The sequence below is a fragment of the Bufo gargarizans genome, chromosome 4 (assembly GCF_014858855.1).
Source record: "Bufo gargarizans isolate SCDJY-AF-19 chromosome 4, ASM1485885v1, whole genome shotgun sequence".
Lineage (NCBI taxonomy): Eukaryota > Metazoa > Chordata > Amphibia > Anura > Bufonidae > Bufo > Bufo gargarizans.
In genome coordinates, this window is record NC_058083.1 from 420,934,514 (window position 1) to 421,078,692 (window position 144,179).

The window sequence follows — 144,179 nt, forward strand, 5'->3', positions numbered from 1 at the left end:
CATTGTAATCTATGATGCTGTGTGCTCCCGCGCGCACGATCAATGCAGCTCTGGGACATATGGCCCACTCACGGACATTATGTCTTGGAGGGCATACGGTCGCGTGCAAGGGCCCTAAGAATGCTAGAAAGCTGTCTTACATTTAGAAGCGGCGATGGATCCACCAAAGTTATGAAGAGGCCAGCGCCCCTATATTCCTATGGAGCCCTGTTATAGCCAGGGTCTTTATACCAAAATAGCTGCAGTATCCTCATATCATTCAGGAGGACCGAGGCTGCTGCATACAAAATCCGGCTACCCCAATCCTCACTGGGCGGAGGCGGTGTATGGCCAGGATCGCATTCTCCCGGTTTTTGAGTTCCCAATGCCGTGGTCACATTTTATCACAGCATCTGAGGGGTAAATGAATTTAATTTCATCAATATTATGGTCAATCTCATACATTAGCCCCGGCTTTCTGCTGTTTAAAACAGCAGGCAGCCGGCGGCAATGGTGCCCCCTGTGCTCGCGAGCTAGCGCCATCTTTAAATACCCGACTGCTGTTGTATATTTACAAAATTAAAGATCACTATGGAAGAGGGCTTAGCTTTGTGACAGCACTGTACATCTGTAGGGTTTTTAATCAATTCAGTTTTTATTCAAATAAACAGTGATGATACAATTACAATTCATATCACAATTGACATACAGTATAAGTTGAAGTATAACTTAACATATAGGTCAGTATCTATATAACACAGGTACAGTAGATTCATACCTAGATTGTTTGTTGATTGCTGTAGCTAAAGTAGTCCTATAAGATTAAAAAACAAGCAAGAAAACCGGGAGGCGGAGGAGGGGGGGGGGGGCACCTAGCAAAAAGTGCTTAGCATTACTCATATATTCGTATGGCAGTACACTGGGGTATAAACTAATGTATTATCCTCCAGAGGATAGATCATCAGTTAATTGAAAGTGCAGAACCCCTTTAATTGGACATTGACGGCATATCCCTGTATCAGAAGAACTTTGAGGGTCTCCTCTGATACATACTGAAAAGGGGTTTGCAAGGATTCAAAAAGGACATATGAACGACCATCTGAAACCCTCCAGAGAAACTAAGTATTCTTTCATCTTTTTCCCTTTCATTTGAACTGTCGTGATTATTTATATTGTTATTATTATTCTGTAGATTTATAGTCATTTTCATTAGACTTGTATGCACTGCTTTTACCTCTTATTAAAGATTATAAAATCTAAATGGCCAAGTCTTCCATATTCTAAGCTGCTGAACAACGTACCTTGCCTTTGAAGAGACGTTACCAGGTAGTTAGTTAAATTGCATTTAGGAATTGTAGCTGGGGGTGATTGACTGCGGTTGGTCAGTAAGTGATATCCGGTTCATCCACTGATCTGTGGTGGCAGTTACCGAAGTGTAGTGGGGGGTGTTAGCCGAATGGTAATACCCCGGTCACGTGAGGTCTCTGTGTGTGCGCAGACTCCGTCACAGACCACTACGTCACAGCTGTGGGATCCGGAGCGATCGGATCCATAGTTCGTGACAGTAGTGTCTGTTTCTGCTGAATGAAGGACCACGACAATATTTTCATGAATAAATACATCGTCTAGTCTCTAGTGTCTGAATAAAGGGAAGAGGGTATGTAAATGAGCTTTCAGCACGTTCTACCTCTAATGCTACCAGAAGTAAGGTAACTATCCAATGTTCGACCTTTTAAACAGGCCTTGAGACATGACTTGGATAATAATTAGTGTCTGAATAAATACATCATCTAGTTTGTGCTGTGATATATGAGGTATTGCATTGATGTATATGGTGTGCATTTAAACCTACACATGATATAGCCATATCTTTCACAAATTGATCTAACATAAGGTTTAAGATAACAATGAGGTCGCAACTTACAATTAAAGAACCCTCAGCAAAGGCTCAGAGTTCGTTATTTCTGAGGCGAAATAGCAACCACCCCTGGTAGTAGAGCTGGGACTGCAACTATGAAACCAAGACAATAGATAATGAGTGAGGACCTTAGAATATTTCCCTTTTTTTTTTTAAGTGTTTCATCTGCAGGGTTTAAAATTTTTTAATATTCAGGTTCTTTAGCCCTTTGAGACAGTAATTTTCTTCTTAACTGAGAAGAAAATGCGGCCACCTCCTCCTCATCTTTGCTGTAAATGGGATTCTCAGTGCTCTGTCAGGGATAATAAAATGGAGAAAGAATACATGAGTACTTTTATTTGAGCATAGTACATTGTAAGGTTAAAAAAGACACAACTCAAGCCCAACTTATAATCTTATACTGTATGGAGGTATACCATACCACTACTATGATCCTGTCCTGCTTCCCAACATAGTCAAGTGAATTTCCTGCAGTCACCACTAGAGGGAACTGACTTCACAGAGGCTCTTACAGCTCCTGTTAGATTCTCCACTAGATGCATTAAATCTTAGTGTTCACCCCCTAGTAGTGGCTGCAGGCAGCCAGAGATTTATCATTTTCAAAGGAATATGGAGCTCAATGGGGGAGAACCGATCATTGCATTTATGGCAATTTTATAGCATACATACTTTAAAAAAATATAATGTTTGGGATAAACACAATTCTTTTCCTGAGATATACAATGCATAGAGTGAAAGCATTTAAATCACTAAAACAGGAGGGTATCGAGGAAGCACTGAAAAACTATAAGGAATAAAACTGAATATGTAAAAGACAAATAAAAGCAGCCAAACTAGAGACCGAGAGATTAATTGCCAAAGAGAGTAAAACTAACCCTAAAATGTTCTTCAATTATATAAGAACAAAAAGTATAAATCTGAAGGTGTCAGCCCTTTACAGAGTAATGAGGGGGGAGTTGCAGAGAGCAATAAGGAGAAAGCAAAGCTATTAAATATTTTTTTCTTCATTGTATGCACTGAAAAAAATATATTGTTAGATGAAATTAAGAATGTAAAAGTAAATTCCCCATTAAAAGTGCCCTGTCTGACCAAGGAAGAAGTACAGTGGCGTCCTAAAAATATTAAAATAGACAAATTGCCGGAACCAGATGGGGCACACCCCCGTCTCCTAAGAGAAACAAGTAATGTCATAGCCAGACCCTTATTTCTGATATTTAAGGACTCTATACTGACAGGGAGTGTTCCACAGGATTGGTGCATAGAAAATGTGGTGCCAATATGGAAAAGGGGTCCAAAAACAGAGCCCGGAAACTATAGGCTGGTAAGTTTAATATCTGTAGTGGGTAAACTCTTTGAAGGTTTTCTAAGTGATGCTATCTTGGCTTACCTCAATGAAAATAAGCAAATAACGCCATATCAGCATGGCTTCATGAGGGATCGGTTATGTCAAACTAATTTAATCTGTTTCTATAAGGAGGTAAGTTCTAGACTTGACTGCGACGAATTAATGGATGTCGTATACCTGGACTTCTCCAAAACATTTGACACTGTACCACATAAAAGGTTAGTATATAAAATGAGAATGCTTGGACTGGGAGAAAATGTCTGTATGTGGGTAAGTAACTGGCTGAGGGATAGAAAACAGAGGGTGGTTATTAGTGGTACACACTCAGATTGGGTCACTGTCACTAGTGGGGTACCTCAAGGGTCAGTATTGGGCCCTATTCTCTTCGATATATACTCTTCAGTATACTGCTACAGATGGATCTGGGTAGACTGGAGGCTTGGGCAGAGAAGTGGCAGATAAAATGTAATACTGACAAATGTAAGGTTATGCACATGGGAAGGAATAATGCAAGTCAGCAGTACATACTAAATGGTAAAACAATGGGTAACACGGACATAGAAAAGGACCTAGGAATTTTAGTGAACAGCAAACTAAGCTGTAGAAACCAGTGTCAGGCAGCTGCTGCCAAGGCCAATAAGATAATACTGGAGTACTGTGTACAGTTCTGGACTTCTGTGAACCAGGCAGACATAGCAGAGCTGGAGAGGGTTTAGAGGAGGGCAACTAAAGTAATAACATGAATGGGTGAATTACAGTACCCTGAAAGATGATCAAAATTAGAGTTATTCACTTTAGAAAAAAGACGACTGAGGGGAGATCTAATTACTACGTATAAATATATCAGGGTCAGTACAGAGATCTCTCCCATCATCTATTTATCCCCGGGACTGTGACAAGGGAACATCCTCTACGTCTGGAGGAAAGAAGGTTTGTACACAAACATAGAAGAGGATTCTTTACGGTAAGAGCAGTGAGACTATGGAACTTTCTGCCTGAGGAGGTGGTGATGATGAGTTCACTAAAAGAGTTCAAGAGGGGCCTGAATGTATTTCTGGAGTGTAATAATATTATTGGTTATAGTTACTAGAGATGGGTGTTGATCCAGGGAGTTACTCTGATTACCTGATTGGAGTCGGGAAGGAATTTTTTTTCCCCTAAAGTGGGGAAAATTGGCTTCTACCTCACAGAGTTTTTTGCCTTCTTCTGAATAAACTTGCAGGATAACAGACTGAACTGGATGGACAGATGTCTTTTTACAGTCTTATAAACAGTGTTGCTATGTTACTAGAGTGTTAATATCTGACATCTAACATTTCAGGAAGAAAATAATAAATTTTTTGCAGCATTTTTGTTATTGCTGTAGGTGTGGACCAACTATGGCAAGCCACTAGTGCGGATGGCTGCTGACCCATGGGGATCAGAGACACCAGGAAGAAGCACCAAGGAGACAGTCAATACGCATAATCTGGAACCAGGCAGAGGTCAGATCAGGTAGAGTTCGTGCAAATCAATAAATCAATCCGGAGGTCAGGGCAGGCGGCACAGAGTCAGAACAGTAAACAGGCAAAAGTCAGTACACAGATAGACAAAAGGATTATAGCTCTTTTGGAAGGTCTGGCTAAAGCTAACAGAACCTGTTGATCTGGCAAGGAATCGACACACATCAGAGAATATATAGCAGAGCAAGCAGCACCACACAGGCAGCAGCTGCACACAGAGCAAAGGAGATTTAATCTGCAGTACTGCAACAACGAGGAGATTCCCACACAGACAACCAATGTCCATGTGCACGGGACAACAGCATGAACTGCCATTGTAACAGTTTTGTTCCAAGTGGTTTTTTTTTAAACGTCATTAGCCAGATATCAGCTTATGTAACTGTCTTTTTTTTTTATGTGTAGGAGAAGGGTGATTTATTTATTTTTTTAAACTGGCTCTCAAGTTATCCTTTAGCAATGAGTTGACACTCCAGGCTCACTGTTAGATGCAGAGCGACTCTGCTGCCACCCTCACTGCCATCCTAGACATGATATCTCTGAACTTTTCTCCTATATATATAAAAATGAGTTTCTGTCTGTCTGTCTGGACGTCTGTCTGTCTTTATGCGTGACCAAACGACTGAACCGATCTTCACCACAGGCACACAGGTACATCAGGTGTCCGGGAAGGTTTCAGACCGGGTCTCAGCTCTCTAGGATGTACCGTTCCTGAGATATTCCCAAATAATGACCTGCATTAGGCTACTTTCACACTAGCGTTCGTCGGTCCGCTCGTGAGCTCCGTTTGAAGGGACTCACGAGCGGACCCGAACGCAGCCGTCCAGCCCTGATGCAGTCTGAATGGAGCGGATCCGCTCAGACTGCATCAGTCTGGCGGCGTTCAGCCTCCGCTCCGCTCGCCTCCGCACGGACAGGCGGACAGCTGAACGCTGCTTGCAGCGTTCGGGTGTCCGCCTGGCCGTGCGGAGGCGTGCGGATCCGTGCGGATCCGTCCAGACTTACAATGTAAGTCAATGGGGACGGATCCGTTTGAAGATGCCACAATATGGCTCAATCTTCAGGCGGATCCGTCCCCCATTGACTTTACATTGAAAGTCTGGACGGATCCGTACGAGGCTATTTTCACACTTAGCTGTTATATGCTAAAAATAATGCAGACGGATCCGTTCTGAACGGAGCCTCCGTCTGCATTATTATGATCGGATCCGTTCAGAACGGATCCGATCGAACGCTAGTGTGAAAGTAGCCTTAGCCAGTACAAACCTGCAAGTCTTTCTATTCAAATCTTAACTGCCATACACACAGTTTTACTCCAGGTTTTCATAACAACCCAGCCATTTTTCTTCACTGCTGTTGATCAGCTTTAGGCTAGGGCTACAGGACGACAATAAGTCGCATGACACATAGGGCACAACTACGCTGGTACATGTATCGCAGTCACAACATGTCGCATTGTGACACCAGAGACTATCATTATAAAAATTGTTCAGACAAAATTTAGCACGACAGCATTAAAGGGGCAGGGCACTCTGGAGGTCACTGTTATATAGGTGGGCACTGTGGAGGTCACTGTTAGACGGGCGTTGTGGAGGTTACTGTTAAAGGGGCAGGATGCTGTGGAGGTCACTGCTAAAGAAGTGGGAGCTGTGGAGGTCACTGCTAAAGAAGCGGGAGCTGTGGAGGTCACTGCTCAAGGGACGGGAGCTGTGGAGGTCATTGTTAAAGGGGCGGGCTCTGTGAAAGTTACTGTTAAAGGGACGGGCGCTGTGGAGGTCACTGTTAAAGGGGTGGGGGCTGTGGAGGTCACTGTTAAAGAGGTGGGCACTGTGGAGGTCACTGCTAAAGGGGCTGGCACTGCGGAGGTCACTGTTAAAGGGGCAGGCACTGTTGAGGTCACTGTTAAAGGGGCAGGCACTTTGAAGGTCACTGTTAAAGTGGCAGGCACTGTGGAGGTCACTGTTAAAGGGGCGGGCACTGTAGAGGTCACTGCTAAAGGGGCAGGCATTGTGGAGGTCACTGTTAAAGGGGTGGGCACTGTGGAGGTCACTGTTAAAGGCGTGGGCACTGTGGAGGTCACTGTTAAAGGGGCGGGCACTGTGCATGTTACTATTAAAGGGGCAACTGCTGTGGAGGTCACTCTTAAGGCAGCAGGGTACTGTGAGGTAACTGTTAAGGCAGCGGGGTACTGTGGAGGTCTTTGTTAAGGGAGAGGGCCCCTGAGGACGTCACTGTCAAGGGAGTAGAGTGCTGTGAAACTCATTGTTAAAGGGACGGGCTGCTGTGAAGGTCAAAGTTAAGGGGATGGGCTGCTGTGGAGGTACCATTTTAAAGTGGCGGGGCACTGTGGGGGGTGGGGGTGGGGGACTGTGGAGTTCACTGTTAAAGGGGCGGGTGGTGTAGATGTCACCGTTATGGGGGATACTGTCGATATCTTTTAACGACACACAGAAACATTAAATGAAATAGATGAAATATACCCGTGCGATGCCGGGTACTTCTACTAGTATACTATAAAACTACTTCTCTCCGTTCTCCCTGACATCTACACATCAGTGCATTCAGAAAGTCCCTTTAACTTTATTCACTTTTTGTTATATTGCGGCACTGTGTCAAAATAAAAAAAAGTTCTGATTTTTTTCCCCCATCATTCTGCCCACAATACTTCATGATGAGAAAGTGAAAACAGAATTTTAGAAATGTTTGCTAATTTATTGAAAATGAAAAATGAAAATCTTCCATTGACATAAGTAGTTATTAGCAAATTGGTTTGTCTCACTACGAACGAACCCAATTAATTCATCACATTATCTTTACCGTGGCTGAGGGACTTTATAGTGCTGTTAAAATGCATTGTTTCCGATGAGGCCAGATTAAGATGGCTGTCGGTCTTGCAAGGCCTTCTTAATCTCGAGCATGCGCTGTTACGGATCCAAAAGCACCACAATCCTGGGGTCAGGTATGTTATCGAGTATATTCGTACATGTGCTGCTACTCACAGTAATGGTGCAGCCACGAGATTAAGATGGTCTTGCAAAACTGGCGGCCATTGTATTCTGGACTCATTGGAAAAAAATCTATTTTAACAGCGCTGTAAAGACAGTCCCTCGGTCACAGGTAAAGATAATGTGATGAATAAACCCAGTTTGTCCCTAAAGGGAAGAGCCGATTCGCACATAACTAATTCATACCCTTTACTCAGGACTTACCGTATTTGCCGGCGTATAAGACGACTGGGCGTATAAGACGACCCCCAACTTTTACACTGAAAATATAAAGTTTGGGATATACTCGCCATATAAGACTACCCCTTTTTCAACACACAGCAGTACATTACTGCATCCCACCACCATCCCTGGGTACCTCTGCCATCCCTGAATCCCACCACCATCCCTGGGTACCACCGCCATCCCATGGTATCACCACCATCCCTTCATCCCACCACCTTCCTTGTCCTCCCTCCCTGCCTCCCAGACCCTAAACAAGTGCCACCTATACCCTGAACATGTTTTTGTTATGTTATTCTTCATATTCACATTCACATATGCACATCTGCGCCGCACTTAGATACGCCGCACGGAGATCTCGCACATGCGCAGGAGCGAGATGCGAGCGGCAGTGAGGATCCCGTGTATCCACGCTCGCCGCATGAAATCTCGCACATGCGTAGGAGCGAGATGCTAGCGGCCGGGAGGATGGCGGTACAAGGAGCATACAAGGTACAGAGCAGGGGGGAGGCATGCAAGGTACAGAGCAGGGGGCGGTATACAAGGTACAGCGCAGGGGGGGCATATGCCGTGGGTTACATCCGCAGATCTCAGCTGCTGGGGATACAAGGCAATAGCCCGGGCTCTCTCTGTTGATAATTTGGGCGTCCCGGCACTGCAGCGCACGCCATACCCGGCGTATAAGACGACCCCCACTCTAGAAAATATTTTCTAGGGCTCAAAAGTAGTCTTATACGCCAGTATATACAGTAGTTGAAGCACCTTTGGTAGTGATTACAGCCTCCAGTTTTCTTAGGTATGATGTCCCAAGGTTTGCACACCTGGATTTGGGGATTTTCTTCTCTGCAGATCCTCTCAAGCTCTGTCAGGTTGAATGGGGACCACTGGTGGACATTTTTAGGTCTCTCTAGAGATGTTCGATTGGGTTCAAGTCAGACCTCTGGTTGGGTCACTCAAGGACATTTACAGAATTGTCCCTAAGCCACTTCTGTGATCTCTGTCTGGCTGTCTGCTTAGGGTAATTTCCTGGTTGGATGGTAAACCTTCGGTCTAGTCTGAGGTATCGAGCACTCTGAATCAGGTTTTCATTAAGAATAACTCTGTACTTTGTTCCATTCCGCTTTCCCTCAATTCTGACCAGTCTCCCTGTTCCAGCCATTGGGAAAAAAACTCACAGCATGATGCTGCCACCACCATGCTTCACTATAGGTGTCACAACCAGACATCTGAGAAGCTCTGACAGATGCCTTTCAGAACCTCCTCCTTGAGCTTTTCTTTGTTTTGGATTTCAGTTCCTTATCTCGTTAGTCTCTCTCAGCTGTCTTGTAGTTGGACTGATTGCATCCCTTTAAATTCCTCCCCATAATGCATTAGTGTGCGGTTTATACAACTTCCTGGAGTGTGTGTGCATGCTGATCCTGTTTCCCAGTCTTCTACAAGATAAGTGTTGTACATTCATTTGTGATTTTATGTTTGCTGGATCCCAGGTGACCCTGACTCCCTCCGTGTCTAGTGTAGGGAGCCGGTGGTCGTGTCCCCTCACTATTGTAGGGGGTTCAGGTGTTATATAGTCGAGGTACGTGGATATGCGATCATCCACCATTGGGGTGTTCGCATAGGCTGAGCAGAGTCAGGAAGAGTGCCAGGTTTTATGCAGGGGTCTCCCTTTTGTTCCTTAGTTTTGGATCCAGTGAGTCATATATTCATTTTGCATTGTCTTGTTTCCTGTACACCTTCCATGACATTATAAACCGCCAAAACCGTCTCAAGCATGGATCCGGTTTCACTTTTGACTGAACGCTTTCAGGGTCTTTCATTGGAGGTAGCTGATCTCCGTAAGACTCTTTCTCAGCTTCTAGTGACCGGTTCAGCTTACGCTCACAGAGTTTGCTCTGAGCCTAAGATCTCGCTCCCGGATACGTTCTCCGGGGGTAGTGAGAATTTTGTGCGTTTCAGAGAGGCTTGCAAACTCCATTTTCACCTTCTTCCCCATTCCTATGGTGATGAGGAACGGAGGGTGGGGATCATTATATCGCTGCTCAGGGGTAACGCTCAGTCGTGGGCCTTTTCGCTGCCGGTGGGGGCACGGCCCCTCCGTTCAGTGGATGAATTCTTTTTAGCCCTGGGTCAGATATATGATGATCCGGATCGTGTTGCTTTGGCTGAGTCTAAACTACGTCTGTTATGCCAGGGTAAACAATCCGCAGAGATATACTGCTCAGAATTTCGGAGATGGGCAGCTGATACTGGTTGGAATGATGCTGCACTCCGAAGTCAATTTTGCCATGGTCTTTCAGAGGGATTGAAAGATGCATTTGCCTTTCATGAGAGGCCTATCTCCTTGGACGCTGCTATGTCTCAGGCCGTTCGTATTGACAGGCGTCTTAGAGAGAGAGGAGAGATCTCTCCTTCCTGTCATACTTAGTCCCAGGACAGTGCAGCGGTCTTATTCTGTGCGCAGGTGTCTCAGTCGCTGTCAGCCCCTTCTGAGCAGGAGCCCATGCAGCTGGGGTTGATTGCCTCTGACAATAGAAGATTCAGCCCGCATGGGAAGGTTTGTTTTTGTTGTGGAGGTATAAATCATTTGGCAAATGTTTGTCCCTCTAGGAGATTCAGGCAGTCTTCTGGGAGTAATAAAGAAACAAAAAGGAAAAAATCTTTTAAAAATGTTCCATCTGTTACTATTGGCAGGGTTGAGGCGGAAATTGAAGGTTTTCCGTTTGCTTGTAGTTTCCGTTTTGTCCTGCCTGCCAGGGTGGCGCTAGAGAGCAAGAACATTTTTTGTGAGATTTTTGTAGATAGTGGAGCAGCTGTCAATCTCATTGATAATCATTTTGCGATAACTCATAGTTTCCAGGTGTGCACTTTGGGAAAGGATATTCCTGTTTTTGCTATTGATTCCGCTCCACTTTCTCAGAAATCATTAAAGGGCATAGTTCACAATATTCGTTTAATTATGAGTGATGCTCATGTTGAGGATGTGTCATGTTTCGTGCTTAGCGGATTACCTACTCCTCTTGTGTTGGGGCTACCCTGGCTCACTAAACATAACCCCATCATTGATTGGCAAGCGAGGCAAATAAATGGTTGGAGTGACTTTTGCAGAGATAATTGCCTCACGACATCTGTTTCTGAGGTTTCTACTAAGACTATACCACCTTTTCTCTCTGAGTTTTCGGATGTCTTCTCTGAGAGTGGAGTTCAGGATTTGCCCCCGCACAGGGAGTACGATTGCCCTTTTAATCTCATCCCAGGCGCCAAGCTGCCTAAATCTCGTTTATACAATCTTTCCCAACCTGAGAGGGTCGCTATGCGTGCTTATATCTCTGAGAGTCTGAGAAAAGGACACATACGACCCTCGAAGTCACCTGTTGCCGCTGTTTTTTTCTTTGTTAAGAAAAAATATGGTTCTTTAAGACCTTGTCTGGATTTCAGGGAGCTGAACAGTATCACTATTCGTGACCCTTATCCGCTTCCTCTGATCCCGGACCTGTTTAACCAGATTGTTGGGGCTAAAGTCTTTTCCAAATTAGATCTAAGAGGGGCATACAACCTGGTCAGGGTCAGAGAAGGAGACGAATGGAAGACGGCCTTCAATACCCCTGAGGGCCATTTTGAGAATTTGGTTATGCCTTTTGGTTTGATGAATGCCCCAGCCGTTTTTCAGCATTTCGTGAACAGCATTTTTTATCATTTAATGGGAAAATTTGTATTAGTGTATTTGGATGACATTTTGATTTTTTTCTCCTGATTTCAAAACTCATAAGGAACACTTACGTCAGGTCTTGCTCATCCTGCGGGAGAATAAATTATACGCGAAACTGGAAAAATGTGTGTTTGCAGTTCCAGAAATTCAATTTCTGGTGTTTCTTCGCTCCGCTTCTGGTTTTCGCATGGACCCCGAGAAGGTCCGCGCTGTGCTTGAGTGGGAGCTTCCTGAGAATCAGAAGGCGCTGATGCGTTTTTGGGGCTTTGCCATTTATTACAGGAAGTTTATTTTGAACTATTCCTCTATTGTTAAACCACTCACTGATATGACCAGAAAGGGGGTAGATTTTTCTTCCTGGTCGGTAGAGGCGCGTAAGGCCTTTTCTAATATCAAGGAGAGTTTTGCTTCCGCTCCCATCTTGGTACAACCTGATATTTCTCTACCCTTCATAGTTGAGGTTGATGCTTCTGAGGTGGGTGTGGGTGCGGTCTTGTCTCAGGGTTCCTCTCCTGCCAAATGGCGACCGTGTGCCTTTTTCTCGAAGAAACTCTCCTCCGCAGAGAGAAATTACGATGTGGGAGATAGGGAATTGTTGGCCATCAAGTTGGCTTTTGAGGAATGGCGCCATTGGCTAGAGGGAGCCAGACACCCTATTACCGTGTTTACTGAAAATCTGGCCTACTTGGAGTCAGCCAAGCGTCTGAACCAGAGACAGGCCAGATGGTCTTTGTTCTTTTCAAGGTTTAATTTTGTTGTCACGTTCCGCCCTGGGGTTAAGAATGGGAAGGCAGATGCCCTGTCACGTTGTTTTCCTGGAGGTGGGAATTTTGAAGACCCGGGTCCCATTTTGGCTGAAGGTGTGGTAGTCTCTGCTCTTTTTCCTGAATTTGAGGCAGAGGTGCAGGCAGCCCAGTCAGAGGCTCCTGATCTTTGTCCTCCTGGGAGGTTGTTTGTGCCTCTCGCTTTAAGACACAAGATTTTTAAGGAACACCACGATACGGTCCTTGCTGGGCACCCGGGGCAAGAGCCACAGTGGATCTCATCGCTCGGAGATTCTGGTGGCCTGCGCTTCGTAAGTCGGTTGAGGGTTTTGTGGCAGCCTGCGAGACTTGCGCTCGTGCCAAAGTCCCTCATTCACGGCCATCAGGTCCTCTCCTCCCCTTACCCATTCCTTCCCGTCCTTGGACACATCTGTCCATGGACTTCATTACGGACCTGCCTCGTTCCTCGGGGAAGACTGTGATTCTGGTGGTGGTGGACCCTTTTAGCAAAATGGTGCATTTCATCCCTTTTCCTGGTTTGCCCAATGCTAAGACGCTGGTGCAGGCATTTATTGATCACATTGTCAAATTGCATGGTATTCCTTCAGACATAGTCTCTGATAGGGGCACGCAATTTGTTTCCAGATTCTGGAAGGCTTTCTGTTCTCGCTTGGGGGTTCGGTTGTCATTCTCTTCTGCTTTCCACCTGCAGTCGAATGGCCAGACAGAACGCGTCAATCAGAATCTGGAGACATATCTGTGCTGTTTTGTTGCGGAGAATCAGGAGGATGGGTGTTCTTTTTTGTCCCTTGCCGAGTTTGCTTTAAATAACCGTCGTCAGGAGTCCTCTGATAAGTCACCATTTTTTGGTGCATATGGGTTTCATCCGCAGTTTGGGACATTCTCGGGAGAGGGGCCTTCGGGTTTACCTGATGAGGACAGATTCTCCTCATCTTTGTCATCGATTTGGCAAAAGATTCAGGATAATCTAAAGAGCATGAGTGAGAGATATAAGCGTGTGGCAGATAAGAGACGTGTGCCTGGTCCGGACCTGAATGTTGGTGATCTGGTGTGGTTGTCTACCAAGAATATCAAATTGAAGGTTCCCTCCTGGAAGTTGGGTCCTAAGTTTATTGGGCCTTACAAAATCCTGTCTGTCATCAATCCTGTTGCCTACCGTCTTGATCTTCCTCAGACTTGGAAGATCCATAATGTTTTTCATAAGTCTTTATTAAAACCTTATGTTCAACCCATTGTACCCTCGCCTTTGCCTCCTCCTCCGATTATGGTTGATGGGAATCTTGAATTTCAGGTCTCTAGGATTGTGGATTCTCATGTTGTCCGCGGTTCTCTCCAGTACCTCGTTCATTGGGAGGGTTATGGTCCTGAGGAGAGGATGTGGGTCCCAGTGACGGACATTAAGGCCACTCATCTCATCAGGGCTTTCCATAGGTCCCATCCTGAGAAGGTGGGCTCTGAGTGTCCGGAGTCCACTCGTAGAGGGAGGGGTACTGTCACAACCAGACATCTGAGAAGCTCTGACAGATGCCTTTCAGAACCTCCTCCTTGAGCTTTTCTTTGTTTTGGTTTTCAGTTCCTTATCTCGTTAGTCTCTCTCAGCTGTCTTGTAGTTGGACTGATTGCATCCCTTTAAATTCCTCCCCATAATGCATTAGTGTGCGGTTTATACAACTTCCTGGAGTGTGCGTGCATGCTGATCCTATTTCCCAGTCTTCTACAAGATAAGTGTTGTACATTCATTTGTGATTTTATGTTTGCTGGATCCCAGGTGACCCTGACTCCCTCAGTGTCTAGTGTAGGGAGCCGGTGGTCGTGTCCCCTCACTATTGTAGGGGGTTCAGGTGTTATATAGTCGAGGTACGTGGATATGCCATCATCCACCATTGGGGTGTTCGCATAGGCTGAGCAGAGTCAGGGAGAGTGCCAGATTTTATGCAGGGGTCTCCCTTTTGTTCCTTAGTTTTGGATCCAGTGAGTCATATATTTATTTTGCATTGTCTTGTTTCCTGTACACCTTCCGTGACAGTAGGGATGGTATTGGACAGTGTCTGGTTTCCTCAGAAGTTTCTCCCATTTGCACATAGTTAGAGTAACCATTGGGTTCTTGATCACCTCTCCTAACAAGTTCCTTTTCTGTAGATTATTTATTTTGGTGGGGCGTCCAGCTCTAGGAAGAGTCCTGGTTGTTCCAAACGTCTTATATTTGAGAATTAAGGAGACCGCTTCACTGTTAGGAATTTGCAATGCAGCTGAATTTTTTTGTACCCTCTGCAGAGCTCTACAAGCAGTTCTTTCCTCTTCATGGCTTGATATTTGCTCTGATCTGCATTGTCAGATGTGAGACCTGATAAAGACAAAGGGTGCCGTTCCAAATCATGTCCAATCAACCGAATTTACCACAGGTGGATTTCAATCAAGAAACATCTCAAAAAGATGATCAAGAGAATCTCAAGGCCCCCATAGCTAAATTTCAAGTGTCGTAACAAAGGCTCTGAATACTTGTATCTGCAACATTTATTTTTTTATTTTTTATTAATTAAAAAAATATCTAAAATTATGTTTTCAATTTCTCATTATTGGCTAGTGAGTGGAGATTGATGGGGGGGAAAACCAGATTTTTTATTTTTTATTTTAGCACAACAGCACAACATAACAAAATGTGAAAAAAGTGAAAGGGTCTGAAGCTTTTCCGAATGCACTGTATATATTACATATACAGTTACATGTACTATTAGAACATCTGTCCCAATAGAATGTAGAACCACTTCTATTGTGTCTTTCTGCCTTCTATACTTACTGTCAATGGTGAGCGCTGACTGCCCATTCTCCTAAATCTCCCCGGCAGCTCATTAGTTTGTGAGCACAGTGGGGATATAGAGGACACATAAGCTGTCTGCACTCACCACTGAGAGGTAGACAAGGGACAAGTGGTTCTATAGTATATACGCTCAGTTATTTTGATGTATAGGAGTTAAGCAGTTAGTTTAGCAGCAGGCTAGCTCTGCATGTAATAGTGAGCCTGGAGCATCTTCAGTGTACAGTACTGCACTGAACACTGAAGACAAGTTAGGAACAACTTCAGAGCCAGTTTTTTTTTTATTAACTAGGCACTAGGCCTGCAGCCTATCAGAGGCCGATGCAGACGGCACGATGACGTCATCAAGCTGCCTGAGACATACAGAGTGGGACACAGGCCGGAAGAGGCCTGCATCGCATCGCAGTGTCATTGAGGTAAGTATAAGTGTTTATTGTTTTAATTATTTTTGAACAGTATGACAAGGGGGACGGGGCCCTATATACTGGCACATTATGGGAGAGCACTATGGAGAAGGGGGGAGCACTATGGGGGCATCTAAGGGGGCCCTATATACTGGCACATTATGGGGGGAGCACTATGGAGAAGGGGGAGCACTATGGGGGCATCTAATAGGGGCCCTATATACTGGCACAATATGGGGGCACTATGGAGAAGGGGGGAAAAGAGCACTATGTGGGCATTATATAGGGGCATTTAATACTGGCACTCATTTTTGTGCCACTATGGGGAAGGGGGAGAGAAGCATTATGGGGGCATCTATGTGGGGCAGTGTATAGGGGCATTTTATACTGCCACATTATGAAGGGCACTATGGGGACGAGGAGGAGCACTTTGGGGGCATATTCTGGGGGCACTATAAAGGACGGGGAGGAGCACTATGGGGGCATCTTCTGGGGGCACTATATAGGACGGGGAGGAGCACTATGGGGGCATCTTCTGGGGGCACTATATAGGAGTATTTTTATTTTATACTGGCACAAATTATAGGGGCACTATGGGCACCTTAACTCAACTGGGGACACTAAGGGTTTTTTGTAGTGGCACACAGTACAGGTCATTGGATCGCATGAGGGCACTCTGGGGACATTGACTCTACTGGGGACACTAAGAGGAGGTTTTTTACTGCCACACAACAGATAATTTTTTGTAATGGCACACATTATAAGGGGGCTTTATTACAACTGGGGGACTATGGGAGCATTATTACTTCTGGGACACAATTACTGTTGGGGGCACTGTAGGAGCACTATTACTACTAAGTGCACTCTGGCACAGAATTATTACTATTGTTGGAATTTTGGGGAGCACTATTACTGTGGGGGCACCCTGGCACAGTATCAGCTTAGCACAGTTATTTTTGGGGGACATTATGGTTACACTATTAGTGTCAGGGGCACTATTTGCTGGGTGCGGTTAGTTTTTTAGAGCATTGTGTTCCAATAATTATTAAAGGGGGCACTATCTGTGTGTAACTAGTATTTTCAGGGGGTTTATCTGTTTCTACAGTATAGTTTTTGGGGCACAGAGTCTCAGTATTGAGGGTGCATGATGGGATGTTAAGAAGGTGGGAGGAAAAGTAGCAAACTAAGATGTCTGTCAAACTCTGCAGAGATGGGGTATGGCTGAAAGAAATCATCATGGTGGTCTGGTCTGAATGGAGAAGATGAAGAAAGAGAACATCTACATCAAAGGAGACGTCACTGGATGTAAGAGGTATGGGAGCGATATATGTGTGGGGCTGTGTGTGGGTGTAGCTTGAGGGTGGCGAAGACACAGGGGCCCCATAATCTCCTATTGCCCGGGGAAGTGCCCCTCCCGAGACCAGGCTCTGGATCCGCCACTGAGTCTGTGTGCTGTGAACTGAGGGCTCTGCTAGGATTTGAGGTTTGAGCTGGGCTGGAGGACTCAGGTCCCTCTAAAGGCGATTTGATGAGGCTGAACTGCTAACAGAGTGTAAATTAACACCCAGGAGAAAAGGTGACTTTTATTATTTATGGACTTTCCTTGTGTGTGAACAAACACCAAGCCACCTGCGTTTTGTGATACACCATATCTGATTCACCAGTGTTTGATTCAAGAACTGTGTACTTTGCCTCTATACTGCATCCTTTAGTCCTAACTACCAGAGTGAATCCCTACGTTCTAAGAATGAATGCACCATGGATTTTCTTGAAATAAGGTATATGCAGTGGCGTACATTTAGAAGTAAGGGCCCCATAGTGCCATAGTGAGGATCAAAGCAGGCCCCCCACACAGGACAGAAGGTAGTCCTAACTACCAGAGCAAATCCCTACATTCTAAGAATGAATGCACCATGGATTTTCTTGAAATAAGGTATATGCAGTGGCGTACATTTAAAAGTAAGGGCCCCACAGTGCCATAGTGAGGATCAAACCAGGTCCCCCACACAGGAGAGAAGGGTTTCTGCCTAAACCTCTTTCAATGACCCTCGGGCCATTTTATCCACTGCCTCATTTGCTAAAAGTTGTTCCTTTAGGCCTCTTTCACACTGGCGTGTGCGGCCCGTGGTCATGCTGTGGCCCGCAAATTGCGGGCCGCAATGCACGAGCACAGTCCGTTGGGCAGCCGCAGTGGATCGCGGATCCATTCACTTGAATGGGTCCACGATCCAGCTGTTGCATAAAAAAATAGCACATGTTCTATCTTTTTGTGGAACGGAAGTACGGGACGAAACCCCACGGAAGCACTCCGTAGTGCTTCCGTAGGGTTCCGTTCCGTGGTTCCATTTCACACCATTCCGCATACCCGGATTTGCGGGTCCATTCAAGTGAATGGGTCTGCATCCGTGATGCGGAATGCCCACGGAACGGCGCCCGTGTATTGCAATACGGCAACGGGCCGCACACGCCAGTGTGAAAGAGGCCTTAGAGTGTAGAGTCCTGACCAAGTTTTCACTCCCAGTAGAAGAGGGGATGATCCCAACTCGGCCCTCTCTTGCCCTGGGCCCCGTAGCAGTCGCATGGTCTTCCACTATGGTAGTTACGCCCCTGGGTATATGGCAGTTTACCTTAATGCATGCCGCCTCTGCTGCTTTCCATGTCTGTAAAATACTATGAATTAAGTTCTGTGCATTTTTCAGCAGCACATCCTCTGCAGAGTAGTCATCAAATCCAGTGGCTGCTTTCACACTAAAATTACAAGAATGACAATTTATAGTATAAATCATTAAACAGTATAATTCTTTAACCACTTCCAGACCAGACTATGTATCCCCTTCCTGACCGGGGCTAATTTAGCAAATCTGACATGTGTCACTCTATGTGGTAATAGCTTTGAGATTGTTTTCTCGTGACACATTGTACTTCATGTTAATGGTGAATTTGAGTCAATATGTTTTACCTTTATATGTAAAAAAAAAATCCAAAAGTTAACTGTTTTCTAAAGACAGATAGCGATACCTCCCTAAGTGATCAAAAAAAAACTATAGCTCTCTGAACATGGACACATTAAAACATCATTTTTTTGTTTCAAAAATACTATTATTGTGTTAAAGTGAAATAAATAAAAAAAGTAAACATAATAGGTATTGCCGCGTCTGTAACAACAAACTCTATAAAAATATCACGTGACCTAACCCCTCGAGTGAACACCATAAAAAATGAACCAATAAAACCATCACCTCATCCCGCAAAAAATTAAAACACAATTTTTTTGTTTCAAAAATGCTATTATTGTGTAAAACTTAAATAAATAAGAAAAAGTATACATATTAGGTATCGCCACGTCCATTCACACACTTACGGATGTGTGAATGGACCCTCATAGTAACATTATTAAAGGTTACGTTTTATCTTTATGTATATTCTAATGGATTGCCTTCATTGTACAATGTCATAATATAGTTTCTAACATAGAAAGTATATTCTAGTGCATTTGTATTGCGCGGCAGTTGTGTGCGGTTCTGCTGCGATACTGCAGGTATATAGTAGGACAAGTGTTATTGGAACATATCAATTCTACTGGTGTGATATACCAGTCGTCGACCCCAAAAAAACTGATTGAAGCATGGGTGTTATATACCAATATACTTTCTTTATAGTGCATTTGGGTACTGTATAGTGCATTTGCGCGTACGCGAAAATTATATTGCCGATATTTCACATCGAAAAAAATTATGAATGGAGATCGCAAATTCCAATAATACATCTGGTATGTCACTGTCCATGTTGTGGGACTATTTGTGCACTTCTAGTAATTATTTCTTGGCTGCAAATATGAGCTGAAGGTTTTTCAGGTTCGCCTGCCATTAAAGTGATTAAAGTGAATAGGACTCGCCGAGAACTTGCGGTTCGTGAACATTTGATCGCGTTCGCGAACCGTCCCGGCAGATGTTCGTCCATCACTAATTAAGAGCACACATATGACACAAGTTTGCTTCTTTCAATTACTGATCCGAACTGCCGAGATAAAATAAAAATAAATTGTAAAATAATATACTGCAACAAACAAAATGTTACTAGAGCACTGTGGTGGCCCAATGAACAAAGTGACCCACACTTGTCCAAGTTATGCAAAAATTGTGCCATTTGTTTTAGGAATCATTCTTTAAAGCAGGCATGTCCAAACTGCGGCCCTCCAGCTGTTGCAAAACTACAACTCCCAGCATGCCATAATAGTTGTAAGCTATCCAGGCATGCTAGGAGTTGTAGTTTTGCAACAGCTGGAGGGCCGCAGTTTGGACATGCCTGCCTTAGAGGCTACAGATTAGCATGTTATATCTGGAAGTCCCATCTGCCACCACACAGCTTTAAAAAAAAGGGTTCATCAACGTAGTTCTTACTTGCCTTTTATTCTGCCCCAAATAAAACGCAGCATAAGAGGACCGGTCACCTCTTCTGACTTGTCTGTTTTAGTAACTACTTGCATTCCTCACGTAATAACAATTCTGGATCATCTACTCTATGTTGTGCTATTTCTTTATTATTCCTGCTAAAAATTATGAATAAATTGGCACCAGATTTCAATGAAAGTCCAAATGGTTGTACCAGTTGGGTGTGTTTCCTTGTACAGTGTGCCATGGGGACCACTGATAGGATAGTGCAAGACTGTGCAGGGACACGCACTGAACTGATAACACCCAGTTTCATTTCAAACTACTACTAATTAATTCATAACTTCTAGCAGGAATAATAAAGGAATGGCACAGCATAAAATGATAAAAATAGAGGCTCCAGAATTGTTATTGCATTGGGGAAGGAGGTACGGTAGGTACTAAAACAGACATGTCAGGAGAGGTTACACTTACAGGTCCTCTAATGATTGAATAAGACTACTGTATTTGCTTGAGAAGGGATAATATGACAAATGGATACAGTTTTTGTGAGACTACTAGAGATGAGCAAAGTTTCATAAAACTGAATCCGGCTGCTTGGCTGAATTTTACAAAAAGATTTGCTTCATGACGAGCTACTTCGTCACGAAGCAAATTTTTTTGTAAGTAGCAGGTGCAATGACAGGGAGCTGCGATAGTGCCGCTCCCCATCATTGTACCCCTCAGATGCCGCATTCATACATGATCGTGGCATCTGAGAGTAAAAACTGTGTCAAATTAAACCCCCAAATTTTTTAAATCATACTTACCACCTCCATTTACTTGCGACAGGCCGGCCGCCGCTATCTCGTTAGAAGATCTGGGCCAAAATCTTGCGCAGCCCGAGATGACATTGTTACACCAGCAAGGTATTTCGGCCGAGATCTTCAATTAAGATGGCAGCGGCCGGCCCGTCGCGAGCAAATGGAGGAGGTAAGTATGATTTTTTTTTTTTGTTTTTTACACTATTTCAGGTTAAATCGATTCACTACCATGAAGCACAAGGAAATCTGGCTTCACGGCGAATGGAATTTGTCCTGAAATTCCACTTTGTTGGATTCGATTTGCTCAACTTTTGAGACTACATTTTGATGGTATTCATTTTAGCAAATAATGATGTCATGGTAGAATTTTTGTATGACCAGTAAACAAAAGGAATGTTTTCTTTTAGTCTGTAATGCTGTAAATCTTAAAATTCCCTCTAAGGGTAAGGCGCTGGCCGGGTCTTTAAAGATGGTGCCTGCTCCTGAGCGGAGCGAACGCCATAGCCGCGGGTGGCCTGCTGTTTCTTATAGCCGATCGCGGACATTTAACCCCTCAGATGCCGTGGTCAATCCTAACCACAGCGCGCTTCCGGTGATGCTCGGGCTCCCCCTGTTCGGCGATCGGAGGATCCGGAGCATGTGTGCAGCAGCCCCTGTCTTTGTGACTGACAGGAGGTGGCTGCATAGTATTTCCTATGGAGCCCTTGCCTGCTAGTGCATTTGGGTCTATGAGAATAGCAATCTAATGATTGGTTGTTATAGTTCCCTATGGGAACTATAAAAAAAAGTGGAAAAATTTAAGTAAAACAAAAAAAATTCAAATCACACCCTTTCCCAAAATAAAAATAAAAGAACTAATAAAAAAATAAAAAATACACATCATGGGTGTTGCAATGTGCAAAAACGCCCATAGTATTAAAATATATTCCCCATACGGCAAACAGCAAAACGGAAAAAAGCGTCAAAATGGCCTATTCCGCTTCATTTTCGACAACAAAATTAAATAAAAAGTGATCAAAAAGTTATACACACCCCAGAATGAGTCAATGAAAAGTTCAGATCACCACGCAAACAATTAGCCCCCACACAGCTCCATTCACATAATTACAAAAAAGTTATAGGGGTCAAAATATGGCGATGAAAAAATAAAACTGATTTTATTCCCCACTTTTTTTATTATTTTATCACATTTATTATTTTATCAAAACGCAAGAAAAACTATACATATAAGGTATCGCTGGATTCGTACAGCCCAGTAGAATAAAAGTAACTGGTCAGTTTTATCACACATCGAACATCGTAAATAAAAAAAAAACATAAAACTGTGGTGGAATTGCTTTTATTTTTTTGCTTTTACAATTTCACCCCATTTGGAAAAAAAATTCCCGCTTCCCACTACATCATATGCAATATTAAAGGGTGGCGTTGGAAAGTACAACTTGTCCTGCAAAGAAACAAGCCCTCATATGGCTATGTGAACAGACAAATAAAAAAGGTATGCCTCTGGGAAGGCAGAGAGCGCAAAACAAAAGTGAAAAAACAAAAATACCTCTGGGTAGAAAGGGTTAAATAAGGACACATGACTCATGGAGGTATTTGAGTCTTCTTATGACCCACCGTCAGAAGGTTCTTTATTCTTATAGTAAAAACCCTAGGAGTTACGCTTCACACTCTATCAATCAAAGACTTAGGCCTCATGCACACAACCGTTGTGTGCATCCGTGTCCGTTGTTCCGTTTTCCGTGATTTTCAGTGGACCCATTGACTTTTAATGGGTCTGTTGAAAACTCGGGAAAATGCACCGTTGTTCATCCGCGTCCGTGATCCGTGTTTTCTGTCCGTCAAAAAAATAGGACCTGTCCTATTTTTTTGACGGACAACGGTTCACGGACCCATTCAAGTCAATGGATCCGTGAAAAACACGGATGCACACAAGATTGTCATCCGCGTCAGTGATCCGTGTCCGTAGGCTACTTTCATACAGACGGATCCGAAGATCCATCTGCATAAAAGATTTTTCAGAGCTTCGTGAAAACTCAGATCCGACAGTATATTCTAACATAGTGATGGGGACGCTTCAAGTTAGAATATACTACGAACTGTGTACATGACTGCCCCCTGCTGCCTGGCAGCACCCAATCTCTTACAGGGGGCTGTGATTCGCACAATTAACATCTCAGGTGCGGCACCTGAGGGGTTAATTGTGCATATCATAGCCCCCTGTAAGAGATCAGGGGCTGCCAGGCAGCAGGGGGCAGACCCCCCCTCCCTCCCCAGTTTTAAATTCATTGGTGGCCAGTGTGGCCCCCCTCCCTCTGTCTACTGTATTAATTTCATTGGTGGCCAATGCGGGCCCCCCCCCCTCCCTCCCTCTACTGTATTAATTTCATTGGTGGCCAGTGCGGCCCCCCCTTCCTCCCTCTACTGTATTAATTTTATTGGTGGCCAGTGCGGCCCCCCCCCGGCCCCCTCTCCCTCCATCTACTGTATTAATTTCATTGGTGGCCAGTGCGGCCCCCCCCCCCCCCATCATTGGTGGCAGCGGAGAGTTCCGATCGGAGTCCCAGTTTAATCGCTGGGGCTCCCATCGGTAACCATGGCAACGGGGACGCTACTGCAGTCCTGGCTGCCAAGGTTACTTAGCAATATTAGAAGCATTATACTTACCTGCTGCGCTGTCTGTGACCGGCTGGGCGCTCCTCCTACTGGTAAGTGACAGATCTGTGCTTTAAGCAATGTGCCGCACAGACCTGTCCCTTACCAGTAGGAGGAGCGCCCGGCCACCAATGATGGGGGGGGGAGAGGGGAGGCCGCACTGGCCACCAATGAAATTAATACAGCAGAGGGAGGGAGCTGGGGCTGCACTGGCCACCAATTAATTTGGGGTTAATTGTGCGGATCACAGCCCCCTGTAAGAGATCGGATGCTGCCAGGCAGCAGGGGGCAGTCATGTACACAGTTCTTAGTATATTCTAACTTGAAGCGTCCCCATCACCATGGGAATGCCTCTGTGTTAGAATATACTGTCGGATCTGAGTTTTTTTAACGATGTGACTCAAATCCGATAGTATATTCTAACATAGAGGCATTCCTATGGTGATGGGGATGCTTCAAGTTAAAATATACCATCGGATTGGAGAAAACTCTGATAGGGACTCCTGACTTTACATTGAAAGTCAATGGGGACGGATCCGTTTGCAATGCACCATATTGTGTCAACGTCAAACGGATCTGTCTCCATTGACTTGCATTGTAAGTCAGGATGGATCCGTTTGACTCCGCATGGCCAGGCGGACACCAAAACGACTTTTTTTTTTACTTTCCTTCATGTCTGGTGATCCTCCAAAAATCACTGGACACACGGAAGAAAAAACGGACACGGATTACGGAACAACGGAACCCCATTTTGAGGACCGTGAAAAAATACTGTCGTGTGCATGAGGCCTTACATTATGAATTCTTACAGTATAACAACTGGAAGGAATAAGTGATGCTTTTGGGCAGAAAAGATAAGTATTCCTTTGTCTGAATACATGAGGGCCCCTGTCCGTCTTGTACATATATTTGAGATGCATACAGACTAGGAATATTTTAACATAATATATAATTACAATATATTAAATAGCAATGCCTAAGGAATATAGAAAAGTATTCAAATTATATTTAAAGGGGTTTTATACTGATGACCTATCCTCTGGATCAGCTGTTTGAGAAGTCACTGGCCCACGCAGGAGTGCCGCAGTGTTCTCACAGCTTAGCCTAGACCATGTGATGTCACGTTCATCGGTCAAATGGCCTAGGCGCAGCTCAACCCTATTAAAGTGAATGGGGCTGAGCTGCAATACCAAGCACAGCCACTGTAGAATGTATGGCGCTGTGGTTGGTGAACTGAGGGATGCCTTCTCAAACAGCTGATCAGCGGGGGTTTCAGGTGTCAGACCCTCACCTATCAGATACTCATGACCTATAAAAACTATTATTACTATATCAGTGAAAAACTTAATACAGAAAATCTATTAAGCTTTCCAGCTCTTTAAAAACTCATCACATTCTGAAAAATTCTAAAATAACTTGAAAATAAAATGAACATTATTATACCTTGAAATGATGCTGAGTTGATTGCTAAGAGTTTGTACCTGTTCCATACCACATAGCAGCCCACGTGTATTTCTCTCGTCTGCGCAGTTTTTAGCCATTATTCCAATAAACTTGACAAAGGTCTGCCCAAGTGTAGCTATATATTTAGCAGAAGCAATGAACTGTTCTGAACTCTATGTTAAAAAATTGACACCATTTTTTTAAGTTTTGCACATTATAATTAGACATGCATAAGTGAGAGTCACGGCAAGCCATTCACAGCACATTGCTGCATGCAAGAAAGTTGGAAGGTCTTCTAAGCATAAGTAAGATGCTTGTAAGGGCTTATTTACACAACCATTTTTCTCTTCCATAAAAATGGATTGCACAAGTCAATGGGGCTATTCACATCCATGCCTGATCCAAGAAACTCAATGGCGGAGATTTATCAAAATTAGCGCAATCAGGTGGCATCTTTCAGTTTTCCAAAGGAGCTCTTAAAAATGAAATGGGCAACTAAACCAGTTTTACACCCGTTTTGATAAATCTCCCCCAATGAATGTCTCATTTTGGTTCCGATTTTGTGGATCAGACTCACCATTCAAGTCTACGGGAGTGAGGGGAAATAAAGAGATTGCGATCTGTTTTTCACAGATCCTTTACTAAGCAAAAAAAAAGAGAGAGAGAAACTAGAAAACCATTGTTTTTACCAGACAAGAAAAATGGTTGTCAAACATGTAACAAAAGGACACATGTAGCTCCTTTGGAAGCAATATGGACATAATGGTCTATTGTGCCCATTCTTTGCGGGCACAGATGTGCGAATACTGTAAGGCCTTAAATGTAGTTTAAAATACTAAAGTCGGTGACCTATTGAGTGTCTGTGCCTTGTGTCTATGCTTGCAATGAAGCCTAAAGCTAGCTATAGACCTTAATTTGCTCAATAATTGTACGATCGTCCAGCAATCTTAATTCTGTAAGGGTACGGCCACACGGTCAGGCTTCCTGATGCAGTTTTGGAAGCCAAAATTAGGAGTGGAGCATAGAAAGAGATAATGTATAAAGGACAGATATGACTTCTCCTCTCTTTTTGAATTCACTCCTGGTTTTAGCGTCTATAACTGCATCAGGAAACCTATGGGGCCGTACCAGGCTCACATGTCTGTTCTTGCAGATAAGAACGATCTGACTTTTTTCTGTGAATGAGAAAATAATGTTTTACACTACTTAGGGGGAGATTTATCAAACTGGTGTAAAGTAGAACTGGCTTAGTTGCCCATAGCAACCAATCAGATTCCACCTTTCATTTCCCAAAGGAGCCGTGAAAAATGAAAGGTGGAATCTGATTGGTTGCTATGGGCAACTAAGCCAGTTCTACTGGTGCCAGTTTATATATATTTTTGGTTTCACATGAATATATTTCCTATCCTTTTCTATGTTGTGCCATCATATATTTTTTTCTGATCAGCCTCAATACTAATAACTCAAAGCATGGAATGAGTCCATATGTATTTACAAGTGTGATTTCTATTTAGGCCATATGGACTCATCTAGCCTTTACATGCAATACATACAGGGAGTGCAGAATTATTAGGCAAGTTGTATTTTTGAGGATTAATTTTATTATTGAACAACAACCATGTTCTCAATGAACCCAAAAAACTCATTAATATCAAAGCTGAATATTTTTGGAAGTAGTTTTTAGTTTGTTTTTAGTTTTAGCTATTTTAGGGGGATATCTGTGTGTGCAGGTGACTATTACTGTGCATAATTATTAGGCAACTTAACAAAAAACAAATATATACCCATTTCAATTATTTATTTTTACCAGTGAAACCAATATAACATCTCAACATTCACAAATATACATTTCTGACATTCAAAAACAAAACAAAAACAAATCAGTGACCAATATAGCCACCTTTCTTTGCAAGGACACTCAAAAGCCTGCCATCCATGGATTCTGTCAGTGTTTTGATCTGTTCACCATCAACATTGCGTGCAGCAGCAACCACAGCCTCCCAGACACTGTTCAGAGAGGTGTACTGTTTTCCCTCCTTGTAAATCTCACATTTGATGATGGACCACAGGTTCTCAATGGGGTTCAGATCAGGTGAACAAGGAGGCCATGTCATTAGATTTTCTTCTTTTATACCCCTTCTTGCCAGCCACGCTGTGGAGTACTTGGACGCGTGTGATGGAGCATTGTCCTGCATGAAAATCATCTTTTTCTTGAAGGATGCAGACTTCTTCCTGTACCACTGCTTGAAGAAGGTGTCTTCCAGAAACTGGCAGTAGGACTGGGAGTTGAGCTTGACTCCATCCTCAACGCGAAAAGGCCCCACAAGCTCATCTTTGATGATACCAGCCCAAACCAGTACTCCACCTCCACCTTGCTGGCGACTGAGTCGGACTGGAGCTCTCTGCCCTTTACCAATCCAGCCACGGGCCCATCCATCTGGCCCATCAAGACTCACTCTCATTTCATCAGTCCATAAAACCTTAGAAAAATCAGTCTTGAGATATTTCTTGGCCCAGTCTTGACGTTTCAGCTTGTGTGTCGTCTTTCAGCCTTTTTTACCTTGGCCATGTCTCTGAGTATTGCACACCTTGTGCTTTTGGGCACTCCAGTGATGTTGCAGCTCTGAAATATGGCCAAACTGGTGACAAGTGGCATCTTGGCAGCTGCACGCTTGACTTTTCTCAGTTCATGGGCAGTTATTTTGCGCCTTGGTTTTTCCACACTCTTCTTGCGACCCTGTTGACTATTTTGAATGAAACGCTTGATTGTTCGATGATCACGCTTTAGAAGCTTAGCAATTTTAAGAGTGCTGCATCCCTCTGCAAGATATCTCACTATTTTTGACTTTTCTGAGCCTGTCAAGTCCTTCTTTTGACCCATTTTGCCAAAGGAAAGGAAGTTGCCTAATAATTATGCACACCTGATATAGGGTGTTGATGTCATTAGACCACACCCCTTCTCTTTACAGAGATGCACATCACCTAATATGCTTAATTGGTAGTAGGCTTTCGAGCCTATACAGCTTGGAGTAAGACAACATGCATAAAGAGGATGATGTGGTCAAAATACTCATTTGCCTAATAATTCTGCACTCCCTGTAGTCAGGAATTCAATTGAATGAATGGAATGGAATGCTACATCTCCACTGCTGCAGGTAGGGGCATTGCAGGGCTCAAAAGATCCAGGGCCCAAGTCCCAATGGTTGTGTACCAAATTCTCATTCTAACCCTCCTCTCCAGCCCTAGTGCTATAGGTATATTTGGATGGACATTACATTTAATGCTCTCAGGCAGGAGTATACAGCACTACATACGTCTTATATCCAGTGACGTCTCCTCTGATTATACATGTTCTCTTTCCTCATGTTCTCCATTCAGCCTACCATGACAACTTCTTTCAGCCATGTTTTGTCTTTGTAGGGTTTGCCTTTGGTTACGCAATTTTCCATAATACTCCCCATTCCGGTGCTCGTACAGTATTTTCCTGCTCCTACACTAATTCTGTGCCTGCTATGCTCCCAAATGCCCCACAAATACTATACTGCAGAAATAATAGAGTAATACAGAAAGTCCCCCTATAGTAATAGTTTTTTGCAAAAGTCAGTTTTTGCAAGTCTTGAGCACTAAGTCACTAGAATTGAAAATATCACAACTAACAGAACGTGAGGTGCATCTTTTCTGGACAATCAATTCTCTGAAATCTTATGTGGAATGTAATTGCGTTCCAAGAGGATTACACGTATATAAGGACACCGCCCAGTATGAGGACAACATATAATTCGTGGAAGAATGTAACAAATTTGATTTGGAACACTCACTTATTTTACACACCTTCTATTAGAAAATAACAAGACAGAGTATGGCTGCTTTCACACGAGCGAGTTTTACACTCCGGACTCAGTGAGTATAACACAGCTCCTGTCCTGAACTTCCAGCACTGCCGGGGTCGCATAACATCATATTGATTTATGATGCTATGTAACACTTACAGTTCTGGAATGTATTGGATAACAGTGACAGCATTATTTCAGTGTTATCCAATACATTCCAGACCTCTAAGGCCCCTTTCACACGGGCGAGATTTCCACGCGTGTGCGATGAGTGAGGTGAACGCATTGCACCCGCACTGAATCCGGACATATTAATTTCTATGGGGCTGTGCACATGAGTGGTGATTTTCACGCATCACTTGTGCGTTGCGTGAAAATCTCAGCATGCTCTATATTGTGCGTTTTTCACGCAACGCAGGCCCCTTAGAAGTGAATGGGGCTGCGTGAAAATCAAAGCAAGTGCGGATGCGGTGCGATTTTCACGCACGGTTGCTAGCAGACGATCGGGATGGGGACCCGATCATTATTATTTTCCCTTATAACATGATTATAAGGGGAAAATAATAGCATTCCTAATACAGAATGCATAGTACAATAGGGCTGGAGAGGTTAAAAAAATATAAAAAATAATTTAACTCACCCTAATCCACATTTTCGAGCAGCCCGGCTTCTCTTCTGTCTTCATCTTTGCTGTGCACAGGAAAAGGACCTGTGGTGACGTCATTATGCTCATCACATGGTCCATCACATGACCCATCACCCTGGTAAAGGATCGTGTGATGGACCATGTGATGAGCGCAGTGATATCATCAAAGGTCCTATTCCTCAAAGAAGAAGACAGAAGAGTGCGCGAACAAGTGGATTAAGGTGAGTTAAATTTTTTTACATTTTTTTTTAACCCCTCCAGCCCTATTGTACTATGCATTCTGTATTCAAAATGCTATTATTTTCCCTTATAACCATGTTATAAAGGGAAATAATACAATCTACACAATCTTGAACCCAAACCTGAACTTCTGTGAAGAAATTCGGGTCTGGGTACCACAGTCAGTTTTTTATCACGACCGTACAAAACACATTGCATCCGCGCGATAAAAACTGAACAACAGAACGCAATCGCAGTCAAAACTGACTGCAATTGGGTACCTACTCGTGCGGGTTATCTGGACACGCTCGTCTGCAAGGGGCCTAAGGGTTACATAGCATCATTAATCAATATAATGCTATGCGACCCTGGCAGTTCTTGGAGTTCAGGACGGGAGCTTTCTTATACAACTCGCTCGTGTGAAAGTGGCCTATGAGCAAGTAACAAAGGAGCTGAATAAAGTGAAAACTCTGTAAAAGAGAGTGACAGAAAACAAAATGCAAGATTTTTTTAAAAAAAATAATAAAAAATTGATTCTGATCCAAGCAGAAATATAAGAACGAAAAATGGATACATTTCTGCATGATAAACAGGACTTTGATACTAATAGTGTTTTTGATTAGAATAAAAAACAATGCAAAACCCAGAGAAGGAGACAAGCATATGATTACTGGACATCTGAATCTGACTCCAGTGCTTCAGAAGATTTAAATGGACAAACAAATAGATACAATAATAATGAAGATGAAAACCCAATGCCTTTAGGAAACGTATCAGTTGGGGCGTGGGCAGCATGCAGCCCAGAAGATCCAACAGAAAAAGGAAACAAGTATCTGGAGATGATAGTCTCTCAGGATTCAGTATCAGGTCCATATATGGTAAAACTAACAGAATTTTGGATGAGGACTCTGTAACAGCACTGTTTAAAGGTTTGAACCTTGCACTGGCAGAACAATCTGACCCTGTTTTGTGCTGGGCCTAAACTTATGAAAATTGACTCTTACAGTGGTGGGTGACGTGAAGCCTGATTCTCTGCTATGACATGAAGACTGATTCTCTGCTGACATGAAGCCAGATTGTCTGTTACGGGACCTCTCTCCTCTGCCTGGGTGCTGGGCCTAAATATATGCCAATGGACTGTTGCAGTGGTGGCTGACGTGAAGCCTCATTCTCTGCTATGACATGCAGACTGATTCTCTGCTGACATGAAGCCAGATTGTCTGTTACGGGACCTCTCTCCTCTGCCTGGGTGCTGGGCCTAAATATATGCCAATGGACTGTTGCAGTGGTGGCTGACGTGAAGCCTCATTCTCTGCTATGACATGCAGACTAATTCTCTGCTGACATGAAGCCAGATCCTCTGTTACGGGACCTCTCTCCTCTGCCTGGGTGCTGGGCCTAAATTTATGAAAATGGACTCTTACAGTGGTGGGTGACGTGAAGCCTCATTCTCTGCTATGACATGCAGACTAATTCTCTGCTGACATGACGCCAGATTGTCTGTTACGGGACCTCTCTCCTCTGCCTGGGTGCTGGGCCTAAATATATGCCAATGGACTGTTGCAGTGGTGGCTGACGTGAAGCCTCATTCTCTGCTATGACATGCAGACTAATTCTCTGCTGACATGAAGCCAGATTCTCTGTTACGGGACCTCTCTCCTCTGCCTGGGTGCTGGGCCTAAACTTATGAGAATGGACTCTTACAGTGGTGGGTGACGTGAAGCCTGATTCTCTGCTATGACATGAAGACTGATTCTCTGCTGACATGAAGCCAGATTGTCTGTTACGGGACCTCTCTCCTCTGCCTGGGTGCTGGGCCTAAATATATGCCAATGGACTGTTGCAGTGGTGGCTGACGTGAAGCCTCATTCTCTGCTATGACATGCAGACTAATTCTCTGCTGACATGAAGCCAGATTGTCTGTTACGGGACCTCTCTCCTCTGCCTGGGTGCTGGGCCTAAACTTATGAAAATGGACTCTTACAGTGGTGGGTGACGTGAAGCCTGATTCTCTGCTATGACATGAAGACTGATTCTCTGCTGACATGAAGCCAGATTGTCTGTTACGGGACCTCTCTCCTCTGCCTGGGTGCTGGGCCTAAATATATGCCAATGGACTGTTGCAGTGGTGGCTGACGTGAAGCCTCATTCTCTGCTATGACATGCAGACTGATTCTCTGCTGACATGAAGCCAGATTGTCTGTTACGGGACCTCTCTCCTCTGCCTGGGTGCTGGGCCTAAATATATGCCAATGGACTGTTGCAGTGGTGGCTGAGGTGAAGCCTCATTCTCTGCTATGACATGCAGACTAATTCTCTGCTGACATGAAGCCAGATCCTCTGTTACTGGACCTCTCTCCTCTGCCTGGGTGCTGGGCCTAAATTTATGAAAATGGACTCTTACAGTGGTGGGTGACGTGAAGCCTCATTCTCTGCTATGACATGCAGACTAATTCTCTGCTGACATGAAGCCAGATTGTCTGTTACGGGACCTCTCTCCTCTGCCTAGGTGCTGGGCCTAAATATATGCCAATGGACTGTTGCAGTGGTGGCTGACGTGAAGCCTCATTCTCTGCTATGACATGCAGACTAATTCTCTGCTGACATGAAGCCAGATTCTCTGTTACGGGACCTCTCTCCTCTGCCTGGGTTCCGGGGCCTAAATATCTGAGAATGGACTGTTCCAGTGGTGGGTGACGGGAAGCCAGATTCTCTGCTATGGGACCTCTCTCCAATTGATTTTGGTTAATTTTTATTTGTTTAATTTTTATTTTAATTCATTTCCCTATCGACATTTGTTTGCAGGGGATTTACCTACATGTTGCTGCCTTTTGCAGCCCTCTAGCCCTTTCCTGGGCTGTTTTACAGCCTTTTTAGTGCCGAAAAGTTCGGGTCCCCATTGACTTCAATGGGGTTCGGGTTCGGGACGAAGTTCGGATCGGGTTCGGATCCCGAACCCGAACATTTTCGGGAAGTTCGGCCGAACTTCTCGAACCCGAACATCCAGGTGTTCGCTCAACTCTACCCCTGAGCATAGGGTACCTCAAAATTGTGTCTTTGGGGTTTCATAAGCTGTAAGCCATAATCATCCAGATTATAACAAATAATTTTTCGGGTTTCACCTGTATGTTCACTTTTTAAGGACATGAAGTGATGTCAGAGTAAGGTGTGTATAATTAAGACAAACCCAGCTTCATGTGTGGAGGCCTGTGAAGGCACAGTCAGTGCGAAACGGCTGTTGCCTCTGTTTGGCATCATGCACTTTCAAGCCTATGTATTTTATGAATTTATGAATAAAGAAAGGTTTTTATGGTGAGTGCCACATTGTTTCATTCTTTTGAAGATTAGAATGTGAAGTATTTGATGCAGAGCACCACTTATCCATTGCTTGCCGTCCCTGGACAAGTTTCAGAGAGTTTGATGGTATTGCAGTGATTGGAGCAGAAGAAGGTAGTGCCGACTTGTTTATTGAAGTTTCCAAATGTCTCACCAATAGTAATAATTCTATCCCCTAGTGCCTTCATTTGTAATAGTGCCCCCTGCAGTGGCCCCAATTATAATGCTCTCTGAGAGTGCCTCTGTTAGCAGTAGCGCTCTCAATATTATGTTCAATAGTAATAATGTCATCCACAGTATGCTCAGTATTAATAATGCCCTCATAGTGATCCCAGAAGTAATAAAGCCCCCCTATATGGCCTCCTATAGAGCCCCCAGTAGTAATAAATCCCCCTATAAAACACCATAGTAGTAATAAAGACCCTGTATAGTGCCCCATGTAGAAAAAAGATCCCTCTATAATGACCACACTAGTAATAAGGCCCCTTATAGTGCCCCCAGTAGTTGTAAAGCCCCTATAGTACCTCTAGAAAGTATAATGCCCCTCGTAGTCCCTCCAGTAGTTATAATGCCCCCTAGTGTCCCCAATAGTTATAATACCTCCTTTAGTGGCCCTAGTAATTATGACAATGCCCTATAGGGCCCCATTAGTATGTTCCCCCATACTGGCAAAGTAGAAAAAACTCGAAATACTCCCCTGATTCCTGCTCCATGCTGATGCCTGCAATGCAGGCCACAAGCCTATTCCAGCCTATAGGTCTGAGTTGGCTGCACCCCAGCACAGGCAATCGTGATGACGTTATCACTTTGTGATTGCCTGTGCCATTCTACTGCTAATAGGTGTTGGCCCTGGTGGCATACGAGTGAATGGTCTGGACAGGACCCATTGGCTCTCGTGCCCTGTTGGCTTATTCACTATTCTGAGATGACAACACAGTTGTGATTGCTTTGGCCACTATATTCAGGGCCCTGGGCAAAACATCCTGGAGCCAAGCCCTGGATGTTTTGGCACAGCAATTCCCCTGGCAGCAGGAAATATGTATAGCCACACATCCTTGCCCCTGGCAATAATAGCTGTTCACTGGTCAGTTGGACCATCATAGTAACTAGTGTTGAGCGAATGGAAGCATCCGAAGTGGAATTCAATCCAAAGTTTAGGAAAAATTTGTTTCGCAACGAATACAAGTTTCCTCATGCTTCATAGTAACAAATAGTTTTTTTCCCTAAAATGGTCGCTACACATGTTACAAAGTTAGAAGCCCGGGAATGCGAAATCACCCATAATGCAGTGCAGACAGCAAATCATCAGCTAGCCAGACCCTATGATGTTACAGCCCTTTAAAAGCCTCATTCCGCACAGTCTAAGCCATTTCACTGTGAGCTGAGCATAGGGAGAGATGTTACAAGCACTAGGGACAGCTTTTAATTGTGGAATATTGGATAGGGAGTGTGTAGGGACAGTGTAGGGAGATTGTAAGGAGTGTTTTTACACACTGTAGGGAGAGCATAGGGTGAGTATAGGGAGACTGCAGGGACAGTGCAAGGACTGTAATCTGAAACTGAAGGGATCTATAGGAGACAGTGCAGTTTGAATCAATCGCTGTATAGGGCACAGAGCTATCAAATTAAACTCTACTGTCCACTTTGTTTAATACATAAGGTATTCTATTAGGCCTTGATTTTCAAACTGAGCTGAATAGGCTGTCTAGTTGTATTTTAACAGTATTTTTAGGGACTGTTTGGTTCTGTCCCTTTAATTCAGTTCCCTTTCATTATTACCATTCTGTGTAATGATGTGTCTTCTAATGTAGTACCCATCCCCCATTGTGCTGATAAGACCACATTCCTGAGTGATCTCAGAGACATGCGTGCTGCTCACTGGAGGAGGGGCTAAAAGGTTAAAGGTTTAGACTCTGACACACATACATTCAGGGGACTCCACCTAGAACTTCATCCTGGATAAAATGTAAGTATCGATTGCCCTATATTTTGTATACCCTGGGGTGTGAGTTATGTGTTATAGCGTGGTAGACAGCCATGTGTTAGAGCATGAACAACAGAGTCTCAACTCATATTTAAGCTAGTGATGTATTTACTTTTTATTATTGAGTATGTGATTTGTCTGTGTTCGCTTATATTTAATCACACTCAGTAAATATATTTATTCACTTAGCTTATTCATTCTCAAATCTTTTAAATTCACATTTTAAAACACTAGGTCTACTACTATTGAGGTGTCCACCTGGTTTAATACATAAGCAAATCTATTAGGCCTTGATTCTCAAATTGGGGTGAATAAGCTGTCTTCTAATGCTAGTGGGGTGTCCACATTGACATTGAATAACATATTTTACATATACAGTTAGTGTAACAGTATGTCCAACAGTTGCCAGGGCCCTCCAAAGGAAAAGTCAGTTGCTGCAGCCAGCAGAAGTAGCAGCAGAAGAAGGGGGGTAGTGGTAGCAGCAGCCGCAACAGACCGGAACTGCCAGCCATCCAGCGGTCGTATTTTGACAACCAATCTTGCTATCCTGGAATGGTTGACTTGGTCTTCAACATCATCTTAACTGACTTCAGACACCCACAGCCAGGTTGGTATAGCCCAGGAACAAGGTCTGTGCACTCACCTGTTCTGAACCTGCCTCTTTCCTTTGCTGCTCTTTCTGCTAGGCAAGTAATGTATGCTGCCGGCTCTGCTCCGCTTTTCAGTTAGGAAGATATTATTGAAGACAGTCAGCAGCAAGTAATGGATGATGATGTAGCCGATCACACGTGGGAGCCAGATGAAGAGGGGGCTTTATCATCATCTTCATCAGGGGTGAGGGTGGCAGCTTGCCCATGAGACAGAGGCAGGATGGCTGCGTGCGGCTGAGCGAGACAAGCGAGGCCATAATCAGCAGGGTGGCAGCAGTGTGTCTGGGGCAGACCGTCTGCTACTCATGAGCCTACCTGTCCGGAAACAACTACCAGTGCACAGTTTCATAGAGGCAGTGGCACTCGTCACAGGGGTAAAATGCCATACTCGCCAGTGTGGGAATTTTTGAGTCGCTTGAGGCTGCCACTGTGGTCGTATGTAGGATGTGTGGGCAGAAGATGAAGCGCGGCCAGGGTGCCAATGTTCGCACAGTGGTCCTGCATCTACACATGAAGCATCACCATAAAGTGGCCTGGGAAAACCATGGAGCTAATGTAGTGGTATAGCCTGACACATCTCCCAGCACCCCTTCTACAGCAGTCAATGCTCCCCCACCTCACTCATCTAACGACGCAGAAGCTGAATGTGTTCCTGGCCAAACTGCTGGTACTACAGCATGTGGTGGACACTGCACATTTCAGAAAACTGATGGCTTGTGCCAAGCCACGGTGGAGAGTCCCAAGCCATCACTACTCCTCTAAAAAAGCTGTACCAGCCCTGAATACGTACGTACAGCAGAAGGTGGGCCAGTCCTTGAGCCTGTCGGTGTCTAGTACAGATCATGGCAGTGCCGACGTGTGAAGCTGTAACTATGGTCAAGGACGCTATATGTCCTTTACAGCCCACTGGGTAAATGTGGTTCCTGCCCAGACACACCTGCAACTTGCCAGGTGATGGTAATGCTGCCTCTGCGTTATCATACTATGATTCTGGCGCCAATGTCCTCCTCATCCTCCATCTTGTCCTCAGCCTCCACTGTAGACACAGTTCTGAGTGGTGCTTCAGCATACCACCTATGCAGAGCACATTGTCACGCTGTTCTGCACCTGGCCAGCCTGGGCAAACGGAGTCACACCAGGGAGGAACCGCCCTTCATCAATAAATCAAATCCTGGTCAACTGAAGATCAGAACCATGGTACCTGCTTCCTGAAGTCTTCCACCCAACTGCAAGACGTCTTGAAAATAGCCAGGAAACTGTGCATGCACTTCAGCCACTCTTACTGTGCAAAACATGCCATCCTTGAGCTTCAAAGGCAGGATGGTTGTCCTCAACATCTCCTCATATGTGATGTTTCCACATGTTGGAACACCACCCTCCACATGTTGGACCATATATATGAGCAGAGGCAGGCCATGAGTGATTTCTTGATGATGCAGGTGTAACTTCGACGTTAGCCAGTGGCAGCTCATGCGTGACACCTGCCGTTTGCTCAGGCCCTTTGAGGAGACCACTTTATTTGTCAGTCACAAGGACTACGTGATGAATATTGTCATTCCACTCCTTCATGTCCTGGGGCAGATGCTGATAAATCTGGCTTGCCAGGGGACAGGTGACGTGGTGTCTACATATTACGGCCACCTGAGCCTTGTGGTGGATGAACTGGAGGACGAGGAGGATGAGGTGCTGAGTTTCTTGTGTAGTGACAGTTGCATTATCACTATTCAGCAGAGGGATAACTTCTGGCTCTCCTCGATGTTAGACCCTCGCTACCGGGCCAAAATGGGGGCCTTTGCTAAACGACTATCGAGACATCTTATGTAGTAAGTTGGTTGCTGCCTATGTGCACCAGCGCTCGTCCTCAAGAAGGTCTTACTGGGGGGACCATCTGAGCTCACGCTCCGCTGCCATGACTGCTGGAGGAGGGGTAAGAGTGGGGTGCAGGAGCAGCACCAGCTCCATCAGCAGCAACTTTAGTCTCGAGTCTCTGATGAGCAAGTTTCTTCACCCACCTCCTGAAGAAACCAGCCAGCAGCAGGACATGGAGCAGAACCTAAACCAGAAGGTGGTAGCATACTTGGAGTGAACCCTGTCACCCCAGATCCGAAATGCCCTGGAGTACTACCTGCAGCCAAACTTGAATTGTGTCCACGGCCAAGTTTGCTATGGACAAGCTTTCCTGCCCGGCCAATAGTGTGGCATTAGAGTGGGTGTTTAGTGCGACGGGGGCATAGTTACCCCTTTCCAAAGATGAATCAGCTGTGTATTAGCCAGGATTTCCACACACTGGTGCCTGATGCATCATAAAAAATCATTCAAATTACAATTTTTGAAAACTTCACTCATCTCTAATAGTAACCTGTTTTAATAATTTGCTATTATTAGTATTATAGTGTCTAAATATATCAAACATCTTTCGCTCATGCCACCTTCCAGTCAATCCACAAATAGTGACTTGGTGATCTTGGTTATCTTCCTTTCTTTATCTATTTAACATGAGCAAGACAGAATTTGTCATTTTTATTCTATCACAATCAGTCTTTCCACCTAAAATGCAACCCTCTTAAAGGGGTTGTCCAGGTTCAGAGCTGAACCTGGACATCCCTCCATTTTCACCCCGGCAGCCCCCCTGACATGAGCATCGGAGCAGTTCATGCTCCGATGCTCTCCTTTGCCCTGCGCTAAATCGCGCAGGGCAAAGGCATTTTTCAGAGTTCCGGTGACATACCGGGCTCTCTATGGGGCTGACAGGCAGCCCGGTGACGTCACCGGCACTGATGGGCGGGATTTGGCTCTGCCCTAGCCAGTAAAACGGCTAGGGCAGAGCTAAAGCCCGCCCCTCAGAGCCGGTGACGTCACCGAACACACTGCTGGGCGGAAGTTACCGCCCGGCAGTGTGTTATTGTAAACACAAGAGCCTGTGCCCTGCGCGATCTAGCACAGGGCACGGGAGCGCATCGGAGCATGAGATGCTCCGATGCCAGGCTCAGGAGGGCTGCCGGGGTGAAAATAAGGGTATGTCCGGGTTCAGCTCTGAACCCGGACAACCCCTTTAAATGTTATCTTCAAGTTGGCTGATTAGGGGGCAACAATTGACTCAGCCATGTCATACATAAATCTTGGACCTTGGGCAGCATGGGGTTCTAGGTTCAAGTCTGACCAAGGATAACATCTGCATGGAGTTTGTATGTTCTCCCTGTGTTTGTGTGGGTTTCCTCTGAGCACTTTGATTTCCTCCCACTCTCCAAAGACTGATAGGGAACTTAGATTATGGGGACAGTGAGTGATTATAATGTCTATAAAGTTCTGTGGAATATGGTGGTGCTGTGTAAGGGTACTTTCACACTAGCGGCAGGGCGGATAAGACAGGTTCACCCTGTCGGATCCGTCCTGCCACTATTTCGCCGTGCCGCCGGACCGCCGCTCTGTCCCCATTGACTATAGTGAGGACGGGGCGGAGCTCCGGTGTGTCATGGCAGTTCGCGGTGAGAGGCCGCCGGACTAAAAAGTCAGACATGCAGTACTTTTAGTCCGGCGGCCTTTTGCCATGCATTGACGTAGCTCCACTCCTGTCCCCATTATAGTCAATGAGGGCAGAGCGGCGGTCCGGCGGCACACGAAATAGCGGCAGGACGGATCCAACAGGGTGAACAGCCTGTCAGATCCGTTCTGCCGCTAGTGTGAAAATATCCTAAGTAAATAATAGCAAAAAATAAAAATCTTCTTAAATATTCCAAACAAAACTGTATAATACCTTACATTTTATCACTTTCTTCTCTGTTCACATTAGCATTACTGACCCATAACAGATTTGATGGCCTCATTTTCAGATCCCAACAAATCCTTGTGGTTCCTGTTGACTTAAACTGCATCTTGTGGGCTTTTGTTGGGTTTCCCTCTTTTTACACAGCAAAACTGAGGTATTTCAGAAAGTAATGGAAAAGCATAGGAACTCTGTTGCGAACAAAGCCTTTGACTGCACACTAAAGTTGAGGCGGCTGCATGTAACACAACTCTGCCCACCCAAGCTGGCCAATGGCCATATGATTTTGAAGGTAAGTTTGGTCTATTAACTTTAAAATTGACTGCAATGGGTGGGCAGGTTTTCAGCCACTGCTATATTTGAACATACTCTCACTCTTGCTTTGTCTGATAATTAAATAATAGGGCAGATTTACTAATCCTTTCTGAAATGTAGATTGCTTTTCCTATACACTAATTGAATACATTAGTGGATAGGAAATTCAGTATATTCCAATACAGTGCTGCCACCTGAAGGCCAACATTGGAATATACCTATGATAGGCCTGGTAGCCTCATACAGGCAATGGCCTATCACTACGGTTCAGTGAAGCACGCTTCAGATCATAGATCTGAAGTTGCTTTGGTCAAAACTTAATTTAAATCCTATAAGGAGACCCGTTTCTGTACAGCATTCAAATGTATAGGCTGCGCGGAGGTGAAATTCATTAAGAACTTCGGCATTTGATTGTACAACTTGAAAACCATTTTAAAACTGCAATCCGAAGTCAGCTTTGGTACCAAGGTACCAGTCGGTATCAAAGCCAACTTCAGATTGCTTTTTTTTAATGGTTTTCAAGTTGTACAATCAAAGTCCGAAGTTCTTCACCGAAACTTGCTTCGCTCAACCCTACCTATCACCACCAAGGAACAGCTTCCCCGATCTCTATCCAAAGACGTGCCTAAATTTATTATAGTGACTCAGGTTGGTTGATGCTTTTTGTCCAACTTTTAACCACTTATTGGTTGGCTTCGTTTGCAAAAAAAATTAAATTCTGGTGCAAAAGGGTGCATCGTAAGCCTTGCATGGCCTTGCATAATATGCCACACCCCTTTCTCACTAAGAAATAACCCGAGAGGGCCCTACATAATGGATTATTCTTATTATGCTTGCTTTTTTTATGAACATGTCTAAAATGAGATGCCCTGAATTTTGGTGCAAATTACATCAGAATTCAAGTGCAGCAAGATAAGTAAATGTGGGCCAATAAGTTAAATGACACTCATCACAATTGAGCTGAAAGCGACATATTAAAAATGATCGTGTCTGCTTTAATGGGTAATGTACTTTTTATATTACTGAATTAACACTTCAATACTGGAAACATACAAGAAACATAATTCTCACCGCAAAACAGTCATCATCAAACTCCACTCTTAACAGTATTGTACCTTTATGGGTCCTTTTCTTTCTAAATATTGTATCATGTAAGACATTTGGGCTGCCATTTCTCTTGTGATTTTTACAACTGTATTTGTCTCACCCTCCCATGTCTCCACTTCTTCAGCCAGAAGACATTTAGCAAATCTATGAGAATGTCTGCATACATTTCGTACATCTTCATGTGATGTGCATTTTGCCTGGAAGTATGCAAAAATAACTTGTTAAAATATAGCATTTTTTTAATGAAAATGATTATACACTAATATGATGATTACGTCAAATTGAAAATACAGAGAATCTGTCACCATGATAATGCAGTGCAATCTGTAATAGAGCAGGAGGAGCTGAGCAGCTTAATATATAGTTTTGTGGGAGAATATTCACTATAACATGTCATTTATTAATTTATGTTAATCACTAGGAGCCCGGTAAGTGGTCCTACACAATGACTGACACCTGTCTCTGTATGAACACTCATACTAAGTAAGGCTGTCACTGAGCAGGACCACCTACATGCTCCTGAATCCAGAACAAGTAGGGATTTAAATGAATAAATTGCATTTTATATTAAATATTCTCCCACCAAACTATATATCAATCTGCTCAGCTCCATCTGCTCTAGTACATGCCTTCTGCAGATTTCATGGTGACAGGTTCCCTTTAAAAATACATAATGGCTTTTGGCATAAGATGCTTAACAGACTAATCTATCGGGTTACCAATGGTTTTATGTTCTTATTCTATGATAAAAAAAAGGACCGAAAGGCTTCTAAGCATCAAAAAATCTAACACATTGTTACTAACTACAAATATAGCAGTACTGAATTTGTAATTGAACTTACTGAATTATGCTCTGTTAAAATGTATGGATTTATAGAGCCAAGCCATTGATGTATTACAGCACATTAAGCACAATATATTATCATCAGCTCTACTACTCTACCATCTCTATATAATAGAATACAGGTGACTTAAAAGAATAAGCGTCTGTAAGTATTTGAATAAAGAGGTCTGCGTGTAATTCCCAAATACAGTATTTTACAAGCAGAAGTCTATATCATATAGTACCGTAAGAGCTTATGTAAAAATAGACATCATGAAAAAAAAACTTTGGTTGGACAGATGCCCAGTTGTGCAGCTCCCACTGATCTTCTCCACCTACCATAAAGTGAGAGATATCAAACTTTTAATAGCAAGGTTAAAAGCCCACCTACCTTTGCATGTTCTACAACAACTGTGGTACTGTGGGGGATGTCCCTGGATGCAGCTGCTGGCTTTTTGTAGTCCATCTTTAATATATTCATACCTTGCTGTGATATCAGAGTATTATGTTCCTTTCTCGGTCTAATTTGCTCTTGTGTTTCACTATGTCTACTCTCCTCTAATCTATTGGATGAAATTGGATGAAATTGCTTATTCTGAGTTTCGGGTTTGGGATTCTCTTTGTCCATTGTCTTCTGCATTCTTTTATTCAGGGTAACCTTCTGTTTGCTAAAAGTGTCTTTCTGTGGGCTAGTGGGTGTCATATATGCTTTGGCAGTAGTAGATCCTTGTTTTGTTATTTCTGTCTGTCCTTCTTTGTGATCAATTTGTATTTTAACATTTGCTGATTCTCGTGGATAATTTATTTGAGGCTCACATATAGAAATGTTTGGTTCTTTTTTGGGACTTTGTACGAGATTTTGTATATCTATCTGATCTTCAGGACTTGGTCCAGTTGCTGTAAACTGATCTCTAGATTTGTGATTGCTAATTTTCTTCTGTACTTGACTGTATAATGTGTTTATTTTCTTTGTCTTTTGGTTTGTTCCTTCATTCTGTACCATTCTACTATCTCTGTTTATTTGCTGCTCCTTTATGTCTTCACTGGATATTCCTTGTATATTTTCTGTAATTTTGTCCTCAATCATAAATTCTTGTGTTGCTTTCTGAATTGCTGTAAGTACTTTATGTGTGTTATGTAGCATTGTTTCCTGACGACTGACTCTCTTCTTCACAACTGTAATTAGTTCATGAGTTTCCTGATTGGTTGCTTCCTTTCCAGCTCTGATCATGATTGCATCTAATGTTGGTGATTCCTGATTGGCCAAACATTTTTGTACTTCACTGTCAACATGAAGATTTTGATTGGTTAAATCTTCTCCAATTTTCTTTTTTATACTAACCTCAAGAGGAGAGTCATCTGATTCTGTACTCATTGTCTTCTCCAATGTCACACCAAGAGTCTTAACATTTTTTTCAGTAAAGTTTTTATGTTTATCATAAGTTGCTTTTCCTCGCTTTGAACGGATCATCTTTATTGATCTTCTCACAGTGGACTTTTGTCTATTACTTAATTTCTTCTGTTGTGTTCTATTGACTGCACTTTGTTCATTGCTGATTATACCACTTTCTGAGCTAAATTTGTCACCAACATTGATTTCACTTTGTTCATCACCGCAAGCTGAAATTTCTTTGTTAACAACCACACTGCTATCTCCATTATTTGTATCTTGATCTCTGGCGGTGGTCTCTTGCTCATACTCTGTGGCTTCACTTAGTCCTATCACATTAATATTCATTGATTGGATTGACTCACTTGAAATGTCACACTCAAGGAGAGAGGGATCTGTCATGGTGGTCTCTGTTCTTTCCTTAGATCTTAGGCACTGTGTGATAAACTCTATGTCAGACACATCTAACTCTGTATCAGAGCATATATGTGAAATGAATTTGTCAGCTTCAGCTGACCATTTGAATAACATGGCTTCAAGCAATAAAAGGTCCCACTCATGTTGAGTGTCCATAAGTGGTCTTGCTGCAATATCATTAGTAACAGAATATAGATGATCTACTAAAAGTAGTAATTCTTCTTTGTTTTTGACACAAGGGGAGCTTTTAAGCGTCTCTTTCACCAAAGTGACTTTGTCAACCAACAATTTAGCATTGGTTTCAAACGTTCTCATGGCAAGAAATCTGTCACTAGAGCTACATGAGAAAAGGTCAAAATCTATGCTCTGTATCAAAGTCGGATTTCTCCTATACCGCTTCTTTATGTGGTCCATAAGTAGCATTGTCTTTAACGTAAGTTCCATTTGCAACAGCATATAGTCTACATTATAGGACAGGTCAGGAGGAGAAGTTGTGTTGAGGCCTTCTTTTAACTTTAGCACTGCCTCAGTCAGAGAGCCCATATCTTCTTTGAGTAACAAAACTTTTTTCTGCTCTTTTTCCTTGCTAAAATAATGAATCAAGAGAATTGCAGCTTCTTGTAGCCACAATGAGGCTTCACAGAGAGCAACTAGACTTTTACTATCAGAAATATTACATTGTGTCCAATCAGTTAGCCCGGTGAATGAATTTGGAATGCCTATGAACTCATCTACTGTTCTAGATAATTGTTGTAAAGATACTGCCCAAAGAATGCAAACATACTCTAGTTTATGATTCTCAGGCTGCACTCCACAACAAAAAACTTCTGTAAGTAACCGATTAGCAGTGGCCTGGCACTTGGAGAATTGCACATGAAGTTTTACCACATATTCTTGCTTTCCAGACATATCTGTAAATTTCAGGTTGTCATCATAGTTGTCAAGTAAATGTTCCCTTATTGAGTGTACATTCCTTGCGAAACACTGCATTAATCTGTTAAACAGCTCAACATTAATGGTGGCACATTCATAATTTTTTGAAGTGCAAAACAAATGGTGAGAAAATTTATACCAACAATTTACTGAGGATACAAGGTAGCTTTTCATCTCTTCAATGTGGTGTGAGATTATAGTGGCAGTTTTTATAAGACTACCCATTTTTAAGACTGGTTCTATATTATCTTTCTTACTAGATTGGACAAGACTAACTATTAGGTCCTCGGTGTCTTTATATTTAAGTGTATTTATTTTATCAATATTTCCATGGAATGACATATCATTTGTCACTTCCAAATAAATGCTGCAAATTTCATGTAGAAGAGAACTGCAGGCATGGATCTCTTTGCTATCCCGCTTCCTTATTGCACTTAAAAGATCACCTACTAGTGGTTGAAAATCTGTTACTTGTATTGTGTTTTCAACATTTGCATTGTCTCTTATCGTTTTCACAGTGTTGGCTAAAGGAACAGGTTTGCTCAGGTATTCTTCATAGGATAAATATGTTATATGCTGCCCCCTATGCTTTTTCTCATTATCCTCTTTTGACTCCTCAGATTCATTTAAATCAATGGGCATAAGTTTATGACTGACTGGACCACCCTCATTTCTTAAAGGACTAAGTAGATCTGGATGTTTGCTTCCAGTAACCCCCTCTTGGACAATATGTATAGACTCTAACAAATTATTCACTTTTTCCAAGAAATGATTTTGAGCTTTAAAACATGATATCTTCTCAACACATTTAATCATAGCTGTCCTGGTTTCAAGCACATATGTTTCCAACTGCCTTACTAAAACTCTCAAACCATTCCTGAATATGGGATTCTTGCTCTGGTCAACATGTCTAGTAACAACCTGAGCTACACGTTCTGCTAGATCACATAAGTCTGAAGCATGATGCTGAAATATTTTTGCTTCTTGACTTCTCAGGAGTTTATCACAGTGGTACTTGTTCCCTTCTATCTCTCTAATAGAAAGTTCCAAGAACTGGTGTATAGTTAAAATACCATCAAGACTCATTATTAAGCTTTCTGTAGCTTGAATCCATTTGTGATAAATGGACTGTGCCTTCTCAAACATTTTGCTTTCAAAATATGCCTTATTGGTATCTAGAACAAGCGCAACCACGTCATCTCTCACTCTACATAAGCAATCAACAGAACTCTGTATCTCACTAATGAGACGTTCTTGAGAACACTGTGCTAGCACAAGGCTAGATATTTTCAACAACTGATCTGTATGATTTTGAAAGGCTTGGAGAAGTGGTTGGAAAGCCTTTGAAGCAAAAAGATGTTCTGAGTGCCAACTTGCTTTCTTATTAATTTTAAGAGCTGCTTTTAACAATCTTTTTAGTGGATCTTTAACAGAGAAAGCATCTAGAATCTGGTAAAATATAGAAGAAATCAAGTTTGTATTGATATGATTAAGCTGGATTCTCATTGATGCACATTGTTCTTCTATGTCAAAATGATTTCCACCTGGGCTTTGCTGTAACTCTTTCAAGTGGTCACAAAGTTGTTTCCTTTGCTCCAGAAGAGTTTGGCAGTGTTTTACCAGTTGTAGTTTTATATTTGGCCTTGAACAACCAGCTACATACATGCAGTAGAAAATGATTGCTCCTACAAGAAAGTCAAGGTCACTGTTGTAAAGATTAGTTGGTTTGGGATCAGTTAATATGTCACATAAATTATATAACTCTTGTGCAAATGAGCCTTGCTTCTTTATTTCGTGCATGCTTGGGTCTGTTATAAGTAAGTGTTTGAGATCTTGTACAGTTTTTGAAGTTTGATCAAATATATACAACTTAGACTCAATAATTTGTTCATTATATGGATGATTGATACTGCTCTGTGTAGCTGTATATAACATTGGAACACATTTACGTAGAATTTGCAGTTTTTGTGCTAAATGTTTCTGATGCAGAGAATCCTTTAGATCAAGAATTCTATTCTCAGTTAGGCTGTTCAACAAGAGTAAAGCTTCAGAAAATTCCCAGAAATGAGACCAAAGGTGTGAGATGCTTTCTGCCTTTTGCAAATATGTCAAACACTCAAGAAGCCAATCTGCAGCTTGATGAATTTTTCTTACTCCTGCATCATCTTCAAGCTGAAGTATCTGTTATAAGAACACAGAATTAGGAATATTTGATAAACACGTTGATTCCTAGGATAAACGTAAGGAAAGTAGCCAACAATGTTCCATGTTATGTTCATTTCACAGAGAAAAATACAATGTCACCCATTTTCCTTAGACTTTGAATTTCATATCCATTTTAATTGATATTCAGTTGAATGGGACAACAAAACACAGGTCTACTAGTCACGGTCTGGTAATAACTGGAATTAGATGTTGCCATCTTTGATGATAATCTCAATGCCCTCTTTAAATGCAAAAATCAGACAATAGATGGTCAGCTTTATTTGTAATGCATAAGGCTAATACTTATTAAAAAATGGCCATATTTATCTGCAGTCTATGTACTATATATCTTTGCAACCATTTTTTTTGTTGACCCAATAAATCTGCAATGAAAATGAGGCCAATTATACATTTGATGAATACAGGTTACAAACAAACTGTGTAGTCTGATTCTACATCATACATTATATGATTCTACATCATATTCCCTACTTTTTGCAAACATACATTCGGTAGACCTGAAAGAAACACAAATATGGTATTTGCACAGTTGTTTAATTTAATTTTTTTTACTTGCGCTGATAAAAAAAACTAAAAAATAATAATCACTAAGTTCACTTAAAGGGAACTTGTCACCATTAAATGCACTGTAATCTGACGGCAGCATGTAATAGAACAGGAGGAGATGAGCAGAGTGATATACAATTTGGTGTGAAAAGATTCAGCAAAATCTGTTATTTATACAGTGAGGAACAGGAAGCATTTGAACACCCTGCGATTTTGCAAGTTCTCCCACTTAGAAATCATGGAGGGGTCTGAAATTTACATTGTAGGTGCATTCCCACTTTGAGAGACAGAATAAAAAAATAATAATCAGGAAAATCACATTGTATGATTTTTAAAGAATGAATTTGTCTTGCACTGCTAAACATAAGTATTTGAACACCTGAGAAAATTAGTGTTAATATTTGGTACAGAAGCCTTTGTTTGCAATTACAGAGGTCAAACGTTTCCTGTAGCTCTTGACCAGGTTTGCACACACTGCAACAGGGATTTTGGCTCACTCCTCCACACAGAGCTTCTCTGGATCTGTCAGGTTTCGGGGCTGTTGCTGAGCAACACGAAGTTTCAGCTCCCTCCAAAGATGTTCTATTGGATTTAGGTCTAGAGACTGGCTAGGCCACTCCAGAACCTTGATATGCTTCTTACGGAGCCACTGCTTGGTTATCCTGGCTGTGTGCTTCGGGTCGTTGTCATGTTGGAAGACCCAGCCACGACCCATCTTCAATGCTCTGACTGAGGGAAGGAGGTTGTTGCTCAAAATCTCACAATAAATGGCCCTATTCATCCTCTCCTTAATACAGTGCAGTTGTCCTGTCCCCTGCGCAGAAAAGTACACCCAAAGCATGAAGTTACCACCCCCATGCTTCACAGTAGGTATGGTGTTCTTGGGATGCAACTCATTCTTATTTTTCCTCCAAACACGACGGGTGAAGTTAAGACCAAAAAGTTCTACTTTTGGTCTCATTTGACCACATGACTTTCTCCGGTGCCTCCTCTGGATCATCCAGATGGTCATTGCTAAACTTCAGACGGGCCTGGACATGTGATGACTTAAGCAGGGGAACCTTCTGTGCAATGCATGATTTGAAACCATGACAGTGTAGTGTTCTACCGACAATGACCTTTGAAACTGTGGTCCCAACTCTCTTTATGTCATTGACCAGCTCCTCCCTTGTAGTTCTGGGCTGATTCCTCACTTTTCTTATCATCAGTGATACCCCACGAGGTGAGATCTTGCATGGAGCCCCAGTCTGAGGGAGACTGACAGTCGTCTTTAGACTCATCGATTTTCTAACAATTGCTCCAACAGTTGATCTATTTTCACCAAGCTGCTTGCCAATTGCCCTGTTGCCCTTTCCAGCCTTGTGGAGGTCCACAATTTTGTCTCTGGTGTCTTTTGACAGCTCTTTTGTCTTGCCCATGGTAATAGTTGGCGTCTGACTGACTGTGGGGTGGACAGGGGTCTTTAAAGAGATCAGACAGGTGCTACTAAGTTAGATTAAAGAGTGGAGTAGAGGTGGACTATTTAAAGGCACAGTAACAGGTCTTTGAGAGCCAGAATTCTTGCTGTTTCTCAGGTGTTCAAATACTTATGTTCTGCAGTGCAAAACAAATACATTCTTTAAAAATCATACAATGTGATTTCCTGATTTTTTTTATTTATTCTGTCTATCAGCGCAGTGGGAATGCACCTACAATGTGAATTTCAGACCCCTCCATGATTTCTAAGTGGGAGAACTTGCAAAATCGCAGGGTGTTCAAATACTATTGTTCCTCACTGTATATTTATAACTCTGCTCTTTCCGATCTTAAGACTGTCCATGTGCATTACTATTAGGGTCCATTCACACATCCGCAAAATGGGTCCGCATCCATTCCGCAATTTTGCGGAACAGGTGCGGACCCATTCATTTTCAATGGGGCCGGAATGTGCTGTCCGCATCCACATTTGCGGATACACACTTCCGGATCCGTACTTCCGTTCCACAAAAAAATAGAACATGTCCTATTCTTGTTCGTAATTGCGTACAAGAAAAGGCATTTTCTATGAGAGTGCCGGCGATATGCGGTCCGCAAAATGCGGAACACACATTGCAGGTGTCCGTGTTTTGCAGATCCACAAAACACATACGGACGTGTGAATGGACCCTTAGCATTGAGCAAAGCATTCAAAGCAAAATTTGGTCCAAAGTTTGATAAAACTTCAATTCGCAACGAATCTGAATTTCCTTGCACTTCGTGGTAATGAATCAGTTTTTCCTAAAATGGCGCCTGCACATGTTACAAAGTGAAAGTAAAAATCCTGGAACTGCATGATCACGAATAATTCTGTGCAGCCAGCCAATCTGCAGATAGCCATCCCCTGTGATGTCACAGCCCTATAAAACCCTCATCCCGCATGGTCTCCACTATTGTCCTGTGATCTGACCATAGGGAGAGACATAGCAAGCGCTCATACACTAAGGACAGTGTTGCTGAAAATTATTGATAGAAGAATATTGGAGACTTATTCTATTTCTACATCAGCCACAATCTAAGGGCTCTTTCACACCTGCGTTATTGTCTTCCGGCATAGAGTTCCGTCGTCGGGGCTCTATGCCGGAAGAATCCTGATCAGGATGCATCAGGATGTCTTCAGTTCCGCATGCTGCGCTATTTGCTCCGGCCAAAAAAACTGAAGACTTGCCGCAAGGCCGGATCCAGAATGAATGCCCATTGAAAGGCATTGATCCGGATCCGGCCTTAAGCTAAACGTCGTTTCGGCGCATTGCCGGATACAACGTTTAGCTTTTTTAGAGTGGTTACCATGGCTGCCAGGACGCTACAGTCCTGGCAGCCATGGTAAAGTGTAGTGGGGAGCGGGGGAGCAGCATACTTACCGTCCGTGCGACTCCCGGGGCGCTCCAGAGTGACATCATCCATGCGCATGGGGTGCTCTGACGTCACTCTGGAGAGCCCCGGGAGCCGCACGGATGGTAAGTATGCCGCTCCCCCGCTCCCCGCTCCCCGTGCCATAGTAACACTGAAAGCATTTTGAAGACGGATCCGTCTTCAAATGCTTTCAGTACACTTGCGTTTTTCCGGATCCGGCGTGTAATTCCGGCAAGTGGAGTACACGCCGGATCCGGACAACGCAAGTGTGAAAGAGGCCTAAGAAATGTAATTCAATACCAATAAGATGGACACTTATTAATCCGGTGCCAGCGTGCCAATTAATATCATCCAGTCTGCACCCCTTAGGGGGGCCAGGTCTTAATGATGACTATCCTCATCGTTACTGGCTTTATTTCTTCCAAATCATCCTGCAAAGTCTCCATGTCCTAGAAAAGTCAGCAAGATGCAGAGGGACGAGGAGCTGGGTGTTCCTGATGATATATTCTCATCGCTATTAGATGATGTGGAAAAGGAGGAAAAGCAAATGGAAGAAGAAGGGCTCCCACCTGTAGTACAGGAGAGTGCTGGGGTTGGAGAAGTGGGTATGGCAGAGCTGATTAATAATCTGTGTTTACTGTCAAATAACAGAACAGCGATAATATGCATATTGTGCCCCCACTTAAGCAGTCAAACCCCATACCAGCAACACTGTTTAAAGAGGTTAAAGAGGTTGTCCCATGAAAAATATTCTACAGTTTTAAAACCAGCACCAGGATCTGAATAATTTTGGGATTACATGCAATTCAATTTTTGGCACAGCCACCGAGTTATTCAATAAAATTTATCTGTATAGCGCCAACTGCTTTGTTTTTTTTCTTGAGAGCATGGACACACCCTCTTGGCTGAAACAGAAAAGGCACACCCCTTGAGCTACCAGCTTGATATAAATCTAACAGAGCAATTAATAGGGAGCTCTCTGGAACCATGTGAGGTTTAGGGCTGGTTCTAGCTTTGTTAGAAAGAGATTGGCATGTAATATATGATGTCTGATTTTCATTTTTCACATAATTTATGAGCTAACCCCTTTAACAATGAAGATGGACTATACAGTGTGGTCTTCATCGATTTATAGCGATTTGTGACAAATTAATTTGTAATGAATCTAATTTCTTGGCTAACTTTGGCAAAGTTGCTGAATCTAATATTTCAAAATTTCACTAATCTCTAATTACTATCATTGACTGACAGCTATCTCTGTACACACACTTACACAGAGAATGCTATCAATCACTAATAAGACAGCCCCATATACAAGTGAAGTCAAAAAGAGGAGAGATTTAAATGTATACATTTCAAATTGCGCCAAATCTTTTCCCACAAAACTATATATAAACCTGCAGATTGCACTGCATTTTGTGGTGATGGGTTCTCTTTAAATGTTCCCCTCCTGTGCCTTAAAGGGGTTTTTCTACAAGTGACACCTGTCATCTATCCACAAATAAATATTAGTCGTGAGAAAGCCTCTTTAGGGCTCATGCTCAAGAACATATTTTTCTTTAGTGTGCCATCCGTATTGTTTGCGGATAGCACCCTGACCCGTTCTTTTCTATTCTTTTGCGGACAAGAATAGGCAGTTTCCATTGATGGGAGTGATAAAAATACAGGATGCACACAGAAGGTATCTATTTTGTGGATCCGTGGTTTGCAGACCAGAATACGTATATGGTTGTGTACAGGAAGCCTTAAAGAGCTTGTCCAGGATTGTGATTTAGGGTGAAGTGAATGGGAGCAGTGCTGTTGTTACCAGCTCCATCCACTACACAATGGATGACTTCTGGCTCCACAGCTAAAACTAAACAGCTGATCAATGGAGGTCCAAGCTGTGGGACCCCTGCCAACCTGGTATTAATAGCCTATCCTAAGGATAAGCCATCAGGATCAAAATCCTGGATAACCTTTAAGCATGTGGAAGTGAACTGCAAGAATACGCTCTAATTGTAATAATCATATGGTCAACAGATTGAGCAACACTCAACATCTTTTCCCCAAAAATATTTTACATGATCTTCGGTTAATCAGCAGAATTGACACTAGATAAAACATTTTATCTGGTAGGAATTTAAATATTATACCTTAAGAGTTCCCATCAATATGTTTTGTGCTGCAATAACCAATTCATCTTGATGCTTTCGAATCGCAGGTTGAATGCTTAGTTTCTGTACTGACAAAAGGATGCTTTTCCCAATTATTAGAAGAGACTTTGCTGCTTTTTCCATTTCCTGTCCCAAAATTCCATCATCACATTCGACTCCTAGCCTAAGCAGACAAACATCTAGCGTTTATGGCCTATTTACTTAAAACATGCAGCCACTTATTTGTGAAATAACTGAAACATAAAACTGCAGTATTTATAAAACACTACGAGGGGACTGTGAGGGTACATTCATGTTTTGCATCCGTTTTTAAGGGCCGTTAAAAACAGATACATTTCTTTGGGGGGTTTTTAACATCCAAACCCCTACAATGCCCTCACAGTATACATAACATCCCCTGGACATGAAATCCCTATAGTTACCCCTAGTTTGATTAATGGCCACCATAGTTACTTACAGTATGATTAATAGCCACCATAGTGCCCCTAGTATGATTAATGGCCCTCATTAGTGCACCTAGTATGATTATTGGCCCCCTTCATGCTTTCCAGAATAGGACATGCTCTATCTTTTTTGCAGGGCTACGGAACAGTGTGCTGTCGGCATCTTTTGCAGCCCCATTGAAATGAATGGGTCCACGCCAGTTCCGCAAAATTGTGTAACGGATGCGGACTCATTCATACGGTCATGTGAATGAGCCCTAAAGGTGTATTCACATGACAGTGTCTGTTTTGCGAAATGCAAACTGCAGCTCCACAATACAAGGACACAAGCCGTGTGCACCCCGCATCGCAGTGCAGACCCATTGACTTCAATGGATTGCGGCTAAAAACAGGACATGTCTAATCTTTTGCAGCATGGCCGCACGGGCCCGGAAGCATTCAGAAGCCCTTCAATTACTTCAATGGGTCTGCACCGCAATGTGTAATGTATATTACAGACCATTACAGTAACTTAGGCTGAGTTCACACTTCAGTTATTTGGTCAGATATTTAGATCAGTTAATTGAGAGCCAAAACCAAATCTTCACATTACATTTGATCTCGGAGTAGGCTTCTATCATATAGTAATGGATAAAATTCCATTACTTTATACAAATTGCAGTCTAATGAGTGTATAACTGGGGTCCACTTGGGTGCCCAAAAAAAAGTAAAAAAAAAAAAAAGTGTATAAAAATTCAAATAAAGAGAAAAATAAACACCATAGCCATTGCCGGGTCCGAAAAAAAACACCTGTACAATTAAAATTAAAAATATATATCCCATACGGTGTACGTTGTAACAAAAAAAATTAATATGACCGATTCCACTTTTTTTTAATTGCCTTTTCTCCCTCCAAAAATGTAGTAAAATGTGATAAAAGTCATAAATACCCCCAAAATGCTATCAATAAAAACTACAGATCGGCCCACAAAAAAATAGCCCTTACACAGCTCCATAGACATAACATTTAAAAAGTTATGGGTGTCAGAATATAACGATGAAAAGCAAAAATGAATCTTTTAAAACTTTTTTTCAGTACACATTTTTTTATAATTCCACCAAATTTGGATTTTTTTACAGCTTCCCACTACATTGTATGCAATATTAAATGGTGCCATAAGAAAGTACAACCTGTCCTGCAAAAAATGAGCCCTCATATGGCTATGTGGACAGAAAAATAAAAGAGTTATGGCTCTGGGAAGGCAGGGAGTAGAAAAAAAAAAACGCAAAAATGGAAAATCGCCATGTCAGGAAGGAGTTAAATTATATTTGTGAAACATTACCTTTTAGACCTGTTTCAAGTCAATGAAATCTAGCTGCAAATCATAATTTTCTTCACAGCAACCATAACATTTAGTAATTTTCAGTTGAAAAATTACAGCTGAAGTCAGATTTCTTATCAGAATTTCTAGATCTTTCCCCACTCCTCTGTTTTTTGCATTATCGTAAATCATCATACCTAAGAGAAGTGTTGGCGAAATGCTCTGTAAATCTGGATAACTCCTGTGCCATCTGTTCCAAGTCACCGCTTATCACAGTATACTTGCTGCCATCACATTCCAGGGAGATGATCAAATGACAGAGCTGTACCGCCATTGGGGATATAATCCTGTCGATTGTCTTGGTGATAAACACTGAGCTGATATCACAGTAAGAAAACGAATCCATCATCTATTCAAAATATCAATATCATCGCCATTAAAGGAACACTAATACACTTTTCACAAGAATTATATTTGTTGAACATTGTCAGAAATATGAATAATACATGAATAATTTTTCTTTATTGGGCCCAGGAGATTAGTAGTTCCCCCTTCTCACTTTTTTGTTTCAGGCTATAATACATCTGGTTGCAGAAGAAACCTTCCCCTACTGCTTTGTCTGCAACAGTAGATCATGAACACTAGAGAGAGATTTATCAAAACTGGTGAAAGGAAAACTGGCTTAGTTGCCCAAACGGCTCCCCTGCGCCTGCCACAGCTATTGAATCTCCCATAGGCTAAGTCAGAGATCCTATGTTGAAGTTCCCTAGGGAAACTTAAAATATGTGTAAACATTTTTTTTCAAATATGTATATTGAAATCACCCCTCTTTCGCCATATTAAAAATAAATATAAGCAAAAAAAAAAAGATTATTAGCATCGCCACTGCCCAAAATATTTATACCATACTGTGAATGATGTAACTGAAAAAGAATCAAAATGGCATTTTTTTTGCATCACCCATGATGCTAAGGAGGTTTGTCCGCGTCGCGGCCTGCTATTGGCTCCTACCCTAGTTTTGACCCGCACAACGGGGAGATACAGCGGCGCTGTGCGGGGAGCAAGAGAGTCACAGGTGACGGGGAGTGAGATAAGTATAATCTACTGTATATGCGGGGCCCGTGCATTGGGGGACATGTTTTAGACTTATGATAACCCCTTTAAGTGCAAAAACTGTACTGAAACTGCTCCACCCCGCCGTTCATGTGGCTGCGCTTTCTACATCACAGGAAACTGTGGAGGGAGTCTGCGTGTGGTTTAGTCCCATTGAATGGGGCTAAACCATGACTCGGTCTGCAGCATTGAAATTGACAAAACCACAGAAGAAACCGCTAAGGTTCCTGCCATGGAATACTGTATGTGGTGGATGGGGTGTTCAGGAGGTGGGAGGACGAAGAAAAAAGTAGAGAACTAAGATGTCTGTTTGTCAAGCTCCGCAGAGACAAGACGCGGCTGAAAGAAATCATCATGGTGGTCTGGTCTGAAAGGAGAAGATGAGGAAAATCTACATTAGAGAGGAGATGTAACTGGATGTAAGAGGTATGGGGACAGAGAAATAAGTCACTGTGGTTTATTCTAAGGGAACTGGACATGTTTTATATCCAACACGCCAAACCTTCTTTTCATTTCTGGCATTGCAGGAGAGTCAGCACATTAAATAGCTGGCTGATCCCATCAAAATCATTGTCCTCAACTGACATTCCTCTTAAGAGCATGGCCACCATAAACCCTTCCTTGACATTTTCCTATTTTTTTTTATTCAGCTCCTGCAAGAAAATAAGGGCTTGTTCACATCAGCGAGTTGTTTTCTACACTTACGTTCCATTAGAGTAACAGAAAAATGGAAAAAGCAGATTAATTTTAATCCCCATTTGTTTGAATGTGTTTTTTTGAGCATTATTTGCGCTTCATTTGTGTCCATTCCATCAGTTATTTTTATCAGGATAAAGTAACAGGAACATGATGGAAAGAAGCGCTTTTTTTCTTTGACGTGAATGATGGACAGAATGGCATCTGGCCCCTGATTTATGAAGACTGGCATGTGCTACGCCGGTATTTATAGGGCCTGCACTGATTGAGGAGACATTAAACTTATGACAGACCTTGTCGTAAATGAAATGGCTCCTAGGGCAGTCAGTGCGCCAGACTGACATCTACTCTAGCTCGTAGCAGTTTCTGGCTTAAATGATGATGAATGTGCCAGGGCCTATAGCTCCGCCCACAAATTGCAGATCCGCAAAACATTGATACAAGCCGTGTGCATTCCGCATTTTGCGAAACGGAACAACCTTCCCCTAATAGAACAGTCCCATCCTTGTCAGTAACGCAGACAATAATAGAACATGCTCTATTTTTTTGTGGAACGGTGATACAGGCATACAGACACGGAGTCATTTCCATTTTTTGCGGTCCCATTGTAGTGAATGGTTCTGCATACATGCTGCTAAAAAAATGGAACGGACATGGAAATAAAATGTAGGCATGAACCAATCTGCAAAAAAAGTGGATCGGATGGGGAACCATTCATTTCAATGGGTCTGCAAAAAATGCAGACAGCACTCTGTGTGATGTCTGCATCCGTATGTACCGTATTTTTTGCCCTTTAAAGGGAATCTGTCACTAGCAATTTACCTTTTTTTTCTTCTCATGAATCCATGTTTAACAGAGTACCTTTTTTCCACCTGTCTTGTTCTTTTGATTGTGAGTCTTGTCATTTCTTAAAAAAATCGATTCTTATGATATGTAAATGACGCTGTAAGGAGCCCAGATGGGAGTTATTCTTTCCCCACGGTGCCCAGGAACGCAGTGCCGTCAGTCATCTTATCATAGCGCAGGCAATCGCCGGCACTGCGCATGCGCGGAATTTGGGATGCCGGCGAGAGGAGGATCGGGGTGTTTGCCGCAGAGCGCGGCGCGGGGTTTGTGTTGAGCACTTAGCCGTGCCTCTGGGAGGCGATTTAGATGAACTTGGAGGCGTTATTACTTTTCAACACGGCACTTCAGAGGGGCGTTCCTGGGCACCGTGGAATAAAAATAAGGCCCCTCTGGGCTCCTTACAGCTTCATTTACATATCATAAGAATCGATTTTTTGAAGAAACTACAAGACTCACAATCAAAAGAACAAGACAGGTGGAAAAAAGGTACTCTGTTAAACATGGATTCATGAAAAAAAAAATTGGTAAATTGCTAGTGACAGATTCCCTTTAAGACGCACCGGCCCATAACACGCTCCTAGGTTTGAGAGGGGGGACAATAAGAAAAAAATATTTTTCATTAGAACTCAGGTCAGACCACTAATCAGACCTCCAATGTTAATCAGACCCCAACAAGACCTCAGATAAGAGCCTCATGCCTCTCATCAGTCCCCAGCAGTCTCATATGAGCCCCCGGCAGTCCCCATTGCCTCATATCAAATAAAATAAAACACTTACCTGCTCCGGACGCCGCCGCTCCTCACCGACCGTGCTCGGTCTTCCTCCTCCTTAGTCTGCTGTGCTGTGAACTAGGTCACAGCACGCCCTCACACTGTGCGCAGCCTACACAGCCGGAAGCGGTGAGTACAGAGCCTTCATCGCTTCCCGGTCCTCCGGTACTAATAAAGCGCTTCCATAATTAAGGCGCTTCATTAGTATTCACCCCATAAGACGCAGGGGCATTTCCCCCCCACTTTTTTTGGGGGAAAATGCGTCTTATGGGGCGAAATATACGGTATGTTCTGCAGTCCCTCAAAAAAGATAGAATGTGTCCTATTCTTGTCCGTTTAGCGGACATTAAACGGACAAGAATAGGTATTGTTACAATGGATATGCAAAAAAATGCATGCAACACAGAAGTCATCCGTATTTTTGCAGAACCACATTTTGCGGACTGCAAAATACAAGCGGTGGTGTGAATGCACCCTAAAACATCAGTTTTTCACTGATAGAACAGAAAAGCAGAAAACACAATGCTGATATGAACAAGCCATCTCGTTATAGTTATTAATTGTCTCATCTGAGACATTGGTGTAATATCGTTAAAAGGTGGTACCTGCACCTATCTCCAGAACATGGCCCCGAAAGTGAAAATGTGAAAGACACTGCACCATATATGCATGGCATGTTCTATATTTATTTCTTGCGTGCCCTGCTATTTTTAGAACTGTGACCGCGAAAAAGCAGCCACCGCTCCATTCACTTCTAAGGGACTGTTGGGGATTTGGGGCTATTTTTAGCAGTCCCATAGAAATGAATGGAGGCTGGTTGCACATTTGTGGCTACTCTACACACAGTTCAGGGGACCCATTCTGGACCTGCACCTAATGCAAAGTTGTATATTCATATGTACATTTCTTTCACACATCATTATATAATATAGATTATTATTACATTATAAGGCTACATGCACACGACCGTATGTATTTTGCGGTCCACCAAAAAATACGAATGATGTCTTTGTGAAATCCATGTTGCATCCTTTTTTTTTTGTGGATTCATTGTAACAATGCCTAGCCTTGTCCACAAAACGGATAATAATAGGACATGCTCTATATTTTTTGCAGGGCTATGGAACGGACATATGGATGCAGACAGCACACAGATTTTTTGCAGACCCTTTGAAATGAATAGATCCACATTGTATCCACAAAAAAAATGTAGAACAGACACGGAAATAAAATACGTTCGTGTACATGAGGCCTAATTCTAAACTTTGGAAATACTGTAAATCTTCAGGCAGTTACTGTGTGAATACAGCTTAGGCTACCTTCACATCAGTCAGGGGCTCCGTATGACACCTCCGTCACAGAGTTAGGGCTCTTTCACAAGAGCGGATGCCGTGCGGGTAATCCGCTGCGTGAAAGTCAGCCAAGCCCCGTTCTGGACAGCAGATACACGCAGCAGTAACATGATTGATAATGCTCCATGCTTCTCTGTGATCTTTTTACTACAAAATGACAGTGAGATAAAGTTGTCACCTTCATTTTGTAGTAAAAATGTCACAGAGAGGCACGGAGCTTTATCAATCATGTTAGTGCTGCGTGTCTCTGCTGTCCGGAATGGGGCTTGGCTGACTTTCACGCAGCGGATTACTCGCACGGGATCCGCTCATGTGAAAGAGCCCTTAATCAAAAATAGCAGAGAGAAAAATCTTGCATGCAGGACTTCGCTAAAAAATGATAACCAATGGGATCTGTTAGGAACCGTTCCTGGCACCGTTCCTGTCAGTTATTTTATCCGGCACTTCCGTTATTTTCGTTCTTCTGCTCCTATAATAGAGCAGAAGGATGGAAATAAATACCACTGATGTGAAAGCGCCCTTATACAACTGAATATCTGGGCTGCAGACTCTAGAACATCATAGAAGCATTCTCTAGAAAAACATAGGGAGAAAGTATAGAATAAGTTATAAAATAGGAGGCCTTCTTACCATACCCTTTCCTTGTGACGCTCTTCTCTCAGTTTACGTCTATGCAGTGTATAAATAAATGATAGCAGTACGTCACTCATCTCGACTGCAGGAAGCAAGTGTTCTCATAGCAACTGTCTAATGACCTGAAAGCTCACTGGTTTATTCATTAACAAGCTGAGCCCGGTACACGTGCTGGCGTTTCACGCTTTCTGAACACTTCAGCCTTAAATAAGTAATATTACTCATATACTCATTAATACAGCCACACAATGATCATTCTATTAAGATCAGTATTAGACCGCGGTTACGGAAAATGAATATGGTAGGATAGCATTGTGGGAAGAGTTCCCTATTAACAGTATTGTGATTCATATGTATTGTAAAAAGTTAGTTAATGCATGGTTAATGGAATTATGAAACCCTAGGCACAATCGCAATATTCAGTTTTAACATTGTGCTCAAAGTCTCCAAAATATGTATGGTAGGGAGAAACCAGAGACCATCGGGTGGTAGGAAGTCAGTAAAGAAAGATTTTATCATGTATTGTAGGTCATTATAATGAGATTACAGGCAACATGGTGGCCAGTGGCGTACCTTCAAGGGAAGCAGACCACGCAACTGTTACGAGGCCCGAGGGAGGGGGGACAGTGCTGAACAACTCCTCTCCTTGATGTGAAAACACAATCAGGAAGGATGTTATAGACATATGTCATAGGCAGGGCTGTGCAGTTGGTAAGCCAAAGTTCTGACTCTGATTCCTACATTTTATCACTCTCCGACTCTGACTTTATATTGTAATACAATTTCTGAAAAAATAACTTTTATAAATTCCTGGAAGTAAATATGCTATTTTGACTGGAAAACACTGTTATACACGTAATAATTAAGAAATCTAGGAATTTGTCCTCACAAAAAGTTATAAAAAGCTATATATGTCTAAATGGGAATAAAAAAACATGTAAAAAGTGTAGTTGCTATATTCAGTGCTTGACATAAAAGGGTTGTTTGGGAATAAATAACTTTTCACAGGTGCCCGCAACCTGCCTCCAGTATAGGAAGATTCATATTTACCTGCTATCTGCAGCTCTAATCCGGCACACTGGCTCATGTGTGTCTATCTTCTGGTTTGAGGCTTGTTTACTTCATCTCTGGCATGGTCATGATCTGCTGCAGCCAATGACTGGATTCAGGGTTGACCTGTCCACAAGAGACAAATCACTGCTGAAGCCAGTCATTGGCTTCAGAGGAACAGGTGACTGTACCCATGCTGACTAGGAAGTAAACAAGCCACCGACCGGATAATAGACACGCGGGAGTCAGTGCACAGGAGATGAGTTGCGAGTAGCAGGTAAATATGAATCTTTGCATAGTGAAGGCAGGCTGCAAGCAGTTGCAATCACTGTTTATAGTATAAGGACTGATTCTACATCACCACTAGAACACCCTGATGAAACTTACTACTGAGCATGTCTAGCACATTTTCATGCATTGTAACTAAGACTCTTAGAACAGCATAAAGAGATACCTAGAATAAGGACAATACAGGTGGAGAACACAAGAGAGGTGGGAACTGATTATCTATCACCACTAGAACACCCTGCTTATCACTGTTTATAGTATAAGGACAGTAGAGAACACAGGAGAGATGAGAACTGATTATCTCTCACCACTAGAACACCCTGCTTATCACTGTTTATAGTATAAGGACAGGAGAGAACACAGGAAAGGTGAGAACTGATTTTCTATCACCACTAAAACACCCTGATTATCACTGTTTATAGTCTAAGGACAGGAAAGCACACAGGGGAAGTGAGAACGGATTATCTATCACTACTGTGTTTTACTATTTATAGTATAAGGGGCAGGAGAGACTGATTTATAACCACTAGAGCACTCTGCTTATCACTGTTTATAGTATAAGAGCAAGAGAGAACACAGGTGTCACAGGGAGCCGGCAGCGCGCTCTTCATTCTCAGCGCTGCTGACATCCCGCGCATACAGCGAAGCGAGGATGCGGTCGGCGTCCTCGTCTCCATGGGGACCAGGGGGCAGGGAGGACCCAGCCGCGCACGCCTCCTCAGCGTGGCCGGAGTCCTCCATCCCCTAGACAACAAGCAGCAGGGGATTTGAGCACTGATGTTAATGAATCGGCGCTCAGCTGTGTTATAAGCAATCAGAGTCATGTTACGCTGGCCATGTCACATCACTCACCTGTAGGGGTTATCTAAACAGGCAGCCTGCTGGCCACAGCACCTTTCTGTCTGTGTTTGGACCTCGGCTCTATTTTTGATCTCGACCTTGTGACCTCCCTGGAATTGACATGATCTCTAGGCTTCTGACTCTGGATTGTGTTTTGACCTTGTTATTGTATGGCTCCCTGTGTACCTACGTAAAATCCTGGCTTTGACCTTGGCTTTCCTGACTCTGTTACGGTACTTCTTTAGCTTCTTAGGCCCCTGCACGTGTCTAAGCGAGGAACTGCCGCCAAGTTGTACCCGTCGGTTAGGACGGGCCATGCAAGTAGGCAGGGACAGAGGTGGAGTTTAGGGCTGCACTTATCCCTACCCTCTGTCGTGACAACTGATTTTCTATCACCACTCGAACACCCTGCGTATCACTGTTTATAGTATAAGAACAAGAAAGAACACAGGAGAGGTGAGAACAAATTTTTAATCACCACTAGAACACCCTTCCTATCACTGTTTATACAGGGTGGCCCATGAAAAAGTAACCTGCCTCCACTGATATTATGAGAAGATGAGTGAGCAGGGATTGTTGTTCACGTCTCCTTTCTATGCATCTTTGGGCATGTTGGATAATGTTGACTGATACTGCTTGCAGCTCTTCAACAGTGATGATGCGGATAGTGTTTATGATGTTTTCCTTGAGCTCATCCAGGGGATGTGGACTGTTAGCGGACACTTTCAGTTTTAAATGTCCCCACAGACAAAAATTATATGTGAAATAGTATGGGGAACATGGTGGCCATAACCCCTTTCTCACAGTTTGCTCCTTCGTAAACAGTTCATGAACCTGTTTCAGTGAGTTCTGTGAGGTGTGGCATATTGCCCCATCTTGTTGGAAAAAGTAGGACTTTTTTTTTCCTGCAGCATCACTGTTGAAGAGCTGAAAGCAGTAACAGCCAATATGATCCAACGTGCCCAAAGAGGCATAGACGTGAAAGGGGACTTCTTTCAGCAGCTTTTGAGACTTGTGGGTAATAAAAAAAAAAAAAAACATCCACTTGCTTGTTCATCTTGTCATAATATCGCTGGAGGCAATCTACTTTTCGTGGGCCACCCTGCAGTATCAGGACAGGTGAGAAAACAAGGGAGGTGAGAACTGAATATCTATCACCACTAGAACACCCTACTTTTCACTGTTTATAGTATGATAGGAGAGAACACAGGAGAGGTGAGACCTAATTATCTATCACCACGAGAACACCCTGCTTATCACTGTGATTTTCTACCACCACTAGAACACCCTGCTTATCCCTGTTCAAAGTATAATGACAGGAGAGACCACAGGAGAGGTGAAAACTGATTTTCTATCAATGGAACAATTTTTCAACTGCTGTGCAAACCTAACACACATCAGCAAATGGATACAAACTGCCTGAACAACTATATTCAGTCCTACCTGGACAGTGGCCTTTGTCTGGCACATACCCTTAGCCTTGACCCCATGGACCCCTGGGTCAGTAGATTGGACCAGTTGCAGGAACTGGCATAGTTTGCCATTGGTGTACTGTCAGATAGTGTATGCAGCATGGTAAGTGGCATTGTCACACCAAAGAGGTCAAAATTATCCTTCACTAGTGTGAAAAATATAACATACACTACTCACAAAAAGTAGCTGATATTTGGCTTGTGGTTGAAATTTTAGTGAATCTAAAATGCACTATAACCTTTACAGGTGAACCTAAAGTGACCTTCTCTAAAGTTTTGAATGCAGATGTCCACCTGTTCAATTTTTCCTACATTTTATCACTCTCCGACTCTGGCTTTATATTGTAATACAATTTCTGAAAAAATAACTTTTATAAATTCCTGGAAGTAAATATGCTATTGTGACTGGAAAACACTGTTATACGGGTTGTTTGGGAATAAATAACTTTTCACAGACGCCCGCAACCTGCCTCCAGTATAGGAAGATTCATATTTACCTGCTATCCGCAGCTCTGATCCAGCACACTGGCTCCTGTGTGTCTATCTTCTGGTTTGAGGCTTGTTTACTTCATCTCTGGCATGGGCATGATCTGCTGCAGCCAATGACTGGATTCAGGGTTGACGTGTCCACAAGAGACAAATCACTGCTGAAGCCAGTCATTGGCTTCAGAGGAACAGGTGACCGTACCCATGCTGACTAGGAAGTAAACAAGCCACCGACCGGATGATAGACACGCGGGAGTCAGTGCACAGGAGATGAGTTGCGAGTAGCAGGTAAATATGAATCTTTGCATAGTGAAGGCAGGCTGCAAGCACCGATGAAACGCTACTTATTCCCCTTTATTGCTGTCTTCCTGTTCTGCCTAGCAGTTCTGAGGTTGCTGCATGCATATCTATCCTATTTCGTTTGATATTGCATGCAGAAAGTGTACAGAACCCTGAACTCTTCACTTTTTCCACATTTCTTTATATTAACAGCCATATACTAAAATGGATAGTATTTTTTCTTCTCAGTTTTCACACAATACTGATGTCACTGCCTGCCCTGTGAGAGGTCTGAGAAGATCAGATAGACTTGCAGAACGTGAGTCTATCTGACAGGTCTTTCTGTTTTTCCTTGCTGTCTGTTGTTGTGGGCAGGATCTCACCTCTCCACAGGTTCTGCTCAATTGCTGTTTAGTGGCTCTATTTAATCCAGCCTCTCACTGCAAAACTTGCGGTTGTTAATTCCTTCTGGAGTTCTAAGCTGGTTGTTAGAGGTTCTCCTGCTTCTTACTCATCTTAAGCTAAGTCCTCCTGTTTCTACTTTTTGTGTGTGTTGTGTCTAGGTCTCAGGGAGACGCTGGTCCCTTCACGGTGGAAGGTCCCGGCAGTCTCATCCCCGCTCCCTAATTTAGGGTTTGTGACAGTTTCAGCAGGTCTTAGGTTCCGGTGTATGAGTTCTTCCACCATTAGGATTAGCTCATACTGTCAGCAGTTAGGGAGAGGCTCAGGTATAACTAGGTTACCATCCCCCTCCTCACTAGCTTTGGGTCCTAGTCTGTGTAACTGCTGTAGTTTGTTTATTTGGTGCTCTTCCTTTCCCCACTTACTGTGACAACTGACAAACCAAAATTGTGTTTGCAGAAATTTGTGCAACTGTATTAAAAATAAAACACAAAAATATCACATTAAGTCTTCATTGAGATGGCTGCAATGTGGCCATATTTTATGTTCTATATTACAGTGGCAACACATGCTTCTGGTTCAGTTGAGCCTAACTTAGAAAATTACTGTCAGAATGCACCCTACATAAGTATCATAATCAGACCCTGTGCTATGACGCTCAAAATTGAGTTCAGGTACAGCCTGACTCCATTGATCACGCTTAAAAGGGTTTTCTGAGAATTTTTTAACAGATGACCTATCCTCTGGAAATGTCATTAGTATCTGATCTGTGGGAATCCGACACCCGGGACCCCCACTGATTAGCTGTTTGAGAAGGCACTAGAGTTTCTGTAAGCACCACAGCCTTCTCTCTGCTCACCAAGCACAGCACCATACATTGTACAGCAGCTACCATTCGCTTCTATGAGTCTGAGCTACAGCTAGGCCATGCGACTGATCAAAGTGACATCACATGGCCTAGGCAAAACTGCAAGAAGGCTGCAGCGCTACTGCAAGCACCAGTGCCTTCTCAAACTGCTGATTGACAGGTGTTCGATCCCCATCCCACGGGGGACTGAGTGCTTCGACCCTAACTGATCACTAGGATGAGGAGAATCACTTGCTTTCTCTCATTGCTGCAGGAGATGGGCTTAATAGAAAGTCTATGGACCAGTCTTTATTCAGTCTCATCCAGCAAGGAGGGAGCACACTTCTCTCTACTCTTTCTAGTGATCCATGGGGGTCTCAGCACTCAGACCCCCATCGATCAAAACCTTTGATACAGTGGTGCTTGAATATTTCTGCACAAATTTGACCTAAAACTAAATCAGATTTTCACACAAAGGTCTAAAAGTAAAAAATAAAAAATAAAAAAGAATGAGTAAATTAGATGGTCATTTATTCATGAGGTAAATGATTCAACAAAACAGGCCCAAACCATGACACCATCACAACCTAGTTTTAAAGACTGGATGAGAATGCAGTTTTTTATTTCTGCAACAGGGCCGTCTTTACCAAGGGGCAAAAGGGGCAGCTGCCCTGGGCCCAGTTGCTCCTGGGGGGCCCAAGGCAGCTGCCTCTTGAGCCCTGCTAGCCACTGCCCCGGGTGTCAGACTGTCGGCTACACAGGCATCATGATCGTACTGTGTTAATGATCTTAATTCTAGGACCTTAATGAGTTTTGCTCTAGGACCTTAATGACATCATTACCATGTGACCAGTAACCTAGCAATTACTGGTCACATGGCTATGAGGTCATCATAGGTCCTACAGAAGTTAACTGTGGAGCTTTTTTGTGTAAAGATTACATCAGAAACAGGTGACACTCAGGGGCTGTTATGTTAATATACTGTAAACTACTGTATAGTGGGGTGCTGTATACTGTGTGGTGGGCTGTATACTGTGTGGTGGGCTGTATATTGTGTGGTGGGCTATATATTGTGTAATGGGCTGTATATTGTGTGGTGGGCTGTATACTGTGTGTGGGGGGGTGGCCTGTATACTGTGTGGTGGGCTGTATACTGTGTGGTGGGCTGTATACTGTGGGGGGCCTGTATAGTGTGGGGGGGCCTGTATAGTGGGGGGGGAGTGCTATACTGCTGTACTGTATAGTGTGGGGGGCTGTATCGTGTATAGTTTGGGGTGCTGTATACAGTGATGTATACCGTGAGGTGCTGTATACTGTGGGCTGCTATACTGATCTACTATATACTGTGGGGTACTGTATAGTGTGGGGTGCTAAACTGCAAACTGTGTAGTGCTGTATACTATAGGGTGCTATACTGCATACTGTGGGGTGCTGGGGTGCACTGTAACACTAGGGTGAGCCGAGCCCTGGTCTCCTTCCTGCAGAGCGGTGCCCACTTCCAGCCTGAGCCCAGCTGCCCAGAGCACTGATCCTGAGCCGGTGAAGTCTTCAGAACTGGAAGTATTTACAGTCATTCACTGGACTCTACCAGATATGTGGATTTTTTGTGTGTGTGTTGTGGTGGAGAGCGTGATTGCCTGCTAAGGTGTGGGAAGGCGGGATCCAGGGGGCCCAAGTAAATTTTTGCCCGGGGTCCAATCAATATTAAAGACGGCCCTGTTCTGCAAACATTATGAAATCATTACGAGCTCATCCATCCACACATTATGGGCTCCTCTGTCCACAAAACATTGCTCCAATAACCTTCTGGTTTGTCCAGGTGATCTTTTACCAAACTGCAGACAGGCAGCAATGTACTTTTTGGAGATCAATGGCTTTCTGCTTGCAATCCTCACATGCTAATGTGAGAAAGGCCTAAAATGGATTGTCTGCCTTTTTATATTGCTGACCTATCCTGAGGTTAGGTTATCAATATCAGATCAGTGCGGGGCCGTCTCCCGGCACCCCCGCTGATTAGTTGTTTGAAGAGAACACAGCACTTGTACGAATGCTGCCTTCTCTGCACCGTTTACAACATGCCCATTAACTTCAATGGGATGGCTTGCCCTAGTCACTTGATCAAAAAGGAGCTGTCCCATTAAAGTGAATTGGATGACGGAGTTATAATTACACTTGCTTGCCACTACAACTGTGACCACATGCAGGTAAACAGTGAAGAGCACTGCAGGAGTCGATTACCATTGATGACCTTAAAGATTAACTTGGATTCCATTGTGACCTTGCGGACTATTGCATGCCTTGCTCCTTAGGTGATCTTTGTTGGTAATGATGGTCTTGAATATCCTCTATTTGTACACAATTTATGACTGCGGATTGGTGGAGTCCAAACCCTTTAGAGATGGTTTTGTAACCTTTTCTGGCCTGATGAGCATCAACAACTCATCTTCTGAAATCTTCTTTCTTTGTAACATAGTACACTTCCACAAGCATGTGTTGTGAAGATCAGACTTTGATAGATATGTTTTCTTTAAATAAAAAAAGGTCGTTTACTCACACCTCATTGTCATCCCACTGATTGAAAACCACCTGACTCATTTCACCTCCAAACCATCTGCTACTCCTAAAGGTTCACATACTTTTGCCACTTACAGACATGTTATATTTGATCATTTTCCTCAAGTCTAATATTTTTCACCCATTTGGTTAATGTGTTTATCTTTATCTACTTTTAGGACTCAGAAAATCAGAAACAGAAATTAGTGATAGGTTCACAAACTTTCAAGTATCACTCAAGCATATGTTGCTATGACCTATCAAAAGTTTCCAGAAAGCTCAGTGATCCTTTAAAAAATACTTTTTTCGGCTTGCATTCATAAAGCCTTAGGCCTCCTTCACACGGGCGAGTTTTCCACGCGGGTGCAATGCGTGCATTGCACCTACACCGAGTCCATACCCATTCATTTCTATGGGGCTGTGCACATGAGCGGTGATTTTCACTCATCACTTGTGCATTGCGTGAAAATCGCAGCATGCTCTATATTGTGCGTTTTTCATGCAACGCAGGCCCCATAGAAGTGAATGGGGCTGCGTGAAAATCGCAAGCATCCGCAAGCAAGTGCAGATGTAGTGCGATTTTCACGCATAGTTGCTAAGGAGACGATCAGGATGGGGACCCGATCTTTATTATTTTCCCTTATGGCATGGTTATAAGGGAAAATAACAGCATTCTTAATACAGAATGCTAAGTAAATTAGGGAAAGAGGGGTTAAAAAATAAACAAACTTAACTCACCCCATCCACTTGGTCACGTAGCGAATCTCCTCTTCTTTCTTCAGGACCTGGGTAAAGGACCTTTGACGTCACTGCGCTCATCACAGGTCCTTTACCCAGGTCCTGAAGAAAGAAGAGGAGATTCACTACGTGACCAAGTGGATGGGGTGAGTTGAAATTTGTTTATTATTTTTAACCCCTCAATGGACATTTTACTAAGCATTCTGTATTACGAATGCTATTATTTTCCCTTATAATGAAATCTACAGAACACCGATCCCAAACCGGAACTTCTGTGAAGAAGTCCGGGTTCGGGTCTGGGTACCAAACATGCCGATTTTTCTCACGCGTGTGCAAAACGCATTAAAGCGATTTGCACTCGTGCGGAAAAATCATGCATTTTCCCGCAACGCACCGCATCCTATGTGGCCCTAACACACAACGCCTGTGTGAAAGAGGCTTTACTGTGTGTGTACCTAAGTCACCACAAAAAATAGAAGTCAGATACAAATTGCTTTAGTAAGGCTTTTACTTCATAGGTTTGTAAAAATGTATAGACATAAAAGCATTCAAGCGCTAAACATCCATAAAAAAGAAACAAAACTGAAGCCCTGACTAAAATGTGCATCCATCATTTACACTTAAATAAAAAATAAGTTATATATTTATATATAAAAAACAAAATGCTTGGCATGTAAAATCATAAAAGCAGAATCCAGTTCATTTCGCCTCATCGTCTGCTCTTTCAATAGTTTCACTCTATCTAGACATGTACAATCTCCAATCTATTGGCATGATCGTGGGCGAAATATATGAATTGGATATCAACCAGTAATATGTGGCAGCAGTGCTTGTAAGTATATAGGTAAGGCTTCAGAGTTTGATGAATGCATTGTCTTGGGTCTGCTTCTGCACAGTGTCGCTGAGAGAAAAGACAGTCGAGATGGCTAGATCTACAATGCCTTGACAAAGTTCTGCATACAGTTTCCTGGAAATAGAGAAAAGTGCAGGTATTAAACCATGTGCCCTCTAGTCTTAAGATTCTTACTGAAAATGGGAATATCACTATAACCGATACCAAGTAAACACAAACCTCCGTATAGAGATAATAAAATGTCTTTATTCAATATGACAAAAATGCATAGAACCATGGTCAGTAAAATTAGCAGCAAATAGAACCCCCCCAAAAGATAGGATAAAGAGGAAGCCACAGAGTCAGCGGGTCACACAGGCAGCAGCAAAAAATAGAATAAGGGAAATAACAGAGCATGCACCTGCCACTGCCAGCACAGTGAGCATATCCAGGTAAAAAAGACCTTTGAAAGTTAAGCGCTGGAAAGGCAGGAGCAAAAGATAAACAGAAAATTTGCTGTACTACCGTGTGTGGCACGTCAACCCTGCAGCCTCCTCCACCCAACGTCGTTTCGCCTAACAGGGAAGAAGGTCTTTTTTACCTGGATATGCTCACTGTGCTGGCAGTGGCAGGTGCATGCTCTGTTATTTCCCTTATTCATTTGGTGCTTTATGAAATGGGAATATGCCAGATGCTCATACTGCACATGATTACGGTATTTTTTGAACTATAGGACGCACTCCCCCTCCCACAAAAAAAAAAAATGTGGAAAATGGTAGTGTGTCTTATAGTCTGAATGTCAATGACTGCTTCCATTATGGAAGTGGTTATCAGCATGTGGGCAGACCCCGAAGAAGTGATAGAGTAATGAGTCCTGCATCTGCACCATCGTCTGGAGCAAGCAAGTTTATTATTATTTTTTTTTTACATGTCTGATCTGAGGTCTGATGGGGGCAGGGCGTGCGATCTGAGGCCAAGTGGTGCTGGGGGGGCCTGATCACAGACCGATATGGTCTGATCTGTGGCTGAAGGGGGTTCGATTTGAGGCTGAGTGGGGCTGGGGGGAGGATCTGATGTGAGACTGACAGGGTCTCATTGGGGGTCAGAGCCGAGTCTGTTGGGGGCTGGGGGCTGATCTGAAGCTGATGGAGCTTGGAGGTCTGATTAGGGAGGTCTGCTCTGAGCTCTGACGAAAATTTTTCTTCTTATTTTCCTCATCTAAATCCTAAGTGCGTCTTATCGTTTGAAAAATACAGTACTTTCATTGACCAGTTTACCATATTTTTAATAGAAATGCGAAGGAAAATGCCAAAGTTCCAGTTATTTTTCCTAGTTCTCCCATTCAAGGGCATTAACCCTTCACTGTTGTGTTTGGATAAAGAATGGCAAATTTATTTTGCCATTAAATGGCAGTATATATTCTGAAATCACAACAGCTGTTTAAAAATCATGGAGAAGGAACGGGGCAGTTTTCCCACTTTATCTGTTGCTTAAAGGGGGTATTCCTATCTCTGACATCTCATTCAATATGATAGACATTGTACTAGCACATGCTCAGTAGCATCTTAGCGTCCTGTTCTGCTCTAATGTATTAGCACAGGCATGCTCAACCTGTGGCCCTCCAGCTGTTGTAAAAGTACAGGTCCCACAATGCCCTGCTGTAGGCTGATAGCTGTAGGCTGTTCGGAGTTGTAGTTTTTCAACAGCTGGAGGGCAGCAGGTTGAGCATGCCTGATGCTAGCTACCAAAGCCCTTATCAGGGCTGTCAGGGAGTGCTTGCTCCAAGGCACACTGTTATCTCTGTGTTCTTTGGAGCATGGAAGTCCTGGAGTAAGGGAGACAGGAGCTTAACCCCTTAGTGACCAGCCTGTTTTTGGTCTTACTGACCAAGCGTTTTACTTCCTTTTTTCATCGTCGCGTTCCAAGAGCTATAAGGTTTTTATTTTTCTGTCTATATAGCTGTATGAGGGCTTGTTTTTTGCAGGAAAAGTTGAAGTTTTGAATGGGGTCATTTTGGTATACACATAACTTTTATTAACTCTTTCTGGGAGGGAGATGGGAAAAACAGCAATTCTGCCACTGCGTTTTTACGGCGTTAATTTTTCAGTATAAATAACATAATATCTTTATTCTCTGGGTCAGTACAATTACAGTGATACCAAATACATATAGTTTTTTTTTTTTTTTTGCGTTTTACTACTTTTTTGCAATAAAAGCCATTTTTTTTAAAGGAAAAAAAATGCTTTTGCATCGCCGCTTCCCAAGACCTATAACTTTTTTTATTTTTCTTTCTATGGAGTTGCGTGAGGGCTTGATTTTTGCGGGACGACTTGTACTTTTCATTGGTATCATTTTGGAGTAAATGACGCTGTTTGATCGCTTGTTATTAAGTTTTTTGGTGGCAACGAAGAATAAATAAATTTTTTTTTTTTTTTTAGGGAATAATTTACATGATATGTAGTCCGGGTCGTTACGGACACGGCAATACTAAACATATGGGGGAGATTCTTTTTTTTGCAATTTTTTTCATTGAAAAAACAGACAGTATTTTAATTGATCTTAAAATGCAATGCACTATCCTTATAGTGCATTGCATTTTAATGGCAATGCTATTCTGACGTTGACCAGCAGGCTGCGCCAGAGAGACACAGCCTGCTAGAAATTAATCAATGCCTACACGAGACCCCAGCCAGCCTTCACACAGTCCGCTCCCTCTGTCGGCACTTTACATGCGGCGGTCGCCATGTAAAATGCTAAACAGCTGGATCGGCACTCCTGCCGGTCCGGGCTGTTAGAGCAGGGCTGCAACTCTCATGTGAGAGCTGGGTCCCCGCACCCCGCTGCACGGGGGATCCGTGCAGTGCTTAGATTGGGCCACTGTAAAACAAAACGGCAGACCAGCCTAAGGCCCCTTAGTGATCGCTGTAAAAACACGTATGGGTGGTCACTAAGGGGTTAATACACAGAGCAGTGTTTCGATCCTCACAGAGCAGCTACAGCATGGAGGAGGAGAGAGTTACACAGACACACAGCCACAAGAGGTGTGCGAGGAGAGAATCGGAGCATGAAATGTCAGGGGGCCTGGAGGGGTGAAAATGGGGATATGTACAGGTTCAGCTCTGAACCCGGACAAACCCTTTAATGGGCATCTGGCCGCAGATTTGTACCTATGACACTGGCTGACCTGTTACATGTGCGCTTGGCAGCTGAGGGCATCTGTGTACTTCCCATGTTCACATGTGCCCGCATTGCTGAGAACAATGACGTTTTAATAAATGCAAATGAGCTTCTAGGAGCAATTACCATTACTCCTAAAGGCTCAGCTCTCTGCAACTGCATCACCCTCTCCACTTTCATTGACAGGGCCAGTCCGTGTAAACGTGATCACAACTGCCTGGCCCTGTCAAAGTGTACATGGCGTGGCATTTGCCTGGAGAGCCGAGCGTCTAAGAGTAACAGCAATGTCCCCGTTGCATATAGTAAAGCTTAATTTTCCTCAGCAATGTGAGCACATATGAACATGGGACCAACACAGATGCCTTCATCTGCCAAGAACACATGCAATAGGTCAACCAGTGTCATAGGTACAAACATGCTAACAGATGCCCTTTCACACAACCTACCATTGTTTGACACAAATTGCTGATTGCATCTATAGGCCCCTTTACATGGGCCAACGATAGGGGCTATTAACGGGAAGGGAGTTCCTAGGAATGCTTGTTCTTGATAACTGCCCTGTGTTCAGGTGCTGGAAATCATTTAATGGAGGAATGTAATACAAGACCAAAGAGGATCTCCACGGACAAAACCACTGTAACCGTAGATACATTTATTAACAATTATGAAACTTTTAGGATTGTTAACTTTATTTCCTCACGCTCACATAGCACAAACATATTCTGCAGAGCTGTACAACCGTCAATCACTCATATCAATACCCAAATAAGGTTTCACTAGATGGTTTCCTATGCACAGAACCACCGTAACAAACTTACTGTGCACAAGCAGGGGCACCATTGACTTCAAGCAACCAGACCTTCAAATCTTCATCCACCATGAAGTCAAAGCCAAAGAGTTGGAAACTCTGGTAGGGTAAATGCTTTGTGCTGATGGCAGGTTCTATACAAGTCAGACAGACCCTAAATGGAATAAAAAATTAGATGCGTTACACTGAAAACAATGCATTCAAACCAGGTTAATCAGCTCTTCAAAAGGACTGTAAAGTACAGTCAATATGGCCATCACAAGCGTTTTAAGTATAGTATTTTTTGGCATAGAAGTCTAGAATGTGGACCTTTACCAATGCCTTGTATGAAGAGGTCCTGAAATGCAGGTCCATGTACTAATCAGGTTACACAAGGTTTCAACCTTAGAGACCCACACACAATAAATTGCCCAAAGTCTCTGTTCTTAGCATGTGTCTAAGCATCTGTGTAAAAAAGTAGCACAGTTTTGGCGCAATTCGGCACAACCATGGTTTTCCCAACTAATTTAAAAGGGGGCATGTCCTACTTGCAAGGCGTTGATGTGACTGTTGTGCCAAAATTGCACCACAATTCTGGCATTAAAATCTGCCTCAAAGTAAGCTAACCCGTATTTGGTATAAAGGTGGTTAAAGTATGTAGGCCTGTGACTTATTTATTATACAGCCTAAGCCACTGTGATAAGTCTGGTGCAGGTCTCTACTGGTTGTCGAGGTCATCTATAGGATTAGTAAATCTGGGCCAATGTGTTTACATTCATACCAGAAAATGATTATTCAGAAAATGAGCTACAGTTATACAAAATAAATTTGGCAATATTGCTGAAGACTGTGCAACATACGTTTTACTATAAGAATGTGGCCATTTTAGATATAGGTGTTCGTCCAACAAAACTTCTCTAAAATGGGTGACTTAAGATAGTACCTTATTATTTGCTTTATCTGCCATAGGATGCTGTTTTCTAGATTGATATTTAAGGATGTCATAAGGTACTGATTAAATTCTTCAAAGAACATCTCATTCCCATCTTCATATCTGCCATAGTTTTTAGAATGCTCCTTCTGAATGCAGTGATTGGTTAAGTGGCTTGTCATGTCTTGAAAGTCAGCGTCATTGTATGGTTCAGAAGATGTTCTTAAGACTCCTTCACGATACAGGAAAATGTTATACTGATTGTCTACAAGGACCCAGCTCCTGCAAGACATCAATAATGAAACAATACTGTTACAAGTAAACATATTAGGGGGAATTTATTTATTGAAAAGTGGGTGTGGTTGCTGCAACGGTAATGAGTATCACGCCAGATTTATGCCTTTTTTATTGCAACTTTTTATTTATTTTTAAGTCCCAAAGCCAATCCATTAGGGTGGTGTAGAAAACTGGAGTTGCATTTATAGACATACAGTGGATATAAAAAGTCTACACACCCCTGTTAAAATGTCAGGTTTCTGTGATGTAAAAAAATGAGACAAAGATAACTCATTTCAGAACATTTACCACCTTTAATGTGACCTATAAACTGTACAACTTTAACAAACTGAAATCGTTTAGGTGGAGGGAAGAAAACAAAACAAAAACTAAAATAATGTGGTTGCATAAGTGTGTTATAGAGCTCTTCCGGGTGTAGGGCTGACATCATCAGCGCAGGCGCACTGAGGAAGGAGCGGTCGTCCTTCTCTCAGAGCGCCTGCGACGAATGACGACCGGTACGGCGCAGGCGCGGGATTTGAGGCTGCAGGCAGAGTCAGCGAGTAGGAGTAGAGCGCTCGCTGGCCCTGTCAATCAAGTGGAGGAGGGGGTGTTTTTTCAAACAGAGAATGCGGCGGCTACCAGCAAGTCCGCCCCAACTTGGTGGTAGTGAAGAAATTTACATATAATAAAAGTATGTTTTTTACTGTAGTTACTGCACAGCCCGAGGTAAGAGGGGCATATATGGAATCTGCTTACATTAACAAATAGAATTAGTCAAAAACTGGGGGTTGGGGGTGACAGAAGCCCTTTAAGCTAGAGGGAATTTGTATTTTTATTTTAAATTCTTTTTATTGAGCATAAAAATACACAAGTCATATAAAGTACACACAACGGTATGTACCATACAGAAATCTCAAACAAAGTCCGTACATATCAAGCTGGTCAAGCTAGAGGGAATTTTAAACAGTTCCAAATACCAGTCAATACTGGCACCAAACCTTCAGGTTTCTGCTAGAAAGCTGAACATGAAGAAGAACTTCATCTTTCAGCATGACAACAACTCAAAGCATTCATCCAAATCAAAGGAATGGCTTCACCAGAAGAAGATTCAAGTTTTGGAATCGCCCAGCCAGAGCCCAGACCTGAATCCGATTGAAAATCTGTGGGGTGATCTGAAGAGCGCTGTGCACAGGAGATGCCCTCGCAATCCAACAGATTTGGAGTGTTTTTGCAAAGAAGAGTGGGCAAATCTTGCTAAGTCAAAATGTGCCATGCTGATAGACTCATACCCAAAAAGACTGAGTGCTGTAATAAAATCAAAAGGTGCTTCAACAAAGTATTAGTTTAAGGGTGCTGCAACCATATTATTTTATTGTTCTACTTTTTTCTTCCCTCTACCTAAAAGATTGCAGTTTGTTTTTTAATTGAGATTTACAGTTGGTGGAAAAAGTTCTGAAATTATTTATCTTTGTCTCATTTTTTTACATCACAGAAACCTGTGTGTAGACTTTTTATATCCACTGTTTGGTGTATTGGTGCAAAGTATGCCAAAATAGAGTCAAGGAAAGCTGACTTCAAATGATAAATTCCTCCATTGTTCACACAATATTCTTTTTAGAAGAAAATGGCTTCATGTAGAGTCACTATTACATTACAGAAATCACCAGCACCCAGTATTGGGTCAAATAAAATTTTTGATTATTCAGAAAACTAACACTTAAAACTTTCTCCATAGAGTTCTGCTTACGCATCTCAATCTAAACGATGTTAAGATCCACACATGCATTAGATTATAGTCAATGGGCCAACAATCTGTGTATGGAATACTCCCAATTCTCCCGACAGATGATGTTGGGGCAAAAAGGATCGAGGGCATTGAAGTTCAAGGGCCGAATCCTTTTATTCTTCCAGTAGATAAGACTATGCGTTAAATGGCTGACAGTGGCTTCCTTCTCTCTGTATGGGCAAGTCTGGAAATATAGCTGTTAGATGACAGTAATTAAAATTAACCTATCACCAGGTTTATGGTGTTCTACCTAAGGGCAAAATAAACTAGTGACAAATCCCCTTAGCAAAATGCTAGGTCTCTATATTTAAAGAAGCACTCCCACAAAAAATGTTTATTCTCTGACCTGTTAGAAAGGTACATGATGTAAAAGGTAATCTTACCAGTGACTGTATTTGTGAGTTATAACCTCCCTTCTGATCCTCAGCTGAGTTATGTGACCAACACTCTGATCTCCAACACAGGACAGGAAGTCAGTTACTTCTCTATTCATTCCTATGAGACTGACATTGATGAGACTCCAATAGGAATTCATACGGCTTCCTGTTCACACATAGATGTGTGTTATTTGGAGTGTCAGCCACATGACACAGCTGAGCAGAATCAGGGAGGTTATAACTCACAAATAAAGTCACTGGTAAGAAAGTCACATTCACTACAGTTTATATCATGTACCTTTCTAACAAGTCAAAGAATACAACATTTTGTGGGAGTGCTTCTTTAATTGACCCATTTTGCTAAAATCTTGTATTGAACAGCTCCAGTGCATAATGACAAATCCTTAATATTCATGAGCTTTTGGCATTCTCCGCCCACCTATAGCTGAAGTATTCACCCCCTTGAATTTTTTCATGTTTTGTTAGATTACAGCCTTAAAGGGGTTCTGCACTTTGTTTAAACTGATGATCTCTCCTCTGGAAAGATCATCAGCATCTGATCGGCAGGGGTCTAACACCCGGGACCCCCGCCAATCAGCTGTTTGAGAAGGCAGCGGCGCTCCAGCAGTGCCATGACCTTCTCACTGTTTACCGCTGGCCCAGTGACATCACGACCAGTATCAACTGGCCTGGGCGAGGCTAAGCTCCGTTCACTTGAAAGGAGCTTAGCCGCGCCCAGGCCATTGATACTAGTCGTGACGTCACTGGGCCAGCAGTAAACAGTGAGAAGACCGTGGCGCTGCTGGAGCGCCGCTGCCTTCTCAAACAGCTGATCGGCGGGGGTTCTGTGTGTTGGACCCCCGCCGATCAGAAGCTGATGATCTATCCAGAGGAAAGATCATCAGTTTAAACAAAGTGCAGAACCCCTTTAAGTTCAATGTTTTGTTAATCTGAATATTATGTGATGATCAGAACACGATAGTCTAAGTTGATCAAGTGAAATGAGAAAAATATCTAAATAAAACTTGTTTAGAAATAGAAAACAGAAAATTGGCATGTGCGTATGTATTCACTCCCTTTGTTAGGAAGCTCATATAAAGCTCTGGTGCAACCAATTACTTTCAGAAGTCACATAATTAGTGAAATGATATCCACCTGTGTGCAATCTAATTGTCACCTGATCTGTCATTACATATACACACCTTTTTTTTCTTAAGGCCCCAGAGGCTGAAACACCTAAACAAGAGGCATAACTAACCAAACACTGCCATGAAGAGCAAGGAACTCTCCAAACAAGTAAGGGACAATGTTGTTAAGAAGTACAAATCAGGGTTAGGTTATAAAAAAAAAATCCAAATCTTTGATGATCCCCAGAAGCACCATGAAATCTATCATAATCAAATGGAAAGAACATGGCACAACAGAAAACCTGCCAAGAGACGGCCGCCCACCAAATGTCACGAACCGGGCAAGGAGGGCATTAATCAAAGAGGCAGCACAGAGACCTAAGGTAACCCTGGAGGAGCTGCAGAGTTCCACAGCAGAGACTGGAGTATCTGTACATAGGACGACAATAAGCCGTACGCTCCATAGAGTTGGGCTTTATGGCAGAGTGGCCAGAAGAAAGCCATTAATTTCAGCTAAAAATGAAAAGGCACATTGTGAGTTTGCGAAAAGGCATGTGGGAGACTCCTAAAATGTATGGAGGAAGGTTCTCTGGTCTGATGAGACTAAAATTAAACTTTTTGGCCATCAAAGAAAACGCTATGTCTGGCGCAAACCCAACACATCACATCTCCCAAAGAACACCATCTCCACAGTGAAACATGGTGGTGGCAGCATCATGCTTTGGGGGTGTTTTTCAGCAGCCGGGACTGGGAAACTGGTCGGAGATGAGGGAAAGATGGTGCTAAATACAGGGGTATTCTTGAGCAAAACCTCTACCACTCTGTGCGTGATTTGAGGCTAGGACGGAGGTTCACCTTCCTGCAGGACAATGCCCCCAAACACAATGCTAAAGCAACACTTGAGTGGTTTAAGGGGAAACATGTAAATGTGTTGGAATGGCCTGCCTAGGCAAAGCCCAGATCTTAATCAAATAGAAAATCTGTGGTCAGATTTAAAAGATTGCTGTTCACAAGCGCAAACCATCCAACTTCAAGGAGCTGGAGCAGTTTTGCAAGGAGGAATGGGAAAAAATCCCTGTGGTAAGTTGTGGCAAGTTCATAGAGACTTATCCAAAGTGACTTGGAGCTGTGATTGCCGCAAAAAGTGGCTCTACAATGTATTGACTTTAGGGGGGTGAATAGTTATGCACATTGACTTTTTCTGTTATTTTGTCCTATTTGTTGTTTGTTTTACAATAAAAAAAACAAAGAAAAAACACATCTTTAAAGTTGTGGGCATGTTCTGTAAATTAAATTATGCAAATCCTCAAACAATCTATGTTAATTCCAGGTTGTGAGGCACCAAAACTCTGGAAAAAAAAAGTCAAGGGGGGGTGAATACTTTTCAAAGGCACTGTACTTATAAAAGAAAAAAAACTTAAAGGGGTTATACAATCCATTAAATGCCCTCCCCCCATATGCCCAGGTCCCTTACACACATTGAATTAACCTGGCTCCAACGCTGCTCCTGTTCCCCGCATGCTTGCTGCCGCTTCTCCCCGTGCGCGGATGAAAACATCCGGTGTCGGGAGGCAGCCAATGATGGGGACGAGCCTCGTTAGCGTCACCTGTGATGCTAGGGAGGCTCGTCACCGTCTGCAATTGGCTGCACCAACCCCCCCCCCTTTCCCCCCCCTTTCCCCAAAACACCAGATGTTTCCATCCGTGCACAGGGAAAAGCAGCAGCAACCAGGAGCGATGCGGGTGCCAAGTAATTGTGTGTGAGGGGCCTGGGCATATAGAGGGGCATTTGATGGATCGAATAACCCCTTTAAAGGATATCGGTCATCTCTTTCAAGCATATCTAACACATCCCAATGCATGTTAGGTCAGTTCATTATCATCATAACTATTTATGGCTGTCACAGTCTCAAATCATCAGAAAAAGGAGTTTGTGTGATACACTAATTAGCCCTCCAAGTGCACAGTGGGCGTGATTAAAGGGGTTGTCCGAGTTATATTTATTGATGACCTATCCTCAGGATAGGTCATCAATATCAGATCGGCTAGGGTCCGACACCCGGCACCACCGCCGATCAGCTGTTTGAAGAGGAGGCGTGCCCCGTGCCAGTCCTGCCTCCTCTTCACTGTTTACCTTCTAGCTGTTGCATCTGCAGCGGTGAGCAGGTGTAATTACACCCAAGCCGTCCCATTCATTTCAATGGGACGGATCTCTCCTATACAAGTGTATAGGAGCGATCCGTCCCGTAGAAATGAATAGGACGGTTAGGTGCAGAGGCGACTGTGAGAAGGTAAACCGTGAAGGGGAGGCAGCACTGGCACGGCGCACGGCTCCTCTTCAAACAGCTGATCGGCGGGGGTGCCGGGTGTCAGACCCCAGCTGATCTGATAGTGATGACCTATCCCTCAGGGATAGGTCATCAATAAATATAACTCCTGAGGATAGGTCATCAATAAATATAACTCGGACAACCCCTATAAAGGCTGCTGGAACTTAAGCCCACCTCTTACAAGTGCCTTCATAAAGAGCCCAGGTCCATCTCTACACAAGCTCACAGTGCCGCCCCTTTCTTCTTTATAACCGCCCCATCCTCTGCGATGTCAGAAGCTAGCCAAAACTTTTCCGCCTGGTCATCCTGTCTCACGCTGAAATCTCACACATGTGCAGAGCAGTTGACTGGCAGATTTCGGCAAAACGAAGAATGAGCAGGTGGTCGGAGTCTTGGCTAGCTTCTGAAGTTACACTGGGAACTTGTGTAGAGGTGGACCTGGACTCTTCATGGAGGCGGGCTTGGGCACTCGCAAAAGGTGGGCTTAGGCTCCAGCAACCTGTAAATCACGCCCTACCAGGCACTTGGAAGGATAATTAGCATATCACACAACCTTCATTTTCTGACAGAAACTGTGAAAGCGATAACAAAGGTATAGGTATAATTGTGGTAAACTGACCTAACATGCATTGCCATTTCTTTAATAAGCTTGAAAGAGTTGATAGACCTAAGCAAAGCCCTACAGATAAGGTTTTAAGTGTTATTTGTCCTCAAAGCTGCAAGATTTTGTTTAACCCAATACAGATTGCTGGCAATTCCTCTACTGTGATTGTGAACTGGAACCTTCATCCTGCCATGCACCTGCAGAGTACTTTGTGAGATGACATGTTTTGGGCTGCAACCATAGAGAGAGAATTGGTAGGCCCCTTTAGGGTCCCTGAAGATGTGAAAATTACCTCGGCAAAGTATATAGTGTTTCTGACTAACCACTTTCCTCCATTGTACAAAAAGAAACATGCCTTCTGTAACACCCTCATGCATGACAATGCACTATCTCATGCAGAAAAGAAAACCTCTGAGTAATTGGCTGTTATGGGCATTAAAAAGGAGAGAAACCCATGCTGTAGCCACCATCCTCCCCTGACCTCAACCCTATTGAGAACATTTGGAGTAACCTCAAGCAAAAGATCTATGAGGGTGGGAGGCAGTAAACATCAAAACAGCAGCTATGGGAGGCTACTCTGAAATACAAGCAGAAACTCTGATTTGTAAAAACCATACTGTTATCATTGGGAGGTTTGTTCAATAAAATTTGATTTATACTCAAACAGTTGATGACTTGAAGATTATACTGACTTTCAGTTGCATCAACTATTTAGGAAAATAAGAGAAAAAATATAATTTGCATAATAATTTGGAACGCGTTGTATAGCTACTGTTAGGGTAGACTTCCATGAAAAAAATAAAAATAGCTATTAAAAACAGTTAAAAATAAGTTTTTTGTGGCCATTTTGAATTAGTGGCTGTCTGTTACACCTGTTTTTAATAGTCACTAAAAATTGATGACTTTTTAAACCCCAACCCCTGCAGTGCCCTCAGCATTTATAATGCTCCCCCTCCTCATAGTGCCCTCAGTATATATAATGGATCCCCTCAGTACATAATGCCGTTTTTGTCCATTATTTATTCATTGGCAGTTTTTTTTAAAAAGTGCTTTGTGAATAGCCCCATAGACCTTTGTGTGTATCCTTATATAGCAGTTCTGGCATTTAGGTGATTACTACTAGCGTTGCCATCACTATACCTAGGCTGGTGTCACATAGGGTTTTTAGCCATTTCCTAAGCTTTTTAGGTTGCATTTTTCTCAAATGTTACCTGGTGATCTATGGTAAATATTAAACACAGCAAACACACAAATGTTTACCTGTAGTAGTGTTTTTATGAACACTGAGGTATATTTTTTGGTGAATTGCTTTTTAAAAAAAATAAATAAATAAAAATTAATAAAAAAAATAAATAAAAATCGCAGCATGCTTTAGGCCTGGCATTTTAGTCCCATAGAAATCCATTATTTACTTTATATTGTTTGAGAACAGAAGTGCCAGTGTATAATGCATTTTTGTACCAATGTTTTCCCCATACTGCTCTACTGTGGAATTGACACTACAGGGGTACATATTTTCCTTTAAAAAGCGCTAGAAGATAAAACACTATATGGTCATAAAGCCTAAAAAACTCATAATGTTGACCAAATCATGTGTTTGAGGTTTTTTTTTGCAAAAAAAAAGCCCCCACAAAACGATGTGGACACCGGTGTTTGATACCCATGCACACTGGAAAATTAGGCGCAGCCTTCAGCAATCCGTGAGCCTGGCCGCTGTAGATTTTACTCTTCTACTTTGCCAGAAAACTGCTCCTGCTCCTCCCTGGCCATGCCCTTTTTGGGAAAGTGGTGAAGGCCGCAGAGAAACACCACTTGAACAAAAATGTATCCTCAGGAAAGGTCATCAAGATCAGATCAGCGGGGTCCGACACCCAGCACCCCCACCGATCAGCTGTATGAGGAGACGGTATTGCATCAATATTAAAAGCCCGGAGAACCTCTTTAATGATCAAATAGGCTCAATGATTATGCTTTTTACAGACATTTTTTGGGTTGAATTTTTAAAATTTGTACATTTGCCCATGTGTTTTTATTTTTTCATGCCTTTTCTGGTCTTATAGAGAAGATTATTGGAAAATGCATGAAAAAGAAATATAGCAGATCTACAGCATGCTGTGTTTTAAGGAAAAGTCACTAACCCAAAAAATGTGAAAACCACCTGATATCAAATTTGCGGTGTCCTGGTTCTAGAAGCAGTGGGGTTTCTAGGTATTTCTGTATCACATGAACTTGGCCTTGATTGTCAATGAAGTCTAGGAGTTGGGTTGCATCAGAGGATATAAGGATTCCTTCCCCTGAAAGAGAAGCAGGAAATCAAGGTCTGTAAGAACAAAATATCACAATCAGTTTCATCATTTTTAGCAACACGTAAAATCTGGGAATCAATTGTTTTTACTGATCACAACTTATTTTTTTTTCGTCTGGCAACTCCAAAAGCATTCTGCTTGCTATCAGCACAAAACTATCAGAAAATCTCCCAAGCTGAGACAGAGAGCAGAAAGTCGCAAAAAGAACACAAAGAAAAACTCCAGTCATACCGAAAGTTATGATGCAGCTTTAAAGCTTAGTACAGAAAAATAATGGTATATAGATTTTTTTTGTAACAGAAGATTAATCAAAACCTGTTATTTATTCATCTGTGTGCTGTTCGCATTTTTTGCAGCCCCATTGAAATTCATGTGTCTGCAATTTTTGCAGATCACACGCAAACCCAAAATAGTCATGTGTATTTAGTGCACGTGACATGCCACCTCTTAAAGTATATTTAAAACCCATTTCAAAGTTTTTGAAGAGTGGCACGAATGTTTTACTTGTCAAAATCGGCTGCGTATTTTGCCGTGTGAACATGGCCCGAGTCTGGGTCAACTGCTTTTTGTAGGCTGTTTTGTCTATTCCGTGTAATAGTAAGGCATGAAGTAGTTCTCCATCACCAGTGCCTGAAGGACCCCAATGACTTAACATGAGGTCTGCCAGGTTTCTATAAGGCCTCTTTCACACGAGCGTGATGGATTAGGTTTGAATGCATTCACGGAAACTCGCACCATTTTGCAAGCAAGTTCAGTCAGTTTTGTCTGAGACTGCGTTCAGTTTTTTCCACGAGGGTGCAATGCGGTTTGATGCCTTTTTCAGGCGCGTGATAAAAAACTGAAGGTTTACAAACAACATCTCCTAGCAACCATCAGTGAAAAATGCACTGCATTCGCGCTTGCTTCCGAATGCAATGCGTTTTTCACTGAAGCCCCATTCACTTCTATTGGGCCGTGAAAAAATGCAGAATATAAAACAGGATACATTTTTCACGCACCGCAGAAATGATGAATGAAAAAAAAGATACGCTCATTAACAGAGACCCATTGAAATGAATGGGTTAGGATTCAGTGCGGGTGCTATGCGTTCACATCACGCATTGTACCCACGCGAAAAATTGCTTGTGTGAAAGGGGCCTAAACCATGCATGCATTTTTTACTCTGGCTCTGAATCAAATGTGAACATAACCTTAGCAGAGAATGCCCTACAGATGGTATGTGTACTGTTCTCTTCTCAGCTTGTAGGATTTCTGCCCCTTCAATAGTGAAAAAGGATCAGAAGATCCATTATTAGTCCCAAAAATAAGATGATCTCTTTTAGGATTGTTATTATTTTTTTTTATATTAAAATTGATAAAATACCTACATAAATGGGATAAGTTCTGTACCCTGTTGCTCACACTTAGGCCTCTTTCACATGGGCGTCATGTTTTTGGCCTGGATAAGATGCTGGTGCCGCGCGGGAAAATGTGCGAAAATGTGTGATTTTCAATAAACCAGAGATCCTGTTATAACCCCCGGCTGTGTGTTGTCTCACTATTGATCTCTCAGTATACGTATACTTTAACATTAATTAATTTGGAGCAGTACATCAACCGAACTGGCAGCTTGACCAGAACACAAAGTTATTCAGAAAAAAAGAATACATACAGATCTGATGTCTCACGTTTCTTGACTTCTGAATTATTGTTAAGCTGTCTGACTAGTGTTATACAACAGTCAATAACGCGAAGCAGAACAGTAAAAAGACACCCACGTGGCGGCCTGGAATAAACAGACGCCATTACTGCAACATGAGTCTAAGATCAGGAACAAAGTACCAGGCTGATGACATGCTACCACCGACACAGCAAGGCAGGGAGAACATTCCCAGTGCCCAGCAAGATGATGCACAGTCGCATCTGTCCAGATCTTCACAGGCTAGCAAGATGTCCTCAGCAGTTAGAGCTCATGCCAAGGCAGATGCTGCCCGTGTACAGCTACAGTGCACAGAAAAAGAAGCCATGATGATGCAGGAGTTAGCAGCAAAGAAATCTGCCATAGCACAAGAGAGAGCAGCTAGGGAAGCTGCCATAGCACAAGAGAGAGCAGCTAGGGAAGCTGCCATAGCACAAGAGAGAGCAGCTAGGGAAGCTGCCATAGCACAAGAGAGAGCAGCTAGGGAAGCTGCCATAGCACAAGAGAGAGCAGCTAGGGAAGCTGCCACAGCACAAGAGAGAGCAGCTAGGGAAGCTGCCATAGCACAAGAGAGAGCAGCTAGGAAAGCTGCCATAGCACAAGAGAGAGCAGCTAGGGAAGCTGCCATAGCACAAGAGAGAGCAGCTAGGGAAGCTGCCATAGCACAAGAGAGAGCAGCTAGGGAAGCTGCCATAGCACGAGAGAGAGAGCAGCTAGGGAAGCTGCCATAGCACAAGAGAGAGCAGCTAGGGAAGCTTCCCTAGCACAAGAGGAAGCAGCTAGGGAAGCTGCCATAGCACAAGAGAGAGCAGCTAGGGAAGCTGCCATAGCACAAGAGAGAGCAGCTAGGGAAGCTGCCATAGCACAAGAGAGAGCAGCTAGGGAAGCTGCCATAGCACAAGAAGAAGGATAGCACAAAATTGCTCATCCTGCAGCGACAGACTGCAGCTGCAGTTGCTGAAGCAGAGGCCGCTGCCTACATGGGAACAAGTCGGTCAGGAAGTGAAAAATCATATAAAGACTCAGAGGTTCCTTACTGATGCGCATACAAACGAACAGTCTCTTAAACCTGAAGCAAAGGAATTCAGGCCGAGATCAACATACCCCCTGAGCAGCCCCAATCAACCACATGAGGTCAGGGGCTGCCAGCAAACCAAGAATGAAGCACCAGAAACCCCTAAGAACAAAAAGCAAGTGTTCCCATCACCTCAACCTATAGATTACATGTGCGAACAACAATGTGCAGTTGATGTCACCAAATATCTCATCCGCAAAGAAATGGTTAGCTCAGGCTTTCTCCAATTTGATGACTGTCCTGAAAACTATTGGGCATGGAAATCTTCCTTTCTGAATGCCACTGAAGGTCTGAACTTATCACCAGCAGAAATGCTTAATAATAAAATGGCTTGGCACCGAGTCAGCAGAGCATGCTAAGAGGATGAGAAGAGCAAACCTGTTCAACCCTGCAGCAGGACTCAACATGACCTGGAAAAGACTAGAAGAAACGTATGGATCCCCAGAGGTAATAGAAGGAGCACTGTTGAAAAAAGAAGTCTTTCCCAAGGTGGGCTACAGAGACAATGTGCGGCTACAAGAACTAAGTAATCTTCTACTAAATATAGAATATGCCAAAGAGGATGGCTACTTGTGGGGACTTTCATATATAGATACAGCTAGAGGCACTAATCCCATTTTAGAGAAACTACCCTCAAATCTGCAAGACAAGTGGATATCTGTGGGAGGTAAATTCAAAGAAGATTATGGAATCGCTTTTCCCCCTTTCTCTGTGTTTTCTAGGTTCGTCCGACAGCACTTCGGTTCGTCCGAAGTGATCTCAGTTTCGCCCTCTCACCACCAGTGGCAATCAATCACATAGACCTGAGAGACCTCACATACCTCACGGTAGGACCTCTGTATCCACAAACAGCTGTACCTTCAGAAGTCACAGACTACCAAAGCACCCACAAGGTACACACTATAGAAAACCCTGATATACATTGCCCAATACACAAAAAAACACATCCACTAAAGAAATGTAAAGTCTTTAGAAGCAAACCCATTGCAGAGCGGATATCCTTCCTTAAACAAAACGGCATCTGTTTCAAGTGCTGTGGATCTACTTATCACATTGCCAAAGACTGCAAAATACCAGTAGAATGTACAGAATGTGGCAGTGAGAAACACATTGAAGTTTTGCACCCTGGCCCTGCTCCTGCCCCACTACACACTGTAGAACCCAGGAAAGATCAGGGCAGGGAGCAACAAGAGACCCCACTCTCCTCAGTAATGTCTAAGTGCACCGAAGTATGTGGACAAGACAAGAGTGCACGATCATGCTCTAAAATCTGTCTCTCTAGTGACTGTGTATCCCACTGGCAAGAGAGGAAGGGCAGTGAAAATGTATGCAGTGCTAGATGAACAGAGCAACAGATCCCTTGCAAAGTCAGATTTCTTTGATATCTTTAACCTTGAGGCAAGTACACTACACTATAAGGACATGTGCGGGGACAATTGAAACCACAGGCAAAAGAGCTACTGACTTTACCATTGAATCCTTCAATAAGAAAGCGCAGTTCCCACTTCCTAACCTAATATAGTGTGGCATGATACCTGACGACAAAACTGAGGCTCCCTCTCCAGAAGTAGCTCATCACCACCCTCACCTCGGCTCAATTGCTCACCTTATCCCAGCGGTTGAGCCAGATTTTTCTATCCTTCTACTTCTTGGGAGAGACATCCTTCAGGTACACAAGGTGCGCCAGCAAATCAATGGACCTTATAATGCCCCCTATGCACAGAGACTGGACCTGGGGTGGGTCATTGTAGGAGAATTTTGACTGGGGACAGTGCACCAGCCTGACAACATTAGCACTTTGAAGATGTCTGTGTTAACAAATGGACGCACATCCCTTCTCAGTCCCTGTCACAACAGCTTCGTTGTCAAGGAAAGCTTTGGCAGGTCAACACAACACTGCGACTCTTCTACACTATATGGATGGTAAAGAAGTCATTTCCAACATTGAGACCGACAATCTAGGGATTACAGTGTTCCAGAAAACTAAACATGATGATAAACAGGCCCTCTCTATAGAGGATCAGACCTTCTTGCAGATTATGGATAGAGAGGCTTTCAAAGATGACAATCACAGTTGGGTGGCCACTCTCCCCTTTCGCACACCCAGATGTGTTTTGCCTAGTAACAGGGAGCAAGCCATGAAGCGTTGCATTCACTCAGCAAAACAATGCAGAGAAAGCCAGAAGTGAAAAGAGATTTCACTGAATTCATTAAAGGGATGCTAGACAATGATCACGCTGAAGTTGCAGGACCACTTGAGACAGACAGGGAACACTGGTATCTACCAATGTTTGGTGTTTACCATCCACACAAACCTAACCAAATCAGAATAGTTTGTGATTCCAGCGCAGAGTATAAAGGAGTCTCTTTAAATGACGTACTGTTGAGTGGCCCTGACCTAAACATTACTTTGATAGGTGTCCTCATGCACTTCAGAAAAGAGCCAGTTGCTTTCACAGCAGATGTGCAACAAATGTTTCATTGCTTTCTTGCCAGAGAAGACCACAGAGACTGTCTCTGGTAAAAAGACAATGACATAGAGAAAGAAATTGTCGAGTACAGAATGAAAGTGCACGTATTTGGCAATAGCCCCTCTCCTGCTGTCGCTATATACTGCATGCAAAAGGCTGCCCAGAAAAATGCAGAGTGCTATGGACAAGAAGCCAAACACTTTGTATTGAGACATTTCTACGTAGATAATGGACTCGCTTCTGCTAGCACTCCTGAAGATGCAATTTTTCATCTTCAGTAAAGCAAAGCAAATGCTAGCAGAATCCAATCTGCGTCTTCATAAAAATCGCTTCCAACAGCCAAAAAGTAATGGAAGCCTTCCCTGTAGCAGACAGAGCTAAGGACCTTAAAGATATTTGCCTAGATACAGACACCCTTCCCCTGCAGAAAAGCCAGAGGAAAAGCCTTTTACACATAGAGGCTATTTACGGTGGATAGAATGCCTCTATGATCCCCTAGGGTTTGTATCACCTGTGACAATAAGAGGTAAGGTCTTAGTTCGGGAACTGTCATCTGGGGAAAGTGAATGGGATGCATTGCTTCAACAGGAGAGACTAAGTGAGTGGGTTCAATGGACAGATCCTTGCAAGCGTTAGAGCACCTAAAGAAAGACAGATGCTATGTGCCCGTATCTCTATCATCAGCTTGCAGGAAAGAGCTGTGCATCTTCTCAGACGCATCCACCACAGCTATAGGTGCAGTAGGTTACTTGAAAGTAATTGATGCAGAAAATGTGTGTCATGTTGTATTTGTCATGGGAAAGTCCAAATTAAGCCCTAAACCACACGATTCCTCGTTTAGAGTTGTGTGCTGCTGTACTTGCAGTCAAAATGTCTGAGCTAATCACAGATGAACTAGACACTGACTTTGATGCTGTGAAATTCTTCACTGATAGCAAGACTGTCCTAGGGTACATTTGCAACACCACTAGGAGGTTCTATCTGCATGTCTCCAACAGAGTGAATAGAATCAGGCAGTCTACACACCCAGATCAGTGGTCCTATGTATCTACAGAGCAAAACCCTGCAGATTATGCCTGTAGACCTACTCAAGCAGCATGCCTTCAGAACTCTATATGGTTCTCAGGCCCATCCTTTCTGTACCAACCACACTGTGAGCAGATAGACACTGCTAATGTTTATCCACTCATAGAGCCCGAAGCTGACCCTGAAATCAGATCGGAAATTACAAGTTTCAGTACTGCTTGTTAGGTACTATCATTAACAAGTAGTTCACCAAGGGCGACACATCCCAGAGGGTGCAATTAGATCCGCAGGTTTCTGGATTCTTGGTGGCAAACACTTGGTATCAGCTGTTATACACAAATGTGTCATCTGTTGCAAGTTGCGAGGAAGATTACAAAGTCAAAAGATGGCAGAGCTAGCAGAGGACAGAGTAATTGGTCAACCACCTTTCACCAATGTGGGCTTAGCTGTATTTGGTCCGTGGTCTGTTTTAACCCGTCGCACTAGAGGAGGCAGCGCGGACAGTAAACGATGGGCAGTCTTTTTCACTTGTTTGTCCACCCGAGCTGTACACATAGAGCTACTTGAAGCCATGTCAACATCAAGCTTTATTACTGCCTTGAGGAGATTCTTCTCAATTTGAGGCCCAGCAAAACTGCTCCGTTCTGACAGAGGAACAAACTTTGTGGGAGCCTGCAAAGAACTTAACATTTGTGCCAGCGAATCACAATTGCAAGACCTTCTCCAAGACAGAGGATGTACATGGATCTTTAATCCTCCACACTCCTCACACATGGGTGGTGTCTGGGAGAGACTTATAGGTATTGCCATGCGAATCTTGGACGCTATGTAGCTACTAGGGTTGTTGTGGGTATCGAAATTTCGATACCCAATCGATACTTTTGTCACGGTATCGATACGATACCGGGATTTCCGTTTTTTCGATATGCAGTCTAGTATCTCTGAACATGAGCGCGCTGCTATCGGCGCGCTCATGTTCTCTCAGCAGCACGGGGAGAAGGAAGCTGTCCTCCCTCCCCCCTGTGCTGCTGCCGCGCCACCAATGAGAAGAGGGGGCAGAGGAGGGGCGGGCGCACTGCGCCACCAATGATAGGAGTATTCCCACACAGAGCGTGTCCCTCACCATTAGTCCTGGGCGCCGCTCCGTTCGCCCGCAGTGCCCCATTACTGTCTCCTCTCCTGCTCCACATGCTGCTGATTACTATCGGAGCGATGGGAGGAGACATCAGCTTTACTAGTGGGCTTTCCTTCTCCTGCGCTGCGATTGGACAGCGCTACAGCCAGGGAGAAGGAACGCCCACTAGTAAAGCTGATATCTCCTCCCATCGCTCCAATAGTAATCAGCAGCATGTGGAGCAGGAGAGGAGACAGTAATGGGGCACTGCGGGCGAACGGAGCGGCACCCAGGACTAATGGTGAGTGCTGAGACATCGCTGGGTGCCGCTCTGTGTAGCCTAATAGTGAAAGTCTGGAGTCCCATATAAAGTAGTCAGTCTTTAACATAATACAGGAGGCGGGTGCCAGCAGCAGAATCGCATTGCCGGCACCCTGCCCCTGACAGGGAGCTGCGATCAGCGGCAGTTAACCCGTCAGGTGCGGCGCCTAAGGGGTTAACTGCCGCTGATCTGCCAGTACCCGCCTCCTGTATAAAGGGGTAATTATCATTGGTGGTGCAGTGTGCCCCCCCTCAACCCCCCATCCCATTAAAATCATTGGTGGCACAGTGCGCCGGCCCCTCTCAACCCCCCAGTATTAAAATAATTGGTGGCAGTGGGCACAGGGTCCTCTCCCCTCCCCCTCATTGGTGGTGCAGTGGCGGCTTCTGATCGGAGCCCCAGCTGTGTAAGCCTGGGGCTCCGATCGGTTACCATGGCAGCCAGGACGCTACAGAAGCCCTGGTTGCCATGGTAACATCCCTGATGCTGTGTGCACAAAGCACAGAGCAGCAGGGACAGTGTGGGGGGAAATAGTTATTAAATAAAAAGTGTAAAAAAAAAAAAAGTTAAAAAAACCCCCACCAAAATATGAAGTATAAATCACCCCCTTTTCCCAATTTCACATATAAAATATATAAATAATAAACATATTACATATCGCCACGTCAGAAAAGTCCAAACTATTAAAATATAAAAAAAATTTAGGTGGTGAATGCCGGAACAGAAAAAAAATAAAAACTGCGTGATTCGCCATTTTTAAAAATGCGGAATGCACGTGGCTTTTTTTTTTTTTTTTTTTTGCGTGGTATCGAATGGTATCGAGTATCGCAATACTTTTTCATGGTATCGAAACCGAATAAAAAAAATTGGTATTGCAACAACTCTAGTGGCTACAAACCAAACCTGCTCACTTGACCCATGAGACTTTAAGCACCTTTATGGCAGAGGTTACAGCTATTATGAATGCCAGGCCTATAGTTCCTGTGTCCTCAGACCCAGATACACCTATGGTCCTTACCCCAGCAATGTTGTTGACTCAAAAGGTGAACTCTTTGTCTGCTTTATCTGGAACCATAAGTACAACACAAGTTCATGCGAAACAATGGAAGCAAGTACAATGCTTGGCAGACACCTTTTGGAAAAGATGGAAGAGAGAGTATCTGTCAAATCTGCAACACTGTAGGAAATGGACTGAGGATTGGCCAAATTTAAAAGTGGGTGATGTTGTTCTGTTGAAGGAGAGCCAAGAGAGCAGGAACGAGTGGCCCGTAGGACTTATTGTCAATGCTCTACCTAGCAGGGATGGCAAGGTTAGAAAGGTGGAGGTCAAGATTGTAAAAAATGAGACCGCCAGAATTTATCTCAGACCTATAACTGACATTATAGTTTTGATCTCAGACTAGCTAGGATTCCATTTTCCTGTTTATATGTTGTTTTTTCTGCATAGCAGTCGTTATTTAGGTAGTGACATAATAAACGATGCCAGACAGGGAGTGTTCTGCCCATTTAGTTCATGGTAAATGTGTGCAATGTGCTGTTACAGATTATACTGCATTGTTAGTTTGACGTTTCTGCCATCTAGTGGTCAGAGTTAGGTATTATTTTACCAGAGCTTGACAGGAAGTGTATTTTTCTCAGAGTGAGAGGCAGTAACCTTTAACCTGGAACTGTATTTCCTCCATTTGATGACTGCTCCTGGATCTTGCAGGCTGCATGCAGAGGAGATCTTGATCTATTCCTGGACTAATGATGGAATTGTTGTGAGTACTCTCACTGATGGAGCGAGGCTGCTGTATTATGTTTTATGTACTGACACACATGTTTTGTTGTATGCTTATGTTATAGTTTTACAAAGTTATTCAGAAAAAAAGAGCACATACAGTCAGATGTGATGTCTCACGTTTCTTGACTTTTGAATTATTGTTAAGCTGTCTGACTAGTGTTATACAACAGTCAATAAAGCGAAGCAGAACAGTAACACATACCCATACTCCTATCTCAAGTCGTAATGGCAAAACCGTTTAAAGGGATTCTGTCACCTCGTTTTCGGTTATAGAGATGCTGCTAGCATGTCCGCAATATACCAGTCCTATAGGGCTGTGTCCTTTTATTGTGTTAAAAAAATGATTTTAGAGAATATGTAAATGAGCCTGGTAAGGAGCCCAAGGGGCTGTACTAACCTTCCTGTTGCCCAGCCACGCCCCCCTGTGTAGGAGCCCAGCACCGCCTATGTCCTCCGAATCTCCTCCTTGCTCACAGTTAGCCGTAATCTCGCGATGCGCAAGCTCGTATAGTGTTCCTTCCCTGTGCTGGCATCAGCCCCAGGAAAGGAACTGCGCATGAGCGAGTTCGCATATTGCGAAATAGCGGCGGGTGTTTTTTTTTTTGTTTTGTTTTTTACACATTATGGGGGGCACTATAGGGGAGAACGATAGGGGAGAACGTGGCACTAGGGGGCATCTGGTAGCACTATAGGGGCATTATTTGGGAGGGCCCCATGGGGGAGAGGAGCACTATGGGGGCTCTAAAGGGGATTTTTTTTTACACCTTATGGGGAGCACTATAGGGGCATTATTTGGGGGCACTATGGGGAAGTGGGGGTTCTAAAGGGGCCATTTTTTTTATTGGCACATGGGGGCATTATGGCATCTGGTGGCACTAAGGGGGAATTTTTTACTGGCACATTATGGGAGGGCGGCACTATGGAGGAGTGGAGCACTATTGGGGCATATGGTGGCACTTTGAAGCGGCATTTTTCACTGGCACATTATGGGGCGGCACCATGGGGGAGAGGAGCACTGGGGGGTCTAAAGGGGCTTTTTTTTTTTTATTGACACATTATGGGGCACTATGGGGCATCTGGTGGCACTATAGGGGTATTATTTGGGGGCACTAAGGGGAAGTGGGAGCTCTAAAGGGGCCTTTATTCTTATTGCCACATTATGGGGGCATTATGGCATCTGGTGGCACTAAGGGGGCATTTTTTTACTGGCACATTATGGTAGGCACTATGGGGGAGAGGAGCACTATTGGGGCATATGGTGGCACTTAGAAGGGGAATTTTTTACTGGCATATTATGGGGGACACTATGGGGAAGGGGGAGAGGAGTACTATGAGGGCATTTACTGGGGCACTATATAGGGGTATTTTATACTGGCATACATTATGGGGACATTAGCTCAACAGCGGGCACTAAGCGGGGGTATTTCATGTACTGTCATATTGTAGGGAGAATTATTAGTACTAGGAGGTATTATGCGGAGCTTTGCTAATACTAGGGGGCTATGAGGAACATGATTACTAGTATGGGCACTATAGGGGCATTATTACTACCAAGTGTGCTCTGGCAGAGAATTATTTCTACTTTGGGGGGCACCCTGCCACGTTATCAGCTTAGCACAATAATTTTTGGGGGACATTATCCTTATACTATTAGTGTCTGGGCGCAGTTATTTTTTTTAGAGCACTGGGTGCCAATAATTGTTGAAGGGGGCACTATCTGTGTGGTAGTAGTATTTCCAGGGGGACTGTTTCTGCAGTATAGTATTGCGGGCACAGTATTGGGGCACTATCTGTGTGGTAGTAGTATTTCCAGGGGGACTGTTTCTGCAGTCTAGTATTGGGGGCACAGCAGGCACAGTATTGGGGCACCATCTGTGTGGTAGCAGTATTTCCAGGGGGACTGTTTCTGCAGTATAGTATTGGGGGCACAGTATTGGGGGTGGCAGAAATGGGTGTTCAGAAGATGATGGAAATGTGGGAAACTAATGTCTGTTTGTTAATCTCTGCAGAGACGGGAGATGGCTGAAAAATCATCATGGCGGTCTGGTCTAAATGGAGAAGATGAGGAAAGAGAACGTCTACAACAAAGGTGGCATCACTCGGATGTAAGAGGTATGGGGCGCTATGTAGTAGAGGAGATGCTCCGGCTCCTCCTCCTGCCATTTGCAGAAGGAGGATTCAGAGCTGGGTGAGGACAGCCAAAGGGGGCAGCAGGCCGCGGGTGGCAGATGGTGGGGGGGAACCACAAGCCCTGAGCAGGATCTGGTGAGGGAGGAGAGCGGAGGAGCTTCCTGGCTGTAGCCGGCTTTCTATTGTATGATGTGAAGCAGGCAGTGCAGCCAGGACAGACCTCCCCCTCTCTCCGTATGATGTGTAGACTATAGAATGTCAGCTGTACAGTGTTTGTTAGGAGTGGCCTATTATATGTAGGAGGGGCTTTTAATAATGGGCGGGGCCATAAAATTGCGGCACACTTCGCATTGTTATTTTCCTACAGGGCTTTTAGAATCGCCAAGTAAAAGAATCAGCGCAACACAATACACCCCGTCCCTGCAGTTTTAAATATAAAGGGGGGCTTTGAAAAATTGAATTAGCACAGCGCACTACACATGCCACTTTTTTTGCCTTTCGGACCCCCCTAGACAATTTCTGGGTGCTCCCCTGCTCAGGATACAATATTTTCAATATGCAATGGTCTATTCTGATCCATCGTAAGTTGAAACTAGACACAACATACAATGTCTTAGACTCAGATCCAACCAATCAATATGGCCATTTCACTGGTAAAATACCTTAACTGGTTGTCTAGTAGACCCTCTGTGGTACTAAATGTACTGTACTGCCCCCTGTCTATGCCGGGATGAACTGCTCCTTTGGGCAGAAGTTGAGTGGCGACTTCATTTTATTCCTCTGGCACATCTACGCACTATGCAAGACCATGAAGAATCTCCTGTCCACACCATAGACAATTGTTTACAGCTTTCAGTATCTATTCCTGTCTGTTTAGGGACTTGGTTATCTGCTCATTTCTTATCCTGGGCTGACATTATGGGCTTTGGAACCAATTACTGGTTTTCTATAGAGTTATAGACAACTTACAATGGTTGTCCCAGAACCAATTAATATTGTAATTTGAGGAAGTTCTGTATTGGGCTGGTTTCAACCGAGATATGCCCATTATGTAGAAGTATCCAGTCACAAATGGGGTGTGTCATCGGGTGACAGGATGTCAAAAGAAAGAACTGAAACGGCTCATAAAAATCCCATTTTATACTAAAATTTATAAGAAGTAATGGCATTATACAAAGTTCAACTGCTGAACTCATATGAACATGGTTCCATCATCCACATGTGCACCAGTGTACCACAGAATAAAAGGGGTTGTCCAGCTTTTCTAAATCAATGACCTATCCTCAGGGTCTGACAACCGTAACCCCTGCCGATCAGCTGTTCTGTGCAGCTCATTCGCTGCTGGAGCTACAAAGCACCGTCAACGCTCTAGTGGACAATGCTAGCAACTGCAGCGCTGCTCCCACTGACTTCCGCAATGGGACTACTCAGAATAGGTGTTCTGTGGGGTGTTGCCGATCATTCTGAGGACAGGCCACTGCATAAAAAGGTTTGCAAACCCCTTTAACACTCGTTTTTGCAACCCACAAACGTTAAAAGGGTTGGCCAATGTGTTTGTGAGATGATTATAGGGCACTTACTAATATAGCCTTTGTAGAAATTCTGCACCATTTTCTACATTTCATAAAGTATCCCCCCTTGTTTGCCAAGTCTTTTGTGCTGTCCACAGCGAGGTCCTGTCCATAAAATGGCTGCTGATGGAGGGTCATGTGACCAGGCAAATCACCCCCATGTGAGGTCTCCTCCATTCTAACACACTGCTCCTGCCGCCTGCGCTTGTTCTGTTGGGAGTTTAGTGCAGCAGTGTGTTTGAATAGAGGAGACATCACATGGAGGTGATTTGCCTGGTCACATGACTCTCCGTCAGCAGCCATTTTATGGACAGGACCTCGCTGTGGACAGCATAAAAGACACAAAACCTTTGCTATGTCCCTATGATGAATCCTGCACAACTGCTTTACCTAAAAAAAATCTCGGTTATCAATTCTCTAGGGTTCATTCACGCGTCAATATTTTGTAATCCGCATTCGTTTCGCAAATTTGCGGAACGGAATGCGGACCTATTAATTTCATTGGCCCCACAATAAATGCAGACAGCACCCAGTGTGTTACGCATACGTTGTTCCGTTCCGATATGTGGATCTGCGAAAAATAAATAAAAAATGCTTGCAAAATGCGGTCCTTGGTCCCATTGTAGTCAACTGGTCCGCAAAAATGTGGATGACATGCGGAATGCATCAATATGTCATCCACAATTGCAGATCCGTTTCCAGGCAATAGAAAGATTTATTTTTTTTATACCCTACCAACATATATTCCTACTTTTTTATTTATTTTTTTGGCCAGAAAAACAGAATGGATGCGGATGTACAATTTGTAAAAACTGAAAGGTTTTTGTGGAAGCACGGAACCGCAAAAAACGGAACGAAAATCTGGAAAAGAAAAATACTGGCGTGTGAATGTGAAACAGCAGAGGTTTGGGAAAAGATGCATCAGACATGGTGGATGCTTGATCCTTTGTTCTCAAGGGAGAAAAGTCACCACCAGAGGTATCTGACAGCCAGTTCGCAGTGTTTGCCAACGAACACATACGGACTGCCATCTTAACTCACAAGTCCGGCGAGGCACAGGTAAGCCCTTACCTGTATCGGGAGCCGGTCTGAAACAAATGCGGTCACCGGGAGCAGGCAGTTCCAAGAAAAGCCGCCGGGGACCTTCATCGGGCTGTTCTCGGAACTGCTTGCTCCCGGTGACTGCATTTGTTTCAGACCGGCTCCCGATATAGGCACAGGTGAGGGCTTACCTGTGCCTCGCCGGACTTGTGAGTTAAGATGGCAGCCATAACTGCTGACAGCGTCTTACACTCCCATAATAAACACATGCATGCTGGGCTGAGCCAAGTGTGCATGTAAAGACTAGCATTTGGCAGGAATATGGGCACCTTAACACACAATACTAGATTTAAATCTCTGGAGCTGGAAGCACTAAATACTAAGACTGATCAAATGGTAAATGTAACAGAGAATTGGTCAGGAATTTTAAGCAGAGGTGGCTGAATATGGTACAACCCTAAATGAACCATTACAACATCACATGCGCAGAAGTGATGGATGGAGGCTACTGCAAAGATTATACCGGATTTAAAACCCGGGCGGCCTGGTGCCCGTTCCCAAAGTGCCATTGGACACAGGCTTTCCGCGTCTACTGAGAAATATGGCCCTGCTCTAACCAATATTACCAAGAGTGCGGTTCCTTTCTGTACATTTAGACTAACCTTTGGCACCTGATGAGGATTTTGCTATCCACACATTTCCTTTTCCACTCTCCTTCCTTCCGTTAAAGGATTCTAGAAACTCTTCACGCTCGTCTGTACGGGTGCTGTTGATTAGATCTTGGAGCCCGTTCCTTCCTTTTGCCACAGGAGACTTCTGATTGGTTGGGTAAATGACATAAGATTCTGGGAACCACGTGCAGGACTCCGAAAGCTCAGGACTCGTTTTAATTAATCTGTAAAATAAAATGATTAAAACTGTAACCAAAATATACAAAATTCATAAATTCACTAATATGACCTAAATATAATGCATACCAAAGCAGACATATATACAGCAACACAGACCACCACACCAAGGCCAGTAAAATGCCAAACCATTGAAATAACGTTAAGGCCTCAAACACACGACTATATTTCATCCACGTTCTATCAGCAAAAGCACACACAGCAGACAGCACACTGCCCCATTCATTTCTATGGATGCACACATCAGAGTTTTATGTGGATCTGTGTAGCCTTTCCGCAGTTTCTAGAACATGAATGTACTGTGGACAAGAATAGCCTTTCTATTAACGGGGAAAAAAATATGGGGTGCACACAGAAGGAGTTTGTATTTAGCAGATCCGTTTACAGCTAGAAATATGGGCATGGCCGTGTGCATGAGGCCTTAAGGGGGTTGTGCATGTTTAAGGGGGGAGGTCCTGTGCGCTCCACTCTGATCCCTGGATGTAAACTTCCAGTTTGACGCTGCTGCAGCCAGTTGCTAGCCACAATGGTGACCTGCTCCTTTTGTGTCATGACAAATGGTCAGGTCACACAATCCCTGCAACCAATTTGGGGGAAATGCCTATTAATATAGCCTTTTTAGATATTTTGTGCTTATTGACAAGCCATGTTCCCTTCTTAAGCAAAGTTTCTGTGCTGTCTACATAGAGGTCCTGTCCATAAGATGGCCGCTGATTGATGGTCATGCGACCAGATACATCACACAGCCTTCTCCATTCTAACACACTGCAGCGGCATGAAACTCCCAACAGTGAATGTGCAGATGGCAGGTGCTGAAAAAATAGTGACCCTAATTGACATAATTTGAGTAATTTATCAAACTGGTGTAAAGTAGAACTGGATTTCCAAAAGAGCTGTCAAATATGAAAGGTGGAATCTGATTGGCTGCTATGGGCAACTAAGCCAGTTCTACTTTACACCAGTTTGATAAATTACCCCAAATGTCCCTATAGTGTCCACAGAAGCTATAATGTCCCCTAGAGTGCCCCCAGTAATAGTAACATCCTATATTGTGCTCCAGGCAATAATCCATGTATAGTGTCCCCAGAAATAATATAATTGCCCCTACAGTGCCTCCCCAATAGCAATTTCCCCCACGCTGCCCCCATATCGCAATTTCCCCCACACTGCCCCCACACAGTAATTTGCCCCACACAGTAATTTCCCCCACACTGCCCATATAGTAATTCCCCCCCCCCCCACGTCCTCCTGTGTGCACCCCCCTCATGTCCCCCAAAGTTGGCACATAAAATAAAAAAAATACAAAATACAAAAAAAAAAACTAAAAGCTAAATACTCACCTGCGCTTGCTCGCTGAGTCCCGACACTGTGCTGCTGAGTCCCGACACAGGCGCGCGCGATGACGTTATCACGTGCGCCTGCGCGAGGATTTCACTACCTTATAGGCTTCAGGCCTACTAGTCCTGAAGCCTATGGCGGTGATCTGCGGCGGGATAGGGAAATATGCGCTCAGCTCCTGTGCCCTGCAATGAGCGCTTCCATTTGTATTGATGGAAGCGCTCATTACTTCTGGGCCTGCTGGCACCACCGTGAGAGCCGGCACCCGGGGTGGACCGCCCCCCGCCCGGGCATGTCACTGTGTCCGGGTTCAATTAATTGGGTTTTCAGTTTTATGGGAGTTATTTTGATAAAAGCCTTTCAATGGGGTTTTCCTTATCTTGCTTTTATTTTGAGCCGTTTGACATTTATTTATTGGGTTGTACAGTTGTTGGTTCCACAGGGCGGTTTATTATACTACTTGGATGATTTTTTTGTTTGTTGGTTATTGTAATTCTAGTTTGTGTTCAGAGTTGTTGTTAAAATTTTTGAAAGTTTGTGAGTTGTTTGACATCCCAGTTGCAGATGAAAAGACTGAGTTTTTGGGGATGGTTATTGGTACGGTTAAAATGGAATTTCTAAGTTTTGTTGGTTTCTTAAATAAGGAAAGAAAAATGCACGTTGAAGGAGTTGCAATCCTTGCTAGGTACGTTGAACTTTGCTTGCAGGATCATTCCAGTGGGAAGTGTCTTTTCCAAACGGCTGTACTTTTCTACTAGAGGTCTGAAATCTCCTAGTTCGCATATTAGGTTAGTTAAAAGTTTCAAAGATGATATGGCGATTTGGTTACAATTTTTTGAGAATCACAATGGAGCCTGTTGTTGGCAGGAGGAGTTCGTGGAGGCTGATGCCTTGGGTTTATTTAAAGACGCGGTAGGGAGTTGTGGTGCTTTTTGGGATGGTAAACGGTCAGCAGAAGCTTGGCCAGTTTCATGGATTAATAATGGATTGACTGGTAACATTGTTCTTCTAGAATTTTTTCCTGTGCTGGTGTCAGTTGTTTTATGGGGTAGGTTTTTTAAATACAGAAGGATTTTGATCAACACAGATAACAAAGGTGTCTTATTCGCAATTAATACGCTTTCGTCTAAGGCTACTTTCACACTCGCGTTTTGTGCGGATCAGTCATGGACGTAACCGTTCAGATAATACAACCGTCTGCATCCGTTTGTATTGTCTTTAACATAGCCAAGACACCATTGAAAGTCAATGAGGGATGGATCAGTTTTCTATTGTGCCAGATTGGGTCAGTGAAAACGGATCCATTCCCATTGACTTACATTGTGTGCCAGGACGGATCCGTTTGGCTCAGTTTCATCAGACGGAATGGAGACGGAACAAAGCCAAACTAATGCATTTTGAGCAGATCTTTTTCAATTCAGAATGCAAACTGATCCGTTTTGGACCGCTTTTGAGAGCCCTGAATGGATCTCACAAACGGAAAGCCAAAACACGAGTATGAAATAGTGGTTAAGTTATTGAGGCATTTTGTTTTATGTTGTATGAAACGTAATATTTGGGTTAAGGCAAGATATGTTCAAGGTAAATTTAATTTCTTAGCGGATTCTTTATCTCGTTTTCAGTTGTCAGCTTATTTTCCTATTAAGCAGATGTTAAAGGGATACTCTAAGAGGTTTTCTGAATTCGATACCAGGAGACCGATATCTGTTAAGCTGTTGGGAAGTCTATATGAGATTCTGTCTGTGGTGTGTGTGGATTCATTCAAAGTATTACTTTTTCATACTAGTTTTGTTCTAGCATTTTTATTTTTTTTGCAGCTTTAAAGGGAGTCTGTCACCTCCATAGGGCCATATACAGTGCTTACATGGCTCTGCAGCACACCTATACAGGATTGTAACGGTACCTTTGTCCTTGTCTTTAGACTTGCACCAGCAGGAAAAACTGAGTTTAATTCATATGCAAATGACCAGGTGCCCAGGCTGCTCTGCCTTCTTTTCACTTTACTCCTCCCCAGCCTCTGCCTTTGCCCGCCCTCCAAGTCTCTTGCCTCATCGATAGGTCCGGACTTGAGGGCGGGCAAAGGCAGAAGCTGGGGAGGAGTAAAGTGAAAAGAAGGCAGAGCAGCCTGGGCACCTACACACTGAACGCCGCCCCTGGGCACTTGCGAGTGCTCATTTGCATATGAATTAAACTTCGTTTTTCCTGCTGGTGCAAGTCTAAAGACAAAGACAAAGGTACCGTTACAATCCTGTATAGGTGTGCTACAGAGCCATGTACGCACTGTATATGGCCCTATGGAGGTGACAGACTCCCTTTAAGGATTGGGGAGTTAGTTTCGGCAAGTCGTTCAGTTTGTTCTGGTTTAGATTTTTCAGATGTCTCCTTTAAACGTTGATTTTATTGAAATTTTTCTGAAGTGGTCTAAAACCGATCAATTGGAAGGCTAAATGCTTGGGTTGGTTCTTTACTATGTCCCGTTAATATAGTACGCGGGACTTCCGGTTCCGGCGCCGCCATGTGAGGACGCAGTGCACGGAGCTCCTGCTTACCACCGACCACCGCTTTCATTTTGCAGCGCAGGGCACTGATCTTCGGCCCTAGGAGACGTCCGACTGGCACCGCTTTCGTGGACCGAGGAACTGATGGACAGATATCTCCTCCGGAGCGGGCAGAAGTTTACAGGTGCGCAGATGGCAGCCTCACAGAGCGCGGCAAAAATGGCGGACTCTCAGCCACTGATTTTTCGGGAGGTGGGCTCCCAGAGTTCTCAGGGTGAGGGGTCCCCCCTGGGTGGCTCAGTCCCTTTAGACTATAAACAGCTAGCCATTGAAGTGGCAATGCGGATCATGCCGGATATCCAGAAAACGCTGGAAACGACAATACTGGCCTCTTTTTTAACTCCTTGAGGGAGGAGGTCAATCAAACCAGCATGCAAGTGGGGCCCCTGGAGAAAGAGCTGCGTTCTTTGCAGCAGCAAGCAGGGGACGCTGAATCCATGTTAAAATCCAAACAGCAGTCCCTGGATTATTTGAGATTTAAAGTGGATGACCTGGAAAATAGGTCCCGCCACAACAATCTGAGGTTGGTGGGGCTGCCTGAGTCCGTAACGCAACCAGACCTTTTGGATATATGTGAAAAGGACTTGCCGGAGGCCCTGGGCTTAAAGTTTTTCTGTCGGGTGGAGCGGGCCCACAGGATTGGCCCGGATAGGGGCGCTACTAAGCTCTCTAATAAGGAATCTCCACGAGGGGGGGATGGACGGCCTCGTCAAGTAATTTTTAAATTGCTGGACTTCAATGACAAGGTGGCCCTACTTCGCAGTTTTCGCAGGAGAAGGCACCAGATAACTATCAGAGGTCACAAAATCTTATTATTTGAGGACTTTTCGGCTGAGGTGGCGAAGAAGCGCAAGGCCTTCAGCCCAGTCTGTACTGCACTTTACCAAAGGGACATCAGGTTTCAACTTCTTTTCCCTGCGCTTCTAAAGATCCACAGAGCGCGCGGCGAAACTATTACCTTTAGATCCCCTTCTGAAGCAGAGGAGGCCTTGGATGAAATTGTGGATTCCGAGCCGCGAGATGTCCCCTTATCTCCTCAGCGGCCTAATCTGAAGGACTCATTGGGACCAGCTGTTCACCGAGGGAATGACCGCTCGCAATCTGACCTGGATAGGCCCTCCAGAAGGGGGCGCTGATACTCCTCAAGTTGCATTTTTGTTCGGGACTTATTCCTGAGGGATGGTATCTGTTAATGCTGCTCATTTTTCCTAGCTCATGGATATGTGTTTTCTGCTCCATGCGTCATGTTAGGGCCTTCTTTTGGTCAGTCGTACAGTTTGCCATTGTTTAGGCTAGGTATGCAGGGGCTCTGCCATGTTGAAAAAAAGGAAAGTCTATAACTAGATTAAGTGACGACTGATACCATCTAGTCGTAACCTGCTTAGCAGGATATTATTTGCTGCCACACACCTAGGCAGGGTTATTGTTGTATTTCTATTGGTTTTGTTTTTTGTTTTTCCTCTCTCCCTCCCTCCTCTTTCCTTCCCTCTTCCCTTCTCCCTTGGCTTTCTCTGTCCGGGGATCCGGGCACACCAGAGCTGAAATGAAAATCATCTCCTGGAATGTCAAGGGGTTACGCCCCCCACAGAAACGGTCCAAAATTTTGCGCCACCTGAAGCGTCTTCAGCCTGACGTGGTTCTCCTGCAAGAGACGCACCTGGAGGACAAAGATTTCTTTCGTATGAAAAAGTTCTGGGTAGGTTCTGTGTATGGATCCTCGGCCAGAGAACGCAAAGCTGGAGTACTCACATTACTGCATAGAAATTTCTCAGGGAAAATGCTTTCAGAATCTCATGACAGTGAGGGCAGGTGGCATAGGCTTTTAGTTGAGATTGGAGGGATATCTTATAGTATTCATAATGTTTATGCCCCAAATGACAATAACGCCCCCTTTTACGCTCTTCTGGAAAACAGATTGCTTGTAGATGGAACTCACAATAAAATTGTGGGTGGTGATTTTAATTCAGTCGCATCTGTTGTGGAAGACCGGAAGAGGGATGGGGGGTCGGGTGGAGTGCAAAGGCTCTCTGACAAGGTTATACCTCCCCTTCTAACCTCTACAGGATTGTATGATACTTGGCGCTCTCTGCATCCTGATGACAGGGAATACACACATTTTTCGCATGCCCACAATGCATGGTCTCGTATTGACTACCTCTTCCTTCCCTTGCATATGTCATCTAGGGTGGTATCCGCTGAAATTCATGACCTGCTTATTTCTGATCACTCACCTGTCTCCATTTCTATGCAGGATTCTTACCCTAGAGGAACTGATTTTCTGTGGCGCTTTCCTTCTTTTCTGGCCAAAGATGACAACTTTAAAGATACGCTACAAGGTTGGTGGTGGGAGTTTCAGGGTGACAATCCTCGGGGTGCATCAGATGTTTCGAACCATTGGGAGACTGCTAAAGCGGTCCTGAGAGGTCGAATTCTCAGTTATGTTAGTAATTTGCGCAAGGTGGTGGCAAAACAATATCAAGAGGCTAGCGCGGCCCTTAGGCAGGCGTATACTCAATTCCTCAGGGTGGCTACCGCTCAGCACAAGGAGGCTTGGATAGCAGCTAGGAACACCTTCGAGGTATGGGTGGACAAAAGGGAGGAAATGTATAGGTCAGAATTCCAGATGGATCTGTTCAGATTTGGCAATAAGTCAGGCAAAATGCTGGCTAACCTAGCTCGGGGTAGGAGAGCTCCTACGGTCATTACAGCTCTGAAGGGGGAGGGGGGAGTGGTCCAAACCAATCCTAAATTGATAAATGATTTGCTGGGGACATACTATGAGCGTCTCTACAGGGACACTCCAGAGGACCCGGAGAAGGGTGTGCGCTTTCTATCTGGGGTCAAACTGCCGTCCCTGACTGAGGAACAATTGGGATCTCTAAATGCGGAAATAACTGATGAGGAAGTACTCCACATAATACGCTCCTTGCATAATGGAAAGGCGCCAGGCCCTGATGGATTCTCAGGGGAATTCTATAAAGTGCTTCAAGACAATCTTGCCCCCACGTTAACGGAATATTTCAATCACTTACTACACACAGGTAGCTTTCCTGCCCATGTAAATGTTGCCCACATCAAATTGATACTTAAACCTAACAAGGACCCACTAGATCCAGGCTCGTACCGCCCAATCTCACTTATTAACCAGGATTTAAAGATCTTGACGAAAATTTTGGCCGACAGGCTGAGCTTACTAATGCCTGCCCTGGTGGGTCCCTCCCAGGTGGGTTTCATTAAAGGGAGGTCGGGGGTGGCCAATATCAGGGAGGTATTGGCGACTTTGGATTGGGTGCGGCGCCGCCCTCAGCCAGCCTCGGCCCCTATTTTGTTGGCTTTGGATGCGGAAAAAGCCTTTGACTTCTTGCGGGCTGGGGGTGGTGCTCGATAAATTCAGGATTTTCGGGGATATTCGCACTTTTCTGAAGGGTCTTTATTCCAGCCCAGCGGCGCGCATCCATACGGGTGGTTTCCTGTCAGATCTTTCCTCTTCAGAGAGGGACTAGACAGGGTTGTCCGCTTTCCCCCCTCCTCTTTGACCTAGCCATCGAACCACTGGCTAGATTTTTAGAGGACTCTGACTTATACTCTGGTATCACGATTGGTAAGAAGGAGGTCAAATTAGCCCTGTATGCTGACGATCTTCTGATTTTCATGGACGCCCCTCAGTGACACCTAGGCCCCTTAATGGAGTTCCTGAGTTTTTTGGGGTCTTTCTCGGGCTATAAAATAAACTCGACCAAAAGCGAGATTCTGGAGTTACATGCCACTAACCCTCCGCAGATTTGGCAGGACGTGGGTTTCTCTCTCTCTGTGGTTAAAAAGTATGTCACTTACTTAGGGATCAAAATAGGGAAGCTCCCAGGGTCACTATACTCGCTAAATTACCCTCCCCTTATTGCGAAAATAATATCAGAACTACAGAAGTGGCATTCCCTGCCCTTATCTCTGCTAGGAAGATGTCAGCTTATTAAAATGATGAGTTTCTCTAAGTTGCTCTACCCCCTCCAAACGCTTCCGATCCTCTGACGTCACTGCCCTAAACAAAGCGTTTACCACGTTTTTGTGGTCGGGCAGGCGCCCTCGTATCTCTCTCTCGAAGCTTATGCTATGGAAACCAGAAGGAGGGGTGAAATTCCCAAATGTACGGGGTTACAATTTAGCATGTCTTATGCGCCACATATCCGACTGGGTACACGATACCGATCTTTTCTCCAATAGGGAATTAGAACAAAACTTAGTAGCTCCTTGGAACTTGGTTTCGTGTCTTCACTCTAACATGGCCGCGTTGCCTGGGGATATTAAATCCTCGCTTTTATTGAGAGATACGATGGCAGCCTGGAAGGCGATTAGGAAGGCAATGGGTTTGCCTCATGCAATCTCAAAATGGTTACCGCTGTGGGGCCATCCAGAGTCTCCGTCAGGTACTAGTTTGAGACCCCCGGAGCTGTGGGTATCTAGAGGTTTGACCAGGGCGGAGCATCTGATGCACCCGGGGGAAAAGCGCTGGCTGACTCCAAAGGAATTGAAGGAGAGATTCACCCTACCGGACTCCCATTTCCTGCAAATAATGCAGAATTTGGGTTTTTGCTCATGTAGACTGCGTGATCTGTCAAAGGAGGCGGTCTCAAATTCCTTTGACGAGATTCTTAGTTTCTCCCCCCAAACAGTTTCTCTCTCTCTAGGTTGTATAGGGCCCTCTCGGGCAATTTCACGAAAGCCAAAGTGTCTACACTTTTTAGGAAGTGGGAGCTTGTCACCTTGGATGATGAGATTGGGGTGAAAATCCTGGAAGGTTGGAGTAAGGTACGTCAGTGCGTGATCAGTGAGACCTGGCGTGAAACTTTTTTTAGAATGATGCATCGAGCGATCTATGGTTTTAACTTCCCAGTCTCGCCTCAGTTTCCGGACCGCATCACGCATTGTCCAAATTGCAAATTGGCGGCCACGGATTTCTGGCATGGCATATGGACCTGTCCTGAGGTTGTAAAGTTTTGGGCTGCGGTGATTGCGTATGTCAAGACTACCTGGTCGGTGGAATTGCCTGCAGAATCCCAGACCCTGATTTTCCATTATATACGTCCAGAGACCCCGACTAAGATACAGATTATAGTACACTCTGTTTTATTGGTAGCTAAAAGAGTACTGCTCCAGAGATGGCTCACGGATGCCATGCCATACATTCCAGCGGTGGTTTCTGAACTGAGGACTCTATTGGGGTTTGAGAGGATTGAAGCATCTAGACACAAGGAAGGTTCGGCTTCCAAATTCTTCAATAAATGGCGTGCTTTTATTGAGGTGCATCTTAGTCCGACAGAGATTAGGGAATTGGTCAAACCATTTCAGTATACCTCGTGGTATCTTAAAGCATCTCTGGGTAATACCTTGGGACCCCTGGCAGTTTAGTTCTGCCTCCCCCCCCCCCCCCCCCCCTCTGTCTATCCCCTCCCATTTCTTTTCCCTTTTTTCTTCTTTTCTCTATTACTTTTGTTTTCACCTACTCGTTTAGTTAAAACTAAAAATGCAGTCAGATTTGTAAGTGCTGTACTCATGTTCCATGTGATACTGTGTTTGGCTCCCTGGCTTTCCCTGAAGGTCGTGGGGGGAAAGCATGTACAATGTATGTTGTCTAGATACATGACTTTTGTGTTATATTTCTTGTGATTCTGCTTTCAAATAAACAGAATTAAAAAAAAAAATATATATATAGTACGCGATTGGCTTGTGGTGCGACCGACTGTGTCGGGTCCATTTTTGATTCATAAAGATGGCTCTCCTCTCCTTCAATTTTGCTCGGTACTTAAGAAATGTTTGGCTGCTCTTGGGCTTAGCTCTCTTAAAATTTCCTCGCATTCTTTCAGGATTGGAGCAGCAACAGAGGCGGCGAGGTGTGGGCTGGATGAAGCAATTATTAGAAGAATAGGGCGTTGGGACTCGCATAGAGCTAAATTATATGTTAGACCGGATCTGCTATTATCAGACTAAATGATGTTTTATTTTGCAGGAGATCATTTAATTGTTTGGATTATTGGCCATTCTTATGTATGCTGGGCTCAGAAGAGAGCAGAGAAGAGAACCTACACTGAGAATTGATTTGGAGGGCTCTGTTTTAGGCCTTTTCAGATCTGACAATGTGCATTTGTCAGAAATTGGGTTTGACATTTTTAATATTGGTTTGAAATGTGCTATTGAGAAAGGGCTGCAATGCTTGTAGGGGGCCTCACCTTGTTAGGGCGGGGCTTGTGGGATTAATCACAGCTATAGCTGAGTGGATTGTGGTCTTTAATGGTTAATGATTTGGTTTTTAAGGGTTAATTATTCTGATCTATTGATTAATTTAATTATTGGGTAACTCATAATAAAGCATTGCGGCCATTTCTTCCATCAGATAGGTGTCTTGGTCTTTATTTATTTATTATTTAGTTATGCTTAAAGGAGTTCTGCACTTTGTTTTAACTGATGATCTATCCTCTGGAAAGATCATCAGTATCTGATCGAAGTAGGTCCGACACCCCTGCTGATCAGCTGTTTGAGAAGGCAGCAGCGCTCCAGCAGCGCCGCGGCCTTCTCACTGTTTACTGCTGGCCCAGTGACGTCAGGATTAGTATCAACTAGTGTGGGCGGGGCTAAGCTCCATTCAAGTGAACAGAGTTTAGCCGCGCCCACGCTAGTTGATACTAGTAGTGACGTCACTGGGCCAGCGGTAAACAGTGAGAAAGCCACGGCGCTGCTGGAGCACCGCTGCCTTCTCAAACAGCTGATCGGCGGGGGTCCCGGGTGTCAGACCCCTATCAGAAGCTGATGATCTATCCAGAGGATAGATCGTCAGTTAAAACAAAGTGCAGAACCCCTTTAAGTTAAGCCTCGTGGGTGTAATGTGCCTCCATCCAAAGTGCCACATAATTAACCTACAAATACAGTCAACAGTGACCAGACAACGGGCAACCATTACTTGCCATCTCCAGACAGGTCTTTGCACTAATCTTAAGCTGACCATAAATGTCACGACCATTGGCAGCAATCCGTACGGTTTTATAATTGTTGACAATAATTCTTATGTCTATGCTACTATAAAAAGATTCTGATAGAGGAACACTTGGGCTGAATTCACACGTGGCAGATGAAGGGGGTTGCAGAAATCCATGCATATCTTCATGTTCACTTAACAGAGCTACCTGCATTTGAACCCAGAATTGCTCTGGTTTGTGTCCTTGCCCCAACGGTACACATGAATTTTAGGTGCGGCCTGAAGAGCAACATATGCTATGACATGCATTTATTTCTATGTATATGTGCCTGTGTTAAAGGGGTTGTCGCTAGGATATGCCCCCATTGTCTTATAGGTGGGGGTCCCACCTCTGGGACCCGCACCTATATCGATAACTGAGCCCCACGAGTGAAGGAGGGCGCACTGTGCATGTGCAGTGCAGTCCATTCATTTTCTATGGGGCCGGCGAAAATAGCAGAGCGCTGGCTCGGCTATTTCCGTCGGCCCCATAGAAATTAATGGGAGCGGGGGTCGTCCAGCCACCACTAATGCATTGTTATTATCCATATTGCTTCCTTTGTTGACTGGATTAATTTCTCCATCACATTATACGCTACTCATTTCCATGGTTGGGAACATTGGAGCTCATGTAGGCTAGTGCTTTTTCCTATAGTCTCCAAGCACTGCCACCGCTGCTGGATTGTAGGGTGGTCGTAACCATGGAAACTTCCTCTGCATAATAAATGCTATTTGCTGAAGTGGCAAAACCCCTTTGACGGACTTGTCTGGTATTCACCTGCTCCCCACCGCTACAGTCCTGTGCGCTCCTGCGTGTCCATCTTCTGGTCCGCGGCTTGTTTACTTCTGCCTAGGCATAGTCTCTGCTCCACTGCAGCCAACCACTGATGTCACCGCTGAAGCCAGCCAGTTTAGAATTGATGGTGTATCCTCAGCGCTAGGGTTGTCACGATACCAAAATTTTGATTCGATTTCGATACCATAAAAAAGTATTCAATTGGAAAAAGTAGCAGTGACGTCCAGCTTCCCATAAAACATAGATGCTTTATTATTTTGCGGTAAAATCCAGATACAAGATTACATGCGAAATCTACGCGTTCCGGACCCCCTAATCGAGGTCCTTATCATGAGTAAGGACCGCGTTTTGGGGGTCTGAAATGAGTAAATTTCGTATGTAATGTTGTATATGGATTTAACCGCAACAAAATAAAGCATCTATGTTTTATGGGAAGCTGGACATCGCCACAACTTTTTCCAACTGAGTTGTATGACAGCCAAGTCCAGACCGCGTCCGTGCTTCCCAGGATCACACACAGGTGAGCGCTGCATTTGACTTTGAGACTGCATAAAAAAGTATTGCGATACTCGATACCATGTGAAAAAACGTCCATCCCATAATAGATACCTAATATGTTTAATTTTTTATTGTTTATATATTATTATTTGTAAAATTGGGAAAAGGGGAGGGGGGATTTAAAATGTATTTTAACATTTTTTTTTTATTATTAGCTACAACCTGGGATCTTTTACTCCCTTGTCCTATTCACCCTGTTAAACCTCTATTAGGGTGAATAGGATCGTACACTGTCCCTGCTGCAGGGAGCTTACCATGGCAGTTGTGGATGGCTTCAGTAGCGTCTTGGCTGCCATGGTAACCGATTGGAGCCCCCGCGATATCACTGCTGGGGCTCCGATTGGAAGCTTCCACTGTCACTAATAACTATAACAGTGAGGGGGTGGTGCCACCAATGAAGATAATTAACATGATTATAATTCCAAGTTGGGGGAGGCCACTGCACCACCAATGCATACGATTAACCCTTAAATACAAATGTAGGCTGCGTGTGACGGCTGTATGACATACGCAGAACCCGCTTTCAGGGGCGTGGCGAACCGCGTCAATTAACCCCTCAGGGGATAATTGACGGGGATCGCCACGCCCTGTCATAGAGGCTGGGTTCCCGGTATGTGATAGAGCTGGCACCCGCAGCCTACATTTGTCTTTAAGGGTTAATCATATGCATTGGTGACGCAGTCGCCGCCCCCCCCCCCCCCCCCCTCGGAATTATAATCATGTTAACTTCATTGGTGGCAGCTTCACAGCCCCTCCCCTCGCTTTTCATTGGTGGCAGTGGCGGTGACACAGTGGGGAGGGACTCTCCTTCACTGTGCTGCTGATGAGAACATGGTGTGATGAGAGCAGTAGCGCAGCCTGTATCGGAAAATAGTAAATGCCAGTACCGCATTGATCTGGGTACAAAAGTATTGATTGGGTATCCAATATTTGATACCCGGCGCAACCCTACTCAGCTCTGCGGCCTCTACACAGCAAGCGCCGTACTATACATTGTACAGCGGTTCTGCTCTGTATTTCACCCCAGACCCATTCACTTAAATGGGACTCTGCTGTGCTTGGCTATGTGACCGATGAACGTGATGCCACTGCCCTAGGAAGAGGACACGGTTCACCAGAGCCCTGCAGCCTCTTCAAACAGCTGATTGGGGGGACCCCACCGATCAGATACTGATGACCAATCTGGAGGACAGGATATCAATATTAAACTCTCGGCAAACTCCATTAAATAGGAACCTGTTCAGAAAACAACATGCTTCTCATGGAAAGGAGGAAAAGGTGGAATTACTTTAAGCAGTTCACAAAGCAAAACAGAGGCCACTTACTTTACCAAGGAAGCCTTACGACAAAGCTTATCTGCTCCACGATAGTAATTTACCAGCTGCACAATGCCAGGCTCGTGACCTGTAGAACATAGACACAAGATGAGGCAGGTCAGTAGTCATCACCCGATGAGCGCTATTTTTCATGCAGTAAAGTGGTTGTTAGAAAGCACACGCTGAATATTCACATATGGACTGTGGGGATTCACTCTGGTAGTTAGGATAAGCGGGCGCAGTACAGGGGCAAAATACAAGTTCGTAATTTAAACTTCAGTGTTTATTCACACATGGTGCCAAAAACAAAACGTCACTTTTGCACTATTGGTGTTACTTCACACCCAATGGCAAATTAATATAACAAAAAGTTCCCCTGACATACGAGTCTCAGCTCTCCAGCCCAGCACAGGCCTCAGGACCCAGCACAAAGACATGGCTTCTGAGCCCAGGTGCCTATTCAAGGATAGCCAGGTGCCGCCAAAACCCAGACCAGCACTTAAAATCCGGTCCAGTATTTGACCTCACCTGACTGTAAATCAGCCCAGCAGCACATGCTGGGAGGAAAATACCTGTTTTCCCAGACTAAACCTCTCAATGTGTCACAGGACATATAGCTTAATTGTGAAGTGCCCCTCTGCTCTGAGCTGCTTCACAGTCAGATCTCTCTGCTGAGTGACAGCTGAAATGATCTCTTGCTATAGCGGTCCGAGAAGAACAGATGGTTTGTCATCAGTCCAATACAGAGAACTTCACAGTGAAGCTCTTCCTCCAATGCTATTGCAGAAAAGTTCACATTCACACTAATCCTGATGATAAAAGCTCCACAAAAGGTACGATTGTGCTGCTCTCCCCTAACCCTTACCTAGTGCTGTTAGCAGTTTATCATGGTCAGAACTGCTGACAGATTCCCTTTAAAGAGAACCGTTTACCATTTTTTTCTTTATAAAGGTAATATTTCATACTGGAGTCCAGATTCAGTAGATTCCATCTCGCCGGTTTAATTCATGATCCACTCCTCTGTTGCCTCGCTATGCCCCCCGTTTAGTTTTGGCGCCTGATATGCTAATTAATAGAATCGGTATAGGGAGAAGGAGACATAAGCTTTTCTCAGTGGGCATCTCATGAGAACAGGTAGTCTTGTCCCTGGCTGTGACGCGGTCTGCAGCGACTGGACCACATCACAGCAAGGGAGAGGACGAGCTGTTCTCATGAGACTTGGTAAATCTCGCAAGAACAGGTTATGTAATTAAGTACACCAAGTACTATACTCTCTTACATAGCCTGTTCTGGCGAGATTTACCAAATCTCATGAGAACAGCTTGTCTTCTCCTTGGTTCTGCAGCAATCCGCAGCGAGTGAACTCTGTGCTGCAAATGCAGAACAAACTGACTTGATTAGGTCTGCAATCTGTAAAATAAGGCAAAAGATAGGACATGTTTATCTTTTGCAGAGTAAAAGCACAGAACGGAAGCCCACGGAAATACTCGGAAGTGCTTCCATAGGCTTTCGGGTCCGTGTTTCCACACCGCAAATTAAAGCCAATGGATCCGCACAGCAATACGGGATTCACACGGCCAGTGCTCGTGCATTGCGGACCACAACATCGTGTGAATGAGCCCTTAGTGAGTAGAGACTAGCTGCTACAATGTCTCTCATACACAGCAAACGGAGAAAAGGAAATCACTCCCTCAGAAGCAGCAGCAGCAGCCTGGAAGGCATTATAGAGAAGGACTGCGCAGCGTGATGTGAATACAGCACTGGGGGAGATAGAAAACTCATTAACATCTCTATATGTCTGTGTTTACCTGCAGGAGATCCACCATATCTTCCCATTTCTATAGACTTCTATAGGCAGAACACAACCATAACTCTCAATTAACTTTTCTTTTTTCTCAAGCTAGATTTTATCTTTGAATTATGAGTGAATGATCACCTCAGGAGGCAGGAGGGGAAAGTATGGAAAAAGAGGCTCCCCTAGTTTTCAACAATAAGATATATATTAGGTTCTTATATTCGCTTGTGCTATTGATTTTATAGATTGCTTTTTATTTTAAGTGCCTATTTAAAGAGGGTTTGCATCAACATCCTTTAAAATAACTACTTATGAAGGTGAATTTTGTAATGCATTTCTGTCGCCTTTATAACTCCTATCTTCCGTTCTGGGCGGTAGTCACATAATCATGTCCACACTAGGGCTGAAACGATTACTCGATTGAATCGAGTAATTCGACACAAAAAAATCCTCGATGTAAATTTTTTGCATCGAGGACTCGTTTGTGTCATGTGACCACGGAGCGGGAGTGAATCACTTGCTATTACTCACTGCTCCGTGGTCACCCACCGGCCGCTGTATCCTGACACATCGTCAGGTCATAGTGCATGTAAGTGCGCACTATGACCCAATGCTGTCAGATGCCAGGACGACAGTGCAGCGCGCGGAGTGGCACCCCTACAGGAGAGGTAAGTATATTTTATTTCACTGGCGCTGGGGAGATGGTGGCACTGGGGGGGCAAGCTGGTGGCACTGGGGGGGGGGGGGCAGCGAGCTTGATGGCACTGGGGGAGGTGGGGGGCGGGGAAGAGCCTGATGACACTGGGGGGGGGGGGCAGCTGATGGCACTGAATGGGCAGCTGAATTTTTAGAAAGAAAAATGTTCTTTTAATTCGTTTTTTGTTATTAGAGTACTCAATTAATCGTTGGATTAATCAATAGAATACTCGATTACCAAAAATAGTCGCTAGCTGCAGCCCTAGTCCACACAGCTCTTTCATATCTCCTATGTATGTTATACAGCAGCAATGACAGTGATAGGGTAGTGTCTGTGTAACTAGCTGGACGTTGTTAGGGGCGGAGCAGGAGCTGTGGCAGAAAAAGAAGTGCATCATGGGATTGGTTGGAAACAGGAACAGTAAGTGCTACATACAGGATGTAAAAAAAACAGAGGGATTTGTGTACATGGTAAAAACGGGTCAGGAGAGTCAGAATTAAAAAAATAGACCTGAACCTGAAAATTCGAATAAAAAAAAGAATTTAAACAGAATTAAAAAAAATAGAGCATGGGGAGGATGTACATGAGCATCTCTGTTTAAAACCACAGTAACCCCAGAAAACCAGTTCAAGACCAGCCATTTACCCCCCTTCCAGACCTGGCACATTTTTTTTGGGGGGAGGTGTGTGTGGGGGGGGGGGGGGGGGGGGGGGTCAGCACATGTGATTTGAAAGCAATACATTTTTTTTCGGTTTTGGTTATTTAAAAACTTTTTTCTCTTTTTTTTTTTTTTTTTTTTTTTTTCAGCGATACATGGGGCTTTATTGTTCTGTAATTTTATTTTAGCACTTACATTAGCGTTCAGAGATCTGGTAGAGACAGACCCCACTGAAATTAATGGGCCCATTTTTAAACCCCAGTTAAAAACGTCTAACGTTTTGTGGCAATGTGAATAGTGATGGATGCAGTAAAGTCCCGGGGAAGCATGAAAAAGGGGTGTTTGTTTGCACCAAGAGCGTGTCACCAAGGGGCCCGGCCTTGGTGGAGTAAAGGCCCTAGATATAGGTGGACACCAAGACGGCTAGTCCGGGGCGGGCTTTTACTGGGAACAGGCAATGTGTTGAGTGGGTGCCTGTTCCCCATGCTCAAGTCCAGGATTTTGGAATATGCCCATGTCCAGGGATGGTATTTAATCCTGTTGCTGGACTTGGGTGTGGCTCCTAGTCTGGGATAGGAGACAGAGTTTTTGTGAAACCCAATCCTGCTGGAGGCACTGTGAGTGTGGTCTCAGCTGGACAAGGCTGAAAGACTGAATGAGGCTGGGAGATAGTCTGGACAGACCCAGCCTTAGGGCTGGTGGACTACTGGCTGAGAAAGCTGCACCAGAGACAGTGTGTGAACTGCGCTCTGTATAGGCGAGTCAGGGATTTATGTTATATGTTTAGGTAGAGGCCAGACGGGCAGGTTTTCATTTTGTACCGTGTTTGTTGTTGCTGGTGTCAAAAATAAATGCACTGCTTGGACAATCAACACGATTGTCAGCGAGAATTCTGTGACTGAGACCCTTGAGATAGAGCTAAACCCCCACAGTCCGTAAAATAAAATAAAAAGTCTCTCAGGCCTAAATAAATGAATAATATACATACACATTCCAACACTTGCTCCTCACTGAAGGCTGCAGGACCTTACACTCCCATCATCGTGACGCTACATTATCACACTGGGAGCATCAGGTCCTGCTGCCGCCAGTGCAGAGCGAGTGTTCCCTAGTGTGCGTATCCATATTTAATGGTTGTTTTTTTTTTTCTCACTGTGGTGCAAATATCTTCAAGGGTGACACACACTGTTTTGACATGTATGTAATCAACGGGTTGTCCAGGAACATAATTTCTAACCGGGGTCAGGAGCCTCCCTTCCTCTACTGAGTCTCCACCTTCCGGTTCAGGCTAGGGCAAGTGCGGATGCGGTGCGGTTTTCAGCGCATTGTTGCTATGAGATGATAGCAGCTCTTTTCGTGCAGCCCCAAGACGGCGTTCCAGCAAAAGATCTCTTGTGAGTATAATAATATAATATAATAAAAGGACTTTAGAAACACAAAAGTTGGTGGAACTTCACTATGTGCCCCAAAACCTTTTATCTGCAGAAAGAATATCCATGGTGGAGATCTTCTTTTGCTGGAACTCAGTGTTGGGGCTGCACGAAAAGATCTGCCATCATCTCTTTCTACATTTGGAGGCTGGAGTCCGTGGAAGGCAGTGTGACCACCTTCTTGAATGGAATGTGACTTTCTGTAAAAATTACCCACATCACACAGTTGGTCAGTGACGCAAAAAAAAAAAAACATACACAGTTGTGACTTTTCCAATTTTTCTTTTTGTATTTTTTATTTGTAGGAGATGATGGGGAAGAAAGCAACCCTGGACCCCATTAAAGTGTATTCCCTGTATTATTTTCCCTTATAACATGGTTATAAGGGGAAATAATAGCATCCTTAATACAGAATGCAAAGTAAAATGAGGTTTTAAAAAAAATAAAAAATAAAATGTACTTACCTGTTCCAATTGATCGTGCAGCCGGCATCCTCTTCTTGCAGGACCTGCAAAAGGACCTTTGGTGACGTAATCGCGCTCACCTCATGGTCAGCGTGGTGACGTCAGCGCAGGTCCTGCTGAATGAAGATAGAAGGATCTTCTATTTTCATTCAGCAGGACCTGCACTGACGTCTCCTTTTTCAGGTCCTGAAAGAAGAAGCAAGAAGAGGATGACGGATGCGCTATCAATTGGAACAGGCAAGTTAATTTTTTTTAAATATTTTTTAACACCTTAATCTACATTTTACTAAGCATTCTGTATTCAGAATGCTATTATTTTCCCTTATAACCATGTTATAAGGGAAAATATTAAAATCTACAGAACCCCTAACCCAAACCCGAACTTCAGTGAAGAAGTCCGGGTTCGGGTCTGGGTACCAGTCAGTTTTTTATCACGCGCGCTAAAAACGCATTGCATCTGCGCGATAAAAACTAAACATCTGAACACAATTGCAGTCAAAACTGACTGCAATTGCCTACCTACTTGCACGATTTTCCCTGATCGCAGACGCAACGCTTCCAGACCTAATCCGGACACGCTCGTCTGCAAGGGGCCTTATTGTGAGCCAAAACCAGGAGTGACTCACAATAACTGATGGAAATAACAGTCTAAGGCTACTTTCACACTAGCGTTCGTCGGTCCGCTCGTGAGCTCCGTTTGAAGGAGCTCACGAGCGGACCCGAACGCCTCCGTCCAGCCCTGATGCAGTCTGAATGGAGCGGATCCGCTCAGACTGCATCAGTCTGGCGGCGTTCAGCCTCCGCTCCGCTCGCCTCCGCACGGCCAGGCGGACAGCTGAACGCTGCTTGCAGCGTTCAGCTGTCCGCCTGGCCGTGCGGAGGCGAGCGGATCTGTTCAGACTTACAATGTAAGTCAATGGGGACGGATCCGTTTGAAGATGCCACAATGTGGCTCAATCTTCAAGTGGATCCGTCCCCCATTGACTTTACATTGAAAGTCTGAACGGATCCGCTCAGGCATCTTGCGCACTTAGAAAATTTTCTAAGTTATTAATGCAGACGGATCCGTACTGAACGGAGCCTCCGTCTGCATTAATATGATCGGATCCGTTCAGAACGGATCCGATCAAGCGCTAGTGTGAAAGTAGCCTTAATAACCGAAGAGTGAGCTCGCCCTAAGGCTACTTTCACACTAGCGTTTTTGCTGAATCTGGCAGGGTTCAGCAAAACCGCTTCCGTTACTGGTAATACAACCATCTGCGTCCGTTATGAACAGATCCGGTTGTATTATCTTTAACATAGCTAAGACGGATCAGTCATGAACTCCATTGCAAGGCTACATGCCCACGAACCGTTGTGTGTTTTGCGTTCTGCAAATCACGGATCCACAAAACACGGATGGCGTCCGTGTGTGTTCTGCAATTTGCATGCACTAGCTTGCGCATCGCGAGATTACATCACTGTAACTTTGTGAGCAAGGAGGAGATTCCTGGATGCAGGCGGTGCTGGGCTCCTTCACAGGGGACGTGGCTGGGCTCCTTAACCGTAAGTAACCGCGCCTTGGGCGCCTTACTTGGCTAATTAACATATCTATAAATCATTTTTTAAACTAAATAAAACCACACAGATCTATGGGACAGGTATATTGCGGACATGCTAGCGGAGATCTATCCCTGCATGTCCGCAGCTCTATAGGGTAAAACTAGGTGACAGATTCCCTTTAAATATCGGGCGCTAATGTACGCTGCCAAGATACCACCCGACCCCATTCACTAGAACGGGGACCGTCGGAGGTTCGGCCGCTACCTGGCAAATATGCTGAGAAGCGGTCGTACAAAAACTGCAGCATGCAGTGGTATTATGTCCGCCTGCTCCGCGACATATATGCCTGGTACCAGCAAGATCTCCACCGGTCCCAATTATAGTGAATGGTGCCAGGTGGCATCTCGGCAGTGCAAGTATTCACGGATCCGGCAGGCTGTTCCCAGCCGGAACAGCCTGCTTGATCTGTTTACCGCAAATGTGAAACAGGCCTAAAAGATGCGATTTTTCTTTATATTTTTTTCTTTATTTTTCTGTTGGATCAGAAGAACAGGAAGCTAAAGCGTGATGTGAACTCAGCCGAATGGCTCATTCGGACAACTGTATCCATTTTGTGGTCCAAAAATTGCGGCTCCTCGGAACGGAAGTAAGGATGCAGACAGCATGAGTGAGTCTGCGTCTGTTCCGGAAAATTGCGGAACCAATGTGGACACAAATATACGGTCATCTGACTGAGCCCTATGTATGATCCTTTCAGTAGGGCAGTAGAGATGCTGGCACTTGTCAGAATTTATGTTTTCCTGAACAACCCCTTTAAGGGGGTCATTTGCATGAAATAAAAGCAAACCAAGATTAAAAGGGGGTTTAACTATAATCCATTCACCTATATTATGGTTATTTATTCCGTTAGAGGAGCAGAGCAATGAAAATGATGAAAGTGCCCAATCGGCACAGCAACAGTGCCCGACGGACTACAAAGGGGTCCATCACTGCATCCGGCAGATGTGAACTCTCCGTAATGCAGCAGGAGTGCACTGAACATTTCCCAAGGGTGGCACTGTAAAAATGCAACCATCTATGTGAAAACCAGGTCTTCTTTCTGACTGTCACAAATCCCTGTCTCCTCCAGCTTCAGCAGCTCTATCTAAAGTGATGAGCGGTGGTCAGCGCTGTGGCCTGTGCCTTCTATAGGAGATGAATGCTTCCAGTGTGAAGTCCCAGGGCTCCGGGAGGGCGCTGCAGCAGCACTGGCTCCGATCCCCTTGTTGGTGCAGCAGGCAACACCCAAATGCAGTTCCCTGCACGTGTGTGTATATATATAGGGGAGGGTGCACTGTAATTCCCCCCGCAACTACTCATGCACACCACCGTATGTATTTTGTGGTCCGCAAACTGCCGGCTGTGTGCATACCCCATTTTTCACTGGCCCAAGAGTAGAAATGCCTATTGTTCTCTGCAAAACAGACAAGAATAGGACACGTCCCATGGTTTTCGGGACGGACAGCACACCGATGACATTCGTGTGCCGTCTGCATTTTTTTGTGGTCCCATAGAAATGAATGGGGGAAAAAAATAAAAAAAATACAGTTGTGTGCATGAGGGCCTAATCCAGCTTTCCTAATTATTGATCTGTCCGGTATTGGATCCGCTTACAAGAAGTTCTGGTCCCGGAAATGTGTCACTGGGGTCACTCTCATTCTAAGATGGGAACAGTTTGACAAGTACAGTTCCTATTACTCCTCTGTGAATGGAAGGATTTAGGGACCGAGACGACACAGTGAGATCTGCTAAATATGACGTCAGAGGGAGGCTAAATGAGGATGACGTCATGGAGACCCCTGGGGACTTACCCAGCCTCCCAAACGGCAGCCTGTTCCTCTCCCCCAGCATGAGGTTGAACCTGGGGTTGTCCTTCTTCAGCCGCTTCCATTGTCCCGAGGCCAGCAGGATCTTGGCCACTTCGGCATACACGGTGCTGTTCTCGTCCCTCACCACGAAGGTATACATGGTCCTCAGGGCGGCTCCCTATGTACGAGGCGGCGCTATTGTTCGGCTCCCCTGCACCATGCTACAGTATAGGGAGGCGCTCCACACCGGGGTCGGATCCTGCTCGATAGACGCTTTTCTGACAGAACACCGGGCAGCTCCTCTACCCAGCTACGTGCAGACCCCTCCCAGACTCTGGAGGCTGAGCTCTGGGGGTCAGGGGCCAGTGGGAGGGGACTACTGCCAGCTTCTCACTGTCCCTGCCCAGATGGTGGGCACACAGGGTCCTGTCACTGGAGAAGAACAGGCCCCCCAAGTGTCCCTCTTTTTGGACCTGGGGAAGTAATACATTTACTAATTGCTCCTTACTGAAGCGTCTGTCTGGGTTCTACCTGTATATTAGACGGTAACTTCATTATTTGGTGCAATTTGGACCTTTTATAAATATTTATAATCCGATGATTTCTGTGCTAATATTTAAATGGATATTGAAACCCAAGAAAAAATATTGTCCCAGGGGCTCCACATGCTGTAAAAAAATAAAGGGACTTACACTCACCGATCCCAGCTGCTGCAGTGTCAGTAATGATGCTTTGCGTGGAGTTTGAGGCCTGGCCTAGTATAAAAAAAATTGCCGCGATGCGTGCCGGCATGTATTGTCCCTCTCTTTGTGACTTTCAAAAGTTGGGAGGTATAGCAGAATGAATGACATCTTTCTAATATATAAAGCTGTATGTATGTCCGCTAAAGGAATCCACACCGTCACATTTACAATCACGAAGTTTGGCACACAGGTACATCAGGTTCTGGGAAGGTTTTAGACTGGGTCTCAGCTCTCTAGGACCTCCTGACGAAGCCTCTCCAGGCGAAACGTGCGTCGAGATGCAGCTCCGGTCACAGACTCTGGGCTCCAGCATATCATGGGTAATTTATGTTTTGCTTTCATGCTTGGTTAGCCTGTTACCTTAGGTTACTGCTTACACCTAGCACTCTTGCCTCGCTTCCCCTACTTACACTTGGCTGTCTGTACTCTTCAGGCGGCCATCTATGTTACATAGGGCGGGCAAGTCTGCTAAGTGTGACTTTTCTGCATGTAGCATACATATGCTTATTTGTTACTTTGGGTGAACTTACAGTTTTCCCAAATTTAGTTGGGTATATGTGAGGGTGGTTGTTCATGATCCCGTCACATGGGGCGTCCCACCCTCCTTTACCTTCGTGTCTTGTGTCATATTTCATGTTAATTGATTGTGTCAATAAACTACATGTATTTTATATGTGTGCTCTCTCATTCTTATGGGGTTATTGGTCTGTTTTGTTGGTTGGTTTCTCAGCTCTCTAGGACGTACCATTCCTGAAATATTCCCAAAAAATACATTAGCCAATAGAAGCTTGGTCACATGACCCTTATCAGCCAATAGAAGCTTGCAGGTCCTCCAGTCTCCACATACAGTTTTACTTCAGGTTTCTATAACAACCAAGCCATTTATCTTCACTGCTGTAGGAGAGTTTTAACCCCTTCCCGACCCATGACTAAACCACTGCGTTCCTGCAATTTGCCATAATAGTATGTCATGGTGATCGCGCGGGCACCACCCTGGTAGCCAGGCCCCTGCTGTATCTGCCGGCATCGCTGTAAAAGCTGATGCCGGCGGATTAACCCCTTCTATGCCGCGGTCCGCGCTCAGGGCCGGCGTCATAACCCGGCATCCCCGGGCAAGTGCCGGGGCCCAATGCTCCTGGGGGGGCCCACTGAGCTGCTATGAGCACTTCCATCAATACAGATGGGAGCTCTCACTGCTGTCACTTCACTTACGCAGTACCCCTTTGGTGGGGCCCTCTGAGCTGCAGAGACTCAGACACGCCCCCTGAGCTGCAGAGACTCAGACACGCCCCCTCTACACAGGACACATGCTGCCTGAGGAGAGAGACTGGAGGGCTGAAGGCCGGAGCTGGAGGCGGAGCAGAGAAGTGTGTAGACAGTCTGTGATCGGCTGCTGCTTCATTCTATTTAGTTGTGTTACTGTTTCATTAAGCAGTTTGCCTCCATGATACCTTACAGCTATTAGAGCATGCTGGGAGTTGTAGTTTTGCAACAGCTGGAGGGCCGCAGTTTGGATATGCCTGGTATACATCAAACCGATAGGAAAACAGTGATGTGAACACACATTGGGGGGGAGGGGGGCGTACTAAAATTTGCTGTGGGGCCCAGTCAGTTCTAGCTACATCACTGCACATCTCCTTCTCTGCTCCAGGCCTGGCTCACTGCTGCAGTGGGCCGCCGGAGAGAAGGAGCGCAGGGAGCTGCGGTTAGTGAATGACAGGACCGCCAGCTCCCCTGCTATGATAGGTATGTGAGGGGGCCACTGGGGGGTCATTCATCACACGGTGAGGGCCCCTTACACAGTATAATGACTCCCAGTGCCCCCCATTTAGTATAATGATCCCCATTGATCCTCTATTTAGCATAATGACCACCAGAGCCCCCATTAAATATAATAACCCCTCGTGCCCCCTCCATACAGTATAACCCCCAGTGTGGGGGCGACTGGGGGTCATTATTCTGAATGGAGGGTCACTGTGGGGTCATTATACTGTGAGGGCCCTTTACATAGTATAATGACCGCGACATAGAAGCGGTTTGTGTCGGATGAGTGAGCGTATCGAGTCCCCCGCGCTGCTGTGGCGGGGACTCGATGTGTCAGAAGGCAGCCCGATGCCGTGCAGAGGCTGCCCAATGCCTTGCACGGCATCGGGACCTGCCTTCTACGGGTGACTAAGAGATCCAGCCATTACAAAAATTGCAACAGCAAGTGATCAAAAAGGTGTATGCCCCCCAAAATAGTACCAATCAGACCGTCACCTCATTCCGCAAAAAATAAGACCCTACCTAAGAGAATCGGTCAAAAAATAAAAAAGCTATCACTCTCAGACAATGGAGACACTAAAATATGATTATTTTTTGCTTCAAAACTGCTAGTATTGTGCTAAAGTGAAATAAAAAAAATAATTATACATATTAGGTATCACCACATCCGTAACAACAAGCGCTATAAAAATATCACATGACTTAACCCCTCAGGTGAACACCGTAAAAAAAAAAAAAGTTATGGCTCAGACTATGGATACACTAAAATATCATTATTTCGGTTTCAAAAATGCTATTATTGTGTAAAACTTAAATAAATATGAAAAAGTAGACATATTAGGTATTGCCACGTCCGTAACGATCTGCTCTATAAAAAAAGTCACATGATCTAATACCTCAGGTAAATGCTGTAAAAATTTCATAAATAAAAACTGTGCCAAAACAACCAATTTTTTTGGTTCCCTTGCCCCATAAAGTGTAATAATGAATGATCAAAAAAAATCATATGTACCCAAAAATGGTACTAATATAAACGTCAACTCTTCCTGCAAAATGTGATCCCCTGCAGATTGGCAGAAAAAAATAATAAGGGCGTTCAGAAAATGGAGATACAAAAACCACATTTTTGTTTTCAAAAATGCTTTATTATGTAAAACTGAAACAAACCTCATAGAAAGTGGACATATTAGATATAATTGCGTCCGTAACAACCTGCTCTAAAAAAATAGTGCATGATCTAACTGTCAGATGAATGTTGCTAAAAATAAAAACGGTGCCAAAACATCAATTTTTTTTTGCTTACCTTGCCTCACAAAAAACATAATATAGAGCAATTAAAAATCATATGTACCCCAAAATAGTACCAATAAAACTGGCACCTTATCCCGTAGTTTTCAAAATGTGGTCACTTTTTTGAGTTTCTACTGTAGGAGTGCATCAGAGGGGCTTCAAATGGGACATGGCATCTAAAAACCAGTTCAGCTAAATCTGCCTTCCAAAAACCATATGGCGTTCCTTTCCTATTACAGCAGTTTACGATCATATGCGGGGTGTTTCTGTAAACTGCTGAATCAGGGTAATACATATTCAGTTGTATTTGGCTGTTAACCCTTGCTTTGCTACTGGAAAAAATGGATTAAAATTTAAAATCTGCCAAAAAAGTGAAATTCTGAAATTTCATCTCCATTTTCCATTAATTCTTATGGATCACCCAACGGGTTAACAAAGCTTGTAAATCAATTTTGTATACATTGAGGGGTTTAGTTTCTAAAATGGGGTCATTTTTGGGTGGTTTCTATTATGTAAGCCTCACAAAATGACTTCAGACCTGAACTGGTCCTTAAAAAGTGGGTTTTGGAAACTTTCCGAAAAATTTAAAGATTTGCTTCCAAACTTCTAAGCCTTCTAACGTCCCCAAAAAATAAAATGTCATTTTGAAAATAATCCAAACATGAAGTAGACATATGTAAATTAATAACTATTATACGAGGTATCACTATCTATTATAAACGTAGAGAAATTGAAATTTGGGAATTTTTCAAAATATTTGGTAAATTTGGGCATTTTTTAACAAATAAAGGTGAATATATTCAAGTAAATTTTATGACTATCATGAAGTACAATGTGTCATGAGAAAACAAACAATCTCTGAATGGCTTAGATAAGTAAAAGTGTTCCAAAGCTATTAACATAAAGTGACACTTGTCAGATTTGCAAAAAATGGCCTGGGCAGGAAGGTGAAAACAGGCCCAGGGTTGAAGGGGTTAAAGGAAATCTCTCACCAGGATAATCGCTATTGAAGTAAAGCCATGACCTAATAGCACCTAATAGTACCTTATTTCTAGATGTGCCTTTGTTCCAGCAATAGATGTTTTTATTGCAAATGAGCCAGTAAGATGCCCAGCGGGGCGTCAGTCTTCCAGGAAGGAGCCCAGACACTCCCCCTGCCACAATGTGTCCACCCTCAAAAGACTTAAAACCCCACCCCCATGTCCCACTAAGTCACGCCCCTGATCTGGTTAGACCACGTCCCCTCCCGCTCCTGAGCTGACGGGGATTGAAAAATGAAGGTAAATATCAACTTCTGTCAGCTGCAGGGATGGGAGGGAGGTTGACTGTATTTCCTGCAGCTTACACTGAGACAGCACAGTGCTGCTGTCTTAGAGTGAGCTGTTCAAAAGGACATGTCCCCGTTCCAGTAAAGGCCACTGGTAAATGGGCGGGCCCCTGTGAAGGTCACTGTCAAGGGGGTGGTATGCTGTGAAAGTCACTATTAAAGGGGAAGGCTGCTGTCAAAGTTAAGGGGGTGGGCTGCTGTGGAGGTCCAATTTTAAGGGACGGGCCATTGTGTTAAGGGGTGGGGGCCTGTGGAGGTCACTGTTAAGGGGGCGAGGTGCTGTAGAGATCACTGTTATAGTGAATAGTGTCGATATGTTTTAACGACACACACAAACATTAAATGAAATAGAGTAAATCTACCCGAGCGAAGGACCCGAGTCCTTCAGCTAGTTAGATATATAATGCACTGGAGTACAACCTAAACCCCTACATACTCATGGTTACTGATAAAGCGCAATAGAAAACGCTCACTTTTTTTCACCATACACCCCCCCCCCCCCCCACAATTTTTGGGATGGTCAACGACTGACACTTATGGCTCATTGTGTAAAAGATAAATTTTTCCTACATATCTATACACTAGTTTTCTTTTGCACTATAGAGCAAAAAGTATTTGAATATAGAAATTTCGAACATGAAATGATATACAAGACTGGCTCCAATATACAGAGGACCGACAAACACTTTCTGGATCAATGTTGTAAATGTAATAATGCAAATTTATCCCACAGATCAAAAAAGAGGAGCAAAGAGGGACTTGTGTCAAATGTAGGGACTGTCCCTCTAAAAGAGGGACACTTGGGAGGTATACCACACTGCATGCAGTTTTTATGGCATTTTTTTAGTGACTTTTCTTAGGCCCCTTTCACAAGAACAATATGGATTGTGTCGGGATCTGTACAGGAAAAAAACACGAAGGTTTTGCACGCAAGTTCAGTCAGTTTTGTCTGCGATTGTGTCACGATAGGTAGGTAAGAGGGGAAATAACCAAACACAGGAAAATAAACAGAACAAACATCCCAAAAGCTAGGGAGAAAAGTGTCACCTCCTAGTGATCCCTAAAAGCTTTCCCTAAACTGCTGTGCCCATCTGCATACCCGTAGGATGGATATGCACATGCCCTCGTGCTTAAACACCCTGGGCAAACCCTAAGCAGCAGGGAAAAAGGGAGAGGCAACCTGCTTCTTCAAACCAGGAAGAAGCAAGCGTCTCCCAAGAGGCCTAGAAAAAACACACAAAGGGAAATGGGGAGGACTTCTCTTGAGCAGAGCTGGAGAAGATGAACCACCACAAATCAAGAGCACCCAGAAAAGAACTATAACCCGCACAGGTCACTGGGGGAAGGAGAGATAAATAGCCTCACTAACAATGAAACCCAGTACACCTCAGGGAAGGTGGATCCAGCTCAAACCCAAATAAAAACAAACAAAGAAGTCAGACATGTGCAGCTAGTCTGACAGATCTCCACACATTCACAGGGCAAGGCGTGACAATACCCCCCCTTCTACGGGTGACCTCCAGACACCCCGGACCAACCTTATCTGGGTGTGCCCTGTGAAAGCCCCCTCACCAGGCGGCTAGCACTGACATCAACAGCCGGAACCCACATTCTTTCCTCGGGACCGTATCCCTTCCAGTGCACCAGGTACTGGAGGGAACACCGAAGAATACGTGAGTCGAGAATCTTAGAGATTTCATACTCCAAATTGCCATCCACCAGGACAGGGGGAAGTGGCAATGGAGATGGTTCCACATATTTATTTAATTAAGACCTGTGAAACACATTATGGGTCTTCCAGGTCTGCGAAAACCAGGCCGTCCAGAAGAAACGCCACTGGGTTGACAATTGCAGAGATTTTGTAAGGGACAATAAATCTTGGACCCAATTTCCAAGATGGTACCTTCAGCTTAATGTTTCTAGTAGACAACCACACCAAATCACCCACACACAGGTCCGGACCAGTCATACATCTACTGTCAGCGATCCGTTTATATCTTTTACCCATCTTTTCCAAATTAACTTGGATCTTCCGGCAGATAGATGACAAGACGGAAGAGAATCTTTCTCTTCTGGCTTCCCAGAAGATCCAGTCCCAGAAAAAGTACCAAACTGTGGGTGAAAACCATATGCGCCAAAAATGGCGACTTATCAGTGGACTCCTGTCTACGGTTATTCAAGGCAAATTTGGCTAGAGACAAGAACGAGGAAAACCTGAAATAGGTCTCCAGGTTTTGGTTAGTGCGCTCTGTCTGACCATTCGACTGGGGTTGAAAAGTCAAAGAAAAAGACAGTTGAATTCCCAGACGAGAGCAGAACGCCCTCCAAAACCTGGAAACAAATTGCGTCCACTATCAGACACCACATCAGAGGGAATGCCATGTAGTCTCACAATGTTATTGATAAAAACCTGAGCGAGAGTTTTGGCATTGGGCAAGCTAGGCAACGGTACAAAGTGGGCCATCTTACTGAAGTAGTCCGCTACCACAAAAATCACAGTTTTCCCAGAGGAACTCAGTAAATCGGTAATAAAGTCAATGGACAAATCTGTCCAAGGACGAGACGGATAAAGGAAGAAGGGATCCTAAAGGCCGAGTGTGAGCCACCTTCGTGCGTGCACAGGTCTCACAAGCTGTCACATAACCCTTTACACCCTTGCGCAACCCTGGCCACCAGAAATTCCGGGAAATGAGATCTATGGTGACACCTTGTATCACAGTTAAGCAGGAACAACTAGTCTGGAGGACAAGAATCAGGAGCCTCCTCCTGGGCCCCCAACACCTCCATCTCCAACTTGGGGTACAGAGCGGAAACCACCACCCCATCAGCCAAAATCGGAGCGGGATCCTCCGAATCACTCCCCCCAGGAAAACTACGTGACAACGCATCTGCCTTGACGTTTTTAACCCCAGGGTGAAAGGTGACCACAAAATTGAACCTAGTAAAAAAACGTGACCATCTAGCCTGTCTAGGATTCAGGCGCTTAGCAGACTGCAAGTAAGCCAAATTCTTGTGGTCAGTATATACCGTAATAGGATGAGTAGCCCCCTCCAACCAATGACGCCATTCTTCAAAGGCCAATTTTATGGCCAGCAACTCTCTATCTCCTATATCATAATTTCTTTCAGCGGCTGAGAGTTTCTTGGAGAAAAAAGCACACAGACGCCATTTGCTAGGTGATGGACTCTGCGACAGAACTGCTCCGACCTTCACTTCTGATGCATCAACCTCCACGATGAACGGTTGAGACACATCAGGTTGCATCAGAATGGGGGCAGACGCAAAACATTTCTAAATAGCAGAAAAGGCCTGTAATGCCTCATCCGACTAGACAGAAAAGTCGCCGCCTTTTTTAGTCATATCTGTCAAAGGTTTTACAATGGTGGAATAATTCAAGATACATTTTCTGTAGTAATTGGTAAAACCTAAAAACTGCATTAGAGCTTTCTGATTCTTAGGCCGGTCCCATTCCAGTACCGCTCGGACCTTTTCGGGGTCCATAGGAAAACCAGAGTCAGAAAGCAGGTATCATAAGAACGGTAACTCCTGGACAGCAAATACACATTTTTCCAATTTTGCATACGATTTATTCTCCAAAAGGATCGACAACACCTGTCTCACGTGATCCTGATGGGTCTCCAAATCGGGTGAGTAAATTAGCATATCAAGGTAAATAAAAATGATCCTTCCCACTAAATGATGGGAAATATAATTGACAAATCGCTGAAAGACCGCAGGCGCATTAGTTAAACCAAAGGGCATGACAAGATTCTCGAAATGACCTTTGGGTGTATTGAAGATCGTTTTCCACTCATCTCCTTCCTTAGTTCTGATCAGATTATACACCCCTTTTAAATCCAACTTTGAGAACACCATGGCTCCGACAATTTGATCAAATAGATCAGAAATCAAAAGAAAGAGATACGGATCACGGACCGTAATGAGATTCAATTCCCGGAAATATAAACACAGTCTAAGTGATCAGTCTTTCTTTTTTACGAAAAAGAAGCCGGCGGCCACAGGGGACTTAGATAGCCTAATATGTCCCTTTGCCAAACTCTCTGCAATATACTTCCGCATAGCTTCTCTTTCGGGTTGGGAAAGGTTGTATAGTCGAGATTTTGGCAGTTTAGCTCTAGGGATGAGATTGACCGGACAATTATATTCTCGATGGGGAGGCAGTTCCTGAGCTCCACCCTCCGAGAATACGTCCGCAAAATCAGAGAGAAACTGAGGTAGGACCGTAGTTGACACCCCTGAGATAGAAACACAAAGACAGTTGTCCAAACAAAATTCACTCCAGCTACTGATTTGTCTCGTTTGCCAGTCAATAGTAGGGTTAGGCTTTATCAACTACGGTAAACCCAGAACCATCAGAGCAGGAAAGCCCTTCATAACAAAACAAGAAATGGACTCAACATGTGAATCACCCACCCTTAACTGAATGTCATGAACAATATGAGTAAGACTCTTTTGTGAGAGAGGGGAGGAATCAATAGCAAACACTGGTATCTCTTTATCTAAAGTGCTAGTTCTAAAACCAAGATTTTGGAGGAACTGAAAATCGATAAGGTTTACCCCTGCACCACTGTCAACAAATACCTCAAAATCTAAATTTCCTGAGTCTAGCACCATTATGGCAGGCAGGAGGAAACTGGTATTGCAGGGAGAATGCATATTTGCTTGCTCAGGCTCCCCATTCACACTACCAAAAGCCAGGGAAGTTTTTTTCTCTTTATGTGAATACCTCCGTAGTTTTTCATTACCGCTTTGAGGTTTAACAAAAGGACATGCACAAACAAAATGACCTTCTTTTCCACAGAAGTAATATAGCTTATTCAGTTTCCTAAAATCCCTGGCACACAATGTAAGTCAATGTGGACGGATCCGTTTTCTCTGACACAATCTGGCACAATAGAAAATGGATCCGTCCTCCATTGACTTTCAATGGTGTTCAAGACAGATCCGTCTTGGCTATGTTAAAGATAATACAAACGGATCCGTTTTGAACGGATGCAGACGGTTGTATTATCTGTACGGATCAGTCTGTGCAGATCCATGACGGATCCGCGACAAACGCGAGTGTGAAAGTAGCCTTACAAACAAGCTATGGTCAATGATTAGGCAATGGAACGGGCCCTTAAAGGTTTATTCCAGCTTTTTTGAACTTTTTTTTAATTCTCCCCCCTCTGCACTGGACCTGTGAAGTCATGCTTATCTGCTCCCCTCTGCACGGTCCACCGCTTTCTTCGCTGCGCCCTGGTTCTCGCATGTTAACTTCCGGTGGGGATGGGGGTCACATGCACCACTACAGCCAATGACTGGCCCAAGTGGCACATGACCCAGTCACATGCCCCTTAGAGGATATTCCATGGAAACTGTCAGAAATCCAAGGCTGACCCTCAGGCTACTGTCGTGGTTTTACATTTTGCATGTCACAAGACCACCTAGGAATTTAACTCCCTTAGGCCTCTTTCACACTACAGTATGTCCATTTCAGTGTTTTGCGGTCCGTTTTTCACGGATCCGTTGTTCCGTTTTTTTGCTTCCGTTGTGGTTCCGTTTCCGTTCCGTTTTTCCGTATGGCATATACAGTATACAGTAATTACATAGAAAAAATTGGGCTGGGCATAACATTTTCAATAGATGGTTCAGAAAAAACGGAACGGAAATGGAAGACATACGGGTGCATTTCCGTATGTGTTCCGTTTTTTTTGCGGACCCATTGACTTGAATGGAGCCACGGACCGTGATTTGCGGGCAATAATAGGACATGTTCTATCTTTCAACGGAACGGAAAAACGGAAATACGGAAACGGAATGCATACGGAACACATTCAGTTTTTTTTGCGGAACCATTGAAATGAATGGTTCCGTATACGGATCGTATACGGAACGCAAAAAACGGACCGCAAAACGGAAAAAAAAAACGGTAGTGTGAAAGAGGCCTAAGTGATATGTTCCTTCTTGGCATAGTTTGGAAACCTGCACGGTCCTGCGCTCGGCTATTTCTGGTAGTCGCATGGAGAATAATTGGAGCGGCAGGGGCGCATGCTTGACCTACAGCTCCATCAGGATGTGGGTATTGGACCCCTAATCTCGGGATTGGAGGGGGTCAGACCCCCCCACTGAGAAGTTAGTTATAACCTATAATAGGAGATAACTTAATGTTGACAGAACTCCCCTTTAAGTGCACCCCAAGCCACTTTGTGCAACCTTTCTCCTCCTGCTTCCTCTTTCAGCACCTCTGTCTTGTTCTGAATAGATGGGATCCGGTGAGATGACTATGCAGGAACCGGTCACAGGAGGCTCCAGCACGAGAAGCCGGAGGGGCAAAGGTGCACAGAGTGGCTCGGACCTGATCTTGGTGCACTTAACTGCTCATTTTCATACAGATTAAAATTCGTTTTTTTTTCTCCAGAAAGAAGAAACGAAGTGAAAAGATATGAGTACATTCAACTGAACTAGCCCAACAAGGCATGGTGTCTGGTGTAAGAGTGAATCTCCTGGTGACAGTCCCTTTCATGTTACCTCCACAGATACTTACAAAAGAATTCCTTCTCTCATAGGGCTTCGTGCATAAAAGGTGTCATTGTTGTCCACAGCAGCCAATCAGATTTGGTTTGCCTTATTGTTTTACACTGGGTTCACACCTGAGCGTTCTGAAAGGAGCGCTCTGTATGCGCGATTGTACCGGCGTTTACAATCGCGCATACAGAGACAAGCGAGCGCCCATTGTCGCGCGTTCCCGAAAGTCTATGTACGGGAACGCGCGACAAAACGCCCCAAACGCGCTGTAAAACGCTTAAGTGTGAACCAGGGCCATAGGGAAGGATTGGTTTTCATGTGTTGAGCGTTTTACAGCGCGTTTGAACGCGAACCCAGCCTTGGGGCAGATAAAAAAGAAGTGATCTGATTGGTTGCTTTGTTTTTTTTTAACAGTTCCTATGTATGAAGCTCAAATTATTGCACTGCCTGTAGTTCGTTGTAATAGGCCTATAATTCTCTAGGGTTAGGGCTGTACTGGCAGCCCTGCAAGGCTCTGTTCACACTTTTCTAACATAGCGAACTGTATTCAAAAAATGTATGCCCCTGTATGACCTACTGTACTATTGGAAACGTTGCCTATGGAGTTTTACTGCAACAAACTAAAAATATTTATAAAAAGGCAAATTTTATTTCCCTGTATTATAATAGCATAGTAGACTCTTCCTTCTCACTGCACTGTGCTGCCCTCTGCTGGTGTAAATATGATAACTAGCACAACTGGTGAATCTCAATAAGGCTACATGCACACGAACGTTGTTTGTTTCAGGGTTTTTTTGTGGCTAGGATGCGGACTTATTCCTTTCAATGGGTCCGCCAAAAATGCGGACAGCAGACTGTGTGCTGTCCGCATCAGTGTGTCCGTTCCGTAGCCCTGCCAAAAAATAAAATAGAACATGCTCTATTCTTGTCCATTATAGGCATTGTTACAATGGATCCGCAAAAAAAACAAAAAACGGGTGGCATACGGATGTCATCCGTTTTTTGTTTTTTTTGCAGACCGCAAAACACATACGGTCGTGTGCATGTAGCCTAAATTAGAATATCATCGAAAAGTTCATTTATTTCAGTAATTCAATTCGAAAAGTGAAACTTATATAGATTCATTACACACAGGGTGATCTACCTTAAGTGCTTATTTCTTTTAATTTTGATGATTATGGATTGCAGCTAATCCAACTGAATTAGGCCTCTTGCACATGGCCGTTGTACTTCCGTGGCCGTATTGCGGGACGCATACAGCAAATTGCAGTCCCCAATGCACGGAATGGAACCACAACGGCCGTGTGCAGGAGGCCTTACTGAAATAATTTAACTTTCGATGATATTCTAATTCTTATGACAGTTCCTACCTTCTGGGACTTGCCACCTGCCGGCCCAGCAGGTAGCAACTGTTGTTGGCGTACTGTCCTGGGGTCTGCCAGCCCAATAATTGCAGGAACATTCTTACCGCCTGACATCGCGGATTCTGCAGTCTCTGGAGATGGATATCCCAAGATCATCTCTCCCGAGATCTCCAGCCTTATCTGGGTTCTTGGTACCACGACCACCGGCAGACTCCTTACTGAAATCGTTGCCACCGGAAACCACATGGCCTGGAGTCCAGACCTCTCCCGGACGGTCACTCCAGGCACACCCTTTTTAGTACCTTGTACACAATCACAGGAAACATAGGCACTCCTGAGAGCCGCACCACTCTCCCCCTCTTTGTCTTCCCGGTGTTTGCCCTGGGCAACGGCATAGATCCACTTTTCCTCGGGAAATCCAGGGACACCACCGACACCTTGGACGTTTACAAAGGGTCCATACAGCGTTGGAGAATTGATTTTGCGGGCCCACTGCAATTGAGCCCTCAATGCCTCACACTCTACATCAAAGCACGCCATTTCACTAGGGCCCCAACCCAGCTCCTTGGCCAGGTTTTCTTGCCGTTTGATATGCTGCCACCGTATGGCATATTCCGTCATGAAAGTCACTTTAACAGACATTTCAGCAACCAAAAAAAACTATATATATTTTTTTCTAGTCAGTCTCTCTCACCAGGATTCCGGCCCTTTAACACAGCGACTGCTTTGCAACCCAGCAAAAAAGAATGTCCAGAACAGCACGAGCAGCACCTGCTCTTTTCAGTGATGACGTTGCCCCTAGCAACCACTTTGCCTTCTTTCAGCAGGGACACCTGCCCGCATCCGACACCAATTGTGGGGATTTAGCTCTTCTCCGGCGGTTATTCACACAAGTATCTTCACCAGACACCAAGTTTCAGGTCCAAACATCGCTTTATTTGGCACCTCAGCAAAACAAACATAAATGATACAAAATAAACAACTTCCCGGCTGGGCTCTAACTAAACATAACATAACCTGACTCACCTAAAGCACCGTTCACACACAGTCATGACATGCGGCTTTCCCAGCCCAATGTCCATCAGCCTCCTCGCTGTACAGAGCACCGTTCACGCACGGTCTAAAGTCCAGTGCCTTTATAGGGGTAGTAGTCCTCCCAACTCCAGCCTTGTGACCACTTGCGCCCAAGCGTCACAGAGTCCCCCAACAATCCCTGTGGCCCCTAGCCAGCCCAGCTGAGACCAATCTTCCAGAGCCTCCAGCAGGACTGTGTTTCACAAAAAAAACTCTGTTTCCTTCCCCAGACTGGGAGTCACACCCAAGTCCAGCAACAGGATTAAATACCATTCGTGGACATATTCCAAAATCCCGGACTGGAGCATGGGGAACAGGCTTCGAGCATAAGTCTTCGAGCATAAGTTCTTTGTGCAGGACGATTCAATCACTTGAGAGGTTGTTTAAGGAGGTAAAAATTGCAAATGTCCTTGCGTACGCCAGAATGGTGGTAATGTGGGGTCCAGATTCCTCCCAGACGCGTTTCGAAGTCCCAAAAAGTACTGACTTCTTCCTTTTTACCTCCTTAAACAACCTCTCAAGTGATTGAATCGTCCTGCACAAAGAACTTATGCTTGAAGACTTCCTGGAGTGATACAGCTCCACCTTCAACTTAAATCGAAACCAAGGAGAAGTCGAGCACGAGGGATGCTGAGAAAACGGCGATTAAACAAGCCACAGTCAGAGGTCGGAGGTAAGGGAATAAGATAGCTCGAAAATAGGTGGGACGCCACCTAGAGCTAACAACTCCCGAATTTTGCAATTAAATTAGTTCAAAGAACTGTGATATAATACTACTGTGACTCTCCCAAAGATTCGAAAAAAGAGTCCACAATTAAATCGAAGAGTCTACAATTATTATAGCAATAAGAATTGGGAGTTGTATTTATCGAAGAATTGGTGATTATCGAACAAATTTTAGAAAATTATCGATAAAACTGCATATATAGTGTTAAACTATCGATAATTTATCTTTCTGTGGTGTACCAATCGATAATTTAGAATGCACTTATATGCTGTCTGATATATGTGACCTTGATATTTTTATGGTATTGTGAATAACGACATAAAGAAAGTAAATAATACCAAACCCTTCATCCAACAGATTAAGGGTGAAGTTTCAGCAGCTTTTCTGAAGAAAACGCATCTGCAAATTAAAAATCGCATCAAAACCGCACTATAATCGCATATGCGTTTTTTTCAAAAATAGTAAGATTTCGATGTAATACATTTATAGAAGATACAGAGGTGCTGTAATTTTGATTAACTATTTACCTCGAGTGATTTTTACCCTATCGTCATCCGTGACGTTTTACCCTTTGTTATTTAATTTCTGTACAATTTACGTAATTTGTATGACATTTTAACTTTTTAATGATAATTGCATTAATAAAGTAATTTGTTTTAAGCAGTCCTCCAGATATTGAGTGCCATATCTTCATTATACAGTAAATGTTATGTACCTTTCCTGCCTGTGTTTGCTAGACCACGTGTCAGTGGTGAGATGTATATTGGTACCGACACTGTGTGCCAGAGATATATTCACTTGCCGCTGAACGTGGCTATATAGCTCTGGGATGCCATTCTGGGAGAAATATTTACTTCCGGGGACCTACCATTGCAGTGTGTCAATAGCCACAAATTTTCTAAAGGCCTTCGAGTCCACCAGTTTATATGGCAGTAGATGGCGGGCTAGCAGTTCCATGGTCAGCCGCTGGGCAAGAGGGTTATCCGGCGTCTTCAAGGAAAGTCAATAAACAATAAAAAGTCACCTTTTCTCCTGGGTGTTACTTCACACCGTGTTAGCAGTTCAGCCTCATCAAGTCCACAGGCAGTCTGAGTCCTCCAGCCTGGCTCAAACCACAAATCCCAGCACAGCCCTCAGTTCACAGCACACAGACTCCTGAGCTCCACTGTCAGAGGGAGGTAAATCCACACCTGGCAGTGCTGGCTGGTTTTTATGCCTGGCAGAACACGGCATAGAACATGGAGAGTAGTCACCCACCCAGCACTTTGACGACTCCCAGTAAGAGCCGTCCTGGATCAGCTATGACAGCCATGCTAACTCTCAAGCTGCCAATTAGCATAGCAGCTGGATGTGCAATTCATTTCTTTACTTTTCTTCTTTTTTTTATATATGTATAGAGATTCTGTCCCTGGATCAGCACTCCTTCCATTCGGCCAGGTGATTTGAATTAGATAAGTATTCTGCAGTAGGGGTTAAGTTAACCTACCATGCTCTCAGTTGGAGTTCCTGAGAGCTTCAGGTAAGGTGAGCTTTGACAACTGTTCACATGGTGCGGTGCTGCACGGGGGCCACTGTGCTGTTTTTCTGGCTGGTTAGTGGGGCCCAGTGCTAGGTATGGCATAGTCAGGCAGCAGGGGTGCTGTTTGGCTGCTGGGTCCTGCCGCCAGCCGGGATGGCACCACAGTGTCGGTGGTCGCCATGCAGCGATGCGCTGTGCCAATTTTAGGTTAGGACCCACTCATAGAGGCAACCTTGGCGTGGTGAGTGGGCTTATGCCTTTTGATCAAAATGTACACTAATGCCTCATTCAGCATGTAGCATAGGAGGCGGTACACATACGCTATTTAGTGCTGTCTTCTGCAAAAGTAGCAGGGATGAGATCAAAGCATAGCAGATGTATGTGCGATTCTTTTCTTTTCTTTTTATATATGTCAATTAGCAATAGCTGCTGGTGACACATAAAATACCGGCTCTTACATCACCAAGGCCAGGAACCTCGGTGACACATATCTTCCATCCACGATGATTCCAGGTACCTTCTTACAGCACCCACGTGACGTCCATCGACACGTCATCATCGTCACCTTCACCACCACTGACATTTGAAATCTCGGAGTAGGCAGCAACAGCGGGGACCTCCCTCCTTGGGCTGATCTAGGTACTGTCATCAGACCGCTGGGTGGCGGCCGTTGCTACCTCCTCTTCCTCATCCGAAGAATGGCTGCGCATCGGTAAGGTCTGGGAATAGATGGGAAAATAATTCCTCTGACTCAAGTGGAGGGGCTTTGGTGGTGGTGTATTTGGGGGTGCACACAGCAGAGAGTGAGGAGGGTGCAAAAGCAGAAGGCTGAGGGAGCCACTCAACCAACTTGTGCGCTCTTTGAAGTAATTGCACGCGCCTTCTCCAACTTCCCACTTAGGCTCTGGCCTGGTTGTAGCGGAGAGCTGATATTCCACAGCTAATCTCCACTTAAGATCCCAGTGAGGCTCAGAAACAAGTATTATAAATCCATAGAGTAGTAATTCCAGCAGGCAAAATAGTCCAATAATATCCCAACAGCAATCCCAATGACTGGACGACACACAGCCTCAGGAGCAGAACTAACTTTATTTAGACATAGCACACCTACTTTAAACCCCCCAATAGCCTTATTTACATACAATAGGGCACATAGATGACTATGGTACAAGGAAGGGTGGGGGAAGACAATAGCAAGGGCTGATGGGAGATGGAGGAGGGACAGAGCAGCTAGATTACTGATCTCCCAGTGTCCCTGAGACAACACCTTGCTGGGGAAACAATGGGACAGGAAAAAAGGGGGAGGGGAGGAGGCACAGAAAAGCAATGCATTTAACATAGTAAACATTACAGTTTACAATACATAGCCATACAATTAACCGAATGCCATTTTACATGAATTAAACAGGCCAGGTTAAATACAATCCGCTACACTGCTCCCCCTTGCCCACAAGCCGGCATACACAGTCTGATCCAGCACGGATCGGCTTGGGGATGTCCGGGGTGCTCACGGATCATTTCTCCAAATCAGTTTGTCTCGACAACCCGTCAGCGTTTCCATTTTGTTTGCCCGGGCGGTACTGAATATTAAAGTCAAAAGGCTGCAGCGCCAAACTCCAGCGCAGCAGCCTGGCATTGTCCCCAGCCACCCGGTTCAGCCATACTAACGGGTTGTGATCCATGAGCAGGGAAAACGCCTGTCCATATAAATACGGCTGTAACTTCTTTAGGGCCCACACCACAGCCAGGCATTCCTTCTCGATGGCGGCGTAGCTTACTTCTCTGGGTAATAGTTTGCGACTGATGTAAGCCACGGGATGTTCTCCGCCATCGGCCCCAACTTGGCTCAGCACTGCCCCCAATCCAAACATAGAAGCGTCGGTGTGAACAAGAAAACGTTTAGTTGGATTGGGAGCTGCCAAGCCTGGGGCATTAATAAGTGCATTTTTCAGATGTTGGAAGGCCTGCTCACACTCCGGGGTCCAGGTTATTGGCGGGGAAGGTTCTTACGGGTCAGGTCAGTAAGGAGTTTGGCCAGGGCGCTATAATTGGGGACAAACTTTCTGTAATATCCTGCTGTCCCTAGAAATACCAACACCTGAGTCTTAGTCCTAGGGGTAGGCCATTGGGCTACAGCCTCTACTTTGGCTGGTTCTGGCTTCTGTTTCCCACAACCCACTCGATGGCCCAGGTACTGTACCTCGGCCATTCCTATACTGCATTTGGCCGGTTTCAACGTCAAACCGGCCTCCCTAATCCTGTCTAGAACCGCTCCTATATGGGTCAAGTGCTCCTGCCAGGTATTGCTAAAAATTGCAATATCGTCGAGGTAGGCACAGGTGTAGTCCTGGAACCCATCTAGAAGTCGGTCCACCATCCGCTGGAACGTAGCCGGAGCGTTTTTCATCCCAAATGGCATAACCTTAAAGTGGTATAGGCCGAATGGGGTGACAAAGGCTGACTTAGGGATGGCGTCCGGAGCCAGGGGTATCTGCCAGTACCCCTTACACAGATCAATAGTAGTGAGGTATTGGCCTCTGGCCATCCGGTCTAGCAGTTCATCTATCCTGGGCATCGGATAAGCGTCTAATACAGTCTTTTCATTCGGGTCGTACCGTCACGCTTTGGTTTGAGGACTACCGGAGATGCCCAGGGGCTGTCTGAGGGCTCAATCACCCCCAGCTGGAGCATCTCGTCGATCTCCTTACGCATATTCTCTCGCACCGCTTCAGGGATGCGGTACGGGGTCTGGCGCATGGGTAGTTTCCCTGGGGTTTCTACTCTGTGAGTGGCCAGAGGAGTGTACCCAGGCACATTGGAGAAAGTCTCCTGCTTCTCTCTTAGCAGCTTTTGTACCTCAGTACTTTCCTGTGGGCTCAGCCGGTCCCCCAGTACAACTTCTCCTAAATCCCCAGACAGCTGACCGTCCCCCAGTAGATCCGGCAGGGGAAGACTGTCAAACTCTTCAGAGCTGGGTGCACAAATAGCGGTCACCTCTTCTGGGCGTTCCTGGTAGGGCTTCATCATGCTCACATGGAGCATGCGTCGCCCTCCGGTCCCTGCGCAGGGGCCAATTATATAAGTGGTGTCACATCTCTGTTCCACCACTTTATAAGGGCCTTGCCAGGCGGCCTGTAACTTGTCATGTCGGACAGGTTTCAAAATTAAAACTTTCTGCCCAACCTGGAAGTTACGGTCCCTGGCGCCCCGATCGTACCATGTGCACTTGCGCGTCTGAGCCGCCCGGAGGTTTTCCTTTACCGTCTTGGTTAGAGCTTCCAAGCGATCTCGGAGCGCCAACACACATGGTACAATGGGGGTGCCGTCTGCGCTCCTGTCTCCCTCCCAATGCTCCCTAATTAAGTCCAGCGGTCCCCTTACTCTCCTCCCGAACAACAATTCGAATGGGGAGAATCCTGTGGATTCCTGCGGCACCTCCCGGTAAGCAAAGAGGAGGTGAGGAAGGAATCGTTCCCAGTCTCGGTGGGTCTCAGCAAAGGTTCGGAGCATTTATTTTAAGGTGCCATTGAACCGCTCTCAGAGCCCATTGGTCTGACTATGGTAGGGGGCACTGATTATAGGTCTGATTTTGCAAAATTTCCAGAGGTGCTGGGTGACCTCTGCAGTGAATTGAGTACCCTGATCCGAGATGATCTCCCTGGGTAACCCCATCCGGGAGAAAATCTGCATCAGGGCCTCTGCCACGGTTTCTGCGTAAATGTTTGTCAAGGCTACGGCCTCTGGGTAGCGGGTGGCGTAATCCACCACCGTCAAAATATACCTCTTGCCAGAGGGGCTAGGTTTCCGGAGGGGACCTACTATATCTACGGCTATTCTATGGAACGGTTCCTTGATTATAGGTAGCGGGTGTAACTTTGCTTTCCGCCGGTCCCCCCTCTTCCCTACCTTCTGGCACGTATCGCAGGTGCTGCAATATTTGCGTACTTCCTGGCTAATTCCTTCTTTGGGTCAGCCGATATCTAGTACGACTGACCCCCAAATGTCCGGATAATGGAATATCGTGCGCTATCCGGAGCAGTTCGGCTCGGTACCTCTGTGGTACAACTAGCTGTCTCATAACGATCGGGTCTGACCCAGCTACCTGCTTGTCTGACTCCCTGTATAATAGCTGCCTATCCCATATAAATCTTTCCCCCTCCGCCCCCAGTTCGTCAGGAGGGGCCCAAGGGACACAGTCTAGGGAAGGGGAAGGTTGTCTTACCTGGACCTCCGGCAGTGTGTTGTAGTCCTGGGTGCGGGCCTGTTGCCTGGTGACCACTGGATGTGCTTCCTCAGTGGTTGTGGTTTGCGGCTCAAACGCAGAGGTGAGCTTTCCCAGGTCATTTCCCAGTATCACCTCTGCGGGTAATTGGGGCATCAACCCCACCTCCACAGTCCCTGACCCCGCACCCCAATGCAAATGAACCCTTGCTGTATTCAGCCGATATACGGCTCCCCCAGCAACCCTGACAGCCACAGTCTTATTGGTTTTAGCTTTGTCCGCGACCAAGTGGCTTTGGACCAAGGTTATGGTTGCTCCCGAATCTCTGAGTCCCTGCATAGGTTTCCCCTCCAGGTATACTATTTGCCTGTGGTGCTGCCGATTATCTGCCTGTGCTTGTAGTGGGTTGGCTTTGTGGAGTACTTCCCACTGTTCTATAGTGGTGACTGGAACTGCAGAGCCATAAGCGGTGGGTGTCTCCTCCTGATAGTGGTGTGCTGCGGCTCTCGGTGGTGGTGGTGGTCCTGGTCGGATCCAGGTGGATCGGTCTCTAAGCTGCGGGCATTCCCGCTTGTAGTGTCCCCACCTCTGGCATTGGTGGCATTGCACAGAGGAGCTGGTGGGGGTAGCGGTCTCAGTGGTGTGTTGGTGCTAGCTGAAAATTGGTTTCCCCCTAGAGGTCGCACAGCTGGTTTAACACCCACAAGCTTGTGCTGCCTGCGGGCATCCATATAGTCATCTGCCTTTTTAGCTGCTTCTGTGATAGACGTGGGGTTATGGTCTCTCACCCATTCCTGCAGGTCTGCGGGTATCCCATCATAGAACTGTTCTAGTAGCAGCATTTGTAATAGGTCCTCCATGGACCGTGCCTGGTTCGCCTGTACCCATCCGAGGGCTGCCCTTTGTAAACGGCAAGCCCATTCTGCATGCGAGTCTTTTTCTGCTTTTTTCAATTCCCTGAACCGTCTCCGGTATGCCTCTGGTGTCATAGCATATCGGGCCAGGATAACCTCTTTGACACAGCTGCAATTCCTAATTTCTGTATCTGGTATCGTACAGTAGGCTTCAGCTGCCCTCCCAGTTAACCGTCCTGCTAAGATCGATACCCAATCTTCCATATGTATTTTATGTAACGTGCATAGTCTTTCAAAGTCTTGGAGGAATGCATCTATATCTTCCTCCGCTTCTACATACATTTTAAATGCCTGGTATGGAATTTTTGGCTTACCCTCTTGCACCATAGACACTGCTGGGCTTAGTGTTTGTGGTCTCCTTTGCCGCGTTATAAATTCTTGAACCTCTGTCATTGTCTTGGAGATAATTTCCACTGGTGGGTTCTCCCCATAAAATGACAATCTGAATTGGAGCTGCCTTTGGAACTCTGCTTGCTCTGTTCCGTCTGTCTCGTCCCTCTGTGCAGTGACCGAATCATCCTCTGTTCAGATTTCTGCCATTATTTCAGAGATAAGTGTTGCCTTTGTTTTGTTGCAGGCTGAAATACCTCTTGCTTCCAGAAGATCTTTAAGTGTGGATCGTTTTAACGTGGAGTAATCAATCTCCATTAATCCTTGTTTCTCTGTGAGTCTGGATCCCAGCGCTGCCAACCAATGTAGCGGAGAGCTGATATTCCACAGCTAATCTCCACTTAAGATCCCAGTGAGGCTCAGGAACAAGTATTATAAATCCATAGAGTAGTAATTCCAGCAGGCAAAATAATCCAATAATATCCCAACAGCAATCCCAATGACTGGACGACACACAGCCTCAGGAGCAGAACTAACTAACTTTATTTAGACATAGCACACCTACTTTAAACCCCCCAACAGCCTTATTTACATACAATAGGGCACATAGATGACTATGGTACAAGGAAGGGTGGGGGCAGACAATAGCAAGGGCTGATGGGAGATGGAGGAGGGACAGAGCAGCTAGATTACTGGTCTCCCAGTGTCCCTGAGACAACACCTTGCTGGGGAAACAATGGGACAGGAAAAAAGGGGGAGGGGAGGAGGCACAGAAAAGCAATGCATTTAATATAGTAAACATTACAGTTTACAATACATAGCCATACAATTAACCGAATGCCGTTTTACATGAATTAAACAGGCCAGGTTAAATACAATCTGCTACACTGGTGCACCTGCCCGACCCCTACCCTCCCTGCGAAACGACCTGCATTTTCCTCTGCCTGTCGGTTTTAAAATGACCCTGTGCCTAAGTCCCTAGAGAAGAGCAGTATTTGTGGAAGCAGGTATATCGCAGGCCTCAATCAATATTTTGTGGAAGCAGGTATATCAAACCCCTTAATCAGTATTTTGTGGAAGCAGGTATATCGCAGGTCTCAATTAGTATTTTGTGGAAGCAGGTATATCAAACCCCTTAATCAGTATTTTGTGGAAGCAGGTATATCTCACCCCTCAATCAATATTTGGTGGAAGCAGGTATATCAAACCCCTTAATCAGTATTTTGTGGAATCAGATATATCATACCCTTAATTATAATTTTTTTGCCAGAACAGTTATATCACACCGCCATGTTTATTTGGGGCAACAGGCATATCGTAGCCCTCAATCAGTATTTTGTGGAAGAAGGTATATCACACCTCTCAATCAGTTTTTTTTGGGCAACAGGTATATCACACCCGTTGCAATTAGTTGTTCCAATAGCGTTTGTCCCTCTATATAGCTGCGGTATCGCAGCAGAACCGCACACAACTGCTGCACAATACAAATGCACTATAATATACTTTCTATGTTAGAAAGTATATTATAAGTATATCACACCCCTCAGTATATCACACCTATCGATAGTTCACTTATACCAGGCCTTAAAAGGACTTTTGTGGCCCTATTAGCTAGCGTATGGTGTCTCTAACAGTCTGTCCCTGCTCCGCAAAGCAACCTCTCCCTACACTGGCAAAACACAGAATGTAAAATGGCTGCCAGATGGGATTCATTTATAGGGTTGGGGTGTGTCCATGTGCTGAAACATCTCAATTGGCTGTCCTGTCCCACCTGATGGATGTGTCATGGGCCAAAGTTTGGCGCAATGCAAAAGTGCAAAAGAATGTGGCGCCGGCGGACATTGCCATATGTTCTCATTTTAGGCGAATCGCAAACGCGCAAAGTTCGCCGCGAAATGACCACCAGGCGAACTGCAAGGCCATCTCTATTCTCAGTTCACTTTGCCGGTTATTTGTGTTAAAAGCGTTTAGTGGCCTATTTCAGTACAAAAAGAAAAATATATTCTCAGTTCATGTCGGTGGTTATATGTGTTGAAAGCATGGCTGGGAGTCAGCAGGGTGGCAGCAGTGGGAGGTCGGGAGCTAAACGTGCCCGGGGTAGAGCACCTGCTTCGCAGCAGCATACCTGCCCAGGAAGTAATGGTGCAGCAGTTCACGGAAGCAGCGGCGGTAGCAGTCAGTCAGTGCAGACTGTTGGGGGGAAAATCACCTACTCGGTGGTGTGGCAGTTTTTTGTTAAGCCGCCAGAGGAGGTTAACATTGCCACAGTGCAGTTTCTATGTAAAATTTCTCTCAGGGCGAGTGTCAAAAAAACTCCCCCCCCCCCTCCCCTCCCCTCACAACTGCTCGATGAAATAAATGTCTCCCCATTGTAAAAAATGTGGAACCACATTGCACGGACGGTCACAGTGACCCAATGTCCCATAGACTCA

General features: G+C 44.2%; 3 protein-coding genes across 3 annotated transcripts; all 3 read right to left on the reverse strand.

Moving 5' to 3' along the window:
• Positions 1-1,564: 1,564 nt before the first annotated feature.
• Positions 1,565-43,239, reverse strand: LOC122936316. The gene is made up of 5 exons (XM_044292469.1): positions 42,035-43,239; positions 40,829-41,017; positions 24,971-25,143; positions 18,306-18,426; positions 1,565-2,189 (listed from the first exon to the last, which is right to left on the reverse strand). The coding sequence occupies exons 1-5, from the start codon at positions 43,112-43,114 to the stop codon at positions 2,082-2,084; spliced, it is 1,671 nt and encodes a 556-aa protein (XP_044148404.1). The 5' UTR covers positions 43,115-43,239; the 3' UTR covers positions 1,565-2,081.
• A 542-nt stretch (positions 43,240-43,781) lies between these two features.
• LOC122935467 (vinculin-like) lies at positions 43,782-59,341 on the reverse strand. Its single transcript, XM_044291233.1, has 5 exons — positions 59,331-59,341; positions 54,121-54,332; positions 52,159-52,342; positions 44,855-46,564; positions 43,782-43,787 (listed from the first exon to the last, which is right to left on the reverse strand). Exons 1-5 carry the CDS (start codon positions 59,331-59,333, stop codon positions 43,782-43,784), a joined length of 2,115 nt encoding a protein of 704 aa, XP_044147168.1. The 5' UTR covers positions 59,334-59,341.
• A 9,437-nt stretch (positions 59,342-68,778) lies between these two features.
• On the reverse strand, positions 68,779-120,283 carry TTL (tubulin tyrosine ligase). The gene is made up of 7 exons (XM_044292251.1): positions 119,949-120,283; positions 111,522-111,600; positions 97,698-97,930; positions 82,677-82,812; positions 74,028-74,297; positions 73,116-73,259; positions 68,779-69,255 (listed from the first exon to the last, which is right to left on the reverse strand). Exons 1-7 carry the CDS (start codon positions 120,103-120,105, stop codon positions 69,141-69,143), a joined length of 1,134 nt encoding a protein of 377 aa, XP_044148186.1. The 5' UTR covers positions 120,106-120,283; the 3' UTR covers positions 68,779-69,140.
• Between the last annotated feature and the right edge of the window lie 23,896 nt (positions 120,284-144,179).

Excerpts from the sequence above, each read along its gene's own strand:
- TTL (XM_044292251.1), bottom strand. The coding sequence starts at position 120,105 with ATGTATACCTTCGTGGTGAGGGACGAGAACAGCACCGTGTATGCCGAA. Across the intron at positions 97,931-111,521 it reads CGTAAGGCTTCCTTGGTAAA|ATTAATTAAAACGAGTCCTG; the intron begins GTAAGTGGCCTC and ends TTTATTTTACAG. Across the intron at positions 82,813-97,697 it reads ATCCTCATCAGGTGCCAAAG|GGGAAGGAATCCTTATATCC; the intron begins GTTAGTCTAAAT and ends CTTCTCTTTCAG.
- LOC122936316 (XM_044292469.1), bottom strand. The coding sequence starts at position 43,114 with ATGATCCGTTCAAAGCGAGGAAAAGCAACTTATGATAAACATAAAAAC. Across the intron at positions 25,144-40,828 it reads AAAGAAAAGGACCCATAAAG|AGTTCAGAACAGTTCATTGC; the intron begins GTACAATACTGT and ends TTTTTAACATAG. Across the intron at positions 2,190-18,305 it reads CAGAGGCGGCATGCATTAAG|AGCACTGAGAATCCCATTTA; the intron begins GTAAACTGCCAT and ends TATCCCTGACAG.
- LOC122935467 (XM_044291233.1), bottom strand. Across the intron at positions 52,343-54,120 it reads TTCGCCAACACTTCTCTTAG|GCTAGGAGTCGAATGTGATG; the intron begins GTATGATGATTT and ends TTGTCTGCTTAG. Across the intron at positions 46,565-52,158 it reads TATTGATGGGAACTCTTAAG|ATACTTCAGCTTGAAGATGA; the intron begins GTATAATATTTA and ends TTCTTATAACAG.